The 144179-nt window shown below is 37.4% G+C and overlaps 1 protein-coding gene across 1 annotated transcript; it reads left to right on the top strand.

Moving 5' to 3' along the window:
* Positions 1–27295: 27295 nt before the first annotated feature.
* On the top strand, positions 27296–120277 carry LOC150079122 (E3 ubiquitin-protein ligase znrf2-like). The gene is made up of 4 exons (XM_090384161.1): positions 27296–27739; positions 75968–76063; positions 85624–85729; positions 119586–120277. The coding sequence occupies exons 1-4, from the start codon at positions 27403–27405 to the stop codon at positions 119641–119643; spliced, it is 597 nt and encodes a 198-aa protein (XP_090240287.1). The 5' UTR covers positions 27296–27402; the 3' UTR covers positions 119644–120277.
* The last annotated feature ends 23902 nt before the right edge of the window (positions 120278–144179 follow it).

Genomic DNA, 144179 nt, shown 5'->3' with positions numbered 1-144179 from the left:
GTCCTGCTCAATCAGATTCAACTTCTCGAAAATCTGATACCAATTCCTTAAATGCCGATCTTCAGGTAATTCTCCAGTGGGGCAAAGACAACTTAGTTGATTTCAACCCTTCTAAAACTCACTCTTGTCTTATATCTCGAAAAAAGGATTCTTCTGCTCCTATGCTTCTCTTTAGTGACACTCCGATTTCTAGGCAAAATAATATATCTCTTTTGAGAATTACCTTGACTTCTTATCTCTCTTGGCACAAGCACATTACAAATACTGCTTCCTCTGCATCTAAAAAACTTGGTTTTCTCTTTCGCTCTCGGCCTTACTTTTTTTCCAAACAGCTGTTCACTCTGTACAAATCGCAATTCCGCGCTACCATGGAATATTGTTCCCACATCTGGGGTTGGGCCCACAAAATCTCTCTCTCAGGCTTCTTGATTCTATTCAGAAGAGGGCAGTTAGGTTAATTAATGATTCATCTCTAAGTGAGTCTCTAAACTCGCTGTCCCATAGACGTACTGTTTCTGCTGCTTGCCTCTTGTACAGATATTTACATGGGCACTGTTCTTCTGAATCGGCTTCTATAATTCCCGCTCTGTCTTTCAAAACAGTCGGAACACGTGCCGCCACCAGCCAACATATATTTACTGTCCAACTTCAAACTCACAGAACCAACTTTTCGTCTTCCTCGTTTATTCATTCAACTGCCGTTTTCTGGAATAACTTTCCTTCATACGTATTTCCTGAAGATTACGGTCTACAGAAGTTCAATTCCAATGTCAACAAATATCTTCTTTAGTCTTCTCAACCTCCAACCCATGCACGGTACTAAGTGCTATAGGTTCTAATACCTCTCGTGTTTGGGGTTTACATAAAAAAAAGCAAGACATCCTGTGGATGTAAAATATCTCCCGCCACATGAAGTCGTCTAAATAACTGGCACACATATTTGCCTGAGTGCCATTGATTCTTTTAAACATAGCCTTAACTCTCTTCCAATAATTTTCAACGTTATTTTTATGGCACTTCTGTTTCAGGATCTTTAAAATGAATGATGTGGTTGATAGTGTAATGATAATAGCTCTTATCAGGAATACTTGAAATACGACTATATGCTTTCCAATGATCAGATATAATAGTAGTATTTTCTCGAATTATTTCCTTTATTATTGGAATTAAATGTCTCACTGCTTCTGTTGTCAATAAATCGGATGCACCCTTCTTTTTCGTCGACGTGGTACGCCGCAAACAGCCAAGTTTGCTTATGAAGATTATTATTATTATTATTGTCTTTGGTGGCGCCTAGATATTTGTCAAAATCCACCTAATATCCCTGATTTTATTATCCTTATATAGGATACCCAGCCAACAGAGAGCAGCCATCACCTAGGATAACTGCTACCTGATGCTCGTCCTTATGAACCTGGAGCTGGGCCTAGGTCTACTGTACTGTCTGTGGTGACCGCACAAAATTCCCGAACCCTCTGCTAGACCAGAGGGCGCCAGCAATCCCACCCCCCCAAGCCGCCTAAGCCTGGGAGCCAGGAAAAAAAAAAAAATATATATATATATATTAAAAAAAATATATATACTAATAAAAAATAACATTTGCAAAAAATATATATATATTTATGTATTAATAACATAAACTAGTAAATCTCTCCTCCCCGCACAAGTATTCAGGAATCAAAGCTTCCTACTCCTATGGGCAGAGAGAAAAAATAATAAGAAGAAATAAATAAAAATAAAAACACCTTTCTGGTCCATAATCTCGCACTTAGTTATTTACATAGTACCAGCAAACACAACAACAACAACAACAAAAAAAAATAATAATAAATAAATACTAAAAAAAGAAAAAAGAATACCAGGGTGGTAGGGTAAAAAAACCTCTACCCCCCACCCAAATCTTATCCTGGCAATTTATCCCGCACTATGTTAATTTCCACCGTGCCAGCGAACAAAAAAAAAAAAAAAAAAAAAAAAGTAATAATAAACTAAATAAATAAATGAAAAAAAAAACAGGATAAGAATAGGATGAGAGGAGAGAGAAAAATAAAAAAATCTATACAGCAAACAGCTATTAGTTTACAAATATTCAGGCTGATAACTGTCTTCTTTTTAGAAATACAGAAATAGCAAACCCTTGAAAAGCAACAAACTTATTATAATCTGACAAGTAGTTATTTTCATTTCCATATCTCAAATCACTAATTGCATTCTTTAATTGAGCTCTGTAATTCTCATACAATACATGACACCAAGTTTCTTCAACACCACATACACAGTGAGGGTTTGACTTTAATCCAAAATAATATAATTTACTATTCAAAGAAACATGCCCTGTTAACAAAAAAGAAGTCTCCATACTAGGAAAAAACTACTTGTTCAGTGGGCGCCTCCGTAGCCCGGTGGGAAGGAGCAGCAGTGCGTAGCACAGGATTCTTGATTAGACCGGGGTTCGAGCCCCTCACCACCAAATACGGAGAATGCGGAAAGGTGAGGGAATTACCACCGCATATTCCCGGAGCAATATGGCCTTAGTTCTAATGCTCCTAAAAACCAAAATAACAAACAACTTCTTCAGTTTAAAACATGAAAAAGAAACATTTGAATAAAAATGTCTGGTGACCGCACCAGTAATACTATACGTCCATCTGGCTCGCCAGATTTCCATTAACTTCGCATATATTCTTTTCTTTTCAACCTTAGGGTGAATGTTAAGGTCACACACATTGTTTAAGCACGTATAATTATTATTCTTCCTAATATGGTAAAAGAAAGCTCTATATATTATAAAAAGACCTAATGGCATGTGGCCTGCTAATACCTGCAGGCCATTTGTTGACACTGTTCTGTAGGCCTTCTGAATTGCCAAGAGCATTGTTCTTTACACAGAATTTAACTTGGCTTTAACTTTAACTTAATTAAAGTTAAGAATTTAACTTAATCTTATTCACACAAGTTAGTAACACTGATGATACATAAATCACGATTGGCAGAAAAACTGCCATATAATAATGATTTAAAAACTGATCTACGTAACCCCCACTCTGATCTAGAAATCCGTATTACTGCTGCACTAAAACACTTAATTTTATTCATCAAATAATTCAGATGTCGAACAAAAGTTAACCTAGCATCTAATAAAACACCTAGATACTTAGTTTGGGTAACAAATTTAATTTGCTTACAATTCAACAAAAATTTTGGTGGTCGATTGATATCAAGGTGACCTTTAACTAACATCATGACTGTTTTTCCTTCTGAAACTGTTAATTTATTTACAGTAGCCCATGATGTTAGACTCTGAAGAACCATTGCAGCCTTCTCTTCAATATCCCTTCTTGAGTTACCAGGCACACAGATAAGCAGATCATCCGCAAATGCTATTTTATGGCAAACTGTTTGTCTCCATTTAAACCATTGGTTCAGAACCAAATTCCAAAATAGGGGGACCCAACACAGATCCCTGTGCCCCTAGACATTAATTTCCTATAAGTTAAATGCTGTGCCCTTACAGTTATCTGCCTTGAAGTTAAATAGCTTATTACAACCCGGTATATTTTCCCTGGACAATGGAGCTGTCTTAACGAGTAAAGAATACTCTCGTGCCAGACTGAATCAAAAGCTTCTGAAAAGGCAATTAACAGAGCAAGAACATATTTACTGTCTGCATTTTTAACACAGAGCACTAAATCATTAATCGCGTCCTCAGTAGATTTGGATTTTCTAAAACCATACTGAAATGGCAACTCAATGTGGTGTAAATTCATGAATTTACTTAATCGCTTTAAAAGCAATCTCCCGAACAACTTTCCTAGGTTAGCCAATAACAGCGATACTGGTCGAAAGCCCCTGGGCCTTGTTTTTTCTTTACCTGTTTTTTGCAACAATTTCAGAAGGGCACGTTTCCAGAAAACAGGAAATGTGCCTTCCAATAGACATTTGTTATACATATTAGGCCTCCGTAGCCGAGTGGGCAGGAGCGGGAGTGCAGTAGCACACGCTCTTTGAGTAGACCGGGGTTCAAGCCCCTGACTGCTGAATACGGTCGATCTGCCAACCCGCACTGGACCAGCGTGGCAGATTATGGTCCATTTCCCTCAACATGAATTGTTGAGGAGGCTTCCATCCTGCAGTGGGTTGATAATGGCTGCACTTTACTTTTTTTTTTTTTTTTTTTTATACATATTAAGCAGAACTGGAGGGTATATCTCTAATAACTTACTGACTGTTGTTCTCAATTAAATCAATCCCTGGAGTCTTATGAACATTTATCTGTTTACTGACTACAAGTAACTCCTCTGCTGTAAAAAGAGAGATATCCTCATCGTTGATATAATCTCTATTATCTGCTCTTATCTCACACTGTTCAAGAGTATCATTACAACAGTTTGTCTATGACAACTTTAATATTTAGCATTAGCATTAGTAGAGGCATCTGATGCAAGAAAGCAAGCTTATGCAACATTTATTTATGTTACAGTTAGTTGTCTCCCAACTAACTGTTTCCCTACCATCTACTATTACTGTGTGAAATACATCCTGCTCTATCTTTTTAGTAATGGTCAACTTATACAGTAGTCCCCAAGGGTTACTGTTTCTTGCAGTTCTTACCAAATTCTGCCATGATCTTAACTTTGCTGATAAATAGCCCTATGATATTCCCTCCTTTTACACCTGTACTTTTGTATATTTCCTTATAATAGTTAGCCTCTTCTATATCACGAGACCTATATCTTTGAAATTGCTTTCTGGCCGAAAAAACATCTTGCCTTAAAATTTTCAGTTGTTCAGACCACCTGCTTATGAAGATTGTGATCACGGTGGTATTTGGCTTTTACAAGTAATGACTCATCAATTTGGACATGTTCGTCACCACCAAGACGAATTGGATTCGCCAACAGTTTCCAGCTACATATATCTCTTAGATATTGGTAATAATTTACAGCAGTATTACTGTAAGAGGTTTTTGTTGGTCCAATAGTAAATAATATACAATAATGTTTCTGGTGGTATCAAAAAACTATCTTTTAAAATAGATTGCTTGGTACGACAAAATGTACAACGCCATATAAAACCACATTGCCGCGATTTTTCTTTTTCTAATACACAATTATTAGTACAATTAGGACAAACTAATTCTTTCTTAATTAATTTTTGCATTTTAAATAGTTAACTACACTTTCTTTGTCTTTGGTTAACTCGGCCAACGTATAAATATTCATGACTGATATATCCGAACACTAAGAAATTTATTATAGTTACACACAGAGCGTACAGTTCTTAATGAATCCAGAGCGCGTAGGCCTGTTTCGTTATATCCGAACACTAATTCGGCATTCTAATATATCCTGTATCACAGAGTAGTAACATACAGAGTGGACACTCCCGTAGACGACAATGTCAATTCCGAATACATGTTAAAATGCATAGACAGTGGAAGCCCCACTTTCAGGGCATAGAAACAAGCTGGAACATTGCGAATTTCTTCGCAATGTTCCTGGAACATTTTCTAAAGTTTTGTAATTACGTTGGACAATATATCGATTCGCTGATTATTAGTATGAAATTTTCATAATTAATTAATAATAATAAGATTCTTTATTAACATAATTTTTTTTTGTCTTTGGTTAACTCGGCCAACGTATAAATATTCATGACTGATATATCCCAACACTAATTCCGCATTCTAATATATCCTATATCACAGAGTAGTAACATACAGAGTGGACATACAATTGTTATTGCAACCTTACTTCTCTGTGCCCTGACTCACAGAGTACTACTCAAGTATGTTACTCGCAACGATCAGTCGAAAGACTAACTTTTTTTTAAATTTTGATAATATTACTTTTACTAGAATAATACAAGTTTTTATTATTATTATTATTATTATTATTATTATTATTATTATTATTATTATTTTATTTGATAATTTTATGTGTCCAAGCATCCATCGGCTTCCCCTCATATGCTGCTGTATTAAATCCGAAACTGCGGAAGTGTTTTCTCAATCTAGGTATAAGTGACACAAGGCGCTAAACCTAGATTTGCAACAATGACGCCAGGCGCATTAATATTATTATTATAGCCATATGGTGCAAGGAAGCCTGAGGCTTATGCTGCACCAGCCAAAAAAATTTTTTTTCTGAATTACCCCGAGAGAGGGAGAGAGGGAAAGAGAGAAAGAGAGAGAGAGAGAGAGAGAGAGAGAGAGCGCTAGAAATAGAAGGGAATCACCAAGAAAGAGAAGAATGATGATATCCAGCTAAGGACCCTGGGTTTGCCAAGCCCATACTCCGTATAATGCAAGTATGCCCAAATGTAAATTTAATTTTTACTGAAACTGATACACAAAACTACATAATAACCCTATCTAATACATAATTTTGAAGTATCCTTCCACCCGTCTGTCCACCGTTCTATTTTAAAAATCGTTTGAGTTAGAGAAATAAAGTAAACTTTGTTTCTGCTCACTAGGTCCTAGGAGGTCCCAGGAAAATTATTTTCATTTTCGACTCCAGAAGGAAATTATGTGTTTCCAAAATAATAAACGTAAAATTCGATTTTTCAACTTGTGGTATCGTTTTCTTTTGCAGAATGAAAATACTATTTATTAACTAACTACATGAGATATGTATCATTTTAAAGATAATTCCATAAATATTTCTATATTTCGTCGTCAATTTTTTATTTTCGGCTCGAATTCCTTCATACAGTATTATGCAAAAGAATTTGAAAAAAAATAAGGTTTTGAGTTAGCATTTGCCTTGTCAATGAATACTATATTGAAGTGTGCTGGAGATCTTAGTTACTGCCTATGAAAGAGACCGTAATTATTCATGTCTTTGGCTTGAAGATTAGTAATAGATTTTTTTTTTTTTTTTTGGAATTTTGAGATATTTATTCAGATGAGAACAACTTTTATAGTTAGAAATCTATTTAATAATATCTTTAAGCAATGCCATACGTATGGAAACAAAAAATGGAAACATTTGTATTCATTTTGGATATACAATTGTTGTAATTTTTACAGATTTTCATTCTATATTTATGAATGAGAATCATTAGATACCGTATTAAGAAATAAGGTATCTAATTCTTCCGAAAAGTAATTTTTATAAAAATATTTGACAAAATTTTAATAATTTTCATGAACTTCTTATATGCTCTTGATTTTCTAGGCTTTATTTAACAGTAAACTGTTAAATAAAGCCTAGAAAGATAAAGAAAAAAAATTTATTCCATAAATTAAACGGCAGTAAAACGGTTATGGAGTTTCAGGTTTCTCTTCTCCCTGCATACATTCTTCGATACACTGACAAGAGTTCAATATACGTTCCTACTAATTATGTTTTATCATAACTAATTTTGTAAATGTAAGCCATAATATAACTCTCAGAGAATAAAAATTCATATAATGAATGTAGTTTACTATTTGTGATTCCCAGGGTTACATTTTGCCTGCATTTTAATTTTAAAAATACGCCTTTTAAAGTAGGAAACAATTTTAGCTTAGAATTTTTTTATTTAAATTTCAATAAATTTATACGAGTGCAGATATACAGTATTATTAAGAATTTAAGTATAAAACTAAAAAACACTAAACTACAAAAAACTAATAATAATAAAACAACAACATTGAAAAATGCATATGCAGTCAGTTCACAACTTTTAATTTTACATAAATTTTTTTTCTTGCTTTAATTAAATCGTCCATATCAATGCTCTGTGAAATGTCATTTTTTACAGCAATTATTGCAAGGTCAAGGGCGCCTCCGTAGCCAGGTGGGCAGGAGCAACAGTGCGTAGCATACGCTTCTTGATTAGACCGGGGTTCAAGCCCGTGACCACCAAATACGGAGGATGCGGAAAGGTCAGGGAATGACCACCGCATATCCCCGGAGCAATATGGCCTTCGTTGCTAATGCTCCAAAAAACAAGGAAGGTCAATTAGTCTTTCTCAAAGAGTTGTTAAATAATTAGATCTTAAATAATTTTTAATGATCTTTAATTTAGAAAAAGATCTTTCACCAGTTGAAACACAAACTGGAAGAGTCAAAAAAATTCTCAGTGCTATCGCAACAATTGCATATATTATATTATCCTTTTGGATCGTCACTACTAATATTTAATAATTTCAGCTCTTCAAAAAGTTCTATGGCATTTATATCACTTTCACATATAGAAGGATCTGTCAATTTTATATGAAAATTACTGCAATCAATTTAAGATCTTCGTCATTTAAATCAGAAAACTTTAGAAAGAAGTGAAACACGCATGTATATCTGCTAATATGTCAAATCCAGTTCGTATTGAATTTATTGCTATATCTAAAAGTGTAAAATAAAAGTTCATCTTATATTTTAATTTCTGTCTGTAACGAGAAAGCCTCAAGAATACACTTTTCAAAATATTCGTCAAACCTTTTCATTTCAAAATATTTTATCAAATTGTTCAAAACTTCTATAAATTCTGTAATATTTATTATAGGATTTTGAAATATCTTACTAACAATAATCAATATAAGGAATTTAAAAGAATGAATCTTTGTGGCATGGGTTTGAGGAAGAGTTTTAGTACAGTATTTGTCTTTGGTCAGATATTAATTGTAACAGTATGTCATAAATTTCACCAAGTTGAAATCTTAATGGCGTGACTGATTTTATTCTCCTTTCCCAACGCGTATTGCTCATGGATTTTAATGTGAATTTTGGAATATTTTCCATTAATTTTTCCCATCTGTATGATGGGAAAAATTAACGGAAAAAAATATATATCTGTATGAGGAGGAAGAAAGTATATTACTCTTGCACAATATCGAAAAATTAAACAATTTCAAAAGTGACTTTTGTTGCATCATTGATTACTAAATTTAAAATATGAAAATTGCATGGTACAAACATTGCACAACTATTTGGATCTTTGATAAGTTTTTGAAGGTCAGTATATTTTCCATTCATATTGGAACCGTTGTCGTAACCTTGACCCCACTCATTTTATTTAGCTTTAAGTTATATTTTGGGAATAAATCATTTAATGTGTACATAACCCCTTACCTGTTGTGTCATTAATTTGATGAAATCCCAAATATGTTCCCTTATTTCTACGTCATTTCCGGAATTTACAACAAAACACATGATAAATGTTCAACATGGCGTTACTGCCAGGGGTATATCTAGAATAATTGAGAAATAGTTGCTATTTTAGACTTTACCTAATATTTCTTTCCTTATTTTGTCAGCAATTAAAGAAATAATTTCATTCTGAAATTACTTCCCAGATAATGTGGCATACGGCTAATATATTTTTTTTAACATTGGAGAGGTGATTCATTATTTGCGGATCAAATTTAGTGAACATTTCAATTGCTTTCAAAAAATTACTATTATTGGAATTCACGTACGCAAGTACAATTCACGTAAGGAACCGCGAAATGCGAGAGACTGGACAGCTAAATATTGAACAACATCAAAAATTCGTTTCGAAATTTCAGTCCACCGATTTTTTTTTTTTTTTTTTCTAGTTGATACAAGCGACATTATTCTTTATTTAGTTGTTTGTCTTGTTAACATCGATTTCATTATAAAGTATTTATTAGCAATTAGAAATATGAGTAGAAGATATTTCATGTGTTTGCAAATTAATACTAGCATACTTCCAATCGGAAAAGCCAGTTGGCCAGTTGAATAGGAGTTCCAAACAGCAATGCGTTATCCTATAGGCAAGTGGTGGCCAACCTTTTACATACCATGCGCCAATTTTTTCACATACGAGTTCAGATGCGCCATACAACTCAAGCACCTTTTCTACCTTCTTACGTTCATGGTTGGGGTTGGAAAATAGGGATAGGGGTAGGATCTGCTTCGCTTAGGGGAGGAAAAAGAAAAACTCAAACAAGCAACTAAATTAAATAATGTACGCCAGTTAAAAAGACACATGTTTATTGGAGCACCAATCTACAATAGTGAGAGATGATCTCTTGGACGAGAGGGCACCCGCTGTCGTGGAACCCGTTGATGGTGCTACAGCTGCCGGAGAATCTCGTTTGGTGACGATAGCTCTGTACCACAGTTGTTGGATGTGATTTGAGAGAGAGAGAGAGAGAGAGAGAGAGCTCTGAGCGAGATGGAGCACCGAGAGCGAGATCAGGTTGGAACTTGGAGTCGTCTGTTCTCTCTGCTCGCTAGGAGTCCAGGCATATCCTTAATAACCTTTTTAATAAAAGTATGTTTATGAACATAAATAACATTTTTAAGTGATTTAATTATTGTATGTAAAGCAATTTCTATTACAGCATATAAACATTACTTACCATTAATGAGACATTTGAGCCTGTTTGGATTTCGCCAGTCTTTCAATGTTTGCTATTAAATTTGTTACTGAGAGCAGCAGAGAATTCTTCAAATTTGAATCAGTCATTCGCGACCTCGTTTTGCTTTTGATCAATTTCATGGATGAAAATGCTTGTTCACATCTGTATGTCGTTCCGAAACGACATATATAATTTTTTGCAATTTTTTTTTTAGTTCTGGGAAATGTTCACAGGGTAATGAATGCCAGAAATTAAGTAATCATGTCAGAAGCATTTTGATCTGAAAAAAGCTCATGAAATTTCATTTTTAATAATGAATTTGTTTTTAAATCAATAAGTTCCATTTGCATATTACTAAGCATCTCAATTATGTTTTGTTCACTAAGTAAAAATGGGTTTATAAATGCGAGCATGTAGTTTTCATGAAAACGACTTTCAAATGACACTTGCAATACTTGATTTTTTCAAGATATTTGGTCCAATTACTATCATCCACAGCACATTCATTCTGCTCTTTCAAGTGTGGAAATTGACTTAAATCCTGATTTTCTAACTGAGAGATGAACAGTTTTAATTTCATTTTAAATGAATTGATGCTATTTACTAAGCTAAGAAATAATTTATTCATGCCTTGTAGTGTCGAATTTAGATCATTGAGATGACTAGTAACGTCAACTAAAATGCCAAATCAAATAGCCAATTATTATCTAATAATAAGGTTCTTTCATCAGGTAGTTCATTTTCCTGTTATAAAAAAATTATAAACAGCATTTTTCAATTTCCAAAATCTACTCAGAATCTGTCCTCCAGAAAGCCAGCGCACCTCACAATGAAGGACAAGTTCACCATATTCCAAATCTAATAACTCACAATATGTCTGTTTAATGCTCTTGCTCTAATTTTATTCACAAATTTCACAACCGGTAAAATAACATGCTGCATATTTAAAGTTTTTCCACATAGTGCCTCTTGGTGCATAATGCAGTGATATTTTAGTACATGACGATTTAAAAAAATTTCAAGCAAAGTTGTAGTGCCATTGGCTTTACCTATCATTGACGGCGCTCCGTCAGTACACACACTGATGAGTTTACTATAATCTAATTTTAGATTTTCTAGGCATGATTTTAGTTTTTCGAGTATGTCTGATCCTCTTGTTTTACCATGCAGTGACTCCAGACTGGCAAGTTCTTTAAAGACATTAAAATTATCATCAATTCCTATTATAAAAAATGCTTAACTGGGCTACACCACATATGTCCGTTGATTCATCCAAAGCTAGAGAAAAGAAAGTACAAGAATGGACAAGATCTTCTAGTTGCTGAGATACAACCTGAGAGAGTTCCTCGATACGTCTCGTAACTGTCTGCCTCGATATAGTAATTTCGTCTGCTTTCCTTTCAATACCTTTCAATACAAGGCTTAACAATTTCTTCTCCATCTGAAAAAAGGTTTCTTTTTTTTTCGCCGATACTAAAGCAATTTCATAGGACGCTTCTATCATCGCCAAGTCTTCACAACTTACTTTAGCAAATATATTTTGTCTTCTTCTGATTTCTTCCTTTTCTTAGTCACATATTCTTTTCTTAGTTCAGATCTAAGAACGAGCTTCATTTTTTCTTCTATGTTAGTCTGATGCTGTGATTTATAGTGTCTATTAGGATCACGTCTTTTATTATGTGAAAGAGTACTTTCACAAACAATGAAAATGGTTTTCCTGATGAACTTGCTATAAATAACAACTCAATTTCCCACTGTTCATTAAATTCACGTTTAATATCACTTTCTGCTTTTCTTTTGCACTGTGGTGGATAGAAGGAATAAAAAAAAAAACAGAAAAGTACAAAACTCTAGAAGTCTAAATGTTGAAAAAGAACAAACAGATCACAAGTATGTACGTCGTATCACACAGAATATCAATTGTAAACTGTCGAAAAATTTCGACGAACTGATGAGCAGGCGCGACCGGGGGGGGGGGAGCTCCACCCTACTATTTCTTGAATTGGCAAAATGCGATTGATGGAAATTTCTCGTAGATGAAAATACCTCAAATTTATCATTTCATTGTTTCCTTTTAACTTGAAAGACTTGCGACAAAGGATCTATTTGTATATTCTCAATCCCCTGAAAAAGTCATGTATTGCATTTATTTTCCCACTTGTGCATAGAATCAGGTGCCGGAGGCAACGGCCGTACAAAAGAATGGACGACTAGGTACTCAATATATTTTCATAGCCATAGATCACTTACGGTCAAAATTCAGAAATGCATTTTTTTGGAGACTATTTAATTTATTTATTTTGCTAAATTGAGGGAATTGACACGTTTATGTGCATGTAAGTGGAAAGAAGGTGGTGAGTATCTTAAGCCATATGCGGAAGGACCTGAAATGAAAGGAAATAGAACCAAAGAATCGGCAATATGGGCTTTGGGTACTTGAGAAATTTTATGATGAAATGCGCCACTTGTAATCTTCCAAAGCGCCACGTTTGACGCATGCGCCATAGGTTGGCCACCCCTGCTATAGGCAAAAAAAGACATCTGCGTAGGGCCCCAAAATCACTCTTTACGTTTTTCACTAAAATGGTTTTATCGATTTTGATGAAATTTTATATTTAGTTCTTATGTCATATAATTTGTTTGTTTTGTTGTCACAATAAAATGAAATTGAAAATGTTCTTTATTAATTTTTTCTTAGATGGGGCCCCCAAATTCCATTTTGCCTTGGGCTAAAGGTATAACGCGCCATTGGTTTCAAATGGTCTACGTCCTTGTGGATAGCACAGTTTTTATCAGTCCTTTTCACCACGTGGCTGAGTTAGTAGGGCGAGGTTAGCATGGTTTTTTTCCTCCGGGAAACTCGGGTTTTTCGTCCAGCAAAACACAAAATCGATCTCAGAACACAAGCAATTTACAGACAATATACAAGGAGCAACATGGCTTAACGCCGGTTCTCATAAAACCCAATAACAACAACCAAATATTTTACAACAAAAATAATATATACCATTTGTTGAAAGTGAATTAACAAGTCACGATTTACCTTTTCTTTGCATTTGAACATCACGCAACACAGCAGCAATCCCCAAGGCAGAATGCACTGGTCCCAAAGGAACTAGTTGTTGTCGGTGACTTTATTGTCAGGGTAACAGGAAACATATTGTGCAAAAAGGATAGGTGGAACAAGACTATGGTATGTTTGCCAGGGGCAAAGGTTGATGATGTTGTTGAGCAGATATCATCATGTGGAACAACGTATCACTGGTCTCCGCTATCGTCAACTTCTTTCTGACTGTGTACATCCCGCTTTGTTACACTTTTTCCCGAATGGCGATGGTGCCTTCGAAGATCACAATACGCCGAGCCATCGGGCACTTGATGTCCAGGAATGGTTTGAGGAACATAGTTCTGACTTCCAGCATATCAATTGGAACTCCACCAATATCATTTCCTTAGAGCACTTGTGGGACACTATGGAAACGCATCTCAGGCGTCTGGATACACCAATCACCTCCATACCTGCATTGCTAGCGGCATTACACACAGCTTGGTTGGCCAACCTCCCGAACGCTTCCGACATCTTGTTGAATCAATGCCACGTCGGATAGCTGCTGTACTTAGGACAAAAGGAGGACCTACGAAGTATTAGGTAGGTGGTCATAATTCAGTGATCACTCAATGTATATCACAGCTGCAAAGTATCATTGACGCAGAAGAGTTAAAAAATAAAATTTAGTTGTAATTACCAATGAAAAATATAGCTAATATTTCAATCTGAAAAAATTATTAATAGAAAGGAAAGAAAACATTCATAATTTCATTTGATTTAATTTTTAACATTAAAAAATAATAAAATAAATGATAAACTAAAAACAAAATAAACAATTAATTAAAATAAGAAATAAAAGAAAAATTAATACAAAAAATTAAATGCAACTGTATTTACATCCATCTTCACAGCTGATCAGATTGCTACTGCTGGCATATTCCATCACACACATTTAATGTATAGACTGCTCCAATAAAGTTATCGTATGTGGACATGTGTTTTTGTAATGGGCGGCATCTAGAAAGTCAGTTCATCTCCGCCTCGTATCTCTGTGAAGAACAGTACCACTGTAGAAGGGCCAGAAATAAGTAGTGTATGTTTGTGTGTGTTCTGTTGTTGTGTCTGACCGCTTGGCTACCCAGAATCATCAGTGACCTAGACAGATGATTCTGGGTACTCGTCCACACCACGGGAAGGTGGGCGTTACATGTGTATTTGTTTTATGCCTTAAGGCATAAAACAAATGTAAAAATTAATGTAAATACACATGTAAATACAGGAATTTTAACCACAAGTTAACACAAAACTACAGAAATTTAACAGAATTTCATCGAACCAACAACAAACCACCATAATAGGCATTGGCTTGAAAATCGGGGACTTCGGCCAATGCGACATCAGCACACAGTGAAATGCTAATGCGACTGCGCCATAAAAATTACCATACATAAAACCAAATTAAAAGCGGGAAATTCCCTTTTCGACTCCACGACCTCCACTGGACCACATTTAAGTAAGTAGTTGTAGTATAACAATATAAAATGCTTACCCGTTGGGCTTTGTGTATTCTATCACAGTTGCTGAAGAGATTATAAAAAATTAACTAATTCATAATTAATACTAGTTTAGCTAACAATAATTAAGAAAATTAATATAAACATAAGGCCTTAGTATCCAGTATTAAATAAAATAGCAAAGCTGTGATAGATACAAACAGAAACGGGTAAGTATAAAAGCATTACATCGAATGGGCTGTTAATCCACTCAAAGCCCCCGATGAAGTAGGGGATTGACGGCCACGTGATGTAAAGCAAAAATGTATAAATTGTATAAATATTATTAAATAGTTATAAAATAGTATTGATGATTACCTATTGCTACAGATACATAAAAAATTTTCATCAGTAATTATCATGAAAATTTCTTTAGCAATACGCAATAAGTTTCTAAATCCTAAATGTATAGGCCATGTGAATTTAAGATAACCGAGACAAGGCTAACTTAAAGACCAGTATGGTATTAACGCCAATACCTATATGTATAAAACACCCGTACTTAAGAAAATCGAACTATTGTAAACGTATATACACTGGCACGTATAATGTTCAATTGGCCAACATGGCAATAACAATGGCATTAACGATGCACAAAAGACAGATTAAGAAACAATAGAATGATAATACAAAAGAATAATATATATATATATACATATACATATATAAAAAAAATTAAAAAAAAAAAAAAATAAATAAATAAAATAATAATAATAATAAATAAATAATAATAAATAAAATAATAATAATAATAAATAAATAATAATAAATAAAATAATAAAAATTAATAATAATAAATAAATAATAATAAATAAAATAATATAAAATAATAAAAATTAATAATAAATAAATAATATTAAATAAAATAATATAAAATAATAATAATAATAAAAAAAAATTAGGCAATGTTGCTCCCTATTGAGCAGCTCCACCATACAAAGGAGTAGAATTATTCGTAGCCGTATAACTAATTCTTCTTCTTGTAAAAACATCAAATGCAAACTGCTGAAGAGCAACATAAGAATTCTTGTCTCCCACCAGCAAAGTTTCATGCCCATGAGAGAGTGTAGAAACTGATGAACGAAGAACATCTCTAAAGTCATTATACAGCGGACATTCAAATAAAATGTGGCTCCAATTTTCATTTTCCCCGCATTGACAAGCTTCCGTTCTAGAAAGACCAAAACGACATAGTTTTTCGTTAAGAGATCCATGTCCCGTTAAGAGGAAGGATGTATATAAGTCTAAAGAGAACCAAGCAGGTTTCTGCTTTACACAAAAGGTCACCTCAGGGAAAAAAGTCCTAGTAACAGATCCGACAGATGACGTATCACAGCGGGTCTGCCACAGATTTATCATTTCATTCCACAAACGATTACGTTCTTACTTAATATCTGAATTAATATTCAGAACCAAACCCATAAATTCAGTTGATAGTTGGTTTTTTAACCAATAACAAAGACCTCTGTAAGCTACGTGAAGGTCCAAGGGCAATACACCTGCAGTGCAGAAGTTGAAACAATTCGACAAGCTCTTAACATACATAATAATTTTTTTTTTTATTTTTTATTTTTTTTTTTATTTTTTGTTACACAGAGCATTAAAACTATGATAAATGAATTAGCTTTCGGCTGGGTGGCAGCCTTCATCAGATTAAAATACTTTGAATGGCAGTTGGAATAGAGATGCACTGCCAGGATGGTGCGTGAGGCACGTGGTTAATTGTTTGTTGATGTTTGTGGCTGTGACGTATGGTGGTGACGTGGCCAGCGTTTGTCTATGGACAGAATTACTGCTTCTGTGATGGGGTTAAGTTGACAACCACTGTTCCTGTTCAACGAGGTATCCGAGCATTTTATACTTAACGATTCCAACCAGGTGCGCCTTAGGTAATGGTGGGACTTGTCTACAACCACGACATCGCGGTGTGGGTCGATGTCGTGGTGGGTTGTCCAGACATGCTCGGCAATAGCTGAGTGTTCTACATCCGCCAAACGGATCGCCCTTTTATGTTCTGAGAGGCGTTTCTCGAGTCGACGTCCAGTCTCTCCAAAGTAGCAGCTCGTGCAGTCACGGCAAGAGATGCGATAGACCAAACCACTCTGTAGAAGGGTGGGGACAGGTGTTTTTATGTTGGAAAGGAGAGAACGCAGTTTCTTGCCCGGGAGTTGGATGCACTTGATCCCATGCGATCTTAGGATTCTACCGATCTGCTGTGACAGGTTGGGGTAGTATGGGATAAATGCCCTCGTGGAAGACTCGTCACTGTTGGCGTCGCTGTTGGTCGTCACGTTGTCGCGTGCTTGTAGATCACACCTGTTAAGGGCATCGATGGGGTAGCCAGACCTCGTAAGGTCTACTTTGACTCTGGTGATCTCTTTGCGCCTTTCATCTGCAGAGCTGGAGTGTGTCCAGGCGCGAGTTAGCAAAGTTCGGGCGGTTGAGAGGAGGTGGCCCCGTGCGTGTGCTGACTGGAAGTTGGTAAATTGGCCAGCACACATAGGCTTACGATAAACTGTCGTCTTCAAGCATGTGTCTTCGCGCCGGACAAGTGTATCTAGGTATGGTATAGAGTTGTTCGACTCCAGCTCAATCGTGAATTTTATGAAGGGCGACAGTGAGTTGAGGTGGGTTAGGAGTCGCTGACCTGAGTCTCTAGGGATCACTACGAACACATCGTCTACATAGCGACACCAAAAGGCGATGTGATCCGGTGCGTGTGTAAACGCACGTCCCTCTAACTCCTCCATCACGATGTTTGCTGTGACCGAGCTGACAGGGGAACCCATGGCTGTGCCATGTATCTGCTGGTAGATTGAACCATTAAACATGATTGCACCCCCTGTTAAGCACAGTCTGAGGGCGGCGGAAATGTCATCAGGCGTCAGCTTAGTTCTGTCGCTAAGGGTTCCACCATTATCCAAGAGTTGTTTTGCGCAAGAGATGGCAAGTTCCACTGGGATGGAGGTAAAGAGTGATACGACATCGAACGATGCCATGACTTGATCTTGCGAGATGGATATAGTGCGGATCCTTTCTATGAACTCACCACTGTTGGAGACGGTGTAGGTGGTCTTGCCAACTAGAGGAGAAAGAAGTCTCGAGACAAATTTAGACAGTTCGTAAGTCGGTGATCCACAGCAGGATACAATAGGTCTTAGTGGCGTGCCTTCTTTGTGCACTTTCGGCAGGCCGTAAAACCGTGGGATCTGACACCCGGAGGCACGGAGGTGATTACGGGTTGACTGTGTGATTTTCCCTTGCTTCAGCCAAGTGTTGACGAGGATATTCACCTCTGACTCCCATCGTTCCAAAGCCTTGTTGGGGTTGATGGTTAGGGGTTTGTAGACGGTAGTGTCTCGTAAGAGCAGTAAGGCTTTCGCCATGTAATCAGTGTGGTTCATTACAACTGTACGACGGCCTTTGTCCGCCGGTAGAATGACGATGGACGAATCCCGTTTCAGTGCCTTGAGGGTAGAAATCTGTATACGGCTGAGGTTTGAAGAGACGGGGCGAGCATGGTGTAGAACTGCTGCAGTCTTTAAGCGGATTGCGTTGGCTACATCTTCTGGGAGGCGTGATAAGCTTGCTTCCACACCCAAGGCGATGTCGGTGATCGGTGGGTGCTTTGGAAGAACGGCAAATGTCATGCCAAGGGTCAATAAGTTTATTTGTTCTGCAGATAACTGCTTGCTGCTTAGGTTCAATACGAAATCCGTGCAATTTGTGAGAGGGGCATTACGCTGGCGCCGAAATTGACGGGATTCATTAATCAAAGTATTGAACTTACGTTTCTGTCGGGTACAATAACGATCTGATTCTCTGACGGCCTGGCAACATAAAGTATTGATTACCTTGGTGTAAATAGGATCGGGAATCAGAGCCTTAAGGTCGGCAAGTAGGGCTGCTTTGCTCGCTGAAGCACGTTGTATGTCATGATGGAGGCAGCCGATCCATATGCGTAGAGTTCTGAAGCCGAAGTTCCGACAGGCACGTCCCATACGCCCACTAGGAAACGGTTGTTTGTAGCGAAACCCTTTCGGTATAATCCAGTTAGCTTTGCATCTATGTGCAAACCTCAGGTGTTGCCTGCTACGGGCTATGAAGATAAAATCTTTCTGTAGTCTCACGACCATATCATATGTTGGTTGGCCAAGAATAGTCCGTACATAATAAAACACGCCTGCGTGCTCTGGATTCATAATTTATTTTTATTTTTGTTACACAGAGCATTAAAACTATGATAAATGAATTAGCTTTCGGCTGGGTGGCAGCCTTCATCAGATTAAAATACTTTGAATGGCAGTTGGAATAGAGATGCACTGCCAGGATGGTGCGTGAGGCACGTGGTTAATTGTTTGTTGATGTTTGTGGCTGTGACGTATGGTGGTGACGTGGCCAGCGTTTGTCTATGGACAGAATTACTGCTTCTGTGATGGGGTTAAGTTCACAACCACTGTTCCTGTTCAACGAGGTATCCGAGCATTTTATACTTAACGATTCCAACCAGGTGCGCCTTAGGTAATGGTGGGACTTGTCTACAACCACAACATCGCGGTGTGGGTCGATGACGTGGTGGGTTGTCCAGACATGCTCGGCAATAGCTGAGTGTTCTACATCCGCCAAACGGATCGCCCTTTTATGTTCTGAGAGGTGTTTCTCGAGTCGACGTCCAGTCTCTCCAAAGTAGCAGCTCGTGCAGTCACGGCAAGAGATGCGATAGACAAAACCACTCTGTAGAAGGGTGGGGACAGGTGTTTTTTTTTTTTTTTTCCTCACTAGTTGTTTCCTCACTAGGAAACAACCGTTTCCTAGTGAGCGTATGGGACGTGCCTGTCGGAACTTCGGCTTCAGAACTCTACGCATATGGATCGGCTGCCTCCATCATGACATACAACGTGCTTCAGCGAGCAAAGCAGCCCTACTTGCCGACCTTAAGGCTCTGATTCCCGATCCTATTTACACCAAGGTAATCAATACTTTATGTTGCCAGGCCTTCAGAGAATCAGATCGTTATTGTGCCCGACAGAAACGTAAGTTCAATACTTTGATTAATGAATCTCGTCAATTTCGGCGCCAGCGTAATGCCCCTCTCACAAATTGCACGGATTTCGTATTGAACCTAAGTAGCAAGCAGTTATCTGCAGAACAAATAAACTTATTGACCCTTGGCATGACATTTGCCGTTCTTCCAAAGCACCCACCGATCACCGACATCGCCTTGGGTGTGGAAGCAAGCTTATCACGCCTCCCAGAAGATGTAGCCAATGCAATCCGCTTAAAGACTGCAGCATTCTACACCATGCTCGCCCCGTCTCTTCAAACCTCAGCCGTATACAGATTTCTACCCTCAAGGCACTGAAACGGGATTCGTCCATCGTCATTCTACCGGCGGACAAAGGCCGTCGTACAGTTGTAATGAACCACACTGATTACATGGCGAAAGCCTTACTGCTCTTACGAGACACTACCGTCTACAAACCCCTAACCATCAACCACAACAAGGCTTTGGAACGATGGGAGTCAGAGGTGAATATCCTCGTCAACACTTGGCTGAAGCAAGGGAAAATCACACAGTCAACCCGTAATCACCTCCGTGCCTCCGGGTGTCAGATCCCACGGTTTTACGGCCTGCGAAAGTGCACAAAGAAGGCACACCACTAAGACCTATTGTATCCTGCTGTGGATCACCGACTTACGAGCTGTCTAAATTTGTCTCGAGACTTCTTTCTCCTCTAGTTGGCAAGACCACCTACACCGTCTCCAACAGTGGTGAGTTCATAGAAAGGATCCGCACTATATCCATCTCGCAAGATCAAGTCATGGCATCGTCGTTCGATGTCGTATCACTCTTTACCTCCATCCCAGTGGAACCTGCCATCTCTTGCGCAAAACAACTCTTGGATAATGATGGAACCCTTAGCGACAGAACTAAGCTGACGCCTGATGACATTTCCGCCGCCCTCAGACTGTGCTTAACAGGGGGTGCAATCATGTTTAATGGTTCAATCTACCAGCAGATACATGGCACAGCCATGGGTTCCCCTGTCAGCTCGGTCACAGCAAACATCGTGATGGAGGAGTTAGAGGGACGTGCGTTTACACACGCACCGGATCACATCGCCTTTTGGTGTCGCTATGTAGACGATGTGTTCGTAGTGATCCCTAGAGACTCAGGTCAGCGACTCCTAACCCACCTCAACTCACTGTCGCCCTTCATAAAATTCACGATTGAGCTGGAGTCGAACAACTCTATACCATACCTAGATACACTTGTCCGGCGCGAAGACACATGCTTGAAGACGACAGTTTATCGTAAGCCTATGTGTGCTGGCCAATTTACCAACTTCCAGTCAGCACACGCACGGGGCCACCTCCTCTCAACCGCCCGAACCTTGCTAACTCGCGCCTGGACACACTCCAGCTCTGCAGATGAAAGGCGCAAAGAGATCACCAGAGTCAAAGTAGACCTTACGAGGTGTGGCTACCCAATCGATGTCCTTAACAGGTGTGATCTACAAGCACGCGACAACGTGACGACCAACAGCGACGAGTCTTCCACGAGGGCATTTATCCCATACTACCCCAACCTGTCACAGCAGATCGGTAGAATCCTAAGATCGCATGGGATCAAGTGCATCCAACTCCCGGGCAAGAAACTGCGTTCTCTCCTTTCCAACATAAACACACCTGTCTCCACCCTTCTACAGAGTGGTTTGGTCTATCGCATCTCTTGCCGTGACTGCACGAGCTGCTACTTTGGAGAGACTGGACGTCGACTCGAGAAACGCCTCTCAGAACATAAAAGGGCGATCCGTTTGGCGGATGTAGAACACTCAGCTATTGCCGAGCATGTCTGGACAACCCACCACGACATCGACCCACACCGCGATGTCCTGGTTGCAGACAAGTCCCACCATTACCTAAGGCGCACCTGGTTGGAATCGTTAAGTATAAAATGCTCGGATACCTCGTTGAACAGGAACAGTGGTTGTGAACTTAACCCCATCACAGAAGCAGTAATTCTGTCCATAGACAAACGCTGGCCACGTCACCACCATACGTCACAGCCACAAACATCAACAAACAATTAACCACGTGCCTCACGCACCATCCTGGCAGTGCATCTCTATTCCAACTGCCATTCAAAGTATTTTAATCTGATGAAGGCTGCCACCCAGCCGAAAGATAATTCATTTATCATAGTTTTAATGCTCTGTGTAACAAAAATAAAAATAAAAATAAATTATGAATCCAGAGCACGCAGGCGTGTTTTATTATATACATAATAATATTGTGCGTTGCATAGTAGCCAACTTCAATCGAAATTTAACAGTTCTAAGCCTGTGAAACCATACACCTGCAGCATAAGTAGCCATAGGAAGGAATACGGCGTTATAATAGATTCTTACAGTACGTCTAGAAAGTCCCCAGTCTGAACGAGAAATTTTTACAATAGCACCAGTGAGTCTTCTGATCTTTGTTGTTACATTATTTAAATGAGAGACAAAATTAAGCTTTGAGTCGATTGTAATCCCAAGTAATTTAGTTTCAGAGAACAAGTGGAATCCTGTTATTATTAATCTTCACTAAAGGGGGTCGTTGAGGGTTTAAATGTGATCCAAAGATCATCATTTTAGTCTTGGACAAACTTATTGTCAATTTGTTATCCACTGTCCATTGGAATAAATTTTGTAAGACATCATTGGCATTACTTTCGATAGCAGATCTAGATGAACCATGAATTAAGATAGTAAGATCGTCGGCATAAGCGATGATTTTGGTACCACTGAAACTACCGGAAATCCAATCCTGCAATACCATATTCCATATAAGAGGCCCTAGGATAGACCCCTAGGGACACCCTCGTGAAACTTCTCTAGACACCTCCTGAAATTTAGATTTCACTAAAATGTGACGATTACTGAAATACCTTGTGAATAGGTGGTATAGTTGCTGAGCGCATACAGCTGATCGTAACCGTTCGAGAGCACTCTGCCACAATAGAGAGAGAGAGAGTCAAAAGCGCCCTCGAAATCAACAAAGGTAGCTAACGTGTACTTTGATGTTGAACTCTCAATGCTGCCAGCAAATTCAACAAGTGCATCTTCACAGGACTTCCCTACACAGAACCCGTATTGATTAGAGGACACCATATTTTTATCCTGAAGAAGATCAGTAACACGCAGAGTCATTAGACGTTCTAGAAACTTCCCAAGATTTGGCAAAAGTGCAATAGGCCTATAAGATCTAGGATTTAATGCTGGTTTATCTGGTTTTTTAATCAGTTTTAAAAGCGCAATTTTCCACATATCAGGAAAGAGACCTTCTTGGAGACATTTGTTAAAAAGTAAAAGCAGTACTTGTGGACGCAATTTGAAAAATCGCAAAATAAATGTATTTTCAACCAGGTCTATCCCTGGACATTTCTTAATATTAATCTTTTTAGCAACAGCGGTTAACTCATCAATGGTAAATTCTTCTGTCTGAATATTGGTGGTATAAAGCGAATTTGCAACTCGAATATTTGAATGTACAACAGAATCAGTAATTATATCATCCACCGGGAATAGTCTGTCAAGAATAACATTAACTGTATTCATCCAATCAGTGGTCTCCAGGAATCTTCTTTCACAGTGCCGTACATCTAAAGAGTGAATCTTATTACGAGTTATCTTATAAATAAGACCCCAAGGATTATCATTACCAGCACTGTGAACAAACTCCTTCCATGTTTCCCGCTTACGTGTGGCAATAGCCTTTACATAATGTTGTTTGAGTGAAATATATTGAGAGTAAAAATAAGCTACTTCATCAGAGTGCCAATCCCTACGTCGACGCTGATATTTTCGACGGGCTTGATGTACCTTTTTCCTTAAAGAAGACAATTCTGAGGTCCACCAGGAACAGATCTTTAATCTAATCTTTTTCTTGCTGGCCGATTTGTATGAGGCCTTAAGTAATGACTGGCGTAATAAGGAAGCAATTCCAGCAGCCGTAAAAGAGTGAAGAGACGAAAAGTCTTGTTCAGGGAAATCTGCAGAAATGGAGGAGTCAAATAATTCCCAGTTTATATGATTTATGGAAAATCTGACTAAAGCTGGCTGTAGGAGAAATTTATCTCCAGGTTTAGGAAAATCAGTAACAACAAAAAATAGAACCCGATGATCACTTGTTGTCCAATCAGTAATCACCACCCAATCACGAACAACTGCTTTAAAATGAAAATTAGTTAATGTCACATCAATATTTGATTCTCCAACAGAGCTGGAAAAAGTTGTTACTACTCGAGGTAGGTTTATTACATTTAAGCTGTTATTAATAATAAATTCCTCCAACATATGACCACGACGATCGCTTCCATTACTGAACCAGAGTGGAGATTTAGCATTTACGTCAGAAGTTATTATGACATTCTGTGGACCCAAGAAATTTAAAGTTGTTTCTAGATAATTTAAGGATAAATTAAAATCTTCTGAGAAAGGAGGACAATATAGAGAAATTAAATAAAAATTCAAATTCAAATATGTAACCAAAATACAAGTAGCCGTTCTGTTGCATAAACCATTGATTATAGTGATATCAAGCTGATTATTTAACACCACAATACATGTTTTAAGTTCCTCAGAGACCGGTTGAATTATACGGGCAGTGAGTGGAAATCCCGTTACCTTTGGAGTATATCCAGGTTGCACTTTAACAGTATGAGGCTCTTGAATTGCAAATATTATCAATAGCATTTTGCTCAGCAGACACTCGAATTTCGTCCGATACCGCTCTAGAACGCTGACCGTAAATCTGCGTAATCCTAATACCAGCAAGCAAAGACGCAGGAGAATCAGCAAGAACATCATTATCTCCAATAACAGCTCCACCTCCGGGAATAAAACTTTTATTATAACTATTATTCATTGGCGGTCCTTAATCATGCCGTCTGTAATGCCCGTAAGTACTCGGGACATGTTCCGTCCCTAACCGAGTGCTGATATTCCTTCCTACGTCTCTTACAGTTGATACAACTAGGTGGCTCTTCCTTAAATGGACACTCATTAAATACGTGCCCACTTCGAGCACAATGTCCACAAGACGGGGACTCATGCGAACAATATTGGGTAGTATGTCCATACCCAAGACACAGAAAACATTTAGTGACTATCGTATAAGGACGGTGCTTATGAGAACTCCAAGTCAAAAACAACCTGTCCAGGGAGGACACATATTTATAAATTTTAGGTGAGAAGCTAACAACCCAATGAACTAGCGATGATGACCTGGCCTGAGTAGTAAAACGAAAAACTGTTTGTTGCTTCACTTCTTCCAATGTGAAACCGTAATCTATCAAGTTCTTGTTATAGAGATTATCTACAATACCGTCCTTTGAAAGATCTCGTTGGACATCATAAATTATGACTGATGAATTACCTTTACGAGGAACGCCAGTGATCACTCCAGCTTCGGAAAACGGCGCCGTAGAAGTTAAGCAGTCCAAATCTGATTTCGTAGCTGTTTCCACAACCACTCCTCGATTGCGATTAAGTCGCAAAGATTTCACTTTTACATTCTTAAAATCATTTTTAAGAGTTGTAGTAACTACATTTTTCACATCAGAACTTGTTTTCAAGTCACTAGTATCTGAAGCTCTAATTATTAGAACATTATTAGATGATTTAATAATATCACTAGAAGAAACACCCTTCTCAATAGTACCCCTCACAGTATCAGCATAGGTACGCACAGGCCCTTGTGTATGTAACCTATCCGTCAGAAACTCATCTGTATCTACATCTGACTTTTGATTGTTCTTCCCTTCATCCTGTTCAATGTGTTTACCAGAGACCACAGATAAAGTTTTTAACACTGTTTGTAGCAATTGGGCTCTTTTATCAATTTCCTCATTAATGGCTTTTAATCTCTCATTTTCTATCAATAATGCGGTTGTTACAGTCTCCAAATTACACCATTTGTCCATAATGATATCCCCATTTTTTTTAGTCACCTTATTAGCCTCTCCGAAAAGAAAACTTGTGATATCTTTTCGCATTTTAGAAATGACCGCATCTTGAATATTATCGCACTCATCAGTTATTATACTCGCATAATTTTCACATTCATCAGTCATTGTACTTGAATCAGTATTCAAAATAGGGGTGGGAATAGACCCAATCCCCTCCACTTCAATTAACTCACCACCTGTGCTCTGCTCTCGTACCAACTGAGCCGCGGGTCTTAACTGCTCGTGACCAATACTTTTAGAATATACGAACTCACCTAACCTTCGTATATCGCCATGAGATTGAGGAATTTTAGGTGGGAGTAGGGGTGAAGTATCCTCTCCCTCCCCGCTGGATCTGTCTAAAGATCGTTTACCATTAGGATTTCTATCTTCCATAATTCTTTAATATCAAAAACTCACAAATAGATTAATATTAGTAGTATTAAATAAGCAACTTCCAAATGTATTAGTAATAACAACTACAGTATTTCAATAATTCCAACTTCTAAATCCTGTGTTCTTGAACTGTTCCTTTTAGGTTCAAAGCAACAATATTATTTGTACTTACAGTAATTTTTTTGATCTATCAGCAAAAAAAAAAAAAAAAAAATAAGAAACGTGATTTACGTTTCCCGCCAAAACTACGGATCCACCGCCGACGATCGTTACCACATGGCAGCCATATTGGCTCTGCTAATGTGGTAAACCACACTCACTTAACCAGATAGCTATATTTGTATCACAAAAGCTTAATATTAATAGTTTCACCTCGAAACTATTAATCACACCTAAGGAAATTCTTCCACAGTCAAATCACTCAAAATTAGAACCCGTTTGATCAATAAACTGAAAATACGATCGACAATCCGTATGTCACAATACTTCTACAACGAATACGAAGACAGCGGCACAGAAGCGGTAGGTCTAAAGTTATCATATATCTTTACTTATTTATTACCGACCGGGCTAGCCGGGTAGGTAAAGTGTCTCCCTGGCAACCCAAAGGTCGCGGGTTCGATTCCCGCCTCGGGCTGGGTATCACGATGGTGCCGAACCAACCGGTTGGTTGGATATCCCGGCCACGATACACGAAGGAAAGCAAGAAAAAACTGGTTCCTCCATGTATTGATCACATCATACGAAATAAATAAATAAAAATTTATTTATTTTTTATTAATTTATTATGACAGACTCCACATTTTTAATCACATCACACATTTACTACAGTAGATACAGTAATATGAATGGATTTATGGTATTCGATTTGCTAATTTTTGTCATGTGTAATGGTGGCGCTGTCACAAACTTACGTCACCTTCTTCATGTGCTGGTGTTGACTGATACCAATGAAATATAACTAAAGCAACATGGCTGCTGTTGACGTAATTTCCTATGTTCTGTTTGATATGAGAAATTATAGTTATTTAATTGTGTGAAATATACAATTCCATGTACTTTATGTTTAAATACTTATTTCGTACATATATTTAAAGTAATGGGGGGAAAACCGAGTACAAGTGCTGGCAGTCCACGCGTCCATACAGGCAGTGGACCACGCGCAACTGCGACAGTTGCAAGTTTAGGAGTATTATCCCATAATCATAGACATGGTGCCAGTAGCAGCAATGGAGGAGGGTCAGATTCGCGTCAAAGAGCTCGGAGTCTTTCTAGTGTCCTTAATGGGCATTCTGGTCAACCAATAACCATCCCTACTGGTCACAGTTCATATGGGGCTTCTGGTTCTCCAGATTCGGATACTAGTGTGGATGACATCCCCTTTGGGCGTGTGTTTGCTGCACATTCGTTACCAGTACAGTTAGTTTCTTTTAATGGTAAGTTCGTTGACTTATCATTTTCATTCAAATCGCATGCTTGCTGTATATTATTATTATTAGCCACGTTGTGCAAGGAAGCCTTAGCCTTATGCAGCACCAGCCAAAAAAAAAAAAAAAAAATTCACAAGTTACCCTGAGAAGGACTTTTGAAGTAGAAAGGAATCACCAAGAAAGAGAATGATGATATCCAGCTGAGAACCCTGGATGTGTCTAGCCCATACTCACCAGATGTGAGCCCCTAACTTAACAGGCAGAAACATATATTTTTCTTTTTGTATATATGAGAATTTGGAAAGAACAGATTGTTTAATCCAAAATTTCATTCAATTTCAGTACATCTAGGTCAACAAGCCTCACTAAATTTAATTTTCGATGAAAGAAAATACCTACGTAAGAGAAATAAAAAATGATTACTGAAAAAAATTAAACGATTTTCGTGTGAATTGTTAACTTATTTGTAGCAAAAATAAAAACCTGCTGTTCTGTTGCTTTATATAGGATCATGAACCATGAGTTCAAAGTTAAGTTCACTTTTTTCTTTCTGTTTTTTGTCACATTTATTATACAAGTTGGAGTAATGTTCATGCAAATAATACACTTACAATGAAAGTATGCAAATGGTACCTGTTTTGTCCTTAGATATTGGACAGAAAGTACATATTTCTTTAAAATATCTAATGACAAAACAGGTACCATTGCTATGCATTGAATTGGTCAAAGTCTTTCTAAGTATGGCACAAACACAACCTTTCAATTGACATGGACATGTGGCATTTCTAAACAATATGGTAGTTTTTTACAAGTGATGTTCCCTTCCTAAATTCTCCAAACTTTGACATCTTAACCCCGGGGGCTTTCATCTGGTGAGTAGGCACCTGCGAGCTGATCTGATTGAGGTGTATAAAGTCTTGAATGGTTTGAGCATGCTCAATGCCGATGGGATTCTTCTTCTTGCTCAGAATAGTTGCCTGAGAGGGCATAAATTAAAATTGAGGAAAGACAGTTGTAGGATAGATGTGCAGAAATTTGCCTTTAGCCAGCAGGTGGTTGATTGCTGGAACAAACTTCCATCTGTCGTAGAAGTTGATAGCTTAAACAGATTCAAGGCAGAACTAGACAAACATTTGGAGCGAGTGGATGGGTGAAACGAAAATGGTGTGTGTGTGTGTGTGTTTTTTGTTTGGTTGATGCTATATAAGCTTGCTTTCTTGAATCATGTGCCCTTGCTAATGCTATTCACTTCTTGCAAACAAAAGGGTCTTCACCAAGTGACATTCACCATATGTACTTGGCAGTGTGCCAGGGTCCTGAGCTGGATATCATCATTCTTGTCTTTGTTGGTGATTGCTTTCTTCTCTCTCTCTCTCTCTCTCAGGTTAACTTGGAAATTTCTTTTTGGCTGGAGTAGCATAAGCCCCGAGCTTCCTTGCACCATATGGCTAATAATAATAATAATTATTATTATCTTTTTCTTCTTGAGTTTTTGGCTTTCCAACCTGTTATTGTTCATTGGAAATAAGATTATTGAGTTTACTCCAGCATAATTTAATTCACATAAGTTTACAAGGCTACTGATTCGCTTTATTTATTGTTGAATGCACTTATACAGTTGAACAAATGAATTAATTTCTTCTTTAGTTATGTTTTGGGTGAGTATCATGGCAAGTTTTTCCACTGTTGTGATGGATTGAGCCATCACGGTGCATAGTGCCAAAGGAGTATTTTTTTTTTAAAATTCTTTTTTGTTGTTTTACTCTACTCAAAAGCATACAAAACATGTCCAGTTCGATTGATATTCAGAAATAATCGGATAATATCGTTCTTATATTTTTCCAAGGTTCCCAGGCTTGTCAATTTATGATTTTCTAGCATTCTATTTGTGAGAGTAATACTGTGTGATTTTTTTTTGGGCTGATGCTGCATAAGCTCATACACTTGCTTTCTTGCATCACATGCCGCTACTACTACTAATAAATCAACTGTCAACTAGTAAAATAAAGTAAGCTTATTTCAGTATACTTCAGTTATTTTGACCCCACAGTATTTCAGATAATAATGTGGTTTGATGCATAAAACCAAACTGCTTGACCCAAGCACAAGTAACATTAATGCAAATTTACATTGTAAAAGTGTATAATATGACTACTGTACATCCACAACCCTGTTGAATATTTGCCTGGGTTATTTTGACTTGTATACTGCTGTAGGGTTAATTTATGACAAGTGAATCTTAATTTATATAAAAAAAAGTTCCGTTTAAGACACTTTGGAACCCACGATAGTCTCTTAATATTTTGAAAAAAAAAAAAAAATGTTTTTTAAATATTTAAAAACAACCTGTTATTAAAAAATTCCATAAATTACAGCAACTGACATGTATAAAATAATTTTTTTTTTACTTTGGCCAAATTTAAGTTTTAGAGAAGGTATAAATCTAAATACGAATCATGAAATGTCACAAGCTGATAGATAGCTTTGTCCACAGACTGGTATTGAGATACTATAGGTATGACACTACAATATACATAAATGGTAGCCAAATCAAAACAAACAAAGGAAACATGAAGGGCAAACTTATATAGCTTTTCACCACAAAAATTCTGATTTCTTTCTAACAATAAGAGTAATTAGTGAAAACCAGGCTAGGTTTATTTGAAATAAAATGTGTATTCAGGTTTACTTAAGAGTCTATATAAGATGGACATATAACCATGCCACACTGACTGCAAAATGGAGCAGTACATATCTTGAAAGTGTTGTATGCCTTTATATCACTACTAGATGGACACACAAAACACATAAAGGAGGAAAAAATTATGTCAACAACAATACTGGGCCTATAGAAATAGGCATTTTTTTGTAAAAGAAGCTTGGCGGTTACAGTTCAGAAATGCCATTTCCATGTCACAATCTGATATATAAAAAATATAAGTTGGTTTTCGGTTGCTTCCTGCCTTATGGAAGCAGCCCAGCCCAGCATCAAACAGGTATAGATCAAATCCCACATATCCAGAGGTATCAATTAATAAGTAAATTTCATTTGTTTTTATTATTATTATTTCTCTCTGATTGAGGGGTTCCACCCCGTGAGGGCTATTTCTACCAAACAAACAGGGTGGCTGTTATGTCTTGTGTTAACGTTGGTTGAGGAACTCTCTGACTATCAGGTGTTCGGATTGCAACTTTATGGAGTTCCTTGTAGGTGTTCTCTGGGAGACCCATTGCAGCTAGGCTGTTATGTAGGGACGTTGGCACCATACTGGTGGTTGACACAATGATCGGGATGGTCGTTACTTATTGTATATACCGCATCTCTTTAATCTCCTGTCTTAGATTCATATACTTCCTAATTTTTTCCCCATGGGTTTTCTGGAGGTTGCCAGTGTTGGGCACCACTTTGTCAATCAGATGTATAGCCTTTTCCTTCTTGTTGACAAGGGTTATATCCAGTGGTGAGCTGTGAATATTTTAGCAATGGGCTCGCAGTTTTTCTGACTTTCTACTGAGTATATTTGATCGGTCATGGAAGTGACATTGTACGCAGCTTCCACTAGAGGCGCTTCCCACGCTCGCACTGCTACTAGTGTGATTAGAGTGCGTGACGCATTTTTTCGTGACCGGTAAGATATCTCGAGTCATGGGTGGATTTAGGGGGGTGGTCAGATGCGGCTTATTACCCCCTTAACCATGCATATAAGTGAATGTATGAAACATTCCTAGATCTATCTAAAAAAAAAAAAAAAAAAAAACTTAAAAACCTGGTCATCATGCCTTGCCTTACGATGATAACTGGATAAGACAGTCTGGAGTTCTAACTTTTTAGAATTTTTGAATAGTATGACATCACAATCATGCTTCCTGAAGTTACTACTGCAGTAAGTATGATTGCAACAATGCAAATATTTGTCAATTTCTTTTTTTAATTTCACAATTTTGTTACATTCCATTGTTAGGTGCCCTTAACAGCTGCGTATGTCACTTCAACTACAAGATCGGTACATCAACTGGTGCTATTTTACAGAGATATTTAGATACGTTGCACTCGCAAGTATACATCCATGTCTTACTTTAGTTATCATAAATCCATTGTATCTTGTCTTCCAGATATGAAAATCTGTGAATGATCAATAAAATATTTACAATCAAAAAGGCTCCTTCATAGCCAGGTGGGCAGGAGCAGCAGTGCGTAGCACATGCTTCTTGATTAGACCGAGGTTCGAGCCAGTGACCACCAAATACGGAAGGTTAGGGAATGACCACCACGTATCCCCGGAGCAATATGGCCTTAGTTGCTAAGTTGCTAAAAACCAAATAACGAACAAACAATAAAAAAGCTCTTATTTCGTAATTGATATATACAAAACAAAATACCTGAAAGAAACACGAAGGATGTTTCGCATAAACAGTCTTCGCATAAATAGTTTAATAGTTGTTAAACTATTTCCCTAGTTTAACAACTAGGGAAATATAATGGATACATTTTTTAATATTGCGAATAAAAAATAACATGAAATATTTCCCATATCACAAATAACATAAAAACTATCACAAAGCATTCCACAATATAAAAACAAATATCACAATATAAAAACAAATATTACATAAAAAACAAACTTTCTAGAAAAGTACACAAAAAATCATAATTACATGAAAAAAAATTATTTCACAAATATTCAAGAAAAATTTATTCTAAAAATTGCCATATAGAATTTACTTCTTTATTAATATTTGAATCTTCTGCTTTGCTCAATAGCTGAGCAATGATTACAGAGGAATGATTTGACATAATGATCTGGATCAAATTGAAGCAATGGTTTTCCATTTAGATGTATGGTCATCATAATCTGCAACGTGTTTTATTCATTATGCTAAAAGCTCACTCAGTTTCAGCACTGCTAATCGCAATGGTTTCAAAGGTATTTCTGGATTTCTTAATTGAAAAGGGAATTTCACTCGATTTTAAAGATAAACTGTCTGACAAAATCTCTAAAATCATTAATTTTTATTTCATATTTTATCAGAAAACAAATTTCTTATTCGGTTTTCACCGTCTTGTAACTTAGACGAAAGTTCTTTCACATTCCACGATTTTGGGTAATATATGTTTAAAATTTCTTTCAATGCTACATTATTTTCTTTATTTCATTTAAAATCACCCTGTTGCATTAATAACCTATCCTTTAAAGACATTGCTCCTTAAAGCTAAACAGAGAAGTTTTTCCTGATTTATTTTCTGCTTTATTAGTTTAAATTGTCATATTAACTTATTTTCTAGAGTAGCTTTATATTCCTAGTTACGATACTTAGTTTAAAGTTTAACTTAGACAGAGATTTCGTAGATATTACTTAGTATCGGTAACGGTATCAAATCCACGTGTCACAAATTGAACGAGAGGTCTTTTAACCAAATTTAGTCGATTTATTAACCAATTGTTATATCAAATTATCTTCTATAAGTAGATTATAGACCTAGGCAGGATCCTTAGTTTAGTCTAAATTGAGATAGCGAGATTTCGAAGCTAATCAATACTTACGAGTCCGTAGAAATACCGTTCGTGAATTCCCGCCATTTTTACACGATAGCATAAGCTTAGTGTAGTATACTGCATAATATAATATTGTCAATTAATCAGTAAATCTATTAATCTTGATAAACTTTATTGTCAATTAAATTGTATTTTTAACTCTATAAATATATATAACGACTTAATCGTAACAAATAATTAATACATAACTATAGTGGTACACGTGATACGGAAGTTGTATAAAGGGAACACTAGATACCGAAAAAAAAAAAAAAAAAAAAAAATATATATATATATATAACATAACTGTTTTGGGATATAACTTAAGGATTTAATTTTTGTTTTAAATTTTATTGAATTAAATTGGAATCATGACTCTGACCAGAGCAGCAAAGCAAAAGGCTCAAGCTAATGGGAGTACTGTGGTTCAGGGGAGAACTGAGCGGGGCAGTTGCCCTCTGAATCACAGTCTATTAAAATGCACTGTTTGCTTGATGTTTGCGGAGCAGTCGGGTACGGGACATGATACTGCCAAGGGGGATGTCTTTGTGTGTGCACGATGTAAGGAGTGCAAGGAAATCAGGCTACAACTCAGCGTTGTTATGGGCCTTTATGAGACCTTGAAGGACAGGGTGGATGCCCTCGAAGGAAATAAATTGAGGGGCCCATCAAGCTCTCAGCTGCCCACATCAACGCCAGAGCTTGCACTTGGTCATCAGGCAACACAGGGGCAGCCCCCTAGGCAGAATGCGCTGGTCCCACAGGAACTAGTAGTTGTTGGTGACTCTATTGTCAGGGAAACGGGGAACATACTTTGTAAAAAGGATAGGTGGAATAGGACCAGGGTATGTCTGCCAGGGGCAAAGGTTGATGACGTTGTACAGCGGATATCATCTTTTAAGGGCACAAAGGGTGATATAGTTGTACACGTTGGCACTAATGATATTAAGAGTAGGAGACCGGCGGAATTACTTAGCAAGTACAGGTCACTGTTGAAAAAAAGCCGTGAATTAGGGTTGAACTTGAAAGTGTCTGCAATTCTGCCCAGACACGATAGGAGGGAGTATATGATGAGAGCCTTGTCGATCAATTCGGCCCTGGAGGGATTGTGCAAGGCTCAAGGGGTAGAATTTTTTTCAGCCTGGACTGTACTTGTTAACAGGAGAGATTGCTTCTACAGGGATGGGATACACTTAAATAGAAAGGGTGCAAGAATTTTTGCTGATGCTGTCGAGGCAGTGTTAGGTGGGTCGGAAAACTGCTAGTTGGGGGGGGATACAAGGACTAATAGATTAACAGTAGCCACTGGCAGAGGTGGAAGTGATTCTTGCACTGCTTCTATTCAAATGAGCAGAAGTCTGAAAAACAAGATGCAGGATATTTCAGAGACTGCTGGTAGTCATTGCGTTACAAGTAAACACATGGGTTGTGTTAGGGTAGCTAAGAATAGAAACAGGTGCATGTATACCTGCGTGTACACCAATGCTAGGAGTTTGGTAAATAAATTTGATGAATTTGAGGTATTGCTCAAAACATCAAAGGCAGATATTGTTGGGATATCAGAGACGTGGTGTCACACAGATATAAGTAATGCGGAACTGGAATTTGGGGAATACAATGTATATAGAAAGGATAGACAGGACAGGAGGGGTTATGCTATTAATTAAGAAACACATAAAGTCAAAGGAAGTGAAGCCAGTTGACATCGATGGACAGGGCAGTGTCGAGTCAGTTTGGTGTGACATAAGCATAGAGAAATCAAAATTGAGAGTAGGAGTGTGCTATAGGCCTAATGACTCTGATGAGTATAATAATATATTGTACAGGGAAATAGAGTGGGCCAGTAAATCAGAGAGTCTTATAATGGGGGATTTTAATTTCCCAGATATTGACTGGAATTTGTGGGTTGGTCACTCGCACACTAGCAAGGCTTTTGTGGATTTATTGGATGATTGTTTTCTACATCAGCATGTTCGTGAGGCAACAAGAGGGAGCAATACTCTTGATCTGATTATCAGTAGTGATTCTTCATGCATTAAGAACCTGCAGATAAATGAACCACTAGGTGGCAGTGATCACAGTGTGTTGAAGTGGGATTTACTCAAGGAGGTAACTACCATCAGAGGTAAAGGGAAGGGTTTTTGTTTTCGTAAAGGCGACTATGATGGTCTGAGACAGTATTTAAATTCTATACAGTGGGACCAACTGATGATGTTACCAACAGCAAACTCAAAATGGGAAGCATTCAAGGAACTAATCTTGGTGGCTACCAGGCTTTACATACCAACTAAGAAATATTGTTCAAGGTTTAGGCCTAAATGGTTGTCAGATGGACTAAAGAGACATGTGGCAGAGAAGAAAAATGCATGGGATACATACAAATTAATGGGTGACATGGAAGCCTATGATAGATATAAGTTGGTCTGTAACCAAGTCACAAAGGAGATTAGGCAGGCAAAGGCAGACTACGAAAAATCCTTGGCAAAGGATGCAAAGAAAAACAGAAAGGAGTTCTTTACATACTTGAACTCGAGAAGGAAAGGGATGAATCAGATTGGTCCACTGGATATTGATGGTTCAACAGTTGAGGATCCTGCTCAGGTGGCTAACAATCTAAACGAGTATTTTGCATCTACATTCACGCATGAGGAGTTATTCAGGAAGGAGAATGATGTAGGTAAAGTAAACATTGGCAGTGAGCTGGATGATTTTGTAATAACTGAGAGGAAAGTGGAGGAGAGATTGTTGAGGATAAACATAAAAAAGGCACCTGGGGTGGATGGGATCTATCCAGTTATATTAAAGGAGGCAGCAAAGGAAGTATGCAAACCCCTAGCCATAATTATGAGAGCTTCTTTGGACTCAGGGGAGGTACCCATAGACTGGAGATGTGCAAATGTAACCCCAATTCACAAAGGAGGATCAAAGGCTGACACAAGTAATTATAGACCTGTTAGTTTAACTTCTGTTCCAGGTAAATTAATGGAGGCACTGGTTAAAGAAGCACTGCAGGATCATCTAGACAAGAATTCAGTTATAGCTCAGACGCAGCATGGTTTTGTTAAGGGCAGGTCTTGCCTGACCAATTTGATTGGATACTATGATGTAGTCACAAAAGAACTGGATGCAGGGAATAACTTTGATATTATATATTTGGATCTTAGAAAGGCTTTTGATACTGTTGCACATGGAAGACTGCTGCACAAATTGGAGCAGTGTGGCATTGGAGGCAAATTGCTGCTATGGATAAGGGGATGGTTGAGTGGCAGAAGACAGAGAGTGGTAATCAATGGACACTGCTCAACGTGGACTAATGTTATTAGTGGAGTTCCTCAAGGTTCAGTGTTGGGTCCATTGTTGTTTTCGGTGTTTATGAATGATATTGATGATGGGATATCAAGTTTAATGTCTAAGTTTGCAGATGATACAAAGGTTGGCAGGGTCGTTAAGGACACTACTGACGCTATGCTGCTGCAACAAGATCTGGAAAGGTTGAACAGATGGGCTGAGAGGTGGCAAATGAAGTTTAACATTGACAAATGTAAAGTACTACATATGGGTAACAGTAACCCCAGAGCAATGTATCAACTCAGCGGTACTACACTGACAGTGGTGGAGAATGAAAAGGACCTGGGGGTAATTGTGCAGGCAGATATGAAGTTCTCTGAGCAGTGCAGACGAGCTGCAAGAGTAGCTCATGGTGTCTTGTCAATGATATACAGGAATTTTTCTAGCAGGGATAAGGAGGTGATTATTCCCTTGTATAAGGCAATGGTTAGGCCACATCTTGAGTACTGTATACAGGTCTGGAGGCCTCATTTCAAGAAGGATGTAGAGCTGCTGGAACGGGTACAGAGAAGGGCAACAAGATTAGTAAATGGAACAAAGGGTTGCTCTTACGAAGAAAGGCTTAAGTTTTGCAAATTACAGAGTCTGGCGACTAGGCACCGGCGAGGTGATCTGATAGAGGTGTATAAGGCTTTGAATGGTTTGAGCATGCTCAATGCCAATGGGATTCTTCATCTTTCTCAGAATAATCACCTCAGAGGGCATAAATTCAAATTGAGGAAGGACGGATGTCGGATAGATGTGCGGAAATTTGCCTTTGGCCAGCGGGTGGTTGGTTGGTGGAACCGACTTCCATCACTTGTTGTTGAAGTTGATAGCCTAAACAAATTTAAAGCTCAACTGGACAGGTATTTCGAACGAACGGAGGGGTGAAATGGGAGAGGGTTTTTTTTTTTGGCTGATGCTGAATAAGCTTGCTTTCTTGCATCATATGCCTCTACTAATGCTAATGCTAACAATGCATTTAATAACTTGTCGAGGTAATTTTTTTACTTTCGATTTTGATTCCTTCAAATTCTTTCAACTTCAACATGCTCTCAATTTTAGCTTCATAATTTCCTTCAGAATTTTTCAAGCAATAGCATTGATAGTTTGAATAATTAATTTATATGCTTTTACCATTGTGATTCTGTAAAGCTTCTGAAAGGTAAGAGAGCTCCTGCAGGATGTCGATCATAGTACTAAATGGTTAAGAAATTCCACATTTAAAAGTCTATTTAATAATATGAAATATTTAACTTCTGATTCAGAATGTTTGCACAAAGCGGGATAATTCCTCCAACACACAATTGCCGTCCACAAGCTGCTCATTATGGCCTGAACGCACGACCGATCTTTATAGTCTCCACATCAAGTTCTTTAGCAGTCATCCTTAATTTGCGGTAGTTTTATGAAGATTGGTGACAGTTTTTTTTTTTTTTTTTTAATTATTGCCTGATGCCATTATATTTTAGAACATTTTTTACACAGTGAAAGGCTCCACAAAGTTTCAAAATCTGCCAACATTTCACCTTCGTAAAGTTTATATAATATTTTAGTTGCCTCAACCCCCCCCCTCTATGTTGTTACTCTCACTAGTTCTTTGAATACAGTGCAAAATGTCAGAAACACATGGATATTCAGCTACTGTGACCATGTGAACATAGACAGGAGAAATTTACTGGATGGCAAGGATCACTCACTTCTCCGAAAAACACATGCCTGTTTGTTGGAGTAAAGGGGAACTACAACAAAGGTTGACCAAAGGCTATAATCCGTGTCGAGAATCTTCTTAATCCTCTGACTGGCTATGGAAAGCATATTGACTAGCGTGACTTCTCGGTATATGACTGCAGAGGTTTTACAGACACCACTAACATTGTGAAATGGTAATCCCTTTCACCCTTAATTCGTACTTTCTAATTACTTAAATTGCCTAAAGGCCAGAGGCGAGAACAATGCATACACAGTTGTCTCTCCTAATCCATTCGTTATGTGGAAATTTTCTTTGTTAACGGAAACTATTTAAATTTAATTACCAAGGGGAATCAAAAAAATTCGCTATAAAGAAGTTTGTTAAACAGAAGTCTGACTGTAATTAAATCAAAAATGAAGCAATTTTAAAATGCATAACCAATCGATTGCGCCATTAAAATGCTGGGAATGGGGCCCCACTGTAATTTCGGCTCTGGATACTCAATAATTGCATTCAGGATGCCATTTGTAAAATAAATGATCGTCTCAACAATGGGCTCGCAAATTTTCAAAAAAAATAACAATGGGCTCTCGTGAGCCCACTATAGCTCACCACCGGTTATGTCTGGTCTGTTATGCTGGATTGCCTTGTCCGTTATTATGGCACGGTCCTAGTACAGCTTGTGGGTTCGGGTTTCTAGTGCCTGGTGTTCGTACTTGTAGTATGGTACACTTTCTCTGATCAACTGGTATTTCCTTGCTAGCTTCTGTTGTATTATCCTGGCTAACTGATTGTGTCTATGAGTGTGCCCAGTCTGGGTGATCACCTTGCATCCCGCAGTGATATGTTGGATCGTTTTGGAGGCCAGGTGGCATCATTGACACGTCATCTGACACTCTGGACTCCTTTGCAAAGTATTTTCTATAGTTTCCGGTGTTGATTGCCTGGTCTTAGATGGCGAGCGTGAATCATTCTGTCTTGGGGAAGAGCATCTTGCTCGCGAACCATGCATTGGAAGCCATTTTATTTATGTGATCTTGTTGGAGATCATTGTAGTGTCTTCTTTGCCCATCTTTCTAGCTTAATTTGTTCCGTCTCTGCAGGAGGGGACTCCTCGTTTAGGTTGAGTGGGGTATGCTGCTTGTCTGCCTTCTTATGGCCTGGTAGAGTGCTGTTGTGTTTTTCTGGAAGTAATCTTTCACATTTTCCGTTGCTCAATGAGGTCTGTCAGGCCTCTTCCTCCCTCTTTCGGAGCTATTGTCCGGCCGACTTCAGGTGGTGTTGGTGGCCCTTGGTCATCATTGTTCTTGTCTTTCTCATGGTATCCTCCAGATTGGTATTAGTCCAAACAATGATCCTGAAGGAGTATGTTAGCACTGGGACTGCATAGGTGTTTATGGCTTTAACTGTGTTCCCTTCATTCAGCTTTGCTTTCAGCAGGCTTCTTAGTCTCTGATAGTATTTTTCAATCAGGCTGGCCTTGATTTCCTTGTGCTGTTACTGCTGAGCCTGCATCATCCCCAGGTATTTGTAGGTCTCTCCCTCTGTCATGAGTTCAATCACTTTATCAGTCTGCAGCCGGTAGTTTCAGCCAACTAATTTCCCCTGATGCAATCCTTGGGGCTTGCATTTGTCTAGACTAAATTCCCTTCCGATATCATTGCTGAATTCTTTGGTGATCTGGAGCAGTTGTTGGAGTTGCTTCTTGGTTGCTGTGTAGAGATTGACGTCATCTATGTACATTGGGTTGGTGAGGGTGTACAGGTTTTTTCTTCCTTCTTTGAGGTTATATCCATACTTGCTGCTGTTGACATAGTGGATAGTGGGTTGGTGCTGGATGGAACCACAGTGGGCTCAGGGCATCTCCCCGAAAAATCCCTCTGCTGATTGTGATTGGTCTGGATGTGATGTTCTCGACCTTAATTGTTGTACTCCAATTCGACATTGTTGCTTCTAGGAAGGTTGTCACTGTTGGATTGACTTTGTTTTTTTTTTTTTGGTTTTTAGGAGCATTAGCAACTAAGGCCATATTGCTCCGGTGCGGTGGTCATTCCCTGACCTTTCCGCATACTCTGTATTTGGTGGTGACGGGCTCGAACCCCGGTCTAATCAAGAAGCGTGTGCTACGCACTGCTGCTCCTTCCCACCTGGCTACGGAGGCGCCCATTGACTTTGTAGATCTTCAGCATCTCTATTAGCCAGCTATGAGGCATAGAGCTAAAGGCCTTGTGATAATCGATGTAGTGCATGTAAAGGTTGCAGCAATTCTTCTAGACTTTCTCTATAACTGAAGCATATATGGTTAATTTCCCTCTTGCATTCTTTGCTCATCCATGTGCATCTTTTCTGCTGTTTGGGCATTATGTTCTGGCTCTCCAAGTGATATGATATCTTCTTGGTTATGCAGCTTGTCAGGATCTTGTTCATCATTGGGAGACAGGTGATTGGCTTGTATTTCATCAGGTTTCTTGTATTTTGTTCTTTAGTCTTCTGCTAGGTGAGCTTTTTGTATCAGTCTTCTGCAAGTGAGCTTTTTGTATCAGTAGTTGTGGACGTTATCTATTGATGTGATTTGCCAGTTGTGGGAGTTCTTGATTGATTGTTTAACTTTTCTCCCGAAGCTCCTACTCTCTCATCCCTTGCACATCCTTGATTTCTATTCTAGCTCTATCTAGGGGACTCAGCTGTTATGTCCTACTTTTACTGCTCCATATGTTGCCCCAGAACTCCTCAAACTTCTGCTGAAGTGGTTCATTTCCATCTTTCCTGTCAGAGGCTCTTTGGTCCTCATCGTACATTGATTTGTTTATTTTCTTCTGGGAGCTCTTTTGTATCGGCATAGTCTCTTGCTCACTGTGAGGAGGTTCTGCTTCAATGTGTAAGTATTCTCCTATTCTCTGATTTTTGGTCTCATGTTTGCTGTGGACACTGTTCTCTTGAGGATATTCTTCACTTTTACAATCAATTTCTTACTCCTATTACCCTGTCACTGGTTAAAGATGCATTTCAGGATCATCTAGACAAGACTGCAGCAATAATTCAGACACAGCATGGGTTTGTTAAGGGAAAGTCTTGTCTGACAAATTTGATAGGATATTATGATGTGGTTACAAAGGAACTGGATGCGAAAAATAATTTTGATATCATATATTTGGATTTCAGGAAAGCTTTTGACACTGTTGCGCATGGAAGACTATCGTACAAATTAGAGCAGAATGGTATTAAGGGTAAGTTGCTACAAAGGATAAAAGGGTGGTTGAGTGGGAGAAGACAGAGAGTAGTAATCAATAGATGTTGCTCTTTGTGGACTAATGTTATTAGTGGAGTCCCACAGGGTTCTGTGTTGGGTCCACTGTTGTTTTGTATATTTATCAATGATGTTGATGAAGGTATATCAGGCTTAGTGTTGGCATCTTCGTGGGCAGGAGCAGCAGTGCGTAACACACGCTTCTTAATTAGAAGCGTGGTTCGAGCCCGTGACCACCAAATACGGCCCCGAGTGCCAAGTGATAGTGACAAGCGATTTTCTTTTAGTGATTATAGAGTGATCTCCAAAGTGATATAGTTTCTTTATTTTCCAGTGCGGCTGTTATTTTATTTACTTGAAGTGGTTCTGTGCTTTAAAAGTCAAAAGTAAGAACCCAGAAAGGCAATCCACCTTTCTTTTCTTATTCTTTATATATATCACTAACCAAATCCACTAACTTAAACAACCGCTTGGTCACTGGTGGCACCGCTCCTGCCTCCATGTGGTGGGGCCGGTAACCTGGGGGAAAAACCAACCCTCGGGGCGAAAAGGAGCAAAGATGGAAATAAGTGAATTGCCACGTTTAGAGCCAAAGTGCTCTCAACATGAACACGACAATGACACCGACAATGACTTCTCTCTTTCAAAGAGACAAAAAAAGGACACTAGGAAACAGGAATCTCCAGCTTTCCTCATAATACACTCCTTGTCATCCCAACCTGTGAGCAAGCTCTCATGTCTAAAAAATATATAAATTCATACACCGACCATTGAATAAAATTTAAAAATTTAAAAATAAAAATTTAATATGTATTAAAATTTAAATACATATTTAAATACAGTAAAAAATTTAATACATATTAAATTTATATAAAATAAATACAGTAAAAAATTTAATACATTTTAAATTTTATTCAATGGTCGGTGTATGAATTTATATATTTTTTAGACATGAGTTTTCCCGACCTCAGAGGCCTCTTTCAGGATATAGCAAGCTCTCACCTTTCATCATCCAGAGATGCCTAGAAAACGCTGCAGGTTCACCAAAAATGGTTAAACGTCTCCAATCAGGAGATCTACTAGTAGAGACATCGTACTCAAGTCATTCTGAATTACTACTGCAACTTACTTCTTTAAGCGGAATACCAATTCAGGTTACCCCACACAACACACTAAATTCTTCCAAAGGAGTGATCTCCGAATGGGATCTATTATATGTTTCTGAGGAAGAAATTGTCCAGGAGCTAAAAGATCAAAATGTGTCTCATTCAAAACGTATCATGATCAGAAAAGACGGCAACTTAACTCCCACGCGAAACATAATCTTGACTTTCAGTACTCCAAATCTACCAGGTTCTGTCAAAGCAGGTTACTTGAATTGCCGCATTAGGCCATATATCCCAAATCCGCTCAGATGCTTTAAATGTCAAAAGTTCGGCCATTCTCAGACAACATGCCGTGGAGATGCTATATGTCCAAACTGCAGCTGCAAGAATCACACGCAAGCAGAATGCAAAGCTCCAACACCACAGTGTCCTAATTGTAGTGGCAAACATCCAGCCTACTCCAAAGACTGTGATCTATGGAAGATAGGAAAAAAAATACAAAAATATAAAATTGAAAATAAAGTCTCTTACCAAGAAGCGAAAAAACAGATCAACTTAAGTATGCCAAAACGCACTTATGCTTCTACGACTCTCAGACAAGAATCAGTGGCATGTCAGACGGAAGTATCCATCTCTCCAAAAATATCAATATCAGACTGGGCACGATCAGTACTCCTGATCCAGCATCCATCTAAACCAAATGCAATAGACCAAAGCAATAACACGCCACTCACAGTTCCAACCCAGAGACTTCTGCATCGTCAGGCAGCAGAAAATTTGCAAAGATCTTATTTTGCTGAGACGAAAGTATCAGGTCTAACAAGCATGGATACAGATGATTCTATCGGTCAAGAAGAACTGCTTGAAATACATGCAGAAGATGATATGGACGATAGCAATGAACCGGGACGTCCCACTTTTCCCCGAAAAGAAAAACCAAAACCGGACCGTCATAAACAATCATCTTATAAAAAGCAGTCAGATACATCTTCCACGAACAAAACCAAATAATGGAACAAATCATTCAGTGGAATTGTAGAGGTTTTCGCAGCAACATCGATGATATCAATGAACTAATTCACTGCTTCAATCCTGTAGCTATGTGCCTACAGGAAACCAACTTGACACCCAATGTTTCCACTACAGTAAAAAATTACACTATCTACAGACAAGATAGATCTGACACTAATAGTGCTCATGGAGGAGTAGTCATCCTGTTGGACTCAAGAGTTCCTTCCAGATGCATTCCATTGCAAACCTCTTTAGAAGCTGTTGCCGCACGCATAGTAATTGGAATCACCGTTACATTGGTCTCAATTTATCTTCCACCTAATCGTCAATATTCTATTCAGAAAATCGAAGATCTTGTGTTGCAACTACCAGTTCCCTTCTGTCTACTAGGTGACTTTAATGCTCACCACCCATTATGGGGTTCTTCCAGCTTAGACAGGCGTGGAAAACTTGTTGAAACGTTAATAGGTAGACAGGATCTAACGTTGTTAAATACTGGCTCTCCTACTTATGTTCATTTTCCTACCGGATCAACCTCTGCAATAGACCTTTCCATTTGCTCTCCAGTGCTCTATCCAAGTATCCAGTGAGTAACTCTTAACGACCCTCACAACAGCGATCATTTCCCAATAATATGCAAAGTTCAAATTTCCTGTTCATTACCAACAGACAATCCAGTAAAATGGAAATTTCCAAAGGCTGACTGGATAAAATATAACGCGCTTGTCTCGTTCGACAACCATATCATACAGTGCTCTTCTATCAACCATGTTACTGAACATATAACAAACCAAATTCTAACAGCTGCAACTGCTGCAATTCCACAATACCAAGTCAGGAAAAGGCGAAAATTAAATTATTGGTGGAACGAAGAGTGCAACAATGCAAAAAAAGAGAAAAACAAAGCTTGGAATCAATTCCACAAATATCCAACCACTTCCAATCTTATTAATTATAAGCGACTTAGAGCAAGAGCCCGTTATATCAGACGGAAAGCAAAAAAAGAATCTTGGATTAAATTCACTTCCTCAGTTAATAAAAATACAGACATCAGACTGATCTGGAATAAGATAAAATTGTTAAATGGCAAAATTCCTCCAACATCTACTCCACTAATTAACTGGAATGGACAGGAACTCTCTACTCCTGCAGAAATCGCAAATGCACTAGGATCTGTATTTTCCCAGTTGTCCTCCTCAACTTCTTATGACCAATCGTTTCAAAAAATTAAAGGTGTAACTGAAAAATCCAAACTGAATTTCACTGACAGATGTGCACTAAAATATAATCACCCATTTACCATGGTTGAACTTCAGCATGCTCTTACCAACACAAGGAACAGCGCTGCTGGCCCTGATGGGATATTTTATATAATGCTCAAAAATTTAAATACAAAGTCACAGTCATCACTGCTGTTCTTCCTCAATCGAATATTCACTGAACATACATACCCAAGCTCCTGGCGTCATTCCTACGTTCTGGCTATCCCAAAACCTGGTAAAGACTATTCTTTACCATTCTGTTCCTCAAAACTACAGACCAATTTCACTTACCAGCTGTCTGAGCAAAACCCTCAAAAAAATGATTCACCGCCGTTTGACTTGGTATCTTGAGTCCCAAAACTTAATAACAGTCAATTTAGTTTCAGAAAAAATCGATCATCATTGGACCTTATGATTAAAGCCGAAGCAAACATCAGAAATGCATTCATCAAAAAGGAGCATCTTGTTATGGTCTGTCTGGATATTGAGAAAGCCTTTGACACCACATGGCGTTTCGGCATTTTAAAGGATCTACATTCTCTTGGCCTGAGAGGAAATTTGCCATATTTCATCAAAAATTTCTTAGAACAAAGATCCTTTCAAGTTCGTTACCAAGGAATTCTCTCTAAAAACTTTGTTCAGGAAGAAGGAGTCCCTCAAGGGTCTGTTCTGAGTGCCACTCTATTCGCAATTAGAATTAATCACTTAACTGAACTTATTCCGAAAACAGTGGACTCATATCTTTATGTCGATGATCTCACAATCTCCTGCCACTCTCAAAACATGAACTACATTGAGAGACAATTGCAGATATCAATAAATCAGATCCAGATTTGGATGACACAAAACGGTTACAGACTATCCAGCCAGAAATCTACTGCCATTCATTTCTGTACCATACGTAAAATGCATCCTGATCCTGAACTCCATTTAGATAACCATCTTATTCCAATAGCAAATAGTATTCGTCTACTTGGTTTAATTTTTGACTGTAAGTTAAACTATCAAAAACACATTGAACATCTCCGGACAGCTTGCAAAAAAAAAAATGAACATACTCAGAGCCTTATCAGCAACAACCTGGGGAGCAGATCGCTACACCTTGCTTCACTTATATAGATCCATAATTAGATCTCGTCTGGACTATGGCGCACCTGTCTTTGATTCTGCTAGGGAAAATGTCTTATCTTGTTTCAACCTTATTCAACATTCAGCTCTAAGAATAGCTCTAGGTGCGTTCAGAACATCTCCAGTGCAAAGTCTCTATGTAGAGGAGCCTACGAAGCTCCTCTAAACATCAGAAGAAAGATGTTACTATTGAACTACGCAACCAAGATTCAAAGTCAGTCGACCCATCCTAATTGGTCAATATTTAATGATCCGCCACTCACGATGTTTTATAGAAACAAACCACAAGCAACTAGGCCTGCAGGTATTAGGTTAATGGAACTAGCAGAAAACTGGAATATACAACTCAATAAAGTCCACCAAGAACCTACAGATCACGTTCCTCCATGGTCTGTCGTCATGCCGTGTTGTGACTATTATTTCCACCAATGGGGGAAACACTCTTTAACGGGTATTAACATCCAGCAGCTCCACACTGCACATTTACAAAGTTATCCCGACTTTGTGAAAATATATACTGATGGCTCAAAGTCTGAGAATGGATCAGGTGCAGCAGTGGTATTCCATGACACTATCACTTCCGTGTCACTTCCGACAGAATGCAGCAGTTACACCACTGAATTATATGCCATAAAACTTGCTCTGGAAAACATTTCCCATCTCTCAATCAAAAAGAGTATAATCTACACAGACTCGCAAAGTGCCCTATTAGCAATGCAAAAGATTTCCCCATCTACTCATCCGCTACTACAGCTAATCAGATCAGAATTGATTCGTCTCCAAGATCATCGGCAAAATGTTGTCTTCTGCTGGATCCCAGGCCATACTGGAATACCAGGAAACGAAATTGCAGATGATGCTGCCAAGCATCCATCCAGCACATCCCCAATGAATTTTCTGGTCCCGTTGAGGGATTACAAAGTACATATACGAAATATATGTAAGGAACGATGGAAACTACAGTGGCAAATGCACATTCACAACAAACTCCTTGAAATTAAACCTATACTGCAACTATGGGCCTCCAATTTTCGTACAAACAGACAAGAAGAGGTTGTACTGGCCAGAGCCCTAATAGGCCACACCCATTTGACCCATCTATTCCTGTTATCAGGTAATGACCCTCCACAGTGTTCACATTGCCACAAGCCACTCACAATAAAACACATACTCCTGGAATGCATCTTGTATAACAACTCCCGTCTAATTTCATTCATTTCTCTCTCAAACTTACAGGAATTGTCACTTAGCCATATCATAGGCGAAAATTCAAACCTTACAGAATTCTTTTTCTTTCTGAAACGAATCGGTTTATATAACCGTTTCTAACTGCTTCCATAGAAGCCAATAAAATTAGTACTAATTACTATGATAGGTGCAATATGGCCTAAGTAGCCTTTGCACCAGAAAAATCCAAGCACAACAACCACAACCACCTTTCCATATCCTCCAGTATACGGAGGATATGGAAAGGTCAGGGAATGACCACTGCATATTACTGGAGCAGTATGGCCTTAGTTGCTAATGCTCCTAAAAACCAAACAACAACAACAACATCAAGCTTAGTGTCAAAGTTTGCAGTGATACAAAGGTTGGCAGGGTTATTAATGACAGTAATGGCAGTGTGCTACTGCAACAGGATCTAGAAAATTTTGGCAGATGGGCTGAGAAGTGGCAACTGAAGTTTAACATTGACAAATGCAAAGTACTGCATATGGGTAGAAGTAACCCCACAGGAACATACCAACTGTGTGGTACTACATTTAGGGTGGTAGAAAATGAAAACGACCTGGGAGTGATTGTGCAGTCAGATATGAAGTTTTCTGAGCAATGCAAACAGTCTGCCAGAGCAGGTCGTGGGGTATTGTAAATGATATACAGGAATTTTGCTAGTAGGAGGTGATTATCCCTTTGTATAAGGCAGTGGTCAGGCCACGCCTTGAGTACTGTGTACAGGTCTGGAGGCCTCATTTTAGGAAAGATGTAGAGTTGCTTGAGCATGTACAGAGAAGGGCAACAAGATTTGTGAGGGGAATGAAGGGATCCTCTCAAGAAGAAAGGCTTAAGTTCTGCAAATTGCAGCCGCTGGAGACTAGGCACCTGCGAGGTTATCTGAATGGGTTGAGCATGCTGAATTCTGATGGGATTCTTCTGCTACCTCAGATTACGAACCTGAAGGGGCATAAATTAAAATTGAGGTGTGTGGAAATTTGCCTTTAGCCAGCGGGTGGTTAATTGCAGTACAAACTTCCATCTGTCATTGTGAAAATTGATAGCTTAAATAAATTCAAGGAGGAACTGGACAAACTTTTAGAGGGAATGGTTGTGTGAAATTGTTCTCTTTTTTTTTTTGGCTGATGCTACAAAAGCTCATATGCTTGCTTGCTTGCAACACGTCTCTTGTACTACTACTACTACTGTTGGTACTGGGTCAGTTGGTCTGTCTTGACTCTTAATTCTTCCATCTTCTGTTGAAGTCTTCTTTTCCATGCTGGCAGTTCCTCCTTTTTTCGGTTCTGCTGCTAGTCTCCTGTTTCTCTTCCATTAATATTAGTGGCTGCTATGGTAGCACAGTATACGGCGGGTTGAAAAATAATAATAATGTTGTTATTATTCTTTTTGTTGCTGTTATTATTATTATTAATAGCAAACGATGCAGAAAAGCAACTTATACAGCATCAGCAAAGAAAAAAACCCTACCTATCTACTTTATTTGTCCATCACTTCTAAACATTTCTCTAATTCTTCCTTAAAAATTTAAGGAAGAATTAGAGAAATTCAAAATATCTTTTGAACAAAAGCTGATATTGTTGTACGTGTTCACACTTATGACCTTAAGAATAAGAGATCTGCAGATTTACTTAACAAGTACAGGTCAGCATTGAAAAAAAGTCATGAGTTTAAGGTATTTAATTTGATTTGAAAGTATTTTTTTTTTCAGCATTGTCTGTGCTGCTAACAGGAGAGACTGCTTCTACAGGGATGGGATACACTTAAATAGAAAGGGGGCAAGAATATTTGCTAATGCAATTGAGGCAGTGTTTGGTGGGTCGGAAATCTGCCAATTTGTTTGGATTCACAGTAGCTGCAGGCAGATAAGAAAGTGATTCTTGCACTGCTTCTATTGGAATGAGCAGCAACTTTAGAAAGCAAATTGCTTGGGATTTCAAGAACTGCTGGGAGTCATTATGGAACAAGTAAATACATGGGCTGTGTTTGGGTAACTAAGAGTAAGAACATGTGCACGTGTACTTGCATGTACACCAATGCTAGAAGTATTATAAATGAAATTGATGAATTTGAAGTGCTGGTCAAGACACGAAAGGCAGCTATCGTAGAGATATCAAAGATGTGGTGTCGCAGATATAAGCACTGCAGAATTGGAATTTGGGGGGTACAATGTGTACAGAAAGGATAGACAGGGTAGGAAGGGAGGAGGGGTTATGCTGTAATGTTGTTAGTTAAGAAACACAAAAAAAAAATATAATGAAGTGCATCCAGTTGACATTGGTGGACAGTGCAATGTTGAGCCAGTTTGGTGTGACATAAGCACTGGAAAAGGGAAAATGAGAGTAGGAGTGTGTTATTGGTTTAATGCAGTGGTGGGATTCAAATAATTTAACAACCGGTTCGCTGCTTTAATGACCTTTCTGAGTATAAAAAACTATATACCGAAAGGTAGTTTATTTTTTCATCCAGTTAATACTTAAATAAGAACAATAAAAGAGGTCCACAAAACTAGATTATGTTATAAGAAAGAGTTTTAAAATATTAATGAAAAAATATTAAATAATACCTGACAAAAAACAATAAATCTGTTATTTAAGATATTTCCATATTGCTTCTTGATTGGCGTTCTCACTTGCAATTTTCTTCACTTTTATCCGAGCATCATTGGCTGAGTGATTTATCCTTAACCATCTTTTCACTGTAGGAGTAGGATCCCATTCCTTTAGAGGTAGGCCGATTAGACTAATAGTCATTTTGTTTGATATATTAGAAACAGTAAGGCGACTTCTCTTCTCTGAACATATTATGTTCATCTTTGAAAAACCTCTTTCCGCTTCTAATGAACTTACAGCAATTGTTCTGACAATATTTTTAGCTTTTTGAACACTTTCAGGAATTACATAATTCTGGGAAAATTTTTAAAACGTTTTGCACGAAATCTCGATAATCGTTAATATCAATTTGGTAATTAAAAATGTCATTAAATATGAGCAATTGTTCTTCAGCTGCTTTCCATGGAACTAGTACTTCTTCAATATTCCAGTAATCTGGCTCCAAAAAATTGAAAAATTGTAATTTATTCCTATCTTTAAATTGGCTACAAATGCTCACATTCCATTAGTCTTAAATGTTCACGATCCATTAGTCTGTTTTTTTTTTTTTTTTTTTCAAAATCGTTACGATGTTTTCTAAAAGTCTTTCCCGAGGAAGCCCGAGACAAATCGATGATTTTCTACAAATTTTATATTTTTGAAGGTTTCTGAAGTAATTAATTCATCAACTTTTTTTTCGTATGGACCCATTTCCTTTCCAAGCATTTGAAATGCTTTAATAGATCTTATCACAAGTTTTTCAGCCTTTATTATGTCTATATTTCTTGCTTGCAGTGCATTTGAAAGAAGAGAAATTTCGTTTAAAATATCAGTTATCAATTCCAAATCAGTTATAAAATATATATTTTCAAGACGGGCAGCCATACCTAAGTACTTTTTATTTGACCTTAAACTACAGGCAGCCCATCTTGGTCCAAAACCTCTACCAATCTTTATAATTTCAATCCCAAGTTGTTCGGATATTTTGGAAAGTTCAATTTGGTTCTTATTGGATTGATGAAAAATAGTATATATCTTATCAATAAATATTTTAAAATGCTTTATTTCCTTTAACTTGCTTTATTTCCTTTAACTTGCTTTATTTCCTTTATCGAATCATCTAAAACAAGATGGAGGCGATGATTTAAACAGTGCCATATTATTATGTTTGGAAACTCTTTTGCAATCCTAGTGCTAACTCCAGATTTTCTCTCAAGCATAACGCTGGCACCATCGGAGCAAAATCCTATTAAATTTTTTTCTAGGTAGTTCTTAGTTTTTTTTCCATAACTGAAGAACATATTGTCTCTGCATCTTGTTTTTCCAATTCAACTAGTTCAATGAAAATTGTTGGTGATGTAACTGAATCCATGACCAATTCTAATACAACAAATTCTGATTTTGGTTTCTTATTGAAAAAATCTGTCAAACTCTGTTGCCTTTTCATCCTTTTAAGGGCTACTGCAAAAAATTTAAAAATGTTTTATTTTAATATATTATAGAGCAGGAGCGGATATGTGCCTATATATTTGAATATTTTTACTGGTTCTGTCCACGTGTGGTCATATCATAAACTTTTATAAACAAAGCACTATGCTTATAGCATTGATAAACATCAGTCAGAACATACATTTTCTTCATTTTATCGATACTAAACAAAATTTCTTGCTGAATTAATAAATGGCATAGGCTATGCAGATTAAATACGATGGAATACCAGGCACCCACCTTAGAGAGAACCCTGATCACAAGTGCCATTTTAACAAGCGGTTCGCCGAACTCAACAAAAAATTAGGTATCGGTTCTGCCGAACCGGTGCGAACCGGCTGAATCCCACCACTGGTCTAATGACTCTGATGAGTACAGTGAACAATTGTTCAGAGAAATAGAGTGGGCCAGTAAATCAGAATGTCTTGTAATGGCAGATTTTAACTTTCCAGATATTAACTGGAACTTGTGGGTTAGCATTAGCATTAGTAGAGGCATATGATGCAAGAAACGGCTGAATCCCACCACTGGTCTAATGACTCTGATGAGTACAGTGAACAATTGTTCAGAGAAATAGAGTGGGCCAGTAAATCAGAATGTCTTGTAATGGCAGATTTTAACTTTCCAGATATTGACTGGAACTTGTGGGTTAGCATTAGTAGAGGCATATGATGCAAGAAAGCAAGCTTATTCAGCATCAGCCAAAAAAAAAAAAAAAATAATAAGCACAACCACTACTCCCATTTCACCCCTCTGTTCGTTCAAAATACCTGTCCAGCTGAGCCTTAAATTTGTTTAGGCTATCAACTTCGACAACAAGTGATGGAAGTCTATTCCACAAACCAACTGCCCGCTGGCTAAAGGCAAATTTCCGCACATCTATCCGACATCTGTCCTTCATCAATTTGAATTTATGCCCTCTCAGGTGATTATTCTGAGCAAGAGGAAGAATCCCATCGGCTTGAGCATGCCCAAGCCATTCAAAGCCTTATACACCTCTATCAGATCACCTCGCCGATGCCTAGTCTCCAGACTCTGAAATTTGCAAAACTTAAGCCTTTCTTCGTAAGAGCAACCCTTTGTTCCATTCACTAATCTTGTTACCCTTCTCTGTACTCGTTCCAGCAGCTCTGCATCCTTCTTGAAATGAGGCCTCCAGACCTGTATACAGTACTCAAGGTGTGGCCTGACCAATGCCTTATACAAGGGAATAATCACATCCCTATCCCTGCTAGAAAAATTCCTTTATATCATTGACAAGACACCATGAGCTACTCTTGCAGCTTGTCTGCACTGCTCAGAGAACTTCATATCTGCCTGCACAATTACCCCCAGGTCCCTTTCATTCTCTACCACTGTCAGCGTAGTACCACAGAGTTGATACATTGATCTGGGGTTACTGTTTCCATTATGTAGTACTTTACATTTGTCAATGTTAAACTTCATTTGCCACCTCCCAGCCCATCTGCTCAACCTTTCCAGATCCTGTTGCAGCAGCAGCATAGCATCAGTAGTGTCCTTAACAACCCTGCCAACCTTTGTATCGTCTGCAAACTTGGACATTAAGCTTGATATACCATCATCTATATCATTTATAAATACAGAAAACAACAATGGACCTAACACTGAACCCTGAGGAACTCCACTAATAACATTAGTCCATGTTGAGCAGTGTCCATTGATTACCACTCTCTGTCTTCTGCCACTCAACCATCCCTTTATCCATAGCAGCAATTTGCCTCCAATGCCATGCTGCTCCAATTTGTGCAGCAGTCTTCCATGCGCAACAGTATCAAAAGCCTTTCTAAGATCCAAATATATAATATCAAAGTTTCCCTGCATCCAGTTCTTTTGTGACTACATCATAGTATCCAATCAAATTGGTCAGACAAGACCTGCCCTTAACAGAACCATGCTGTGTCTGAGCTATAACTGAATTCTTGTCCAGATGATCCTGCAGTGCTTCTTTAACCAGTGCCTCCATTAATTTTCCTGGAACCGAAGTTAAACAAACTAACAGTTCTATAATTACTTGTGTCAGCCTTTGATCCTCCTTTGTGAATTGGGGTTACATTTGCACATCTCCAGTCTATGGGTACCTCCCCTGAGTCCAAAGAAGCTCTCATAATTATGGCTAGGGGTTTGCTTACTTCCTTTGCTGCCTCCTTTAATATAACTGGATAGATCCCATCCACCCCGGGTGCCTTTTTTATGTTTATCCTCAACAATTTCTCCTCCACTTTCCTCTCAGTTATTGGAAAATCATCTAGCTCACTGCCAATGTTTACTTCACCTACGACATTCCCCTTCCTGAATAACTCCTCATGTGTGAATGTAGATGCAAAATACTTGTTTAGATTGTTAGCCACCTGAGCAGGATCCTCAACTGTTGAACTATCAACATCCAGTGGACCAATCTGATTCATCCCTTTCCTTCTTGATATTAAATAGGTAAAGAACTCTTTTCTGTTTTTCTTTGCATCCTTTGCCAAGGATTTCTCATAATCTGCCTTTGCCTGCCTAATCTCCTTTGTGACTTGGTTACAGACCAACTTATATCTATCATAAGCTCCATGTCAGCGATTAATTTGTATGTATCCCATGCATTTTTCTTCTCTGCCATATGTCTCATTAGTTCATCTGACAACCATTTAGGCCTGAACCTTGAACAATATTTCTTGGTTGGTATGTAAAGCCTGGTAGCTTCCAAGATTAGTTCCTTGAATGCTTCCCATTTTGAATTTGCTGTTGGTAACATCATCAGTTGGTCCCACTGTATAGAATTTAAATACTGTCTCAAACCATCATAGTCGCCTTTACGAAAGCAAAAACCCTTCCCTTTACCTCTATTGGTAGTTACCTCCTTGAGTAAATCCCACTTCAGCACACTGTGATCACTGCCACCTAGTGGTTCCTTTATCTGCAGATTCTTAATGCATGAAGAATCACTATTGATAATCAGAGGCAACTCCCTCTAGTTGCCTCCCGAACATGCTGGTGTAGAAAACAATCATCCAATAATTGTCAGAGACGGTCAGAATTGTCAGAATCGTCAGAGACGGTCGTGTTCCAAGCCGCTAAGTGGATTTTTCTTATTTATTGATTTGAAATTATTGTTTTTCTAAAACTTTTGATTTAAATTTAGTAGTATAACATTATTTTGTGATTTTCTGATTAACTTGGTGTAATTATTCTTTACTTGGCCTTGTAATTGCATAAAAGTATCGGTAAAGGTTTCCACGTGTTTCAACTCCGGTACCGTTCGTAATTTTCCCGCCATTGTGATACGATAGTTGTCTGCCGCACTAGATAGCGTTAGTTGAACTTCGTTAGGAGTTAAATTGTACGTTTAAATAAATACATATAACGACTTAGATTACAAACGTAATATAATTAATTATATTTAACATAATTAATAATATAACATAATTAATTAATAAATTAATAGAATCATGACTCAGACCAGAGCAGCAAAGCAAAAGGCTCAAGCTAATGGAAGCGCTGTGGCTCAGAGCAGAACTGAGGGGGGCAGTTGTCCTCTGACTCACAGCCTTATAAAATGCACTGTTTGCTTGATGTTTGCAGAGCAATCGGGTACGGGACATGATACTGCCAAGGGGGATGTCTTTGTGTGTGCGCGATGCAAGGAGTGTATCGATATCAGGCAACAACTCGGCATTCTTGTGGGCCTATATGAGAGCTTGAAGGACAGGGTGGATGCCCTCGAAGAAACTAAATTGAGGGGCCCATCAAGCTCTCAGCTGCCCACATCAACACCAGAGCTTGCACTTGGGCATCGCGTGACATGGAGACAACCCCCAAGGCAGAATGCGCTGGTCCCGAAGGAACTAGTAGTTGTTGGTGACTCTATTGTCAGGGAAACGGGGAACATGCTTTGTAAAAAAGATAGGTGGAACAGGACCAGGGTATGTCTGCCAGGGGCAAAGGTTGATGACGTTGTAGAGCGAATATCATCTTTTAAGGGCACAAAAGGTGATATAGTTGTACACGTTGGCATTAATAATATTAAGAGTAGGAGACCGGCAGAATTACTTAACAAGTACAGGTCACTGTTGAACAAAAGCCGAGAATTAGGGTTGAATTTGAAAGTGTCTGCAATTCTGCCCAGACACGATAGGAGGGAGTATATGATGAGAGCCTTGTCGATCAATTCGGCCCTGGAAAGATTGTGCAAGGCTCAAGGGGTAGAATTTTTTTCAGCCTGGACTGTACTTGTTAACAGGAGAGATTGCTTCTACAGGGATGGGATACACTTAAATAGAAAGGGTGCAAGAATATTTGCTGATGCTATTGAGGCAGTGTTAGGTGGGTCGGAAAACTGCTAGCTTGGGGGGAGACAAAGACCAATAGATTGACAGTAGCCACTGGCAGAGGTGAAAGAGATTCTTGCACTGCTTCTATCAGAATGAGCAGAAGCCTGAAAAACAAGATGCATGGTATTTCAGAGACTGCTGGGAGCCATTGCGGTACAAGTAAACACATGGGTTGTGTTAGGGTAGCTAAGAATAGAAACAGGTGCAGGTATACTTGCGTGTACACCAATGCTAGGAGTTTAGTAAATAAATTTGATGAATTTGAGGTATTGCTCAAAACATCAAAGGCAGATATTGTTGGGATATCAGAGACGTGGTGTCACACAGATATAAGGAATGCAGAACTGGAATTTGGGGAGTACAACGTCTACAGAAAGGATAGACAGGATAGGAAGGGGGAGGGGTTATGCTATTAGTTAAGAAACACATAAAAACCAAGGAAGTGAAGCCAGTCGACATCGCTGGACAGTGCAGTGTTGAGTCAGTTTGGTGTGACATAAGCATTGGGAGATCAAAATTGAGAGTAGGAGTGTGCTATAGGCCTAATGACTCTGATGAGTATAATAAGGAACTGTACAGGGAAATAGAGTGGGCCAGTAAATCAGAGAGTCTTATAATGGGAGATTTTAATTTCCCAGATATTGACTGGAATTTGGGGGCTGGTTACTCACACACTAGCAGGGCTTTTGTGGATTTATTGGATGATTGTTTTCTACATCAGCATGTTCGGGAGGCAACTAGAGGGAGTAATACTCTTGATTTGATTATCAGCAGTGATTCTTCATGCATTAAGAATCTGCAGATAAACGAACCACTAGGTGGCAGTGATCACAGTGTGCTGAAGTGGGATTTACTGAAAGAGGTAACTACCATTAGGGGTAAAGGGAAGGGTTATTGCTTCCGTAAAGGCGACTACGATGGACTGAGACAGTATTTAAATTCTATACAGTGGGACCAACTGATGATGTTACCAACAGCAAATTCAAAATGGGAAGCATTCAAAGAACTTATCTTGGAAGCTACTAGGCTTTACATACCAACTAAGAAATATTGTTCAAGGTTTAGGCCAAAATGGATGTCAGATGAACTAATGAGGCATATGGCAGAGAAGAAAAATGCATGGGATACTTACAAATTAACACATGACACAGAAGCCTATGATAGATACAAGTTGATATGCAACCAAGTTACAAAGGAGGTTAGGCAGGCGAAGGCAGATTACGAGAAATCCTTGGCAAGGGATGCAAAGAAAAACAGCAAAGAGTTTTTTACTTATGTAACCTCTAGAAGGAAGGGGATGAATCAGATTGGTCCACTTGATATTGATGGGTCAACTGTTGATGATCCTGCTCAGGTAGCTAACAAACTAAATGAATATTTTGCATCGACATTCACACATGAGGAGTTATTCAGCAAGGGGAATGCCAGAGGTGTATTCAACTCTAGCAGTAAGCTACAGAATCTTGAAATAACTGGGAGTAAAGTGGAGGAGAAACTGTTGAAGATAAACACAAGAAAGGCACCCGGGGTGGATGGGATCTATCCAGTTATATTAAAGGAGGCAGCAAAGGAAGTAAGCAAACCCTTAGCCATAATTATGACAGCTTCCTTGGACTCAGGGGAGGTACCCATAGACTGGAAATGTGCAAATGTGACCCCAATTCACAAAGGAGGATCAAAGGCTGACACAAGTAATTATAGACCTGCGAGCTTAACTTCTGTTCCAGGAAAATTAATGGAGGCACTGGTTAAAGAAGCACTGCAGGATCATTTAGACAAGACTTCAGTTATAGCTCAGACACAGCATGGTTTTGTTAAGGGGAAGTCTTGCCTGACCAACTTGATTGGATACTATGATGCAGTCACAAAAGAACTGGATGCAGGGAATAAATTTGATATTATATACTTGGATCTTAGAAAGGCTTTTGATACTGTTGCACATGGAAGACTGCTACACAAATTGGAGCAGTGTGACATTGGAGGCAAATTGCTGCTATGGATAAAGGGGTGGTTGAGGGGGAGAAGACAGAGAGTGGTAATCAATGGACACTGCTCATCGTGGACTAATGTTATTAGTGGAGTCCCTCAGGGCTCAGTGTTGGGTCCATTATTGTTTTCTGTATTTATAAATGATATTGATGATGGTATATCAAGCTTAATGTCCAAGTTTGCAGATGATACAAAGGTTGGCAGGGTTGTTAAGGACACTACTGACACTATGCTGCTGCAACAGGATCTGGAAAGGTTGAGCAGATGGGCTGAGAGGTGGCAAATGAAGTTTAACATTGACAAATGTAAAGTACTACACATGGGAAACAGCAACCCCAGAGCAACGTATCAACTCTGTGGTACTACACTGACAGTAGTAGAGAATGAAAGGGACTTGGGGGTGGTTGTGCAGGCAGATATGAAGTTCTCTGAGCAGTGCAGACGGGCTGCAAGAGTAGCTCATGGAATATTGTCAATGATATACAGGAATTTTTCCAGCAGGGATAAGGAGGTGATTATTCCATTGTATAAGGCAATGGTCAGGCCACACCTAGAGTACTATATACAGGTCTGGAGGCCTCATTTCAAGAAGGATGTAGAGCTGCTGGAACGAGTACAGAGAAGGGCAACAAGATTAGTGAATGGAACAGAGGGGTGCTCTTACGAAGAAAGGCTTAAGTTTTGCAAATTACAGTGTCTGGAGACTAGGCTCCAGCGAGGTGATCTGATAGAGGTGTATAAAGCCTTGAATGGTTTAAGCATGCTCAATGCTGATGGGATTCTTCCTCTAGCTCAGAAAAATCACCTGAGAGGGCATAAATTCAGATTGAGGAAAGACAGATGTAGGATAGACGTGAGGAAATTTGCCTTTAGCCAGCGGGTGGTTGGTTGGTGGAACAGACTTCCATCCCTTGTGGTGGAGATTGATAGCCTAAATAAGTTTAAGGCTCAGCTGGACAGGTATTTGGAACGAACAGAGGGGTGAAGTGGAAGTGGGTTTTTTTTTTTTTTTTTTTTGGCTGATGCTGCATAAGCTTGCTTTCTTGCATCAAATGCCTCTACTAATGCTAATGCTAATAAATCCACAAAAGCCTTGCTAGTGTGTGAGTGACCAACCCACAAATTCCAGTCAATATCTGGGAAATTAAAATCCCCCATTATAAGACTCTGATTTACTGGCCCATTCTATTTCCCTGTACAGTATCTTATTATACTCATCAGAGTCATTAGGCCTATAGTACACTCCTATTCTCAATTTTGATCTCCCAATGCTTATGTCACACCAAACTGACTCGACACTGCACTGTCCAGCGATGTCCACTGGCTTCACTTCCTTGGATTTTATGTGTTTTTTAATTAATAGCATAACCCCTCCTCCCTTCCTATCCTGTCTATCTTTTCTGTAGACGTTGTACGCCCCAAATTCCAGTTCTGCATTCCTTATATCTGTGTGACACCACGTCTCTGATATCCCAACAATATCTGCCTTTGATGTTTTGAGCAATACCTCAAATTCATCAAATTTATTTACTAAACTCCTAGCATTGGTGTACACGCAAGTATACATGCACCTGTTTCTATTCTTAGCTACCCTAACACAACCCATGTGTTTACTTGTACCACAATGACTTCCAGCAGTCTCTGAAATAACCTGCATCTTGTTTTTCAGGCTTCTGCTCATTCCAATAGAAGCAGTGCAAGAATCCCTTTCACCTCTGCCAGTGGCTTCTGTTAATCTATGTCTTTGTCTCCCCCCAAGCTAGCAGTTTTCCGACCCACCTAACACTGCCTTGATAGCATCAGCAAATATTCTTGCACCCTTTCTATTTAAGTGTATCCCATCCTTGTAGAAGAAGTGTATCCCATCCGTGTAGAACTCCTGTCCGGATTGGTCACTTGCACTCTAGCAAGACTTTTGCGGATTTATTGGAGGATTCTTTTCTACAGCAATGTGTTCAAGGGGCAACCAGACGGAGTAATACTCTTGCTCTGATTATCAACGGTGATTATTCATGCATTAAGAATTTGCAGATAAAGGAACCACTAGGTGACAGTGGTTCCTTTATCTGCAAATCCTTATCCTTTATCTTTTTCTTTGCATCCTTGGCAAATAATGCAAAGAAACACAGGGAAGACTTTAATTATGTAAACTCTAGAAAAAAGTGGATGAATCAGATTTGTCCAATTGATATTGATGGTTTGACTGTTGATGATCCTCTTCAGATTGCTGACAAACTGAATGAGTATTTTGCATCTACATTCACACACACACACAGACGAGGAATTGTGAATTTTACCAAACTCTAACAGGGAGCTAAATGATTTTGTAATAACATAGAGCAAAGTGGAAGAGAAATTGTTCAAGTTAAACCTAAAAGAGGCACCTGTGGTGGATGGAATCTATCCAGTTATATTGTGAAGGAGGAAGCAAGGGAAGAAAATCCTTATGTTCAGGGGAGGCCCGCACCGATTGGAGAAGTGCAAATGTATCACCAATACACAAAGGGGTTCAAAGGGTGGCACAACTAATTATAGACCTGTTAATTTAACTTCTGTTCTGGGGTAAATAATGGAGTCACTGTTTGAAGCAGCATTGCAGGATCATCTATATAAGACTGTTGTAATAGTTCAGACACAGCATGAGTTTTTAAGGGGAGGTCTTGTCTGACCAATTTGATTCAATACTACGATGTGGTCACAAAGGAACTAGATGCAAAAAATAATTTTGATATTCTATACTTGGATTTTAAGAAAGCTTTTTATACCGTTGCACATGGAAGACTGCTATAGAAATTGGAGCAGTATGGCATTAAGAGCAACTTGATATAATGGATAAAGGAATTGTTGAGTGGGAGACAACAGAGAGTGGTAAAAAATTGACGTTGCACTTTGTGGACTAACATTATTAGTGGAGTCCGCACTAATAACGTGGAGGATGTAGAGTTGCTAGAACGAGTACAAAGAAGGGCAACAAGATTGGTGAGAGGAACAGAGGAGTGCTCTTACCAAGAAAGGCTTAAGTTCTGCAAGTTGCAGTATCTGGAGACTAGGCATCTGCGAGGTGATCTGATTGAGGAGTATAAGGCCTTGAATAGCTTGAGCAGGCTCAATGCTGATGGGATTCTTCTGCTTGCTCAGATTATGAACCTGAGGTGGCATAGATTCAAATTGAGGAAAGACATTTGCAGAATAGATATCTTGAAGTTTGCCTTTAACCAGCGGGTTGTTGATTGCTGGAATAGACTACCATCTGTTGTTGTGGAAGTTGATAGCTTAAATAAATTTAAGGTGAACTAGACAAACATTTGGAGTAACCGGATAGGTGAAATGGGAAGTTTTTTTTTTTTGCCGATGCTGTATAATCTTGCTTTCCTGCATCATATGGCTCAACTAATGCTAATAAAACCAGAAGGAAGTTTGTTCCAATAATCACTTACTTTCTGGCTCAAACCAAATTTTCATCCATCTATGCTCTTTCAGTTTAAATTTATGGCCCCTTATGTATGTTGTCCAAAAAAAAAAAAAAAGAGGAAGAATACCATCATCATTATGACCATTACCTTATACAACAAGTTATTGTTGTATAAGGTTAATGGTCATACCTCATATTGTGTACTGCATATATAAATCTGGAAGCCTCATTTTGATAGAGATGTGGTTATCTTAGAATGGTGTAGAGAAGAGCAGCCTGATTAGTTGAGGTCACAAATGGATATTATTATAATAAAAGACTCAAAGTTCTGCAAATTGCAGTGTTTGGAAACTATGCTTTTGCAAAGTTTTAAATGCTTTATTTTAAATGGATTGAATAGTTCTCTATTCTTTCTCAAATAACATGCATTCAGCAGAACATAAATTTAAATTGGAAAAGGATGGTTGATAAACAGATGTGCAAAAATTTTCTTTCAGTGGGATTTTTATTGTTAGAACAAACATCCATCTAGTGTCATGGAAGTGGGTAGTTTGAATAAATTTAAAAAAGAATTAAACAAATTATTAGAGGAAATGGGCAGGTTGCGGTGGTAGTATTTTATTTTATGATATTTATTTATTATTATTTTTTTTTTTTGGGGGGTGGCTAATGATCTCTTAGCTAGCTTGCTTGCATCATTTACTAGTACCAATACTAATTAAGTGTTTGATATTTTGCAGTAACACTAAGAGGAAGTATGTGATCAATCAATCAATTTGGTTCTGGAGAGAGTAACTGTTTTGCTAAGACTGTAAAAGAAAGCAGCAAGTAATGCTTTGCTTATGTTAACAATAAAAGGAAATGGATGAATCACATATATGGATGAATTACTGGATACAAATGGTTTAACTGTTGGTGACCTTGTACATATTGCTGATAAAGTGGATTGATATTCCATCTGATTTCACACATGAAGATTTTATAAATTGCTTTTGCCAAAGTCTATCTAATACTCAGTGGGAACTAAATGATTTTATAACTGAAAGCAAAGCAGAAGAGAAATTCCTGCACCTAAAAGTGAACAAAGTGCCATGGTTGATGTAATCTGTGCATTAAATTAAACAAGCTATAAAAGCTTGTTTAATCTTGAATCTCTACATTGGTAAAGAAATACATTGGCAAACTTCAGGGCCAAATACACTCGTCCCACAGGAGCAAGTTATTGTTGGTGACTCAATTGTCAGGGAAATGGGAAATATATTGTGCAAAAAGGATAGGTGGAGTAGGACAGGGTATGTCTGCCAGGGGCAAAAGTTGATGGCGTTGTAGAGCAGATATCATCATTTAAGGGGCTAAAGGTGATATTGTTGTATCCGGTGGCATCAATGACATTAAGTATAGGAGATGTGCAGATTTACTAAGCAACTACAGGTCAATGCTGAAAAAAAAGTCTTAAGTTAGGGTTAAATTTTAAAGTGTCTGCAATCCTGCAAAGACCTCAGGATATATGATAGGAGGGAATATATGATGAGAATCTTGTCAATCAGTTCGACTCTGGAGCGAATGTTCAGGGCTCATGGGATAAAATTTTTTTTATGCGTGGTCTCTGCTAACAGGTGAGATTGCTTCTACAGAGATAGGATACACTTAAATAGAAGTGGTGCAAGAATATTTGCTGATGCTATCGAGGCAATGTTAGATGGATCAGAAAACTGCTAGCTTGGGGAGATTTACAGACTAATAGATTAACTGCAGCTGCAGCAGAAGTGGAAATGATTCTTGCACTGCTTCTATTGGAATGAGCAGCAGCCTGGAAAGCCGTTGCTGGGAGTTTTAGGAACTTCTGGGGGGAGCATGAAACAAGTAAATACGTGGGCTGTCTTAGAGTAACTAAGAGTAAGAACAGGTGTATGTATACTTGCATGTGCACCAATGCTTGGAGTATAGTAAATAAATTTGAAGTGCTGGTTAAGACATCCAAGGCATTGCTTGTATATCAGACGTGGTGCTACTCAGATATAAGGGATGCAGAATTGTAATTTGGGGAGTAGAATGCGTGCAGAACGGATAGGAGGGAGGAAGGTTATGCTGTTAGTTTTTTTTTTTTTTTTTTATGAGAACCCCGAACACGAGAGGTATTAGAACCTATAGTACTTAGTAGTACCGTGCTTGGGTTGGAGGTTGAGAAGACGAAAGAAGATATTTGTTGATATTGGATTTGAACTTCTGTAGATTGTAATTTTCAGGAAATACGTATGAAGGAAAGTTGTTCCAGAAAACGGCAGTTGAATGAATAAATGAGGAAGATGAAAAGTTGGTTCTGTGGGTTTGAAGTTGGACAGTAAATGGATGTTGGCTGGTGGCGGCACGTGTTCGGACTGTTTTGAAAGAGAAAGCGGGAATTATAGAAGCCAATTCAGAAGAACAGTGCCCATGGAAGTATCTGTAGAAGAGGCATGCAGCAGAAACAGTGCGTCTATGAGAAAGCGAGTGGAGAGACTCTGTTAGAGATGAATCATTAATTAACCTAACTGCCCTCTTTTGAATGGAATCAAGAAGCCTGAGAGAGGTTTTGGGGGCACCACCCCAGATGTGGGAACAATATTCCATGGCAGGGCGGATTTGCGATTTATACAGAGTGAGCAGCTGTTTGGAAGAAAAGTAACGCCGAGAGCGAAAGAGAAAACCAAGTTTTTTAGATGCAGAGGAAGCAATATTTGTAATGTGCTTGTGCCAAGAGAGATTAGAAGTCAGGGTAATCCCCAAAAGAGATATATCAAATTGCCTAGAAATCGGAGTTTCATCAAAGGTAAGCATAGGAGCAGAAGAATCCTTTTTGCGAGATATAAGACAAGAGTGAGTTTTAGAAGGGTTGAAATCAACTAAGTTGTCTTTGCCCCACTGGAGAATTACCTGAAGATCGGCATTTAAGGAATTGGCAGCAGATTTTCGAGAACTTGAAGCTGATTGAGCTGGACAAGGTTTCTCAAAATGGAAAGTTGCATGCAATGTGCTATCATTGGCAAAACTATGGATAGGATTTCCAGTCACTGGAAGAAGGTCATTGATATACAAGAGGAAAAGAGTGGGGAAAAGAACTGAACCTTGGGGGACACCGGCATTAATGGAGAAGTTAGAAGACAGAGAGCCATCTACCATCACCCTCAGTGAGCGATCAGAGAGAAAACTGGATAACCAATTACTGAAAACAGTTGGAAAACCATAAGATGGAAGCTTGTTTAGAAGACCTTTATGCCAAACACGATCAAAAGCCTTTGAGATGTCAAGAGCAACTACTTGTGTTTCACCGAACCTTTCCATTGAATTAGTCCATAAATGGGTAACATAAGCCAGAATATCACCAGTGGATCGACACTGACGGAATCCATACTGGCGATCGTTGATCAGACGGAAGGTTTCTAGGTAGTTTAAGAGTTGGCGGTTAATTGATTTCTCCATTACTTTAGAAAGAGTAGAAGTAATTGCAATGGGACGATAATTGGATGGGAGGGATTTGTCACCCTTTTTAGGAACTGGCTGGATATGAGCAAATTTCCAAGCAGAAGGAAAAACACCTTTGGAATAAGAAAGTGAAAAAAGGCGGCAAAGAATAGGAGTAAGTTCAGGAGCACAGGTTTTGAGAACAAGTGGAGAAATACCATCAGAACCTGGAGCTTCCTCTTCAGTAAACGCAATTAGAAAAAAAAACTGTTGTGAACTGTTTTGTAAAGTCTGGCTTCTCAAACACAAAAATTGAAGTTGTGAACAGCAATGTGGAGCACCAAGAAGAAGAAGAACTTCAACATCTATTGATAATGTACGATACTTCAGCTACAAGTGACTCTGGCTACAAAGATATAGACTCAAAACTCACTACAGAAGATGGTGCTCTAGATATCAACGACATTATCATCGATATTTTTCAAGAAGTTCCTCATGAGGATGAAGAAATGGAAGGAGGTCATTCTGTCGAAGAACATATTAACGACGAGCCACCGATGAAAATAGAAGAAGTGCTCATACAAATCAATCGTTTAAAAATGTTTTTCGCTGCTGAAGAAGATACTGAAGGACTTTCGATGGTTTCTTCACTCCAAACAAATGTTGAAAACAAAATTATCAGCCGGAAGAAGGTACAGAAGAAAATAAGTGATTAGTGTATGCATTTTTCTCAAGATAAAGTCATAATATGCATAGCACAATTGTATGTATATTATTTACAAAAATATTTTGCAAAATCTGTATATAATTTAATTTAATTTTACATTAAACGTTTAACGATTTTCCTTTCTTTTTTTTTTTTCTCCCTCAGACTTCTTGTTAGCGGACACTTCTCTCTAACGGACAAATTTTCGTTCCCCATGACAGCCATGGGGAACGAAAATTTGTCCGTTAGAGAGAAGTGTCCGCTAACAAGAAGTCTGAGGGAGAAAAAAAAAAAAAAAAGAAAGAAAGAAAAATCGTTAAACGTTTAATGTAAAATTAAATTAAAATATATACAGATTTTGAACAATATTTTTGTAAATAATATACAATTACATACACAAGAGATAAAGAAAAATCATTAAACGTTTAATGTAAAATTAAATTAAATTATATACAGATTTTGCACAATATTTTTGTAAATAATATACATACAATTGTGCTATGCATATTATGACTTTATCTTGAGAAAAATGCATACACTAATCACTTATTTTCTTCTGTACCTTCTTCCAGCTGATAATTTTGTTTTCAACATTTGTTTGGAGTGAAGAAACTATCGAAAGTCCTTCAGTATCTTCTTCAGCAGCGAAAAACATTTTTAAACGATTGATTTGTATGAGCACTTCTTCTATTTTCATCGGTGGTTCGTCGTTAATATGTTCTTCGACAGAATGACCTCCTTCCATTTCTTCATACTCATGAGGAACTTCTTGAAAAATATCGATGATAATGTCGTTGATATCTAGAGCACCATCTTCTGTAGTGAGTTTTGAGTCTATATCTTTGTAGCCAGAGTCACTTGTAGCTGAAGTATCGTACATTATCAATAGATGTTGAAGTTCTTGTTCTTCTTGGTGCTCCACATTGCTGTTCACAACTTCAATTTTTGCGTTTGAGAAGCCAGACTTTACAAAACAGTTCACGACAGTTCGTTTTCTAATTGCGTTTACTGAAGAGGAAATCCATTGAATCGCATCTAGGATGCTGATTTTCTTTGCAAGGTCACTCGCACATGTTACATCGTTCAAATTTGCAATGAGATGTCTTAAAACATGTTTTCTGTAGTGAAGTTTAAAATTTTTTATTATCCCTTGATCCAAGGGCTGACACTCTGCAGATGTGTTTGGTAGCAGAAAAATGATTTGAATGTTGGACAATTCAATGTGTGGGTGAGATGCAGCATTATCCACGAAAAGAATAATTTTTCTGTTTTGACGAATCATGTTTTGGTTAAAGTGACTTATCCATTCGCTCATGATATCTCGTGTCATCCACGCTTTTTTATTAGACTTCCAGTCAACATTCAAAAGATTCAACTTTGCCTTTGAAACAATGAGGATTTTGTGGTTTTCCTATAACAAGAGGTTGTTCAAAGTCTCCCAGCATATTTGTACACAATAGTACAGTCAAGCATTCCTTAGAAATTTTTCCACCCTGGCACTTTTCGTTTTTTAGACTCATTGTTTTTTCAGGAAGAGCTTTAAAAAACAACCCTGTTTCGTCACAGTTGTAAATATCCTTAGCTTCAAAATCACGACATAAATCTTCCAATTTGACGGTCCACTATGTTAGAACCCCAGTATCAACAGATCACCACTTACGGTTTTCCAAGAAATTTTATGCCGAGTTTTGAACTTGTCTAACCATTCCTCAGAAGCTTTGAACTCATTTACTCCCATAGATTTTGCAACCTCCAAAGCCTTTTCCCTAATAATAGGCCTATTAATGAGAATTTTTTTAGCATGTGCGTGACAAAACCACTCATACGTAACATTGTCAATTTGAAGTCCAACAGTTTTTGGGAATGATTTTTGAACCCGATCATTTCCGTGTTGCCAAAATTGTTTGAGCAGTTCATTTTTTTTCTTTAGGATGTCGCTTACCTGTGTCTTCCCGATTTTCAATTTTGTAGCGAGATTGCGAACACTATTTTTTTGCCGATCATACGCATTAATGAGTTCGATTTTATCTTTTAAAGTTAAATGTTTACGAGAAGACATCGTGCACTTCACACGCCACTGAACAAAACTGAAAACTGAAAAGACGAAAGGCCGACCAAATTCCCCCCTTCCCCCATACACACCGAATTCATCAGAAGTTTTACACGTGCCTTAAAATTCTTGAAAAAGGGTTTAGAACCGCGACGTAAACCTGGATAAAATTCAGAGAATCGGAAATAGAAAATAAACACATGATTGAGGCAATACGTGGAAGAAAAGTTCCTAGAAAAAGGGCCGTGAGGTCTCCCGTAGTCCGTTATGGGGAGATCAAATTAAGTGCTAATCTAAACGAAACAGTTCAGATTGCCTGTCCGCGTCCGTTACAGAGAATGTCCGCTAGACAGAAGCTGAAAACACATTAAAACAAATGGAGGTGAGTTGGGGAATTTGAAAATGTCCGTTGTAGAGAGGTGAATGAAAATGTCCGTTAGGAGGTTTCACTGTATATTGAATAATGTAAACTTCATAACCTAACTGATGCATAGTCTTATTAATGCATTAAGATATAAGTTTAGGGTAGTATTTTAAATTACATTGAATTTGAACCAGAATCATGCTTCAGACCAGAGCAGCAAAGCAAAAGGCTAAAGATAGTGGGAATGCTGTGGTTTGAAGGAGAACTGAGGGGGGGGGGGTGTCGTCTGAATCACAGCCTTACGAAATGTACCGCTTGTTTGATGTTGGTTGATCTATTAGAAACGGGACATGATATTCCCAAGCAGGGTGTGTGTGTGTGTGCGCGTGCGCGCTCGATGTAAAGTGTAAGGATGTTAGCTGCCAACTCAGCATTGTTCTGGGCCATTATGAGAGCTTGAAGGATAGGGTGGATGCCCTTGAAGGATTTAAATTGGAGAACCATCAAGCTCTCATCTTCCCACATCAATGCCAGAGCTGTCACTTGATCATCATGCAATGCAGCGGCAATTTTTGAATATCAGTAGTGATTCTTCATGCATTAAGAATCTGCAGATAAACGAACCACTAGGTGGCAGTGATCACAGAGTGCTGAAGTCAGACTTACTCAAAGAGGTAACTACCATTAGGGGTAAAGGGAAGGGTTATTGCTTTCGTAAAGGCGACTATGATGGTCTGAGACAGTATTTAAATTCTATACTGTGGGACCCAACTGATGATGTTACCAACAGCAAATTCAAAATGGGAAGCATTCAAAGAACTTAACTTGGAAGCTACTAGGCTTTACATACTAACTAAGAAATATTGTTCAAGGTTTAAGCCTAAATGGATGTCAGATGAACTAATGAGACATATGGCAGAGAAGAAAAATGCATGGGATACATACAAATTAACACGTGACACTGAAGCCTATGATAGATACAAGTTGATCTGTAACCAAGTTACAAAGGAGGTTAGGCAGGCGAAGGCAGATTATGAGAAATCTTTGGCAAGGGATGCAAAGAAAAACAGCAAAGAGTTCTTTACTTATGTAAACTCTAGAAGGAAGGGGATGAATCAGATTGGTCCACTTGATATCGATGGGTAAACTGTTGATGATCCTGCTCAGGTAGCTAACAAACTAAATGAATATTTTGCATCAACATTCACACATGAGGAGTTTTTCAGCGAGGGGAATGCCAGAGGTGTATTCAACTCTGGCAGTAAGCTAGATAATCTTGTAATAACTGAGAGTAAAGTGGAGGAGAAATTGTTTAAGATAAACACAAGAAAGGCACCTGTGGTGGATGGGATCTATCCAGTTATATTGAAAGAGGCAGCAAAGAAAGTAAGCAAACTGTTAGCCATAATTATGAGAGCTTCCTTGCACTCATGGGAAGTACCCATGGACTGGAGATGTGCAAATGTGACCCCAATTCACAAAGGAGGATCAAAGGGCGACAGAAATAATTATAGACCTGTTAGTTTAACTTCTGCTCCCAGAAAATTAATGGAGGCACTGGTTAAAGAAGCACTTCAGGATCATCTAGACAAGACTTCAGTTATAGCTCAGACACAGCATGGTTTTGTTAAGGGGAAGTCTTATCTGAACATCATCTCTTTTGGATCCCCTTTGTTGACTTTTTTTCAGAAACTTCAGTCAGGTGGTGATTACTTTGAGTAAAAATAAAAGCATCTTTTGAGCTCCTTCGCTTTGTGTTCTTTTTATTGCACAAGTCTGGGAACTTGATTGCTACGCCATATATATGCTGTATTACTTGCACCACAAATCTGATGATGTGGCTAACTGGGAAAATTAAAAGTATGCCTTTTGCTGTTCCAGTGGTGTGTTGAGAATTGCACAACCACATTGATGATTGCTATTTCTGCATGACAGAAATATCAGGAATGTCCAGAATAAGCAAGCACAACATCAAATATCCTAACATATTATCTGCAAGAAGGCATGTTCCATATTATTATTATTATTAGCCATATGGTGCAAGGAAGCCTGAGGCTTATGCTGCACCAGCCAAAAAAATTTTTTTTGAATTACCCTGAGAGAGAGAGAGAGAGAGAGAGAGAGAGAGAGAGTCAGAAGTAGAAGGGAATCACCAAGAAGAGAAGAATGATGATATCAGCTCAAGACATGAAGACCTGCTCATACCAGTTCCCCTAAAATCATTTGATAAAGGAAACAGTGAAGAATATTGAGGATTCTTGTGTTGCAGACCATTCACTTCAACAGATTTGGAATACCAACCAGATAATTATACAGGGTGATTCACTACCAGTGCAACAAACTTGCAGGAGGTGTAGGGGGCACAAAGACGAATCGGAATCACATAGCATTGCAGTGTCCGAAATGCCTTCGTCATGCGGTAGAGGACGTTGAACGGGAGGTCGTGTGAACAGCGATCCCGCTGGAAGTCAGCATTTGCGAACCGGTTCCCGAGACAGTAGGAGGGACGAGTATTCAAACGTTGAACTGGCCGACATGCACCTCGCGTATGGAGCTGTGGACTGTAACGGGCGCGCCGCTCTGCGCTTGTACCAGGAATGTTTCCCGCACAGGCGTGCTCCTTATCATACGATTTTCGCACGTGTGCACAGAAGGTTACGTGAGACTGGTTGTTTCACGAGAGGTACCATGAATTGAGAGCGAATGACGAGGACGCCAGACAATGAGGAGAATGTCCTACGTCTTGCAGAAGGCAATCCGAGTACGAGTACTCGAGCGATAGGCCAACGATTGGGTGTTTCCCAATCCACTGTATGGAGGATACTGTCAACAAACCAAATGAGTTCATGCCATCTGCAACACGTCCGATCATTGGAGCCTGCAGATTATCCACTCCGGAGGACTTTTGCTACTTGGTTTCTTCAACAGAGTGCAGCAGACAGTGCATTTGCTGCATCCGTATTGTTCACGGATGAGGCAAGTTTTACAAGAGTGGGAACCTTCAATCAACATAACACCCATTTGTGAGCTTTGGAGAACCCCCATGGTACGTGAACACTTGCACTCAATGCCGTTTCTCTGTCAATGTTTGGGCTGGCATTGTTGGAGACCACCTCATTGGACCGTACCTTCTGCCCCCTTGTCTGGATGGTAGGGCATACTTGATCTTTCTACAGCAAGTCCTGCCCAAACTTATTGAATAAGCACATGTTCCTCAGTCGTTGCGCCGCTCAATGTGGTTCCAGCATGATGGGGCTCCCCCACATTACACCAATGATGTCCGCCAACACCTAAACGTTACATTTGGACAGCATTGGACAGGTCGTGGTGGTCCGGTTCATTGGCCTGCTAGATCGTCGGACCTATCATGCCTGGACTTCTTCTGCTGGGGTCAGATTAAGACATTGGTGTACGAGACCCCCGTTGATTCAGTTGAAGACCTCGTCGCTCGCATCTCTGTAGCTACCGGGGCGATTCGAGACACACCAGGAATCTTCCAGAACGTTAGGGATTCCATGCGGCGGCGCTGTGAAGCCTGTGTGACTGCTTCTGTTCAAACTTTCGAACACCTTCTGTAGCATGTCTTTTTGCCAGTGTAAAACTTGTCATTAAAATGATTTCTGTTCTTTTTCTTTGCTTCTTTGTTCACGCGACCTCTCGCATGACGAAGGCATTTTCGGACCCTGCAATGCTATGTGATTCCGATTCGTCTTTGTGCCCCCTACACCTCCTGCAAGTTTGTCGCACTGGTAGTGAATCACCCTGTATAATGCCCCACTTAATTAAGCAAGGAGACTTTGAATACTCAGTTTGTGATTTGAAATTTAAAGAGCAAGTAGTATTCTATGGTTTTAGGTTACAATAGTGCAAGTTACTTGAAACAGGTATTAAAATTATGGTATATATATTTGAAACATCATAAAGTGTTTTCAAAATATTTTATTATGGAAGGTGGTTTGTGTTTCTGCAATATTACTGGTCTTCTGAACGAAATGGACACAATCTTAATGAATGGTGTGTACTTATTGATGTCTCAAGATTAAATTTAAAAGCAGTTTTTTACTGAAATATGGAAATGCATTCACATCAGTTCCTCTGTTCTTCATGCTGTTGACTTAAAAGATCCTGAGTGTAATAAATTACTGAGGATCTTGAACAGACTTCATCAAATGCTTGTTTTCTTACTTTTGTTCAACAGTTATCCAGTGGGAAAAAGAGAGAGGAATTTTTAACTAGGGGGGGGGAGTAATATAAAAAGAGATTCCTCAACCATAGCATATAATACTTGATTAATGAAGAATGAAGCAGTATGGTTATTCGTGAAAAATTATGATTATTCTTTATTGAATAATCCTTGATATTTGATTTTCTAACAAAATTTCAAAAATATACCCCTGTTGATAGCATTCTTATAAACTTCTAAAAACTGTTGTCAAGCAGACTTTTCAAATCAAACCACAGTTAAATGGACTGAGTAAATTAAATGCAGGTGGCATCATATCTAGTTCAGATGACATGCATAACAAGATGTAAATTTAAATTGAAAAAAGATGAAGGTTGTAGGACAGATTTGTGAAAATGCATGAAGGTTGTAGGACACATTTGTGAAAATGCATGAAATTTCAAACATGCACTTTTGCATATATTTCTGTTTATTTTATATAGACATGTTAAAAATATTTTAAAAATTGTGTGTGTGTATATATATATATATTCAATATTATTAGTTACTTCCATTTTCAGATTTATTTCAAATGAAACTATCTTTTTTCTCACAGTGAAAACAGTCTTTTAAAAGCAACTAGGATAGGAATGTAGATGCTTATTGAATTAGTGGGAGAAGAAAAAGAACCTGAAACTTTAAACAAACACAGTGCCAACACTTGTCTGCTATTGCATTGCTCTTCAAGCTAAAAGCCAAATGGTTGCAGAGACAATGGTAGATAACCTGCTAGTTTCTCATGCAAAATTTCTGTACAAAAACTAAAAAAAAAATCACTTCAGAAAAAATTGAAATAAAAGTTTGACTACAGTTAGGAAAGCAGAAAAAAGTTCCGATCTGTCGTTGATTAATGGTTATCGTGGGAATTGCCTTTTTGAGAATCACCTCTCCAGTTACCTGCTACTACTGCCAGGTTAATGAAACATACACTAATCCGGAATAACTAGGGGGGGGGTCATCCAGATTAACCGATAATCCGGATTAGTGAAGCAAAAGATAGCCCTAAAAGACAAAAAAACTTAGAACACAAATAAATGGAAAATTCAGTGATATTGGTACTGTTTATGAAAATAAATAAAAAATATCACTGTTGAACCTTTATTTAAAAACTATAAAAAGACAATGCAATTATTCATTGATAGATGGATAAATGTATTGTCTTTTTATACATTTATCAGGTGACGCTGGTGTTGCACGCCAACGCCACTTGATCGTTGCTGTGAATGCCACTTAAATACAGCTTCTTTTTTGCTTTTTAAATGTTAGTCCATTTGATAGACTGCTTTTATCACTCCCCACATCGAATTTTAAAGGAAGTGTCTTTATAGATTCTTTGTTTTTTAATATCTGACACAGCTTGTTGGCCAATACCAAATTCTTCAGCAATTTTTTTATTTCCAGGAACACCATTTTCAAGTTGTTTATCACTTTGAGCTTTTAATGACAGTTAAAGTATTATGTTTTATTTTTTATCTCACTTTTTAATTCTTTACAACCCATAATTATATAAAATATGTTAACTTATGTATGTATATACATACATATAAGTATGCATTTGCATACATAGAAGTATGCAAATGAAGTGATATAAGCAATAACATCCATCCGACTCAGAGGCGCCTCCGTAGCCAGGTGGGAAGGAGCAGCAGTGCGTAGCACACGCTTCTTGATTAGACCGGGGTTCGAGCCCGTCACCACCAAATACGGAGGATGCGGAAAGGTCAGCAAATGACCACCGCATATCCCGCAGCAATATGGCCTTAGTTGCTAATGCTCCAAATAAACAACCAACAACCAACCATCCGACTCAGAGTCAACAATGATCCTTGAGTACTGCATACAGGTCTGGAATAACACGAAGACAATGTAATGCATGTTCAGTCTCTCTCTGCGCAGTCAATCAGCATGCAGTGAGAGTTACTCATCTGCCTTCCTATATCTCTTGTGTTTTTCAAAGCACTCTACTGTGAACAGAATTTTTCATATTTTGATCCGGATTAACTGTAACTGGATTAGCGAGGGTTTACTGTACATACATTTTTCCATATAGTTAGAAAATACCCATACTGAGCATTTTCTAATGTTCTTTGGTTCCAGTTGCTTTGAAGTGATGTCAAAGTTGTCACCAGCTCACAGAAGTGATGTATGACTAACCACATAGTTGTAATTTCAATAAGGAAAATATAACCTCAAAAGAAATTATAAAGTGTTTACAGGATTATCTCATCCTTTCATCTGTGCAGGATTATTAAATTCTGCACAGGTGAAAGGATGCAATGATCTTTCTCACAGCAAACTTGCATTTGTAATAAGTTGCCCTGGTATATTGTACTACTTCCAAATGGTCTTAACAGTCTTGCCAAAAGGTTGATTGGCCATTTGTTTAAAAGATTTTGACCCTGCTATGACAACCTGTTTCAAGATAAACTGAACCCTCCTCAGATAAATAGGTAGTATCTAATGACAACACTCAGACTAATCAGATAGCTTTAGTTATTTAAAGTTTTGAAAACTGGTTTTGTATATCGCATGGTAGCTCATATTGAACAACTGCCATAGCTGTTTTGTTTGAGAGTTGTCATTAGAGACCACCCGTTATCTGATGATGGATTAGTTAGTATTGAAACAGACTGCTGCAACAGACTTGTCTTTTGATGAAGCCATTTGAAAGTAGACAAAAATACGACACAATATAGGACAACTGAAGTTTAACTTTAACAAATGCAAAGTATTGCATATGGGTAACAGTAACCCCAGAGAAATGTACCAACTATGTGGTGTTATGCTCAGGGTAGTGGAGAATGAAAGAGACCTGGGGGTAATTATGCAGTGAGATATAAAGTTTTCTGAGCAGTGCAGACAGGTTGCCAGAGTAGGTCATGGGGTCTTGTCAATGATAAACAGGAATTTTGCCAGCAGGGATAAGGAGGTGATTATCCTGTTGTATAAGGCAATGGTCAGGCCACACCTTGAGTACTGCATACAGGTCTGGAAGCCCCATTTTAAGAAGGATGTAGAGTTGCTAGAACAAGTACAGAGAAGGGCAACAAGACTGGTGAAGGGAACAAAGGGGTGCTCTTATGGAGAAAGGCTTAAGTTCTGCAAATTGCAGCTTCTGGAGACTAGGCACCTGCGAGGCGATCTGATTAAGGTGTATAAAGCCTTGAATGGATTGAGCAGGCTCAATGCTGATGGAATCGATCATTGAGATGGGATAAAGACAGTTGTAGAATAGATGTGTGGAAGTTTGACTTTAGCCAAACTTCCACACATCTTTCTGGAACAAACTTCCATATGTTGTTGTGAAAGTTGGTAGCTTAAATAAATTTAAGGCAGAACTAGACAAACATTTGGAATGAAATGGATCAGTGAAATGGGAAGGTTTTTTTTTTTTTTTTTGGCTGATGCTGTATAGAGAGAAATGTCATCCTTTTGCAAGGATTCTTAAATACAAATGTGATCAGTGATGCAATCATATTTGTATTTAATGTGTGTTTCTGCACTTCACAAAAAGGAACAATAAGTTTGCTTCAACCTTTTAAAAGGGTTGAGCAAACTTATCATTCCTCTTTGTGAAGCAATGCAGAACAGATATAAGAAATCTCTCCTGCAATTTTGGAATTAACACTCGCCTTGTGCTGCGAGAAGTTTATCTACGTTTAATGAAAAATTGGACATATTTAAAAGAAGTGAGTAATTGTGGTATGGGTTATATTTTATTATTTTTTTAAAAATTTTTATTAAATATATGCAGCAAACTGAAAAAATAGAAAATAAAATGGTAGCCATGCACATTTAGTGAATAGCAATCTGGAGAGTGCTATAAAAATATTTATTAGCACTAATACTAGGATATTCATTCATCTTGCTCTCAGTTATTATAAAATCATTTAACTCCTTGTTAGAGTTTGATAAGCTTTTGTCCTCCACTCCATGATTGATACGGATTCATCCATGAATCCGTATCAATCATGAATTTGATTTTTATCATTTTGCCATTTTTTTTTTAAATTCATTGTAAATTTTTTATTCATTACGTGTAAAATATAGATTTAATTAATTTATTTATAAATATTTTAATTTTCGTATTTTTTAGGAATAAAGTGTCCAATTTGCTCCAAATTTGTCCTCCCAGATGATGTAGAGTGCCATTTAGTAATGTGTCTCACTAAACCCAGAATAAGCTATAATGGTGAGAATTATTTTATTATTTAATTTCATTCCTTATAAAAAAAAAATGTGTGTAGTCCACTCACCAGAGATAATCCCCTTGCTGGCATCTTGAAAGGAATTTTCCATCTGTTTACTAGGGAGCTTCATTATTGAACATGATTTTACTTATGGTATACATGTAGGTTATAGAAATATTCAAATGGATGAATTGGGATCAAAGAGAAAAATATATTTAGGATGTGCTTTTCTATATGCTATTTATTATATGTTTTATATGCTTATCTTATACAATAAAATAATAAGACAACTGTGAGGTTCAGAGTCACTTAATTTATTTATTTTTTTTTATTATTTACTATACAAAGTTAGAGCTTCAAAATTATAAAATACTTAACTCTATTTGACCTTATTGAAATAAATAATAATATTAATAATCTTTTATTTGCAAATATAATTAGTTTCATGAGATAGTTAAATGTTTGGTAGCAAAAATAATAATAAGAAGGAAGAAGACGCCAACGCATGAAGTGGGGCATCGAAATGAATAGGTACATCATGCGAACATACTATGAAATAACCAGGCTAGAGACCAATATGACAATGTACAGGTCACGACTACATACCAAGTGGTTGGAACAATTCCCATATATTCAGGTCCATATAGTGATTAGCGGACCAAAGAAGGACCATCGTCACAAAGAACTTAATAGCTCCTGCCATCTTGGAAAAAAATCAAGCAGGATGTGAGTGATCAACTACAAAGAACAAAGAATATGGTCAATATGGAACCAAAGGAGGAACAGCGTAATATTGAACCGGAGTTGGAAGAGCAAGAGGAAATACAACCCAGAGTAGCTGAAATGGTCATGATATCCAGAATAGGAGATGAGTGGAAGAAGGCCCTAACAGAATTCGAAGGAGTGGACCCCACAACAACCCACGTGATGCCCAAGCAGAGGCCAAATAAAATCCTGTGGAGTGTAACAGACCACCTCAATCGGCAAATAATACCACATTACCTTGACAACAATGGTGCAATGCTGGAGGCTATCTACACAGTGGCACCTCCGTGGCCAGGTGGGAAGGAGCAGCAGTGCGTAGCACATGCTTCTTGATTAGACCAGGGTTCGAGCCCGTCACCACCAAATACAGAGGATGCGGAAAGGTCAGGGAATGACCACCGCATAGCCCCAAGCAATATGGCCTTAGTTGCTAATGCCCCTAAAAAAAAAAAACAAATAAACCAAATCTACACAGTTCTATACTGTGCGCCATAGCAGCCACTAGGATTAATGGAAAAGAAATGAGAGACTAGCAGCAGAAGCACCGAAAACAGAAGGAACTGCCTGCTTGGGAAAGAAGACTTCAGCAGAAGATAGAAGAATTAAGAGTCAAGGTAGGTCAGTTGACCCAGTACCAACAGGGTAATAGAAGTAAGAAATTGATTGGAAAGGTGAAGAGCATCCTCTAGAGAGACAGTGTCCACAGCAAACATGAGACCAGAAATCGGAGAATAGTAGAATACTTGGACACACTGAAGCAGAACCTCCTCGCACTCAGGAAGAGACTATGCTGATACAAAGAGAGCTCCCAGAGGAAAATAAACAACTGAATCTTCAATGAGGACCAGAGTCTTCTACAGGAAACTGGGAGAAGATGAGAAAGCAGGAAACAGACCACCCGAGAAGAAGATGATTGAGGAGTTCTGGGGAAATATCTGGAGCAGTGAAGTAAGATATAACAGCCGAGTCCCCTGGATAGAAGTAGAATGGATGCAAACCAAGAACTTACAAGAGATGAGAGAGTGGGAGATTCAAGAAGAAGAAGTAAAACAGTCGATCAGGAACATCCACAACTGGCAAACTCCAGGAATTGATAACATCCGCAACTACTGGTACAAGAAGCTCACTTGCACACACAAGCACCTAGCAGAGCAGTTCACACAAATGATAAGGCACCTGGATACAATCTTGAAGTTTCTCACTGAAGGAGTCACATATCTGAAGCCTAAAGATGAAGATACAAGAAACCCGGCAAAATACAGGCCAATCGCCTGCCTCCCAACGATGTACAAGATCCAGACCAGCTGCATAACCAACAACATATCAGACCACTTAGAGCAGTGGTTTTCAACCTTTCTTTTTAATAGCGGCACCCCTACTCAATTTTCGGCCTGTTCGATCCGATTCTCTCTCTCTCTCTGTATATATACATATTAAAAATAGACAAAAAGGTAAATATTTGTGTATTTGTAGGGGAGTTGAGCTATCAGGTGTAATAACCATGGAAGAATTGAGAGAACCTCTATGCTACAAAACAAATTATCTGAAATAAAATGCAATTAATATAAGCATAATTATTGTAAGTACCTAAAGCTGTGGGTCCTAGGACTTTAACTACTTTGCCTGGGGGTCGGCAGCGAAAATCATAGGAGCCACCGCAGTAAGCCAGGTCTCTGTTTCTGTTATGATGTACACAGTGGTGGGATTCAAATAATTTAACAACCGGTTCGCTGCCGTAATGACCGTTCTAAGTATAAAAAAACTATATACTGAAAGGTAGTTTATTATTTCATGCAGTTAATACTTAAATAAGAACAATAAAAGAGGTCCACAAAACTAGATTATGTTATAAGAAAGAGTTTTAAAATATTAATGAAAAAATATTAAATAATACCTGACAAAAAACAATAAAACTGTTATTTAAGATATTTCCATATTGCTTCTTGATTGGCGTCCTCGCTTGCAATTTTCTTCGCTTTTATCCGAGCATCATCGGCTGAGTGATTTATCCTTAAGCACTGTAGGAGTAGGATCCCATTCCTTTAGAGGTAGATCGATTAGACTAATAGTCATTGTGTTTGATATATTAGAAACAGTTAGGCGACTTCTCTTCCCTGAACATATTATGTTCATCTTTGAAAAACCCCTTTCCGCTTCTGCTGAACTTACAGCAATTGTTCTGACAATATTTTTAGCTCTTTGAACACTTTCAGGATAATTCTGAAATTGCATAATTCTGAGAATTTTTTAAAACGTTTTCCAAGAAATCTCGATAATCATTAATATCAATTTGGTAATTAAAAATGTCATTAAATAACAGCAATTGTTCTTCAGCTGCTTTCCATGGAACTAGTACTTCTTCAGTATTCCAGTAATCTGGCTCCAAAAAATTGAGAAATTGTAATTTATTCCTATCTTGAAATTAGCTACAACTTACTTTTAAATGTTTACAATCCATTAGTCTTTTTTTTTTTTTTTTTTCAAATTCATTACGATGTTTTCTAAAAGTCTTTCCCGAGGAAGCCCGAGACAAATCGATGATTTTCTACAAATTTTATATTTTTGAAGGTTTCTGAAGTAATTAATTCATCAACTTTTTTTTCGTATGGAGCCTTTTCCTTTCCAAGCATTTGAAATGCTTAATAGATCTTATCACGAGTTTTCAGCCTTTATTATGTCTATATTTCTTGCTTGCAGTGCATTTGAAAGAAGAGAAATTTCGTTTAAAATATCAATCATCAATATAAAATATATATTTTCAAGATGGGCAGCCATACCTAAGTACTTTTTATTTGAATAAAAATAGTGATGTAGCGCTGGATAAGCGGGCCACACAGCTAGGGTTGACCTTAAACCACTGGCAGCCCATCTTGGTCCCAAAACTCTACCAATCTTTATAATTTCAATTCCAAATTGTTCGGATATTTTGGAAAGTTCAATTTGGTTCTTATTGGATTGATGAAAAATAGTATATATCTTATCAATAAATATTTTAAAATGATTTACTTGCTTTGTTTCCTTTATCGAATCATCTAAAACAAGATGGAGGCGATGATTTAAACAGTGCCATATTATTATGTTTGGAAACACTTTTGCAATCCTAGTGCTCACTCAAGATTTTTTTCCAAGCATAACGCTGGCACCATCGGAGCAAAATCCTATTAAATTTTTTTCTAGGTAGTTCTTAGTAAGCCCAACATTATTTAAACTTTCCATAACTGAAGAACGTATTGTCTCTGCATCTTGTTTTTCCAATTCAACTAGTTCAACGAAAATTGTTGGTGATGTAACTGAATCCAAGGCCAATTCTAATACAACAAATTCTGATTTTGATTTCTTATTGAAAAAATCTGTCAAACTCTGTTGCCTTTTCATCCTTTTAAGGGCTACTGCAAAAAAATTTTAAAAATGTTTTATTTTAATATATTATAGAGCAGGAGCAGATATGTGCCAATATATTTGAATATTTTTACTGGTTCTGTCCACGTGTGGTCATATCATAAACTTATAAACAAAGCACTATGCTTATACCATTGATAAACATCAGTCAGAACATACATTTTGTTCATTTTATCGATATTAAATGAAAATTTCTTGCTGAATTAATAAATGGCATAGAATACCAAGCGCCCACCTTAGAGAGAACCCTGATCACAAGTGCCATTTTAACAACCGGTTCGCCGAACTCAACAAACAATTAGGTATCGGTTCTGCCGAACCGGTGCGAACCGGCTGAATCCCACCACTGGATGTACATGTAAAAAGTATAAGTATACATCATAGCCAACCCGACAGAGACCAGAAGGAAGAATAAAAGAATAAATAAACTTTAAAAAATAATAATAATAAATAAATAAGTTCATGCTGATAGAATCCTGTGGAAAAAGAAGAATGAAATATAAAATCTAAGAGATGGGGCAAAACAAGAAAACCTACTGTCTGTATGGACCGGAAGACGTTGAAAGTCAGTGGTGACTAAAGGAGAGAGAGCCGAGTGTTCATGTGCGGTGTATATATGTCAGTTGAAGTAGCCCCGTGTGTGTGGGGGGGGGAAGGTGTGAATTCATAAACAGGAACTCTACCCGTGTGACGGGGAAGTGAGCAATTAAACAGATGAGGCAAAAAACCAGCAGAGGGAGAAACAGAAACTAACAAAGTAGTGTGGAAAAGACACTAAACTTTGTAATAGAAAAAACAAGTAGCGATAGTAGAGAAATAGCATCTCGATATTGTTTTTGGTCGGCCTAATCGCTCACGAGAGATAAAATGTAGTACAAAGAACAGCAGAAAGTAATTGGAATGGAGGTGAATATAGTAGTGCTTGGGTTGTTGCAAACCCGTACTACAGTTGGTCCCTGGATGGATGATTGGACAATTGCCTCATGTGTTTAAGTCAATAATGGCAATGTTAACGAAATTAAAATCAAAATAATATTTTTTAGATAAAAAATAAAATAAAATAAACAATAACGAAGACAAGACAAATAACATAATACCCCCATATATAGACAATCTGTGGGCACGAGCTTTCCACACTGTGAAACATGACAGAGTCTTGGGGGTATAAAACTATACAATATATACAGGCGTGAATGTAAAGGAAGTTAGTCTACTAACATGATGTTTAGAACTAAGTCGTAGTTTGTAATGTTTTTAAATTTAATAATGTTAAATGCTTTTTGAAGTAATAGGTAAAGGAAAGCAGCCGGGAATTTATTTTTTAGTAATTTATTGTAGAGTATTTTAATGTTTCTGAAAATACACTGATGCTATTGCATATTGTTGCAATTCTTATACATTGGGAAAGAATTATGTTTGCATGAACTTTGTTAGAATGCCAATGGGTAAGACTGACTACATTGAAGCTAAAAGCATCTCTTTTGTTGTATATGTTGATAGCCATATGAGGGCTGTCGATATTTATGTCTAGGTAGTTGGCTGAAAGGTCATTATTTGTTTTATCCAGAGTCAGTTCTGAGGGGTAAAAACCAGCAGAACTTCTGTTTAAAAGTTGGGTAGTTGAAAATTATCAAGTCATCAATGTATCTATAAAGTTGTATGTCTGAGGGTAGAGCTGTCTCGGACCAGTATAGGTTAGCTAAGACACAGCTAGCAGGGCTACTCATAGGAGTACCTATGATTTGTAAGTAGATAGATTAAGGCGCACCTTAATTTTGGGGCCCGAAATTTGGAAAAAAAAAAAAAAAAAAAGTATTACATAAAGTTATTGAACTCAAGTTTTATTCATCATAAATTTCATACAACTCATCACTGTCAAAACTCCCATCCATTAGCTTGTCCTTATCTGTGTCTGATGGCGAATCACTGTCTTCATATATTGCCTCGTCCTCAGTTCCATCTATGGCATTTGAAATGCCACACTTCTTAAATGACTTGACAACGATCTTAATCTTGGTAATATCCCAGGATCTTTTCACCCAGGTACAAACTTCTCCTATAGTTGGTTTCTTCACGCTTCCTTCGTCTCTCATGGCAGCTTTGAAGAGTTTGTTAATGCTGACATCAAGTGGTTGGAGCTGAGATGTCAAGCCTTCAGGTATGACGGCAAGTTTTGTTTTTTGCTCTACAGCAATCTTCTTTGTATTTTTTGTTGTGTGTGCCTGAACTGATCAAGCACCAACAGGGCAGGTTTGCGTAAGAGCCCACCTGGTCTCCTGCTCCAAACTTTCTCAAACCAGATCTTTATCCTATCCTGATCCATCCAACCCTTGTCATGAACGTGGACAATCACTCCTCGAGGAATGTCTTCTTTTGGCATTGTTCAGTTTGCCGAAGTCCCCCTTCAATTTGATGTCTTGGGACATCAAATTGAACGGGGACTTTGTCCATATTTGCAATCTGTCCCAACTCAAACTGATGTGTCTTCCGACATTGAATGACAAAACGATGAAATTCAAAGACCTGCTCATAGCTTTCAGGCATCTTTTGGGCAAATCTGGTGCGTGTACGCATGCTTAGTCCATTCTGTTTCATGAACCTGAAACACCAATTGTGTCCTCCTTTGAAATCAGCAACTTCTTTTTCATCAGCAATTCTTCTTGCCTCATGCTGAACCATATTTGTGGACACAGGAATTCCAATTGCCCTTTGCTCCTCCAATTGCTGTAACAAACTTCCATCTGTCGTTGTGGAAGTTGATAGGTTGAATAAATTTAAGGAGGAACTGGACAGGCATTTGGAGGGAACGGTGTGATTTTTTTTTTTTTTTTTTTGGCTGATGCTGCATAAGCTCTTGCTTTCTTGCATCACATGCCACTACTACTACTACTACTACTATTTCTGGGCAGAACGTGGCAAAACGTAACCTAATATACCGGTAACAAGTGCGAAACAATGAGCGCAGAGACAACAGCGCGAAAAAGCGGGAAATGCAAGTAAAAAAAAAATCTAGAACCATTGTATAAGACGCACCCAGTTTTTATACCCCAAATTTTTCGAAAAAAGGTGTCTTATACATGGGGAAATATGGTAATTGTTGGAAACAGAGATTAATGAGGTTGTTCCAAAAAACAGACTTACAACCAATAATATCTATGTAGTTGTAAATTATATTTAGCACAGATTTTAGGTTAGCTTGGTTTATGATGGTGAATAGACTATTGATGTTGTTTTTTTTTTTTTAGAGCATTTATAACCGGAAGATTGTTATTAATAAATCTGCTCTCCGGAAGGATATCCATAATAGGTTTAAGTAACCGTCCCAGTGTTTTTCCAGGTTTATGGGCATAACTGTATTTACAGGAAGTGATGAACCTGAAGTCTATGGGGTTTTTATGGAACTTGGGAATTAGATAGTATGAATCAGAGCTGTATTACTCAATATGTTCTACGTTGATAATAATATTAGTAAAATAATAGGAGGAGTTTACCTCAATATAATGCGTAGAACACTTCCGTATGATACCCTACAGAAATTAAAACGGAAAAAACGAAAAAATCGACAACTTACCGGTACATTAGAGTAAAATATAAATAATTAAATAAATTTAACACAATTCAAATCAATTTAAAACAATTAAAAATCAAATTAACGCTATTAAAAGAATCTAACGAAAATATTCAAAACGATTTTCCTTCCTGAAGCTGACAACGCTTTTCGACCGTATGTCATGAACACAGGAATGAAAATTACCGAATTGGGTTAAAATTGGGTTAAATTACCGAATTTGGAATATTTTTAAGGATGATTTTTTAATTCAGTACAAATTAATAATAATTCAATTCATTGAATGAATTATATCAAAATAGTAGAATTTCACAATATGAAAAGATTGATACACATATAACTGTATATAGCATACATATTACTGCACTAGACTACATGTACATGTTTCATACAGTCCATCCAGCTTGACGCTTGCATGCCTGTACATGCAGTGGCGAGATTCTCTAAATTGCTGTTTTAGTTCACTTTCCAAGCGGGCCATAGGTTGGACACCACTGGTTTAGGCCATAAAAGTTTAAGAGAATCATTCACAAATAAAGCAATTATAGCATGTTATGCTTTCCAGCATTTTGGACCTTAGAAGTGAATGCTTCTAATTGAATGCGAAAAGTGAATGCATTTTGGACCTTAGAAGTGAACAGGATCTGGAAAGGTTGAGCAGATAGGCTGAGAGATGGCAAATGAAGTTTAACATTGACAAATGTAAAGTACTACATATGGGAAACAGCAACCCCAGAGCAACGTATCAACTCTGTGGTACTACACTGACAGTGGTAGAGAATGAAAGGGATCTGGGGGTGGTTGTGCAGGCAGATATGAAGTTTTCTGAGCAGTGCAGACGGGCTGCAAGAGTAGCTCATGGTGTATTGTCGATGATATATAGGAATTTTTCTAGCAGGGATAAGGAGGTGATTATTCCCTTGTATAAGGCAATGGTCAGACCACACCTAGAGTACTGTATACAGGTCTGGAGGCCTGTATACAGTACTCTAGGTGTGGTCTTCAGTACTCTTCAGTACAGTACTCTTCTCTGGAGTACAGAGAAGGGCAACAAGATTAGTGAATGGAACAAAGGGGTGCTCTTACGAAGAAAGGCTTAAGTTTTGCAAATTACAGTGTCTGGAGACTAGGCACCGGCGAGGTGATCTGATAGAGGTGTATAAAGCCTTGAATGGTTTGAGCATGCTCAATGCTGATGGGATTCTTCCTCTTGCTCAGAATAATCACCTGAGAGGGCATAAATTCAAATTGAGAAAAGACAGATGTAGGATAGACGTGAGGAAATTTGCCTTTAGCCAGCGGGTGGTTGGTTGGTGGAACAGACTTACATCCCTTGTCGTGGAAGTTGATAGCCTAAATAAGTTTAAGGCTCAGCTGGACAGGTATTTCGAACGAACAGAGGGGTGAAGTGGAAGTGGTTATTTTTTATTTATTTATTTATTTATTTTTTTGCTGATGCTGCATAAGCTTGCTTTCTTGCATCAAATGCCTCTACTAATGCTAATGCTTACTGCTGCTTCAGCACACAGTCTTTCCTAGAAACCTATCACACATTTTATGTGGATCATCTTTACAGAATAATATCAATTTATTATTATGGAAGTATTGGCATTGGATTTGGATAGTCATTGAGCATGTAAACCTTCTAATTGTAAAAATAAAATTATTTTGTAAAATCTTAAATTATTCATTTTTGATCACGGGTCAAAAACACTGCTCTAGCAGATACAATTTGTAGAGAATCATTTGTGAAGTTTGAAAAATATGCTGAATTATGCATTTTTGTTCAAAGTATGCTTTTAAAAATTAAATATGTATTTTTAATTTCAGAGGATGTTCTAACAGAAGACAAAGGTGAATGTGTTATTTGTTTAGAGGATCTTGTTCAAGGTGATACCATAGCGAGGCTACCTTGTCTTTGTATATATCATAAGGTGTAAGTATATAAATGTAGTATTTTATTATTTTTAAGGTGATAAACTTTGTGGTTATTTAGTAGACTTATTTTACTTTATCCACAAATTCCATAACCTATCCCCAAGAGCTTCTTCCAGCTAAAAATTGATCATGCAGGCATTTTGTTGGAGTTGGTTGTCTTAATTTTTCAATATTAGAAATCACAGTCTCAAAAAAAAAAAAAAAAAAAAAAAAAAAAAATACATTCGCATCACAGTCTCAAAAAATGTGCAAAATGTGACATGTTTGAGGTCATTTGTGGAACAGGACATGATCTAGCCAAGGAGGATGTCTTTGTGTGTGCTAGGTGCCTAGAGTGCCAAAAAATTAGGTGCCAACTCAGTGTTCTGATGGGTGTCTATGAGAGTTTGAGGTGTAGGGTAGATGCCCTCAAAGAAATTAATATGAGGGGCCCATCAAGCTCACAGCTGTCCAGCTCAATGGCAAAACTCACTCCTGTGCAGCGGGCAACACAGAGGCAATCTCCAAGGCAGAATGCGCTGGTCCAACAGGAATTAGTTATTGTTGGTGACTCTATTGTCAGGGAGATGGGGAATATATTATGCAAAAAGGATAGGTGGAACAGGACCAGGATAAGTCTGCCAGGGGCAAAAGTTGATGACATTGTAGAGCAGATATCATCTTTTAAGGACACAAAAGGTGATATTGTTGTACACGTTGGCACCAATGACCTCCTTAAGAGTAAGAGATATGCAGATTTAATTAGTAAGTACAGGTCAATGTTGAAAAAAAAAAGTCACGAGCTAGGGTTGAACTTGAAAGTGTCTGCAATTCTGCCCAGACACGATAGGAGGGAGTATATGATTGAGAGCCTTGTCAATCAATTCAGCCCTGGGGAGATTGTGCAAGGCTCATGGGGTTGTATTATTTTCATCGTGGTCTGTTTTGTTAACTGGAGAGACTGCTTCTACAGGGATGGGATACTTGAATAGGAAGGGTGCAAGAATATTTTCTGATGCTATTGAGGCAGTGTTAGGTGAGTCAGAAAACTGCTAGCTTGAGGTGGGGGAAATATACAGAATAAAAGATTAACAGTGGCCACAAGCAGAGGCAAAAGTGATTCTTGCACTGCTTCTATTGAAATGAGCAGCAGCCTGGAAAGCAAGTTGCTGTTGATTTTCAGGACTGCTGGGAGTCATAGTGAAACAAGTAAATACATGGGCTGTGTTAGGGTAACTAAGAGTAGGAACAGGTGCATGTATACCAATGCTAGAAGTATAGTTAATAAATTTGATGATTTTGATGTGCTTGTCAAGACATTAAAGGTGGATATTGTTGGGATATCAGAGATGTGGTGTCACACAGATATAAGCAGTGCAGAATTGGAATTTGAGGAGTACAGTTTGCACAAAAAGGATAGACAGGACAGGAAGTGAGGAGGGTTATGGTGTTAGTTAAAAAACACAAAATCTAAGAAAGTGCATCCAATTGACGTTGGTGGACAATGCAATGTTAAGTCAGTATGGTGTGACATATGCACAGGGTAAGGGAAAATGAGAGTAGGTTATAGGCCTAATGAATCTGATGAGTACAATGAGCAATTGTGCAGAGAAATAGAGTGAGCCAGTAAATCAGAATATCTTATAATGGGGGGATTTTAACTTTCCAGATATTGACTGGAACTTGTGGATTGTTCACTCGCACACTAGCAAGACTTTTTTGGGATTTATTGGATGGCTGTTTTTTACAGCAACATGTTCTAGAGGCAGTAATACTCTAGTTATAATTATCAGCAGTGATTATTCATGCCTTAAGAATTTGCAGATAAAGGAACCACTGGTTGGCAGTGTGCTGATGTGGGATTTACTTAAAGATGTAACTACCATCAAGGGTAAAGGAAAGGCTTTTGCTTTCGTTAAGGTGGACTACGGTGGTCTGAGACAGTTTTTAAATTCTGTACAGTAGGGCCAACAGAAAATTCTAAATGGGAAGCATTCAAAAAATTAATCTTGGAAGCTACTAAGCTTTTCGTAGCAACTAATAAATATTGTTCAAAGTTTAGGCCTAAATGGATGTCAGATGAACTAATGAGACATGTGGCAGAGAAGAAAATTGCATGGGATACATATAAATTAAGAGGTGACACAGAAGCCTATGGTAGATAAAAGCTGGTCTGTAATTGAGTCACAAAGGAGGTTGGGCAGGCCAAAGCAGATTACGAGAAATGTTTGGCAAAGGATGCAAAGAAAAACAGCAAAGAGTTCTTTACTTATGTAAACTCTAGAAGGAAAGGGATGAATTGGTTCACTTTATATTGATGGTTCTACTGTTGATCATCCTGCTCAGGTAGCTGACAAACTAAACTGAATGAGTATTTTGCATATAAATTTACACACGAGGAGTTTTTCGAGGGTGGGGGGTATGCTAGAGGTGTATTAAACTCTGGCAGTCAGCTAAATGATTTTGTAATAACTCAGAGCAAATTGTTGGAGAAATTGTTCAAGTTAAATATAAGGAAAGCACCTGGAGTAGATGGGATCTATCCAGATATATTAAAGGAGGCAGCAAAGGAAGTAAGCAAATCCTTAGCCATAATTATGAGAGCTTTCTTAAACTCGGGGTAGGTCCCCATGGACAGGAGATGTGCAAATGTATCCCTAATTCACAAAGGGGGTTCAAAAGAGGACACAAGTAACTATAGACCTGTTAGTTTAATTGCATTCTGGGGAAAATAATGGAGTCACTGGTTAAAGAAACACTGCAGGATTCATCTAGACAAGACTGCAGTAGTAGTTAAGACACAGCATGGGTTTGTTATATAAAACACCACTATGCCTGGCATTTGTGGTTTATGAAAAGGCATTTGACTCCATACAGCATAAAGCAATGTTTTGGGCACTGGAAAGCCAAGGCACAGATACCCCATATATTATGATTTTGAAGAAAATATATGATAACGCTACCTCCTTTATTAGACTAGACAAAGACAGTAGCAAATTTAAAATCGAGAAAGGAGTTCGACAAGGAGACACAATATCTCCGAAGCTGTTTACTGCTGCCCTTGAGGAAGCTTTCAGAAGACTAGACTAGTCTCAGAAAGGAGTCAGTGTGAATGGAGAGTACCTAAAACCATTTACGATTTGCAGATGACATTCTCACATTGCAGATGGTCACGATCCCAAAGAATTAGAGGAAAATCTTAATCAGTTATGCACAGTTATAACTGTAGTCGTTTTTGCACCAATAAAATCAAAATGAACTCTCCAGGTGCTGCAGTTTGCAGAACTTAAGCCTTTCTTTGTTCCCCTCACCAATCTTGTTGCCCTTCTTTGTACTCATTGTAGCAACTCTGCATCCTCCCTAAAATGAGGCCTTCAGACCTGTACACAGTACTCTAGGTGTGGCCTGACCATTGCCTTATATAACGAGATAATCACCTCCCTGTCCCTGCTAGCAAAATTCCTATGCATCATTTACAAGACTCCATGACCTGCCCTGGCAGCCTGTCCGCACTGCTCAGTGACCAGTTACCCCCAGATCTTTTTCACTTTCCACTTCCCTGGGTGAAACGTAACACCCAGTTGGTACGTTTCTCTACGATTATTGCTACCCGTATGCAGTACTTTGTATTTGTCAATGTTAAACATCAGTTGCCACTTCTCAGTCCATCTGCCCAAATTTTCTAGATCCTGTTGCAGTAGCACACTGCCATTACTGTCATTAACAACCCTGCCAACCTTTGTATCATCTGCAAACTTGGACATTAAACCTGATATACCTTCATCAATATCATTGATAAATATACAAAACAACAATGGGCCCAACACCTAGCCCTGTGTGGACTCCACTAATAACATTAGTCCACGAAGAGCAGCATCCATTGATTACCACTCTCTGTCTTCTCCCACTCAACCATCCCTTTATCTATTGTAGCAACTTACCCTTAATACCATACTGCTCTAATTTGTCCAGTAATATTACATACGCAACAGTGTCCATTGATTACCACTCTCTGTCGTCTCCCACTCAACCATCCCTTTATCTATTGTAGCAACTTACCCTTAATGCCATACCTCTTTATACAGCTGTGGTTTTCAACCGGGGTGCTGCGGCACCCTAAGGTGCCGCAGCACCCCGGTTGAAAACCACTGCTTTCCATGGGTGTCATGTAATTTTAATTCAAGTTACTTAAATTTTTTATTATTTTTTAATTTATCTTTATTTTATTAAGTGGACAAATGTTATCAGTATCTTTTTAATTTTGTGGTGATCTATAAATGATGTTTACGTAGTACCTTTACATAAAGAATAAAATTATATACTGTGTATATATATAATTTGTATTATGAAATGTAATTTTTATAATTATATTATAAAAATTACATTTCATATGTTATATGATATAATAAATATCATATAACATTTTTTAATTGTCATTAACATTTGTCAATGTTAAACTTCAGTTACCACTTCTCAGCCCATTTCCCCAACTTACCTAGATCCAGTTGGAGTAGCATATATGTATATATATTGAGTAAAAAAAAAAAAAGTAAAGTGCAGCCATTATCAACCCACTGCAGGGTGGAAGCCTCCTCAACAATTCATGCTGAGGGAAATGGACCATAATCTGCCACGCTGGTCCAGTGCGGGTTGGCAGATCGACCGTATTCAGCAATCAGGGGCTTGAACCCCGGTCTACTCAAAGAGCGTGTGCTACTGCACTCCCGCTCCTGCCCACTCGGCTACGGAGGCCGTTCTATATTGAGTAGGGGTGCCGTTATTAAAAAAAAAGTTGAAAACCACTGTTATACAGCATTCTTTTATGTGCAACAGTATCAAAACCTTTCCTGAAATCAAAGTATATGATATCAAAATTATTTTTGGCATTCAGTTCCTTTGTGACCACATCATAGTATCCAGTCAAATTGGTCAAACAAGGCCTCCCTTTAACAAACCCATGCTGTGTCTTAACTGTTACCGCAGTCTTGTCTAGATGATCCTGCAATGCTTGTTTAACCAGTGACTCCATTATTTTCCCCAGAACACAAGTTAAACTAACAGGTCTGTAGTTACTTGTGTCACCTTTTGAAGGCGCCTCTGTAGCCAGGTGGGAAGGAGCAGCAGTGTGTAGCACACACTTCTTGATTAAACCGGGGTTCGAGCCCGTTACCACCAAATACGGAGGATGCGGAAAGGTCGGGGAATGACCACCGCATATTCCCAGAGCAATATGGCCTTAGTTGCTAATGCTCCTAAAAACCAAATAACAACAACACCTTTTGAACCCACTTTGTGAATTGGTGATACATTTGCACACCTCCAGTCCATGGGGACTGGAGGTGTGCAAATGTATCACCTGAGTTCAAGGAAGCTCTCATAATTGTGGCTAAGGGTTTGCTTACTTCCTTTGCTAATATAACTGGATAGATCCTGTCCACCCCGGGTGCCTTCCTTATGCTTAATTTCAACAATTTCTCCTCCACTTTTCTCTCAGTTATTACAAAATCACTTAGTTCCCTGTTAACGTTTGATAAATTTCTGGTACTCCTCTCATTGAATAACTTCTCATGTGTGAATGTAGATGCAAAATACTCATTCAGTTTATCAGCTACCTGAGCATGATCATCAGTAGTCAACCCATCTATGTTAAGTGGTCCAATCTGAGTCATCCCTTTTCTAGAGTTTCAATAAGTAAATTTCCTAGAGTTGACATAAGTAAAAAACTTGTTCTTTGCATCGTTTGCCAAAGATTTCTCGTAATCTCCCTTCACCTGCCTAATCTGCTTTGTGACTTGATTACAGACTAATTTATACCTGCTATAGGCTTCTATGTCACCTGATACTTTATATGCATCCCATACATTCTTCTTCTCTGCCACAAGCCTCATTAATTCGTCTGACATCCATTTAGGCCTAAACCTTGAACAGTATATTTCTTAGTTGGAATGAAAAGCCTAGTAACCTCCAAAATTAAGTCCCTGAAGGGTTCCCAAACCATTACCGGTTTCCTCAAACATTAAAGTATGCGGCATTGCCAGTGCCGATTCTTCAGCTGCAGAGAAATTTTATGATGTGTTGGATAAAACCCCTTCTAAATCTCCACAGCCCTCAACTGCAGCGGCGTGCTTTTTAGCTAGAGAGTTAATTTTGGCAACAATACTCAAAAGCTAAAACTTGCTGATGGTATGCCTGTCTCTTCTCTCTTTTTGTAATTTTAAAATTTTGAAATTTTTGTAATTTTGTTCACTTTTGTAAGCTTTCCTGTGCATGAGGTAAAAAAATTGAATAATTCTATTTACACATTTCTTTTTTGCTTTTATCAAATTCAGTGCACGTAGTTGCGAGTGCAGAATTTCCCTAAAAGCTTATTTAGGGAAATTCCGACTTACGTAAAATCCAGCTTACGCAGTGTTCCGCAGAATGCAGCCCTTATGTTAATCGGGGAGTGGCTGTATGTATATATATATAACCTAACAGGAAAAAAAGTATAAAAATACAATGCAAGTAGAGTGAGAATGCCAATTATGAATGAAGTAAATGTCTCTCCCCCACCCACCCTTGCCTGTTGGGTTCCCCACTGCCAGCTAACATATACCACCCCCGGAGTGGGATGAGCAGTTTGACCTTCCTACTGGATTCAGCACTACATGGACCTGACAACCATCACCAACGAAGACATACTGTAGCTTTGCTGCCCACATGCCATTTGGCAATTTGAACTGGGTACTCAAACCCAGTTCCCTTTAAAATCCCATCCCTAGGCAGGAGAGGGAGGAGACTGGTCTCTGTCTCCTTGCCTCCTCCATACTTCACATGGTGGGGCTTGTCCCCCACTGACCTCTTTGGGGATGTCTACTCTATCGTCTGCATCCTTCTACATGTTTCTCACTCCCCCCACTCTAACTAAACCGACTGAGTACACTCCTAACAGTGCCACCAAATTCTAATCAACCTCTAAAAATTCAAACACTCTCGTTAACCTCTTTCGGCCTTTCCAAATTCTAGTGTTCATATATATATATATATATATATATACAGGGTGATTCACTACCAGTGCGACAAACTTGCAGGAGGTGTAGGTGGCACAAAGACGAATCGGAATCACATAGCATTGCAGGGTCCGAAATGCCTTCGTCATGCGGTAGAGGACGTTAAACGGGAGGTCGCCTGAACAGCGATCCCGCTGGAAGTCGGCATTTGCGAACCATTTCTGTTGAAGAAACCAAGTAGCAAAAGTCCTCTGGAGTGGATAATCCGCAGGCTCCAATGATTGGACGTGTTGCAGATGGTATGAACTCATTTGGTTTGTTGACAGTATCCTCCATACAGTGGATTGGGAAATACCCAATCGTCGGCCTATCGCTCGAGTACTTGTACTCGGTTTGCCTTCTGCAAGACGTATGACATTCTCCTCATTGTCTGGCATCCTCGTCATTCGCTCTCGATTCATGGTACCTCTCGTGAAACAACCAGTCTCACGTAATCTTCTGTGCACGCGTGCGAAAATCGTATGATGAGGAGTTGTATGATTTCCTGCCTGTGCGGGAAACGTTCCTGGTACAAGCGCAGAGCGGCGCGCCTGTTACAGTCCACAGCTTCATACGTGAGGTGCATGTTGGCCAGTTCAGCGTTTGAATACTCGTCCATCCTACTGCTTCGGGAACCGGTTCGCAAATGCTGACTTCCAGCGGGATCGCTGTTCATGCGACCTCCCTTTCAACGTCCTCTCCTGCATGACGAAGGCATTTCGGACCCTGCAATGCTATGTGATTCCGATTCGTCTTTGTGACCCTTCACCTCCTGCAAGTTTGTCGCACTGGTAGTGAATCACCCTCTATATATATATATATATATATATATATATATATTAGAATGATGATTAAAAAAATAAAAATAATGTCAGCAGCGTGGCAAGACAGATGAGTGAAAATAGTCAAAATTAAACATAACAATCAAACCAACAGGGAGGGAAGAGGAGGGTAACAAGAGTAAAATATTGCAGTAGAAACTCTCCAAGATAATTTAGAAAATCTAAATGCAAAGGTAATAACATAATAATGAATTAAATTTTGAATGCCAATTAAATAGAAATTTAACAGCACCCCCTGTGATGGGCACCGTCCAAATTTATGTGTAATATCACCAACAGAGATGTAAACCAACTACAATAAAATAAAACAAAAATAAACCAAAAATTGACTGACCATTACGCCCCATATCAACAGAGGACCACAAGGCCAATCAGGACCACCGCTATTCAAGTCCTCTACATTGGCAGTTCGATCTGGGGATCGGGTGGCGGACTGATCTTTCAATCGACTCGCCCTTGCGGCGATTCCCTAACCGTTATTGGCCTTATGGTCCTCTGTTGAGATGGGGCGTAATAGTCAGTCTATTTTTGGTTTATTTTATTGTAGTTGGTTTACATCTTTGTCGGTGGTATTTCACATAAATCTGGACTTGGTGTCCGTAAGAAGGGATGCCATTAAATTTCTATTTAATTGGTATTCAAAATTTATTTAATTATTATTTTATTATCTTTGCATTTAGATTTTCTAAATTATCTTGGAGAGTTTCTGCTGCAATATTTTACCTTTGTTACCCTTCTCTTCCCTCCCTGTTGGTTTGATTGTTATGTTTAATTTTGACTATTTTTGCTCTTCTGTCTTTCCATGCTGCTGGCATTATTTTTATTTTTTTAATTATCATTCTATTTTATTTTTATATTTCACACATCATGTAGAGGAATATGCTTTTTGCTGCCTCTGATGTTTGCTTTACCTTTTTTATTTTTTATTATGAAAGATTCAGTTTTCAACTATTTCAAACATTATACTTATTTATACATTATTACTTATTAAATTATGGTACTACTTGGGAGCATCAGGTTTGCAGTGACCCCAACCAACCTGCTAGTTATATATAAATCTAACCCTGGTATGGATAGCTTTAAATATATAACATAAATACATATATAAACAACAAATTAGTGTAATTTTAAAGAAGATTAGAGAAAGCTGAGAAAATTAGCTAAAGTTAGTGAAAATTAACATTCTCCCTCATGGCCATACTTCTGCTACTTCCTCAGGGGCTTTGAGTATATGACAGCAACCTGTGATAGGAGTAGGGCTTTGAATCGCCTATCACAGTTTGCTGTCATATATGTAAACCACCCTGTTTATTTAAAATTAAGTACATACATTCAAAAAGATTACTCTCATTATTCCAAATTATCCATCAAGTAATTACCTAAAGTTAACCTAGCAAAACTGGTATAGAGATTACAGAAACGGGTATGTATAATACATTTCTCTAGTATGGCTACGTCTGCCTAAAGCCCCTGAGGAAGTAGTAGAGGTATGGCCACGAGGGAGAATGTTAATTTTCACAAACTTTTGCTAATTTTCTTTAATCTTCTTTAAATTTACATTAATTTGTTGTTTTTATATGTATCTATGTTATATATAAGGCTATCCATACCAGGGCTAAATTTATATATAACTAACAGGTTGGTTGGGATCACTACAAACCTGATGCTCCCAAGTAGTACCATAATTTAATAAGTAATAATGTATAAATAAGTTAAGTATATATAAGCCATGCACGTATAATGTCTAATTGTCAAAGGACAATAGCATTAATGTAGGAGCCAATACCCTCATTTACACTATTTAATATTTAAATGTAAATGTCATTAGACATAATTCCAATATATATATATATATATATACAGTGGATTCCGGTTATTTGGGCCACTGGTTAATCGGGGCAGCCGTTTATTTGGGGCAAATCTTAAAAAACAGAAACCAATCGAGAAAATAGCCAGGATTTACTTCGCTTAATTGGGACAGCATGCCGTTTAATCGGGGCAGGAGACCGTAGCACTGGAGATTACCCTACGATTGTCTCCGATGGTACCACGTGGTTCGGTCGAAATTCTGGAGGTCACAACCATAAAATAATAAAAACAATTAGCCGTTACCTGTTTATTGTTAGTGAAACGGACAGTAAACTCAATCTTACTGAATTTGCGATAATACTAACAGCTGGAATTCTGTGGGTTATTATGGTGAAATGTGTTTACACTTCCATGAAATCTTCAATCATATAAAAAAATTAATTTTCAGATCTTCTCTTTATTCGTATTTTTAAAGCTTTGTAACTCGTTACTCGGTTCTCACTTGTGCATATTGTGTTACTTGCAATTTGTGTGTGTGTGCGCTGTGTTCTTTGTTATTGATTGCTTATCTTTTTACTGTTTTAAATTTTAACTCCCACCCACGAATGTCAGTGAACAGAAATGTCAACTAGTTCGTATGTACATATTACAGTATGTATTAATTATTCCGATAATCATGTATATTCTTCCGATTTTCACGTATTTTTTAATTGGTAAGGTAATAAAGGGTAAATTTCTGCTTAACATATCTTTGCTTTTATAGCCTGTGGATAATATTCCTCCTATTTTCACTAATTAGCATCGCTGTTTAATAGAATTAAAATTAAATTCACAAACGTGATCACAATGACCAGCGCTTACTGCACATCATATAGTGAACAGTACTATGTTGAGTTCGTTGTAATGTGATTTGATTGTACAGTGAACCAATTGTAAAAGGGGGGGGGGTGTACATTGTATTTTTAACTATTTACATGAAACTTGGGATAATTGGGGCAGCCGCTTAATCGGGCCGAAATGCACTAGGCCCGTGTCCCAAATAACCGGAATGGACTGTACATATATTATTATTAGCCATATGGAGCAAGGAAGCCTGAGGCTTATTCTGTGCCAGCCAAAAAAAAATTCCCCAATTTATCCTGAGAGAGAGAGAGAGAGAGAGAGAGAGAGAGAGAGAGAGAGAGAGAGAGAGAGAGAGAGAGAGAAGTAGAAAGGAATTACCAAGAAAGAGAAGAATGGTGATATCCAGCTCAGAACCCTGGGATTGCCAAGCCCATACTCACCAGATGTGAGCCCCTGGGGTAATATATAGGTCTTGACACTGAAATCCTTGGGAAATAGGTGGGGGGGGCCTTCCACAGTACTTAAATATTCTACTGGGTGCCTGACCTGCCTCCTCATTTCAAAGTGTGGGCAACAGTGGGGCTCAATGGCTAAAGGTCAGAGAAACAACAGAACATAACACAAACCACTCCCCACACACTTTTTAAACCTGTGGCCTCCACAGAATTCTGTGTCATATAAACAGTACACAACATGGAGATGGGGGAAACCCCTGGTGCCATCAGACAGCTAACACATTTTACACCATCCGAACCAATCACTGTACTTGTAGTTGCAGATGCATTAGTAGTAGGGGTGCTTGTTCTTACTAGAATAAGTTACCTACATGGGTGGTAGAGGCTGACAGTTTGGGGAAATTCAAAGGTTAGCTGGTTAGTTATCTATGGAAGGCGGGAAAAGCATAGGTTGTCTATTTCCTTTTCTTTTATTGTTTTTTAAAATTTTCTTATTATTTTAATCTTTTTTTGGCTGGTGCCATAAGCCACAGGCTTCCTTGCACCACATGGCCATTGCTAATACTAATACTGAATACTAATTTGGATTTCCATCCACCAAAGTCCTCATGTGAATGTAGATGTAAAATACTCATTTCCTTCGGCAGCTATCTGAGAATAATCATTTACTGTCAAATCATTGATATCAAGTGGACTAATCTCATTCATCCCCTTCCTTTTAGAGTTTGTATAAGCAAAAAGTCTTTACTGTTTTTCTTTGCACTCTTTGCCAAAGATTTTTCATAATCTGCCTTTGCTTGCCTAACCTCCTTTTGACTTGATTACAGACTAGTTTGTATCTACCATAGGCTTCTGTTTCGCCTGACAATTTATGTGCATCCCATGCATTTTTCTTCTATGCCACGGGTCTCATTAGTTCATCTGACATCCATTTGGGCCTGAACCTAGAGCAGTATTTCTTAGTTGGAACAAAAAGCCTAGAAGCTTCCAAAATTACTTCCTTGAATTTGCTCCCATTTAGAATTTGCTGTTGGTAACGTCATCTGTTTGTCCCAATGTATAGAACCTAAAAAATCTCTTAAGACCTCTGTAGTCGCCTTTACGAAAGCAAAAACCCTTCCCTTTACCTGTTACATCTTTAAGTAACTCCCATGTCAGTACACTGTGATCACTGCCAACTAGTGGTTCCTTTATCTGTAAATTCTTAATGCATGAATAATCACTGCTGATTATCATATCAAGAGTGTTACTCCCTCTTGTTGCCTCTAACAAGCTGCTGTAGAATAGAATCATCCAATAAAGCCACAAAAGCCTTGCTAGCGTGCAAGTGACCGACCCACAAGTTCCAATGTATATATCTGGGAAGCTAAAATCCCCCATTATAAGACACTCTGATTTACTGGCCCACTCTTTCTCTATATAACCCCAGGGGCTCACATCTGGTGAGTATGGGCTTGGCACACCAAGGTTCCTGAGCTGGATATCATCATTCTTCTCTTTCTTGGTGATTCCCTTCTACTTCTGACACTTTAGCATTAGCATTAGCATTAGTAGAGGCATTTGATGCAAGAAAGCAAGCTTATGCAGCATCAGCCAAAAAAAAAAAAAAAAAAAAAAAAAAAAGTAACATAAATAAATAAAAATAACCACTTCCACTTCACCCCTCTGTTCGTTCGAAATACCTGTCCAGCTGAGCCTTAAACTTATTTAGGCTATCAACTTCCACGACAAGGGATGGAAGTCTGTTCCACCCACCAACCACCCGCTGGCTAAAGGCAAATTTCCGCACATCTATCCTACATCTGTCTTTCCTCAATTTGAATTTATGCCCTCTCAGGTGATTTTTCTGAGCTAGAGGAAGAATCCCATCAGCATTGAGCATGCTCAAACCATTCAAGGCTTTGTACACCTCTATCAGATCACCCCGCTGGTGCCTAGTTTCCAGACACTGTAATTTGCAAAACTTAAGCCTTTCTTCGTAAGAGAACCCCTTTGTCCCATTCACCAATCTAGTTGCCCTTCTCTGTACTCGTTCCAGCAGCTCTACATCCTTCCTGAAATGAGGCCTCCAGGCCTGTATACAGTACTCTAGGTGTGGCCTGACCATTGCCTTATACAAGGGAATAATCACCTCCTTATCCCTGCTAGAAAAATTCCTATATATCATTGACAATACACCATGAGCTACTCTTGCAGCTCGTCTGCACTGCTCAGAGAACTTCATATCTGCCTGCACCACCACCCCCAGGTCCCTTTCATTCTCTACCACTGTCAGTGTAGTACCACAGAGTTGATACGTTGCTCTGGGGTTGCTGTTTCCCATATGTAGTACTTTACATTTGTCAATGTTAAACTTCATTTGCCACCTCGAAGCCCATCTGCTCAACCTTTCCAAATCCTGTTGCAGCAGCATAGTGTCAGTAGTGTCCTTGACAACCCTGCCAACCTTCGTATCGTCTGCAAACTTGGACATTAAGCCTGATATACCATCATCAATATCATTTATAAATACAGAAAACAATAAAGGCCCCAATACTGAACCCTGAGGGACTCCACTAATAACATTAGTCCACGATGAGCAGTGTCCATTGATTACCACTCTCTGTCTTCTCCCCCTCAACCACCCCTTTATCCATAGCAGCAACTTGCCTCCAATGCCACACTGCTCCAATTTGTGCAGCAGTCTTCCATGTGCAACAGTATCAAAAGCCTTTCTAAGATCCAAGTATATAATATCAAAGTTATTCCCTGCATCCAGTTCTTTTGTGACTGCATCATAGTATCCAATCAAATTGGTCAGGCAAGACTTCCCCTTAACAAAACCATGCTGTGTCCTAGCTATAACTGAAGTCTTGTCTAGATGATCCTGCAGTGCTTCTTTCACCAGTGCCTCCATTAATTTTCCGGGAACAGAAGTTAAACTCACAGGTCTATAATTACTTGTGTCAGCCTTTGATCCCCCTTTGTGAATTGGGGTCACATTTGCACATCTCCAGTCAATGGGTACCTCCCCTGAGTCCAAGGAAGCTCTCATAATTATGGCTAAGGGTTTGCTTACCTCCTTTGCTGCCTCCTTTAATATAACTGGATAGATCCCATCCACCCCAGGTGCCTTTCTTGTGTTTATCTTCAACAATTTCTCCTCCACTTTGCTCTCAGTTATTACACTTTCTCTCTCTCAGGGTAATTCAGAAATTTTTTTTTGGCTGGTGCAGTATAAGCCTCTGGGTTCCTTGCACCATATGGCTAATAATAATAATAATAATAATAATAATTGTTCATTGTACTCATCAGAGTCGTTAGGCCGTTAACAAACACCTACCCTCATTTTTGCTTTCCCAGTCCTTATGTCACACCAAACTGACTCAACATTGCACTGTCCATCTATGTCAACTAGATGCACTTCCTTAGATTTTGTGTTTCTTAACTAACATCATAACCCTATCCTCCCTTCCTATCCTTTATGTACACGTACTCCCCAAATTAAAATTTTACATCCCTTATATCTGAGTGGCACCACGTCTCTGATATCCCAACAATATCTGCCTTGGATGTCTTAACCAGCACTTCAGATTCATCTAATTTATTTACTATACTCCTAGCACTGGTTCATGATCCCCAGCAACTGACATTCCAAGCTGCTGCTCTTTCTAATAGAAGCAGTGCAAGAATCATTTCCACCTCTGCCTGTGGCTACTGTTAATCTATTAGTCTGTGAATCCCCCAAGCTAGCAGTTTTCCGAACCAACTAACATTGCATCAGCAAATATTCTTGCACCCCTTCTATTTAAGTGTATGCCATCCATGTAGAAGCAATCCTCATTTTAACAAGCACAGACCAGGCTGAGAAGAATTCTACCCCATGAGTCCTGCATAATCTCTCCAGGGCCAAATTGATTGACAAGGCTCTCATTATATACCCCTCCTATCGTGTCTGGGCAGGATTGCAGACACTTTCAAATTTAACCCTAACTCGCGACTTTTTTTTTCAGAATTTCTGTTCTTGCTTAGTAAATCTGCAGATTTCCTTAATGTCATTAGTGCTAACTTGTACAATGGTATCACCTTTTGTGCCCTTAAAAGATGATATCTACTCTACAATGTCATCAACTTTTGCCCCTGACTGAATAACCTGGTCCTATTCCACCTATCCTCTTTGCACAGTATATTTCCCATTTCCCTGTCAATTGAGTCCCAACAGCTAGCTCCTATGGGACCAGCGCGTTCTGCCCTGAAGGTTGCCTGCTGCATAAGAGTGTGCTCTGGCGTAGAGTTGGGCAGCTGAGAACTTGATGGGCCCCCATTTTAATTCCTTTGAGGGCATCCACCTGACTCTTCAAGCTATCATAGATGCCCGTCAGAACAGTGAGTTGGCGCCTAATTTCTTCACATTCTCTGCACACAAAGACATCCTCCATGGCTAGATCATGTCCTTTTTGAGAGAGATCTGCAAACATATCGCATTTTGCGACATATTTTTTAGACTGTGATGCGTTGGAGAATCGTCCCCTACGGTTCTCCCGTGAACCACAGCACTTTCGCTACTTGCGCAATTTGCTTTGCTGCTCTAGTGTGGGGCATGATTTCCATTTAAATACAATTTAGTTAACAATAAAAATTAAAAGGATTTATAAATTTAATTGATTAATTGCCAATACTAAGCTAACAGATTCCTACTACAGTGCTACTTATTACACTATCTAGTTTTACGTTATGCCTTATGCTATCAAGTTGGAGATATACGTAATGCTATTCCGTATCGATACTACACAATGGCAGCAAGTTTCGAATGGTACAGGTGTTACCGATACTTAGTAATAACCCACAAAATCTCTAACTTCAAAATGAACTAAGTATTGTAACTAGGAATATAAACTACTTCAAGTAAATAAATTAATATCCCAATTTAATCAATAAAATAGTAAAAATTTAAGGAAAACTTCTCTATTTGCTAGAGCCATAAAAACTTCGCCTTCGCATTGAGCTAATCTCGTTCCCATTCCAGCACTTTCTCGAATCAGTGGAAATAATGAGAATGTCATATGATGAAACAAAACACAACCTTTCAGTAAATTTATGATTTCAAGTGTGATACGTGTTTAGTGTTTACATATGCAAACGTGTTTGCATTTTTCAAACAGTTGTAGATCATGCAAGTCAACAATATAGTGTAGCATTATTGACATGCATGATCTACAACTATGCTGTGCAGCGTTGTTCACTCAACAACCTCTAAAAGGTTGTGCATCTTGTTCATGCTTGCACCATCAATTGGCTTTGCCCTTCAGTGTAAATGAGATTGTTTAACCTTTTTCTGCAGCAAAAAAAAACAAAAAAAAAACACAGACTTCTTAACAGTTATATGCAGTAGGATTCCGTTCTTGTCCTTGTATTTTTCCTGTTTGTGTGATAACTACTGTGTGTGTGTAAGGGTTTGCAGCAGCAGAAACATTAGTTTAACTGTGCCTGTGTGATAACTGGTGGATACATCAGACATTTTCAATAGAGAAATAAAAAAAAATAAAAAAAAAACACTTCCTTTGAAAATATATTGTATGTTTCAGCTGTGTGGATGGAGTAGCTGAAGAGTGGAAACATGATAAAATTCAAATTCAACTTCATAATAGTTATGTATAATAGAATTTTTGCATTAGCATTAGAAGAGGCATATGATTCAAGATAGCAAGCTTATATAGTAGCATCAGAAAAAAAATAAAATAATAAAATAAATAAATAACCTTCCCATTTTACCCATCCATTCACTCCAAATGCTTGTCTAGTTCTGCCTTGAACTTATTTAAGTTGTTGACATCCACTATGACAGATCGCAGTTTATTCCAACTATCAACCACCTCCTGGCTAAAAGCAAATTTCCACACATCTGTTCTACAATTGTCTTTCCTCGATTTGAATTTATGTTGACTCAAGTGAATAAGCTGAGCAAGATGCAAGGTTAGCATTGAGCTTGCTCAAACCATTCAAGGCCTTATACACCTCAATCAGATCACTTCACAGATTCCTAGTCTCCCAGATGCTGAAATTTGCAGAACTTTCTTGGCAACAACAACCCCATGTTTCAATTACCAACCTTGTTGCCATTCTCTGTCAGCAGCTCTACATTCTTCCTAAAATGAGGCCTTCAGACTTGCATGCAATACTCAAGGTGTGGCCTGACCATTGCCTTATACAAGGGAACAATCACCTCCTTATCCTTGCTAGCAAAATTCCTGCATATCATCGACAAGCTACTCTTGGAACCTGTCTGCACTGCTTAGAAAACGTCATATCTGACTGCACAATTATCCCCCTCCCAGGTCCTTTTAATTTTCTACTACCATGAGTATAGTACCATATAGTTGGTATGTTACTTTGGGGTTACTATGCAGTATTTTACATTTCTCAATGTTAAACTTCAGTTGCCACCTCTCAGCAGCCCATCAGCTCAGCCTTTCTAGATCCTGTTACTGTAGTGTACTGTCATTAACAATACTGCTAACCTTCATCAATATCATTGATAAATACAGAAAACAACAATGGGCCCAACACTGAACCCTGAGGGACTCCACTAATAACATTAGTCCACGAAGAGCAGTGTTCATTGATTACCACTCTGTCTTCTCCCACTCAACCATCTCTTTATCCATAGCTGCAACTTGCCCTTAATGCAATACTGCTGCAAATTGTACAGTTGTCTTCCATGTGCAACAGTATCAAAAGCTTTCTTAAAATCTGAGTATATATTAAAATTATTTTTTCCATCCAGTTCCTTTGTGACCACATCATAGTATCCAGTGAAATTTGCCAGATAAGACTTCCCTTTAACAAACCCATGCTGTGTCTGAACTATAACTGCAGTCTTGTCTAGATGATCCTGCGGTGCTTCTTTAGCCAGTTTCTCCATTATTTTCCCTGGAACAGAAGATAAACTAATAGGTCTGAAATTACTCGTGTCACCCTTTGATTCTCCTTTGTGAATTGAGGACATATTTGCACATCTCCAGTCAATGGGGTACTTCTCCTGAGTCCAAGAAAGCTTTCATAATTATGGCTAAGGGTTTGCATACGTACTTTTCTTCCTCCTTTAATATAACTGGATAGATCCCATTCAGTTATATTAAAGGAGGAAGAAAATCTATCCAGTTATATTAAAGGAGCTATATTATATCCAGTTATATTACATTTCTTATGTTCAACTTCAACAATTTCTACACTTTGCTCTCAGTTATTACAAAATCATTTAGAGTTTGATAAGCTTCGCCTTCACTTCCTTACAGACATTCCTCATACGTGAATGTAGATACAAAACATTCAGTTTGTCAGCTTCCTCAGCAGGATCAACAATCGAACCATTGATATCAAGTGTACCAACATGAATCATCTCTTCCTTCTAGAGTTTACATAAGTAAAGAAGTCTTTGCTGTTTTTCTGTGCATACTTTGCCAAATATTTCTCATAATCTGCCTTTGCTTGCCTACTCCTTTGTAACTTGATTACAGACTAGCTTATATCTGCCATAGACTCCTGTGTTGCCTGTTAATTTATATGCATCCAATGCATTTTTCTTCTCTGCCGCGCATCTCACTAATTCATCTGACATCCATTTAAGCCTAAACTTTGAACGCCATTTTTTTAGTTGGGACAAAAAGCTTAACTTCCAAGATTACTTCCTTGAATGCTTCCCATTTAGAATTTGATGTTGGTAACATCATCAGTTGGTCTCATTGTGTCGAATTTAAAAACTGTCCGAGATCACTGTAGTCACTTTTACGAAAGCAATAACCCTTCCCTTTTACTTGATCTAGTATTTTTTCTGTTTACACAATAAGTTTATAATATTGCCTTCAATAGAGATATTTTCTTAAAATTCTGTTACAAAATCAAATAAACAGCATCCAGGAAACATGTTGCAGAAGCTTTGATCATGATGTAGCAGTTAAAAACATGCAATTACTTTGATCACAAGGATGAAGGTGGCTGTTGTCCCTGGGACCACAGGACCACAGGTTATATTTCATAGTTTATCGTGCTTGTTTCCCATTTGCATGAGAACATATTTCTGAAATTTTCAATGTAAAAATTAAACAAAACAGTTTTTTAAGAATATTGGGAGTTTCAACTGTGTGGACAGAGTACATGAAAGCACAGGATCACTAAATTCATATGTTTCAAAGACTGCACATCACAAGTGCTTGACCTGCTGTTTAAGACAGGCCAGTGCCAATGGCTACAACTAGGATAAAGTGAGTTTTAAAGCCAAAAATGCAGACCAACTTTCAATATAAACTGACACTGGGAGCTAAATATTAGTACTGGTAAATTATGCAAGGAACAAAGCTTATACAGCATTAACCAATTACCTGTCCATCTCTCCTCCCCCTCCCCCCAATAATTTGTTAAATTCCTCCTTAATGTTATTCATACAACCCACTTCACAACACCGGTAGAAATTTGTTCCAGCATTCAACTACCCTCTAGTGAAAGCAAATTTCAGTACATTCATCCTGCAACCATCCTTCATTAGTTAAAATTTATGTCCCTTTATTGTGTTGTCTGAGCAGGAGTATGGATGCCATAAACATTTAGATTACTCAATCCAATCAAATCCTTTATCATTTCAATAAGATCTCTTTGCAAGTGCCTAGTTTTTAGACACTATGGTTTGCAAAACTGAAGCCTTCCTTGATTGAGAGTAACCTTTTGTTTCCTCCACGAATATTGTCATGCCTCTCTGACACCCATTCCAACAAAGCCATATCCTTTCTAAAATGAAGTTTCCAGACCTGAATGTAGTACTCAGGATGTGGCCTTACCACAGTGGTGCACTATGGCCATAGACACCCATGCACCTAAAAAATTCCCAAACAAACAGCCTTACCACAATGGAATAATTACCTTCTTATCCCTGCTTGCAAAACCCCTCTATATCATTGAAAAAACCCCATGAGCTGTCCTAACAGCCCGTCAGCACTGCTCAGAGAACTTCAGGGCTGACTGCACAATTTCCCCTTCCCCTCCAAAGTTTTTTCATTCTCTACCTTGAGTGTGATACCTCACAGTTGGTATATTATCTAGGATTAATGCTATCCATATACAGTACCTTCCTTTTGTAAATGTTAAACTTCAGTTGTCACTTATCAGCCCATCTGCCTAATTTTTCTAGATCTTGTTATAGCATACCGTGATTACTGTCATTTACTACCCTGTCAATCTTTGTATTATCTGCAAACTTAGACATTAGACATCAACTCAGACATCTAAGGATGCTCTCTTAATTATGGATAAAGGGTTGCTTATCTTTCTCTTGTTCTTTTTAATATAACTGGATAGGTTCCAAAATCTACTAACTCGATTGTTCAACAAATTATGCGATGGCGAAGAAATACCAGATGAGATTACAAACAGATACATTACATCAATTTTCTAGAAAGGTGACAGAAGAAGATGCTCCAACTATAGAGGAAACTGTGTTTGAGCTCTATTGCTAAACTATTCGGAAAAGTGATAAAATCAAAACAGAGATTGTTATTTCTGAGGGACAGTATGGCTTTTCAACTGGATGCTCACGTATAGACCATTTATTCACTGTTAAGCAAATTCTGGAAAAATGTCAGGCTACAAACCAAGATCAGTAAGTCTATGAACAGCAGTATGCTGTTCATAGACTTAGAGAAAGCATATGATAATGTGCCAAGAAATCATCTGTGGAAGGCTATGAAAAAAATATCAATAAGCCAGCCATTAATTGAATTAATTAGAAGAATCTACAAGAACAATACATGCTGTATAAAAATTGGTTCAAAAATATCAAGAAAATTTAACTTCCAAAGGACTATTTCAAGGATGCTGTTTGTCACCTACTTTGTTTAAGCTGCACCTGGAAGTTGTTCCGAGTTGGTCACAGAAGTGCAGTTCAGTGGGTGTTCCCCTTGGTCAAAATAAGTTCCCTCAAATTTGAAGCTGGTTGTTACAATATACTCTGTCTAGCCAGTTCAGGAATCAATTGAAAATCCTCAGATAACTCATTTAACTCAAATCTTCTGGATTGAAATCTTCACAAAGTTCTCAAATATAATTTCATGATGTCAGCAGTCCAGCTTCTTGATGAGAAGTCGATGTAGAAGGTTGATGTTGATCAAAATCTTGAGAAGCAGATTTTTTTAAACTGCATTTTTTCCCCCCCCGTTCTTTATGTTTTTGAACTCGTTCTTTTGTCGACATGGGAAGCTTCTTCACAGTGGCTTTGAAGCTTTTATTCTTGCATACTTCTCTCGATTTCCCTCAGCTGGAGTTTTAGCCATCTTCAAAAATACTTTTATAGGTTTTTTTTAATATATTGTATACTTTTATTTTTACAATTCAATAGTAAGTGAAATCCATTTGTAGACTAGTATGACATCAAAACCAAAAACTACTGCAAGAAGTTATTGTTGGTTGAAGTGATTGTTCTATTGTTGCGTTCTTGAATCAGAGCCATTTAAATTTTAAGCAATGAAATGGTTTTGTGTGAAAGAATGTTCTTTAATAAAATCTGCAGATTTTATTAAAGTCTGCATTTTTTCGTTCTCTATGTTTTTGAACTCATTCCTTTTTGACACAAGAGGCTTCTTCAGTGGCGTCAAAGCTTTTATTCTTGCGTAATATTACTACCCACTGCTTACTCTACCGAATCAACATTAGTGACTGAGTTAGTGGCCTTTAGGAAGTGACAATTTCCGTATTTTGGTATGATCTTACCCTACTGAATCAACTACTTACCCTACCGAACCAACGTTGGTGACTGAGTTAGCATCGTCAGCGCTATTTAGGAAGTGACATCATTTGTGTCATTTAAAATCTAACAACCACGTAATAGGAAGTGATGCAATTTGCTTCATTTAAAATCTAAGTGGTCAGCTTTCTTCGTTACCAATCAATTGCATAATTTCCGTTACAAGAAAATTTTGTTACCAATCAATTGTGCCATTTCCATTACAAGAAAATTTCATTACTGATTGATTTCTCAAGTGCTGTCATAGATGTTTTCACAACAAAAACACAGAAACCTGCAGTACATATTGGTCTACAATGAAGTCACTAATAGGGTGTTAGGCAAGCTAAGGCACTATATGAGAAGTCTTTAGCTAAGAAAGCAAAAAAGAGTAGCAGAGAATTCTTTGCTCATGTTAACACTATAAGGAAAGGAATGAACATTAGTCCACTAGATATGAATGACATAACTACTGATTATCCTGTTCAAGTTACTGAAAGGTAAATAAATATTTTATATCTACAATCACCCACGACAAAGTTTTTAGAGATGAGAATACCAGAAGTACACTTATAACTGAGAGCTAAATGATTTTATGATGACTCAGAATAAACTGGGATAGAAATTTCTGAATCTAAAAGCAAATAAAACACCTGAAGCTGATGGAACCTATCCTTCTTCTTAGGATTTATTTCGTTATTACAACTGTTCTCCTCAACCTAACATCGAAAAGTCATTCCTTTATTTTTTTTTTCCATTTTCTTCTATCTTCCCAATCTCCATCCACCAGTCCTCTTCTATACATGGCTGCTCTCACACCCTCTATCCACATCCTTCTTGGTCTTCCACTCTTTTTCCTTCTTTATGGCATCCATTCCATGGCTTCTCTGGGCAGTCTGTCATCCTCCATTCTTTTCAAATGGCCAAACCACTCCAATCTTTTCTCCTCTATTTTATTAATGATAGTTTTTTGGGCATTCATTGTATTCCTTATCACATCGTTTCTAACTTTTTCACTTCTAGACTTTCTGGCCGATCTTAGCCAAAAATCCATCTCAACAGCCAGTAGTTTATTTTTTGTCTTTCAGTTAAGGTCCAAATTTCACATCCATATAATAAAACACTTTGTAATATTGCATTATATATTTGAGGTTTAGTTTTGTTAATAATATTTTTATTCCATAGCACAGAATTAAGTATTCCTATGATCTTTCTACCTTCTACCCAGTCTTCTCTCAATTTCCTGCATCAGCCTGAATAATTGCACCCAGGTACTTAAATTGCTGTACAGTTTTCACCTGTATTCCATCTAAATCCAGACCTCGTTACTTTGATTCATGTACTCTGTCCTATTAAAATGAACTGTCAGTCCCCATGTTTTATATTCTTCTAGTAACTTTCTGCCCATGTAGTTTACATTATCATCATCCTCCTGTGATAACACAACTTGGTTGCTTGATGGAACTGCGTGCAGAGGTAGCAGCATTTTTAATGGACCATAGCGCTCTATTGGCGACGGTTTTAAATGATAAAGACTGGGTGTGCAAACTGGTGTACTTAGCTGACATTTTTAGCAAAATGAACGAAACGAATCTCTCATTGCAAGGAAAAACGGCCACAGTTTTTGATGCAAATGCAAACGTGTCTTCTTTCAAAAGGAAACTTATGTATTGGTTGGAGTGCGTGGAAAAGGAAGATATTGATTGCTTCCCTCTTACAAAAAGCTTCTTGTACAAAAATAATATCAAGATTCAAGAAAAAATACAGAAAAATATTCAGGTGCATCTCGAAGTATTGAAAGACTCGTTTGAACATTATTTTCCGACAGCTCAAGAGGAGGTGCTTAATGACTTTAATTGGGTATTGAATGTGTTCAGCCTTAACAAAAAAACACCTAGTTTAAACCCAGCAGAATACGAGCTCCTCATAGATTTTGACATCTCAGTGAACTAAAAATCGCGTTTCAGAATCAAGTGTACTAGAGTTTTGGTTGCATTTTCAAGATGAATTCAAAATCTTGTCTGAGAAAGCAAAATTAGTATTGCTTCCTTTTTCAACTACATATCTCTGTGAAGTGGGATTTTCTGCCTATATGCGTACCAAAACAAACAAAATACAGAAGTCGCTTACCATATGCGTACCAAAACAAACAAAATACAGAACCAGACATTCGCCTGCAATTATCATCAATTGAACCTGAAATTAGAAAACTCTGCAAAAAAACACAACCACAGGTGTCTGATTAAATATTTATACGTTATTTTATGTTATGTCTTAATTTAGACTTACTGTAAAATATAATTTTATTGTATGGACATTGTACAATTGTTTAAATATCTCTTTACTTTACACTCCCTTATTATCTATCCCCTCTTCCCCCCCCCCCCCCCCCGTAACACTACTCTTAAATACCATTAACTTGAAAACATAGGTTAAGCCTAAGGGGGGACTCCATAGAAATTGATTCTAGAAAGGGCTCCGCAGGTCAAAAAGGTTGGGAATCGCTGGGCTAGAGAAATCGATTTAGAAGCAGTACCGATTGCAAGAAGTACAAGTGTTTCGTTGAATAACAACAGAATGATCTTGGCTAAACGAAATCATTTCCCGCCAATACTGGCTTGTGCTATTACCATCCATAAATCTCAGGGAGGTACTTTTAACTCCTTAGTTTATGAATACGAGAAGTGTCACAAACAACAGCTAGTTTATGTTGCTGTATCTCGAGTTACTTATATCAGTGATCTTTACATTATTGCCACAAATGGAGAAAAGAAATTTTATCATGGACTGAGAAGCATTACATCCACTCTTGCACTTCAAGTTGAAATGACCAGGTTGTCAAGTAATCCTCTATTTACCATGCAAGGTACTTTATATGAGTTCATCAGCAAATGACAAGATCTTTCCATTCTAAAGTTAAATTATCAAAGTTTACGTGCTCACAGTGACGATCTCATTGATGCAGTCACACAACAATTCACTTTACTTCTACTTTCTGAAACGTGGCTAAATAACAAAGAAGTAAGCATACCTAACTTTGATTGTGTCGTTCAATTCACACAAGAAGATCAACAATTTATCGTAAGGGAGAAAATCTTACTCATGTTACTTCTCGTATGGAAATGATTTATCAACAAACTGTTGGCAAATCCATGTGTTAGACCTGTTGGAGACATTTATGCAGCTGAATGCCTCCTTTCTGATGGTCAAACGATATTGTTGGTAGTCATTTACATTTCACTTAACCAAAAGATCGAACACATCATTGAATTCATCCATTTCGTTTTATTTCCTTGCACAATTGACGGAACTGCATTGCTATGACAGATTTCTCACAAGAAATGCAACCGAATACCAATGATACTTAGTGGAGATTTCAACGTTAATTTTGCAGATACTCAATCCAAACCTTTGACTGATTTCTTAGAAAATAAATTTGGACTAATGTTAAATACTTCTAGATCTGTATTGACTACTAATCATGGAACTATAATTGATGCTATGTTTCAAAGACATTTGCACTCTTTACAATCTCAAGTGTATGTATCATATTTTAGCTGTCACAAACTTCGGTTCCGGGTAAAAAAATTGGAGTCGCTGGTTAAGGATGCATTGCAAGATCATCTAGAGAAGACTGCAGCAATAATTCAGACACAGCATGGGTTTGTTAAGGGAAAGTCTTGTCTGACAAATTTGATAGGATATTATGATGTGGTTACAAAGGAACTGGATGCAAAAAATAATTTTGATATCATATATTTGGATTTCAGGAAAGCTTTTGACACTGTTGCGCATGGAAGACTATTGTACAAATTAGAGCAGAATGGTATTAAGGGTAAGTTGCTACAACGGATAAAAGGATGGTTAAGTGCTAGAAGACAGAGGGTGGTAATCAGTGGGTGCTGCTCTTCTTGGACTAATGTTATTAGTGGAGTCCCACAGGGTTCAGTGTTAGGTCCACTGTTGTTTTGTATATTTATCAATGATATTGATGAAGGTATATCAGGCTTAATGTCGAAGTTTGCAGATGATACAAAGGTTGGCAGGGTTGTTAATGACAGTAATGGCAGTGTGCTACTGCAACAGGATCTAGATAATTTGGGCATATGGGCTAAGAAGTGGCAACTGAAGTTTAACCTTGACAAATGCAAAGTACTACATATGGGTAGAAGTAACCCCAGAGAAATGTACCAGCTGTGTGGTACTACACTTAAGGTGGTAGAAAATGAAAAAGACCTGGGAGTAATTGTGCAGGCAGATATGAAGTTTTCTGAGCAATGCAGACAGGCTGCCAGGGCAGGTCATGGGGTTTTGTCAATGATATATAGGAATTTTGCTAGCAGGGAAAAGGAGGTGATTATCCCTCTGTATAAGGCAATGGTCAGGCCACATCTTGAGTACTGCGTACAGGTCTGGAGGCCTCATTTTAGGAAGGATGTAGATTTACTTGAGCGTGTACAGAGAAGGGCAACAAGATTGGTGAGGGGAATGAAGGGGATCCTCTTACCAAGAGAGGCTTAAGTTATGCAAATTGCAGTGGCTGGAGACTAGGCACCTGTGCGGTGATCTGATTGAGGTATATAAGGCCTTGAATGGGTTGAGAACGCTGAATTCTGATGGGATCCTTCCACTTGTTCAGATTACGAACCTAAGGGGGCATAAATTCAAATTAAGAAAAGACAGATGTAGAATAGATGTGCGGAAATTTGCCCTTAGCCAGCGGGTGGTTAATTGCTGGAACAAACTTCCATCTGTCGTTGTGGAAGTTGATAGGTTGAATAAATTTAAGGAGGAACTGGACAGGCATTTGGAGGGAACGGTGTGATTTTTTTTTTTTTTTTTTTTTTTTTTGGCTGATGCTGCATAAGCTCATACATTTGCTTTCTTGCATCACATGCCACTATTACTACTACTACTACATTGTAAGTAAATTACCTATTGAACATGTATTGCAACCTCAAATTAATGAAACTGTCTAAAAAAAAAAAAATAAAAGATGTTTTCTTTTCATACTAAACCCCTTTAACCTTGTCCAAGCCAAGGATGTTTTCACATAAAATAAAGCATCCTTTCGTGTATACAGGGTACACAAAAAAAAAAAAAAAAAATCCCCCCCCCCTTCTCTGCAGCTAGTCTCATTTAATTCATCTGATTTCCATTTTGGTCTAAACCTTGAACAGTATCGCTTAGTTGGTATAAAAAGCTTAGTAGCATTTATTTTTACTTTCTGAATGATTCCCATTAAGGATTTGCAGTTGGTCTCACTCTTTGGAATTTAAAAATTGTCTATAACCACTGTAGTCACCTTTACAAAAGCAAATCCCTTCCTTAACCTTGACAGTAGTTATAATGTAGATTCTACACTAATATATTATGATCATGCCACCTTAGTGGTTCCTTTGGATATTCTTAATGGTCAAATGTTGACACTATGATTATCAGAGACATGGTACCATTTGGCCATAAAGGATGGGGGTAGAGTTATGCTCTTGACTAAGAAGTGCTAAACTAGTGCATCCAGTTCATGTGGGTGGCTAGTGCAGTATTGTCAGTTTGGTGTGACATAAACACTGCAAACACAGATATGAGAATAGGAATATGTGATAGGCCAAATTACTGTGACGACTGTAACAAAGTTATACCAAGATATAGTGGACCAGTAAATACATGAGGAGTCACTGTAGATAATCATATCAGGAGTATTGCTTTCTCCCATTGCTTGTCTAACATGCTGATGTAGAAAACAGTCACCAATAAATCAAGAAAAGTCATGCCATTGTGTGAGTGGCCATTTCTCAAGTGTTCCAATCAATATTTGCAAAGTTAAAATCTCTCACTGTAAGCCAATTAAATTTACTGGTCCACTATATCTTGGTATAACTTTGTTACAGTCATCACAGTAATTTGGCCTATCACATACTCCTATTCTCATATCTGTGTTTGCAGTGTTTATGTCACACCAAACTGACAATACTGCACTAGCCACCCACATAAACTGGATGCACTAGTTTAGCACTTCTTAGTCAAGAGCATAACTCTACCCCCATCCTTTATGGCCAAATGGTACCATGTCTCTGATAATCATAGTGTCAACATTTGACCAAACCAGTACTTGACATTCATCAAATTTGTTTATTATACAAGGTGTGGTGATTAAATAATGAGACTGCACACACACACACAGCCACTATACACCAAGCACTACCTGTGAAACAAAGGCACAGCAGTTGATCTTGAACCCTTTCCTAATAGGCTGCCAAATCATGTTCCAATGTGCTCATTTGCTTTGCAGTGAGACAGTTTTCATTGCTTATGTTTTTGAAGTTTTCCAGGAAAACAAACAACAAATCACCTGCAGATTTTTAACAAAACTAAAGAAACCACCAACTGAAAATTATGAGTTGGTACGTCAAGATACTATGTCAAGAACCTGCATGTTTGGATAGCATAAAAGATTTTTAGAAGGGGGAGAGAGAGAGAGAGAGAGAGAGAGAGAGAGAGAGAGAGAGAGAGAGAGAGAGAGAGAGAGAGAGAGAGAGAGAATGAGAGAGAATGTGGAAGACTATGAACATCCAGAACTAAGCCAATCCAGTATCCATGAAAACTGATCAAAATATAGACCAAGTAAGGACACTGATTAGAAATTCCCTATAGGTACAATATGAGATATAATTAAATTGATACCTTTTACACTACAATTGTAGTTCACTTTTATGAGCAAAGAATATATTTTCACCGAAGTTCTATAAGCTTGAATTTCAAGCTCATAACGTATTATGCCTTGTGCATTTATATTTTTATTTAGCATTACTTTTTACACCTTTTAGGATCTCTCATATTGTGGAATTAACTTCATAACTGGGTTGGCATGGTTGCAACACCAGGGTACCTGCCCACCCACCGACAATAAGCCAACAAGCCTTGAAACAGTGCCATCTGGGTAGTGGTGATGCCCATTGAGAATAAGTAACAATAGTCTTCTCCATTGGTGAAGCATTACTTATTCGAGGTAGTGACAATGTGAGATACGATTAAATCTGTCTTTTACACTACAATTGCAGTTCACTTTTATGAGAAAATAATGGTGTTTTCACCGAAGTTCTATAATATATATAGGTTAGGTAAGTGTGTAGGTAATGGTGCTGACCTGTCAGGTGTAACTACAATGGGAAAAATTAAAAAGTACCTGGAAAATAAAAGTAGATTACATAAAATTTAAATAAAATTAAATGAAAATATATAAATGGTACTTAATGCTGTAGGTCCTAAGATTTTAACTACATCATCAAGGGCTGGCAGCCAAAACCAAAGGAAACACACATAATCAAGGCCTCTGTTTCTGTTATGACGTATATACAGCAGACAACAAAGAGAGAATGTATATGTCATAGCTGACCTGACAGAGATCAAAAAGAAAAGGAATAAAGAACACAACCAGTATAATGCTAAAATAAATAAAAAGTAAAATGCAAAATTATGCTAAAATTAAAACCAAGTAATTCCAGTTAAAGAAAAACTGAATGAATAGCAACCAGCCCTATTTGAATTTTAATTAAGAAAGCGTTCAAGATGAAAGAATATAGTAAGGATATTGACAACTTACTGTCGAGTCTGGCAGGAGACGGTGAGGGAAGCAGACACAAGGCTGTAACGGAGACCAAAGAAGTTAGCCGAAAGTTCCCTGCAAATTTATAACAGTTAAAGCAATCCTGAGTATGGGGGAGAGAAGGTGTGAATTGGTCAAATTAAACATTACCTGTGTGGTGGGGAAGACAGATTAAACAAATGAGGCAAATGGGACCAGCAAAGGGGAGAAATCAAGAACTAACAAAGTAGCATTTAAAAGACTCTTTGTTTTCTGCTTTCGCTCCTTTTTTCTTCTATAAAAAAGTTGTAGAAGAAAAAAGGAGCGAAAGCAGAAAAATATTTTTCTTTAACTGGAATTAATTGGTTTTAATTTTATCATAATTTTGAATTTGCTTTTATCTTAGTATTATACTGGTTTTGTTCTTTATTCCTTTTCTTTTTGGTCTCTGTCAGGTTACCTATGATGCATACGTACACTCACTTTGTTGTCTGCTGTGTATACTCATAACAGAAACAGAGGCCTTGCTTATTGCTGTGTTTCCTTTGGTTTTGGCTGCCGGTCCTTGATGGCATAGTTAAAATCTCAAGACCTACAGCATTAAGTAACATTTAGATATTTTCATTTAATTTTTTCCATTGTAGTTACACCTGGCAGGTCAGCACCACTACCTATACACTTATCTAACCTATTTGTTTATATTTCATTATGGATGCTGGGCATTTCTACTATTACTAGTAGTTTCTGGATCTATAAACCATTATAAACGTTCCTTTTAAACGTTCTGTTTTATCACTACAACCGAAGACTTTGGGTAGCATACCTCTTGAAACTCAGCAGAGGATGTAGTTTATTCATGGTGGTTCACCAGCACGTTTCTGACTCGTTGAATATGGAGTATAATGCTGAAGAATTGGTCAGAATCACCCTGCAAAGGGCTACCACAGATCCCTTGACCTCACACCCCTAGCTTAATTTGTGTGGACTTACATGAAATTCATGGTTTATTCTATGCACTTTGCCATGCAGTCCTGAAACAATAAGACATTTGGAAATCAAGTATTTGTGCTGAATGCTGCATTGAACAAAATGGAAGTTACTTTGAACAGCTGCTCGAGATATTTTCCTTTTAGATGTTTATTTCAGGTTCTTTTATGTTTCAGTTCTTGAACATAGATTTTTGATATACTTTTTATGGGAACTTTTTTTTTTTTTTATAAATATGCTCCTACATTTCTTCCATGCAGGTTTGAAATGCCCTAATATAGAGATAATAAATACTAATTAAAACAAATGAAGTAAACATGGAAATAGCTAAAGGAATAAGGCAAGGAGACAGTGAGCTCCATTCTTTTTAGTTTAATAATGAATGAATTAATAAAAGAAGTAAATAGTCATATAATATTGCAAACCGAATTTACCTCCTGGTCTGTATGGTTAAGTCAGTATAAAAGAAATATGAAACTGTTTTCATATGAGTGAAGAAATAAAAATGAGAAAATTAAAATTTAGCATGTTTTAAAAAATTATTGCTTAGAAAAACTGTGCACTTTTTTCTATTGGTACATCATGCCTGAACTAAAACGATAAATTATGGAAATGCATAGGACTAAGTGCCCTAACTTTGGAATTTTGTTATACATCCTCAGTCAGTTCGGTATGTTCACTTGAAGCAAGTTTCTTTTTTAAGGTGAACTCTACCTCCTGTGATGCATGTTTAAAGTATAGTGCAGGTAGTTTCACATTGAAAATGTTGGCTTGTGAATTTTGCCGAAATCACCCAATAACCATAGTTTTGTATATTACTAATTTATAGTTAACTTATATGGAGTTTAATTTCATTAATATTACAATAAAATTTAATTAAGGGTTGTGAGAAAAATATTATGAACACTCTGAGTTTGATGGCAGAACAATTTGTATGGAGACTGAATCGGTGATAAAATGCTATACATTTTCTGTTGTGGATCCAAATTAAGAGTATTCACTTTTCTTACTCTTAAATTTCTAAGTAGCAAGCATTATAGTTTTGTGACACTGAATTAAATACAGTAGAACCCAAATAAGAAATTCCCACATAAAAAGTTTCCCCTGTACTAGGTTTGGTTTTTTAATTTCCAATTTCAACTCTATATATTGTAATGTATTATTTTCCTGCATAAGAAGTTTCATGGGTAAAAAGCTTTCCTGTGTAAGAAGTATGTGATAAAGAATACACAGTGTATTATTATAATGATGTTTCCCCACTTAATGTTTTTTAAATATATAGAAATTCATTACTTTTATATTAAAAAAATTAAATAATATAAACATTTTGGTAATCAAACAAGTTAGTGCATAGCATCATTTTAGTTCGTTGTAAATCACCGAAGTAGGTGAAATGGCATATTTTTTGTTACATCTCCTATTGTGAATGCCTTTGTGAGTGCCCTGATATTGTACTACCTCGAATAAGCAACGCTTTGCCAGTGGAGAAGACTAATGTTAATTATTCTTGGCAGATAACTACTACCCCAATCCTGGGTGGTGCTATTCGCCAAGAATAAGTAAAACTTCTGTACTGGCGAAGCATTGCCTATTCGAGGTAGTACAATATCAGGGCAACTCGTGAAGGCATTCACAATAGGAGATATAACAAAAATGATGCCATTTCACCTACTTTGGTGATTTACTATGAACTAAAATGATGCTATGCATTAACTTGCTTGATTAGTGAATTTTCCATGGTCTGAAGCTTTCAGTCCTAAAAGCTTTTTAGTATAAATAATTTAATATAATGGAAGCGACATGTTGCAATTGTTTTCATCACTATATATAATTGGATATCTTTGACCACGTGAAGCATTTGCCGTTAAGTTTTGATGGTTTTGAACAGTTCGGAATTACTTAGTGGATTGTTGTTCTGTCTTATTGTAATTGTGGTATGCCGAAAGCTGAATTTATAATACTTTATTTCTGTAGATTACCATTAGTCTTTTGTAATTTTTTTGTAATACAGTTATTCTTTAAAGAATTACCATTAGTAATTCTTTAAAGAATAACTGTATTTTTGTCTATCTACCATGTTGGCTCTAATTATTCGTCCCTCCTTGGCGGTTTTATTTTAATGCTACAGATATAAATTATTAATTATACTGATTATATGAGTACAATAATTATATTATATTTTTCTAATTTGAAGGGTTATAGTTGGAAGGATGAACTCCTTTGGAGTTCATCCTTCAAACTTGGTAATGAGTTTAATGAACAGAATGTAAAGCAATTAGAAATCCTGAGTTTAAAAATGTTTCCCATACATAGGCAGAGTAAAATATTTATAAATTCTGAAATAGTACTTATGTATTTGTATAGTTAATATTCATAACCCTAGGTCATTTTCCCTTCTAAGAAGCTCTAAACCTCCAGATAATGTAATAGATAATGGATAAGAAGTATATAATACAGTGAACCGGGATTCTTCGTATCCTGAATGTTGTATACATAAGTTTCTTGTATAACCATTAAAATGTGCATTAGTCTATTATGAAGAAAAAATATATTTAAAAATGTTTGTCTCACTGAATCGTAACCAGAGCCTTTTTTCATCCTGGACCACTTTTAACTCCACTATCCCCTAGCTTTTAAAGTAACTCCTATATTTCTGTTCCCCAGGCGCAAAACCTTACATTTAAAGCATTAAACCGAAGTTCCAATTTTCAGATCATTTTTGCTACAGATGTAAGCCATTCTGAAGCATAATTTTCTGGTTCTGTTTGTTAACTACTTTACCTTTAAATCATTAGCAAACTCTGAAAACTTACCCTGTAGCCCATCATTAAGGACGATAACAAATAGGAGTGGCACCAGTACTCGTCCACTCTGAGGAATGTATTCTTTAAGCAGGAGGCCTCTGTGCTTTCTACCTCTTTTTATTTTTCTATTGGTACAGAATAGATAGGCACCTGCTTATCTATTCTGTATTTTTAATTAATTTATTTTGATTTTTAATTTTCTCGTTAATGAAAGTTTCAATGGTATTTCAGTACTATTGGCTGCATTTTGCATCAATTCTTTTAATATGGTTTAATTTACAGTTTAGTGTACTCAAAAGGAGCTACACTAGATAGATTTTGCATTTGTGTGCTTGATATCAATTGATATCATAAAATGATTATGATATAGCTAGTGCTGCTTTACATCAATTAAATAATGTCCTACACCCCCAAATGAAAATAGTATTGTTGCCCTTACCCATTACGTACTTGCAGCACAAGTGGTTTTCTATTCAGTAGGGATGTTATATCTGAATTTCAGATATTTCTGAGTACTTGAAAGCCAGAGTCAAGAAATGTGTGTCAAAGAGTATGATTCAGAGTAATTTCCTTACATAGAATCATATGCCATGTTTTGTGGGCACTTACTTTGAATCCCCACCTCCCTCAGCACATCCTAGAAAAATAAAAATAATAATTTACTTATTTTATATAAGTAAATCATATTTCATATATTTTATATGAAACTGTTCAAAAACAGTTTCATATTTCTTTTATACTGACTTAAAAGTTTAATTATTTGTTTTGTTTTCAGTTGTATCGATGCATGGTTTGATGTTAATCGATCATGCCCGGAACACCCAGTGGACTGAATTGGCTTTTATAAATGACAGTAATTCTGGAATCCAGGTAATAGATGGACTGTGAAACTCACTAGGACATATAATGAGCAGTGATTACACTCAGGATAGATATGCTGCATGGGGGGGGGGGGACTACATAGATGGAATTGTTTTGCAGATCTTGTTTTGATAGGTGCTGTGCAATAATGAAAGTCTGCAATGGTGTACCCCATGTTTATGTTGGTGTTTTATCAGCCGTGCCTTTGAAACCCCTAGCAGATAATGGGAGCTGGCCTCTCTTTGGGGCTGCACCCTGTGATACCTCGTTCACCCACCACAGAGGCTATCTAGTTTTGTAAGCACCTTTGTGCTCAGATGCATTTTTACAGCATCTTTTGATAATTGTCTGCACCTTCCATCAGTTAGCAGTGGCTTTTTGATGAGCTCGCAAGCAAGGCAAGCTTTGTTTAAAAAATGTTTTGATAATAAGTCTTATTTTGTATTTATTAATATTATCATTTTTAACATCAAATTAGAAAAATAATATTTTGACTAGTTTAATTATTTTTATTTTCCCTTTAGGCCTTAAATCATAAAAAAATTTGTTTATGTAAATAAATTTTCTGAAAAAGTGTAATAAACCTGCTACAAAATCTTCACTATTTTAGGTTATTTTGATTTATATAGTTTTTTGTTTGTTTATTTGATTGATATTGTTATCGATGTTCATTGTATGTTCAACTCATGCATCATATCGGTATTCCATTGTAATATACTTTGTCACTGAATTTGGGAAAGTTTATTGTGCCATCTTATTGGGCTTAAATCAGAAATGCCATTGCCATTGTAATATTTCAACTGTAATATAAATGTTCATGTTTTCTGGAAGTTTTGTGAAATACTGCTTCTAGACTTTAAATTACTTTTGTGTATTATATTTCCACATTTCTCAAGTATGTCAGCATGTCATATTTCTGTTTTAATGAGTGAAGTTCAAAAGTATAAGAATATTGAAAAGTTTCTTCTAGATGAAAATTTTTAACTGTGATGATGTAGTCAGATGCTTAAACTGGTTTATAGTGTTGTTATAGTTGATAAATATTTTTGTTTTTACACATTAGAATAGCTATGCCAAAATTTGTAATAAAAAATATACAGCTAATACATTGGAATATATTTTTTAATTAAAACATTGGCCTGTGCAATCATGATCATAAAAAAAAAAAAAAAACTGTGATAAATATGGCAATTGAAGTGATTTTTCCCCACATGTTGTATGCATAGACATAGCTACTGAGCAAAAGAAAAATAAATGACAATGTAAAATTTTGTGATTTTTTATCAGAGTTAGTGTTATTCATTTCATTACTGTATACATTTTCCTGAAAGAAGCAGTTAGTTATCTAGCATCCTTATTTGGTCACATATCTCATGAACTTCAGAATTTTTATTTTATTCTGTCTACAAACTGTGCATTGCAAAATTGAAATTTGCATTGTTTAATATAATTTTGGTCATCATTATGACCAAAATTTAAAAATTTTGGTTATAATGGAAGTGTGTTTGGGATGATACTGAAGAGAATATATAAATTTGCATTACACTGTTGCTGCTCTTGGAAAATTTTTGTACATTGACTACTCAGGCCATGGTGTGCAAATTCTTGCATTATTCTAGTTCATAAGCTTTAGTATATATTATTATGTTTGGACAAGTACAAATGCACAAGCCAGTTTGCAGGTTGAGAAGCCCAGAATAATTGGGAAGGGAGGCTCTCCCATCCAGCGAGATTTGAATTTGATTAAATGATTTGAAAAGGTCTTTACGATCAAACTTAAACCTCTCCACGACACCATGCTGTCGTGGAGCACAGTAGACTTGTAGATAGCATATAGGGATTAATGTGTGAAGCTACAGTGGCAAGAAATTACTTTTCTCTAATGAAACAATTGCTAGAGAAACTGTTTCATTAGAGAAAGAGAAATGAAACAGTCGCTCATTGCTTGCATACAAAAGAAATGTTAAAATTTCAAAAATTTGCAATTATTGAACAAGCTTGCCACCATTTGGTGACCATGATTGAAACAGATTCATTACTGATCAAAAGTCAGTGGAATGGAATCCTAAAGGATCTTGTTGCCACAAGAAAATGCAAAGACACCATCAGTTTTTTGGCACAAAGAAGTGATGATAAATACTTATAAACACTAGAAGGAAAGGGATGAATCATAATTGATCTGTTAGATATGAATGGTATATCAGTTGATGATCCTACTCAGGTTGCTGAAAAACAATAGATATTTTGTATCTATGTTCACACAACAAAAGGAATGTTTTAGAGATGGAGATGCTGGAAGTATATTAAATCATGGGAAGTTAGATGGGACCATCTATGGACTGGAGATGTGTGTGCAAATGTATCCCCAATTCACAGAAGGGATCAAAGGATGAAGGGAATAATTACAGAATTGTAAGCCTGACTTCTGCTCCAAGAAAAATAATGGAGTCACTGCTTAAAGAACTAACACTGTACCATCTAGATAGGAATGCATTTATATTGCAGTCACAGCAAGGAATTGTGTGATTAGACATTGTGTGACCAATATGAATGTGACAAAGGATCTGGATGCAAAAAATAATTTGACATCAGATTTCTGAAAATTTTTCATTACTGTTACACATAAAAGACTGCTATGCAAGTTGGATCTTTGTGACAAGTTACTGCTGTGGATAAAGGGATGGTTTGCAGGGGGAGATGTGGTTATCAATGTGCACTGCTCTTTGTGGACATTTTATTAGTGGAGTCCCTTTGGATTAAGTGCTGCTCCACTGTTATTTATTGGTGATACTGATGAAATCATATCAGGCTTAATATGTAAGTTTGCAGATGATACAAAGGTCAGTAATTAAAGGTAGCAGAGTGTTTAATCACAGCAATCAGGGTATGCTACTGCAAAAAAGATTTAAAAAAATTAGGCACATGGGCTGGGAAGTGGCAATGGAAGTTTAACATTGAAAAATGCAAGGTACTGCATATGGGTAGCAGTAATCCTAGAATAACATACCAACTGTGTGGTACAACACCAAGGGTAGTGGAAATGAAAAAGGAGACCTGGGTAATTGTGCCCTTAGACATGAAGTTTTCTGAGTAGTGTAGACAGGTCACAGGGTTTTTAGCATTAGCATTAGTAGAGGCATTTGATGCAAGAAAGCAAGCTTATGCAGCATCAGCCAAAAAAATAAATAAATAAAAATAAGTAAATAAAAAATAACCACTTCCACTTCACCCCTCTGTTTGTTCGAAATACCTGTCCTGCTGAGCCTTAAACTTATTTAGGCTCTCAACTTCCACGACAAGGGATGGAAGTCTGTACCACCAACCAACCAACCACCCGCTGGCTAAAGGCAAATTTCCGCACGTCTATCCTACATCTGTCTTTCTTCAATTTGAATTTATGCCCTCTCAGGTGATTATTCTGAGCAAGAGGAAGAATCCCATCAGCATTGAGCATGCTCAAACCATTCAAGGCTTTATACACCTCTATCAGATCACCTTGCTGGTGCCTAGTCTCCAGACATTGTAATTTGCAAAACTTAAGCCTTTCTTCATAAGAGCACCCCTTTGTTCCATTCACTAATCTTGTTGCCCTTCTCTGTACTCGTTCCAGCAGCTCTACATCCTTCTTGAAATGAGGCCTCCAGACCTGTATACAGTACTCTAGGTGTGGCCTGACCATTGCCTTATACAAGGGAATAATCACCTCCTTATCCCTGCTAGAAAAATTCCTATATATCATTGACAATACACCATGAGCTACTCTTGCAGCCCGTCTGCACTGCTCAGAGAACTTCATATCTGCCTGCACAACCACCCCCAAGTCCCTTTCATTCTCTACCACTGTCAGTGTAGTACCACAGAGTTGATACGTTGCTCTGGGGTTGCTGTTTCCCATATGTAGTACTTTACATTTGTCAATGTTAAACTTCATTTGCCACCTCTCAGCCCATCTTCTCAACCTTTCCAGATCCTGTTGCAGTAGCATAGTGTCAGTAGTGTCCTTGACAACCCTGCCAACCTTCGTATCGTCTGCAAACTTGGACATTAAGCTTGATATACCATCATCAATATCATTTATAAATACAGAAAACAATAATGGACCCAATACTGAACCTTGTGGGACTCCACTAATAACATTAGTCCACGATGAGCAGTGTCCATCCATTGATTACCACTCTCTGTCTTCTCTCCCCTCAACCACCCCTTTATCCATAGCAGCAATTTGCCTCCAATGCCACACTGCTCCAATTTGTGCAGCAGTCTTCCATGTGCAACAGTATCAAAAGCCTTTCTAAGATCCAAGTATATAATATTAAAGTTATTCCCTGCATCCAGTTCTTTTGTGACTGCATCATAGTATCCAATCAAATTGGTCAGGCAAGACTTCCCCTTAACAAAACCATGCTGTGTCTGAACTATAACTGAATTCTTGTCTAGATGATCCTGCAGTGCTTCTTTAACCAGTGCCTCCATTAATTTTCCGGGAACAGAAGTTAAACTAACAGGTCTATAATTACTTCTGTTCCCCTTTGATCCTCCTTTGTGGATTGGGGTGACATTTGCACATCTCCAGTGCATGGGTTCTACCCCTGAGTCCAAGGAAACTCTCATAATTATGGCTAAGGGTTTGCTTACTTCCTTTGCTGCCTCCTTTAATATAACTGGATAGATTCCATCCACCCCAGGTGCCTTTCTTGTATTTATCTTCAACAATTTCTCGTCCACTTTACTCTCAGTTATTACAAGATCCTCTGGCAGTCCCCTCGCTGAAGAACTCCTCATGTGTGTGTGTATGTCGATGCAAAATATTCATTTAGTTTGTTAGCCATCTGAGCAGGATCATCAACAGTTGACCCATCGATATCAAGTGGACCAATCTGATTCATCCCTTCCTTCTAGAGTTTACATAAGTAAAGAACTCTTTGCTGTTTTTCTTTGCATTCCTTGCCAAAGATTTCTCGTAATCTGCCTTCGCCTGCCTAACCTCCTATGTAACTTGGTTACAGATCAACTTGTATCTATCATAGGCTTCTGTGTCATGTGTTAATTTGTCACGTGGTAATTTATTAATTCGTATGTATCCCATGCATTTTTCTTCTCTGCCATATGTGTCATTAGTTCATCTGACATCCACTTAGTCCTAAACCTTGAACAATATTTCTTAGTTATCTGATTAATTTACAATATTATGTACTACACTATATTAAGCTTATGCTATCTATTTCAAAATATGTAAAGCCTAGTAGCTTCCAAGTTAAGTTCTTTGAATGCTTCCCATTTTGAATTTGCTGTTGGTAAGATCATCAGTTGGTCCCACTTTATAGAATTTAAATACTGTCTCAGTCCATCCTAGTCGCCTTTACGAAAGCAATAACCCTTCCCTTTACCCCTAATGGTAGTTACCTCTTTGAGTAAGTCTCACTTCAGCACACAGTGATCACTGCCACCTAGTGGTTCATTTACCTGCATTTTCTTAATGCATGAAGAATCACTACTGATAATCAAATCAAGAGTATTACTTCCTCTAGTTGCCTCCCGAACATGCTGATGTAGAAAACAATCATCCAGTAAATCCACAAAAGCCTTGCTAGTGTGTGAGTGACCAGTCCCCAAATTCCAGTCAATATCTGGGAAATTAAAATCCCCCATTATAAGACTCTCTGATTTACTGGCCCGCTCTATTTCCCTGTACAGTTTCTTATTATACTCATCAGAGTCATTAGGCCTATAGCACACTCCTACTCTCAATTTTGATCTCCCAATGCTTATGTGACACCAAACTGATTTGACACTGCACTGTCGAGCAATGTTGACTGGCTTCACTTCCTTGGATTTTATGTATTTCTTAACTAATAGTATAACCCCCTCCTCCCTTCCTATCCTGTCTTATCCTTTCTGTAGACATTGTACTCCCCAAATTCCAGCTCTGCATTCCTTATATCTGTGTGACACGTCTCTGAAATCCCCACAATATCTGCCTTTGATGTTTTGAGCAATACCTCAAATTCATAAAATTTATTTACTAAACTCCTAGCATTGGTGTACACGCAAGTACACATGCACCTGTTCTTTTTCTTAGCTAACCTAACACAACCCATGTGTTTACTTGTACCCCAATGATTCCCAGCAGTCTCTGAAATATCCTGCATCTTATTTTCCAGGCTGCGGCTCATTCCAATAGAAGTAGTGCAAGAATCACTTTCTCCTCTGCCAGTGGCTACTATTAATCTATTAGTCCTTGTATTCCCCCAATCTAGTAGTTTTCCGACCCACCTAACACTGCCTCGATAGCATCAGCAAACATTCTTGCACCCTTTCTATTTAAGTGTATCCCATCCCTGTAGAAGCAGTCTCTCCTGTTAACAAGTACAGACCAGGCTGAAAAAAATTCTACCCCTTGAGCCTTGCACAATCTTTCCAGGGCCGAATTGATCGACAAGGCTCTCATCATATACTCCTCCTATCGTGTCTGGGCAGAATTGCAGACACTTTCAAATTCAACCCTAATTCGCGGCTTTTTTTCAACAGTGACCTGTACTTGTTAAGTAATTCCGCTGGTCTCCTACCCTTAATATCATTAGTGCCAACGTGTACAACTATATCACCTTTTGTGCCCTTAAAAGATGATATCCGCTCTACAACGTCATCAACCTTTGCCCCTGGCAGACATACCTGGTCCTGTTCCACCTATCCTTTTTACAAAGCATGTTTCCCGTTTCCCCGACAATAGAGTCACCAACAACTACTAGTTCCTTTGGGACCAGCACATTCTGCCTTGGGGGGGCTGGTGCTTGATGACCAAGTGCAAGCTCTGGCATTGGTGTGGGCAGCTGAGAGCTTGATGGGCCCCTCACTTTTAATCCTTCGAGGGCATCCACCCTGTCCTTCAAACTCTTATATAGGCCCATAACAACGCTGAGTTGTCGTCTGATTTCCTTACACTCCTTGCATCGCGCACATACAAAGAAAGACATCCCCCATGGCAGTATCATGTCCTGTACCTGACTGCTCCACAAACATCAAGCAAGTAGTGCATTTTAATAGGCTGTGATTCAGAGGGCAACTGCACCCCCTCAGTTCTCCCCTGAGCCACAGCACTCCCATTAGCTTGAGTCTTTTGCTTTGCTGCTCTGGTCTGAGTCATGATTTCGATTTAATTTCAATAAAATTTCAATTTCAGTACAAAATTAAAACCCTAAACTTATATCCCAACACAGTTATAACGCTATATTTATGTTTCAGTATCGAGTGTTATCTACGAAATCCCTTTATATAACTTCCGTATCAAGTTAAGTATTAATTATTTATTTTTTACTAATCATTTATGTTACGTAACCCAAGTCGTTATATGTACAGTTAAAAGTACAATTTAATTGACAATGAAGTTCAACAAGATTAATTATCTGATTAATTTACAATATTATGTACTATACTATATTAAGCTTATGCTATCTATTTCAAGATATTTTGTATTGCATAACAATGGCGGCAATTTAGGAACGGTAAACACGTGGATTTGATACCCTTTCCGATACTAAGTAATACCTAAAAAACTCTATCTAAGTTACTTTAAACTAAGTATTGTAAATAGGAATATAAAGCTACTCTAGAAAATAAGTTAATATGCCAATTTAAGCTAATAAAACAGAAAATAAACCATAAAAAACTTCTCTGTTCCAGGAGCGGCAAAAATCTACGTCCGCACAGGCTACTCTCATAATTACCTTATTGTATACTGCCATATCTTAAGTTCTGCATATTAGAACTGCATACTAGAAGCCTCATTTTAGGAGGGATGTTGATTTGTTGAAATGAGTGGGGGAGAAGGGCAACGAGAATAGTAAGGGGGGAACAAAAGGTCACCACTCAGTAGTATAGAAAATGGCAATTCTAGGACACTTCCACTTTTACAAACAAAAAACCAAACTCTAAAAACATTCCCATTTTTCTTTAAAATCATTCATTTTCTCTAAAGTAATGTAAAAAAAAAAAATTATTTACATTTTTAATGAAATGTGTTTTAAGCTCAATTTTTAATTTAAAAACCCCCTATTCTAATCACATACACTAATTTTATATATTCCTCTCTATAGGATCAATCCTATCTACAGTAACTTTACCGTTACACACACACACACACAGCTAACAAAATATGCTATTATTAGTAAGCAAAGGTGACAAGAAGTATTAATAAAATAATGTAGGTTTAAGCAAAAAATTATTAAAAAGTTTCCCTTTTTTAATAAATTTATTTTTCATAATTTCTACTTCAAAATCCGTTATGAGCTTTATTTTTTCCCACTTTTTCCATACCTTTTATAAATTAGTTCGTTTTTTCTTGTAATTTTCAATATTTTTATGTGTTATTGCGTAGTTGAATCTATCTGGTAAAATGACTAAATTCATTTATGTGAACAATTACTTTTTTTTTATCTCATTTTTCTGTTTTTATTATTTCAAATTTTTGAATTGGATAATGTACATGTAATTTTTTGAATGGAATATATTGGAATTGCCCAATGTTTTGTAGTTGTTTTATTAGTTCCATTTATAAAAACATTTTTTCAAATAATTTTTCAATTATTTGGAAAAAAATTTGAAAAAAAAAAAAAAAAACTGTCTTTTTATAAGTGGAAATAAAATTCTGCAAGAAATGTGAACAAGAAAAAAAAATGAAAGTGAATTTAACACATCTCACGCACATTGTATTTGTAATTAAGCATATCAAATTGTAATAAAAAGCATATCAAAAAGAATATTATAAATCTAAAGCCGCTCAAAAACAGAAGTTATTTTATGTGAAGGACAAAAAAATTATTTCGAGAAACGTAGAAATACAGATTTACATGTAAGAAGTCATACGGAAAAAAAATATGCAAAAAGCGTGAAAAAGAAAAGCTTATTTCAGAATTTTAAAAATATCCAAGGTGTGATATTTATTGAACAGTATGTCACTTCTGTGCTAATTGCAGGAATGTGCAAAAAAAAATTATCTTGTTAAGTATAATTATGTCATAAATTGTGAATGCAGAATGAAAGTTTGTAAATTAAGTATATATAATCAGAGAAAATCAGAATAACATAGAATGAATTTTCTAGAAAAATGAATTAATTTTAAAAATATAAGAAAATCACTGAATTTTTTTACTCATTTTATCATAAGAAAGTTAAAAAAAATCAAGTGTTAAGTAATTTTTAAGTGATTTTTATTTAAAATTTTTTTTCCTGATAAATGAGTGAGAAAATATACTCTGGATTAAGTCAATGACTGTTCGAAACTTAAAAGATATTTGTAAATACGGTAATATCTCACTTAACAAAGTAGATGCATTCCAGTACTTTAGTTCGTTTTAAGAAACTGCATTATCGGAAGTAGAAAGCAAGAATATGGATATATTCCTACACTTAAAAAAGATATACAAATTGTTCAAAATAAATTTATTTGAAATGAGAACATACATATTATATTATAAAATATTAAAGAAAACTTCACAAGAGTCAAGTAAAACAGTAAAATAAGGCATGAGTTACTTCATTTAAACAATTAGACAAGGTCTCTGTTGTTAATATCTCCTCTGGGGAACCTCGCCTTCATTTTCTGAACTGGTTACTTGTTGCTCCTTAACTCTTGGAGTTCCTCATTTGTTAGTGTCTCACCATGGTTACTTAATAAATCCTGAATGTCAGCTACGTCGACTTCTGCAAAGCATATTGCATCTGCCATTTAACTTTTGTGCTAATTGCAGGAATTAGCACAAAAGTTGTAACTTTTGTGCTAATTCATTGTGCTAATTATAAGTTATTATAACATTATACTCCACGTTCTGTAACAAGATTGTGTCATATTTGTCGTTAAACACCATTAAGATACTGATCTGTCACTTCACCCCAGGCTTCTTTGATATTGCTTTTCATAATGTAATTTTTCCAGAAATCACTGACTGACTGTTGTTTCATCATTAGCCTCAGTCAGTTGACTAAAAGTGCATCTCAGATAGTAGGCTTTATGGGCTGCTATAACGCCCTGATCCATTGGTTGTAGCAGTGAAGTTTTGTTTGGTGGGAGAAATAGCACTTCAGCAGGAATGCATGTTTGGAGTGAGCCAAGATTTGAAGGATTGACCTGGTGCATTGTCCAGTAGCAAAAGTGCCTTGGGCTCGAAATTATTTAGTTCACAATAATGTTGGACAGCAGGATAAAAGTAGTTGACAAACCAATCGGTAAACAAGTCCATTGCCAGGCCTTTCTATTCGATTTCTATGTTACCAGTAAATTAGGTTTGGAGAATCCTTTCATAGCTTGAGGCATTTCAGAATGGTAAACAAGCATTGTAGCTTCATATCCCCAGATGCATTTGCACACAACAACAACAGTGTTAATCGGTCCTTGGCTTCTTTTAAACCCAGAAGCTCTTTTCTCATCTGAATTTCATTAAAATTATGAAATTCAGATGAGATGAAAGTGTTGGAAGGCAAGCGTTTCCAGAATAGCTTGCTTTCATCCACATTGAATAAAAAATTCTGCGGGTATTTTCATTGTTCTACTATGACTTGCAGTTGTGCAGGAAATTCTGCTGCTGCCTGGAAGTCAGCACTTGTGGCCTTGCCCGTCAGTTTAACGTTATGAATTCTTGCACGTTTTTTGAATTTCTCAAACCAACAGCAAGAAGCGACAAAAGTCTTGGTGGTTTCCTCAGCTTCCTGGGCCTTTAAATGGTTAAATAAGTTTAATGCTTGTGTTGAATTATCGCTTGGATGACTGGCATATGACGCTGTGTCATATCATCTACCCAAACACTTCACATTTTTTCCATATTTTCTTTAATGCTACTACATGTGTGTGTTAATTTGGATGCATTAATCTCACTACAATTTAGCACAGACTGCTTAACTTTATCAGCTTGATTTAAAATTGTTTTTAAAGTTGATTGCACTAACGGTAATGATTGCGCTACATGGCATTTTTTCCTCCAGCTTTTTGGTTTCTAAATCTGCATTTTGGTTTCTAAAGATATTGTTTTATGTTTTCGTGACATACTGGGAAATTATTATTTAATTACGTATTTAATAAAATATATTAAAACAACTACAGTAGGTATGCATGATACCAATGACAATTAACCACTGCTCTGTATATCATGAAGTGATTCTAGATATATCAAAAATCCCTACTACAAACTTTCGCATGCGGCTGACTTTGTTATCAAGGAGCTTCGTTAACCAAGGTGTTACTGTACTATAAATTTATAGGATATACAAATTTAAATAGAGAAAATTTAATTAATTTTATAATGTGAAAAACAGTTACATAGAAGCAATAAAGTTCAGTATATTCTTGAAAATAAAAGTATTAGTGAATTGTAAAATTATTGCAAAGAAAATCAATTTCATAGTTACAAAATAATAAGAAATAGAAAAGCTTTAATTGAATTTATAATGAATGAAATTGAAAAACGAAAAAGAGAAAAACATGATAAGAGAGAAAGAAATGTTTGCTAGAACATTTAGTATACTTAATGCTAATGAATTATTTTCTAAAAAAATAGTTTTACATGATTCATAAAATGTAAAACTTATGAAACATATAACTTTCATAAACGTGATGAACACAAAAGTTTTACTCATGAAGCTTCAGTTAATAATTTTAATGAAATTCAGAAATAGAATTAGTTTATGAAGGTAGATTAATGAAGGTAGATTATGTGATGTACAAAGGGTACTAGGAAAGTTTTGCAATATGACGCAACAATGAATCACAGGAAGCTGCTTGTTGCTGCATGTTGAGACTTGTTCATACGTGCATAGTAGCTGCCGCGCCAAGTTGATGGGCTCAGTTATTCATTAGTAGTGAGAGTGTAAAGTGCTTGCGATGGCATCGTGGTCACGAAATGAGATAAGGACAGTTTTGCGGTATAATTTCGTGCGTGGTTTAACCATAGACCAGTGCTTAGAAGAAATGACTCTTGCACTAGATGATGATTGTCCACATTGTACAACGATATTCAGGTGGTATAGAGAATTCCAAAGGGGAAATTTCACCCTGGAGGATTCTGAGAGGCCGGGAAGACCACGAACGTCAGTTACGGAGGAAAACGTTACTGCTGTGAGGAAAATGCTTGACGAAAACAGGTGAGTGACCTACCAACAGATAGAGGATACTTTGGGCCTAAATGCACCAGCAATTCGTTCGATTCTGCAAGATCATTTGCACGTGAAGAAACTTTGTTCTCTCTGGGTGCCGCATCAACTGAGTGAAGAGCAGATGACACGACGTGTGACTTGGTGCCGGGAGATGTTAAAAAAGTTTGATAAGGGACAATCTCGGTATGTGAACAACATCGTGACAGGTGACGAGACTTGGCTGTACTATTACGATCTGCCGACCAAGGCTCAAAACAAAGTTTGGGTCTTTGATGATGACGACACACCCGTAATTGTCAGAAAATCCCGATCTGTAAAGAAGAAAATGATAGCTGTATTTTTCAAATCGAGTGGAATTGTGGAACGTGTCGTTTTGGACACGCAGAAGACAGTCACAGCTAAGTGGTATACTGAACAATGCCTGCCTAAAGTCATTGGATCTATGAAGAACCTGCGGCCAAAGTCAAGAATGGACACCTGGTACCTCCATCACGATAATGCTGCAGCTCACCGCGCCAAAGCCTGCACCGAATATTTGACCACGACAGGACTGAAACTTCTCGAGCACCCTCCCTACAGTCCAGACCTTGCTCCCTGCGACTTTGCACTGTTCCCGCATGTGAAAATGAAGCTAAAAGGGAGGCGGTTTTCCAGTGATGAGGACCTTCTACGGGCTTGGGACAACGAGTGTGCTTTACTCCCTAGTGAAACTTGGAAGAACTGGTTTAAAGATTGGTTTCGGAGGATGGAGAGGTGTATTGAATGTAGAGGAAATTACTTTGAAAAAATTAAATAAACAAAGCTGTATTGCAAAACTTTCCTAGTACCCTTTGTATATTCATATTAAGGTAAAAATTGTAGAATTCTACCACAAACTAATTTAGATGACTATTATAATTTACTTTTGAATGAAATGCAAAAGAAAATGATGCAAGTAACATTTCATGATTCTGGTTGGATTATATGTGGTGTTGAATCCTTTAGGAGGAAGATCTTGTATTGATTTTACCTCAAACTCTTAAAAGTAAAAAAAAGCTATTATTTATGTGAAAAATCAAGATAATCAGTTTTTCAAATAGAGTGTATTAGCTGTTTACTTTAAGTTAAACTCATCCTGAAAGAATTTCACAGTTTTATAAAAAATATGAAACTGCATTAAATTTTTAAAAATATTCCATTTCCTGTTTCACCAGATGATATTCCTAAATTCGAAAAGCAAAATAATATTTCTCTTAATGTTAGCTTTACCAAAAAAGTTAAATTTGTCCTTTACTGCTAATGGAAAATTACATTAGATAAGCATGTGAATTTATTCTATATGAAGAAACAATTTATTCTATATGAAGAAACATGTTGAAACTGACAATACTATTAAAGAACATTATTGTTGGATAAAAAATAGGTCAAGATTGGTATTATTATTATTATTAGCCATATGGTGCAAGGAAGCCTGAGGCTTATGCTGTGCCAGCAAAAAAAAAAATTCCCATGTTACCCTGAGAGAGAGAAGTAGAAGGAAATCACCAAGAAAGAAAAGAATGATGATATCCAGCTCAGGACCTATGTTCGCAGATGAATAATCACAAAGAAAAAAATGTGATTATTAAACATATTTTTATTCAGAAGAAAAATTAAAATGTGTAATAGACTGTGAAGAACCTGTAAAAGTTGAACTGTCTGAAACTGTGTTTTTCAAAAATTATAATCACTCATTAAAAATTCCATTTATTTATGCAGATTTTGAACCAAATCTCAAAGATTTTTATAAAATGAATTATCAAAAACATAATTCTATGAATTTCTGTTTATATTAAATACTTTAATGATAAACGAATATGAATATAAAGAATCTAGATTATATAGAGGTGTAGATGCATCAAAAGTGTTGATCAAAGGTGTAAAAACAATATAAAAGAAGATATGTTATCCCTTTCAGATGAAGAACAATTGAAAATGCAACTGAAAATAAAATTGATAATGCAACTGAAAATAAAATTGATAATGCAACGTCATGTCATATTTGTGGATGTGAAATTCCAAGTGAATTCGAGAACAAAGAAAGTTATTACATAAAGTTAGAGATCATGCTCATTTAGCTGGAAAATTTAGAGGTGCAGCTCATGGTTGTAATAACTTGAAGATTTTATTCCAGTAATTATACAAAATTTAAGTAGTCACGATATACATTTATTTATTAAGGAATTAGGATTTAACAGTGATAATATTAAAGTTATTGCAAAAAATGGAAAAAAATATATATCAGTTTGGATAAGGAAATTAAACTCGAAGAAGACGAGTATTTTATAGATGATGAAGAAAATTCTAAGCAATGATTATCAAAACATTATTTGAGATTTAAAGATTCATTCAGATTTATGAGAACTAGTATAGATAAGCTTGCTAGTAATCTTAAAAGAGATCATTTTTCGTTATGTTGCAAAATTCTCAGAAGATAAGCTAGATTTAGCCATAAGAAAAGATGTATACCCCTGTGATTATATGAGCACATTAGAAAAATGTGAAAAACTAAATTACCCAAAAGAAAAAAAATTAGCATATTAAACAAAATTGATTATCTGAAGATTACATCCACACACAAAATATGGGTGAATATTCTGATTGTATTTAAAAACTGATGTGTTGTTATTAGCCAACATGTTTGAAAATAGTAGAGATGTTTGTTTAGATGCCTATAAATTAGATCCTGATTGGTATTATAGAGCTAGTTTATCCTGGAATGCAATGTTAAAAATGACAAATATTGAATTGCAGTTACTAACTGATATCAATAAGTACTTAATGATTGAAAAAGGTATTAGAGGTAGAATTAATGTTGCACAAGATATGCAACATTAAGTATTTATTATTTGCAAAAGCAAATAATAAATACCTAAAAAAGATTTTAATAAAAATTATCAACATTCTTAATGTACTTAGATGAAAATAACTTATATGGATGGGCGATGAGTGAATATTTACCTTATGGAGGATCTAAATGGATAGGCACAAATATAGCTGTAAATCAAATACCTGATGAAATTAGATACATTTTACAGGTAGATTTGTAATATCCTAAAGAATTACATGATTTAAATATCTTTAGCTCCTGAACATGTAAGTATAAATAAAAAATATCCAAAATTAACAACTATGTTATATAATAAAAAAAAAGTATGTACTGCATTATAGAAACTTAAAAAGTATTTAGAATTAGGACTAAAACTAACAAAAATACATGGAGTATTAGAATTCAAACAATCTAACTGTAATTGGTTAAAATCATACAAGATTTTAATACAGATAAAAGAACTACAGTTAACAACACATTTGAGAAAGATTTCTACAAGTTAATGAAAAATTCTGTTTATGGAAACACTGGAAAATGTAAGAAACAATTTGATGTTAGATAAGGTTGTGATGGAGATAAAGTTGAAAAATTAATCATCAGCCATTTTCAGTTCACTGCAGGATGAAGGCCTCTCCAGCAACTTTCCAGTTCCTTCTGTTTTGTGCAATTTACTACACACAAACTCATGAATTTCATCTGTCCATCTCCATTGTTGTCTTCCAGGTTTTCTTCTAGCTCCTCTTGGGTACCATTCTGTTATTCTTTTAGTCCATCTGTCATGTCTTTCTAGCTATGTGTCCTACCCAAGACCATTTTAGTTCTTTAGTTTTGATAAGTATGTCCTTTACTTGAGTTTGCTACCTAATCCACGTGTTTCTCTTCTTATCTAACAGTCTGATTCCCGATATAATTCGTTCCATTCTTCGCTGTGTAGTTCTCAGCTTCTCTTCCATTCTTTTGGCGAGTGCCCAAGTTTCAATTCCATAAGTCATAGTGTGGGTAGTATACATTGGTTCATTTACGTTTTACGTTTCAGACAAACTAGGATATTGCTCTTCAGTTTGTGACTATATTTCCTGGATGCTACCATCCAAAATTTATTCTTCTGTTGACTTCCAGCTAATATTATTACTAATAACTTGTTCCAGATAAGTATATGACTCCACCTTTTCAATTACTGCTCCTTCAATCATTATATCCCTTTCTATGGCATACTTGTTCATCATTACTTTTGTTTTAGCATATTCATCTTTAGTCCAAAATCCTTACTAACTTTGCATAACTGATTAAGATTTTCCTCTAATTCTTTGGGATCGTGACTTATGACCGCAATGCAAATCGTAAATGGTTTAGGTACTTTCCATTCACATTGACTCCTTTCTGTGACCAGTCTAATCTTCTGAAAGCTTCCTCAAGGGCAGCAGTAAACAACTTTGAAGATATTGTGTCTCCTTGTTGAACTCCTTTCTCAATTTTAAATTTGCCACTGTATTTGTCTAGTTTAATAAAGGAGGTAGCGTTCTCATATATTTTCTTCAAACTCATAATGTATGGAGTATTTATGCCTTGTCTTTCCAGTGCCCAAAACATTGCCTTATGCTGTATGGAGTCAAATGCCTTTTCATAATCCACAAATGCTAGGCATAATGGTGTTTTATATTCATTTGCTTTCTCCATTAGCTGTGATATTAGGTGAAGATGATCCATAGTTGAGGATCCTGTCCTAAAGCACCTTGCTCTTTCGCTTGATTCTCATCAAGTATTCTTTCTAAAATGTTAGTAACGACCCTTGTGAACAAGTTGTTCACAAGGGTCTGTGATAAAAAGCCAATTGGTCTATAATTTCCAATTTCTGATTTATCTCCTTTCTTATGCAGCAAAACTATGATTGCATTATTCTACTCCTTAGGCATCACACCGTTTCTAATGCATTTTGTGAAGATTCTTGCCAGTTTGTGTTATGTCTCTTCCTCCCAATTTTAACAACTCTACAGTAATTTCATCTTCTCCCCGAGGCTTTCTGATTCTTCACCTTCTTCAACGCATGTTCTACCTCATTAGGAAGGATATCGGGTATGTTGTATGTGTTACTAATTTGCAATCCATCTTCCCCACTGCTGGCATCATTCCCTCGGTCCTTGTATAATTCTCTATAGTAGTCTTCTGCTATTTATAAGTACACCATCACTATTCTTCAGTTTCAGTATCATTTGTCTTTCTGTATTACTGCTGATTTAAGTCCTTTGTTTTCCCTTAATGCTTGTTCTACTTTTCTTGTGTTAAATCTTATATCTTCTCTGAGTCTCTTTCTAATGGTTCTGCATAACTCAGTATACTCAATTTTCTCCTTGTTAGTGTTTCTCTTGCTCTTCATTTGTCGTCTTTGGAAAAATTAATAGCTAAACCTAACTTTAAGAAACGAGATATATTTGACAAAAAATTATGTTCGGTTCATATGAAAAAAAAAAAAAAAAAAAAAAACGGTAACTTTAGTTTAAACCTATTTACGTTGGAATGTGTATTTTAGCTGTATCTAAGCCCTGTGTATACAGACAGACAGCTTTATATATGATACTAAGACTAACGGTTTTTATGATATGAAAGAAATGATACACTACTATGATACATCAGATTATCTAGAAAAAAATAAATATAACAAACAATCCATAGATTAAATATGAAATTAATTAAGAATGAATTCATAGGTTTAAGATCAAATAGGTATGCATATAAAATTGAAGAAAAAGTGGTAAAGAAATCAAAAGGAATTTAAAAGAGATTAGCATTAGTAAAAGCATAAGACGCATGAAAGCAAGCTTATATAGCATCAGTCAAAAAAAAAAAAAAAAACCCTTCCCATTTCACCCATCCTTTCACTCCAAATTTTTTGTCTAGTTCTGCCTTGAACTTATTTAAGTTGTCCTTCACTACGACAGATGTTTGTTCCAACTATCAACCACCCACTGGCTAAAGGCAAATTTCTACACATCTATTCTCAATTGTCTTTCCTCAATTTGAATTTGTCTCCTCAGGTAAGTAATCTGAGCAAGAGGAAGAATCTCATCAGTATTGAGCTGGCTCAACCCATTCAAGGCCTTATACACCTCAATTAGATCACCTCGCAGGTTCCTAGTCTCCAGAAGCTGAAATTTTCAGAACTTAAGCCTTTCTTGATAACACTCTGTTCCACTCACCAATCTTGTTGCTCTTCGCTGTACTTGTTTCAGCAACTCTACATCTTTCCTAAAATGAGGCCTCTAGACCTGTATACAGTACTCAAGGTGTGGCCTGACCATTGACTTATACAAGGGGACAATCACCTCCTTATCCCTACTAGCAAAATTCCTTCATTGACAGGACACCACGAGCTACTCATGCAGCCTGCTCAGAAAACTTCATATCTGACTGCACATATACCCACAGATCCTTTTCATCTCCACTACCCTGAGTGTACCACCCAGTTGATACATTACTCTGGAGTTACTGCTACCCATAGCAGTACTTTATATTTGTCACTGTTATACTTCAGTTGCCACCTCTCAGCCCATCTTCACAACTTTTCCGGATCCTGTTGCAGTAGCATACTATCATTACTGTCATTAACAACCCTGCCAATTTTCATATTGTGTGCAAACTTAAACATTAACCCTGATTACCTTCATCAGTATTATTAATAAATACAGAAAACAACAATGGGCCCATCATCGAACCCGGGGGGGGGGGACTCCGCTAATAACATTAGTCAACGAAGACATAACATTTGATGACTATAGAGTTTTTATTTCAGGAAAAAGAACAATCAAGAACTATGACTCTAATAAGAAGCAAAAAAGCATGACGTTTATTTCAGTAGAAGTAAACAAAAAAAGTTCCAAGTCCTTTTGATCTTTTGACGATATCGTAGTTGATAATATTCATACAATGTATGGCATTATTCAATTTAAAATTAGAACTTTATCCATGTAAACAAATCTTGAATAGCCTTTCCATTTAACAAGATATTTCCTTTTTTTCCCCCTCTATTTGATAAACATCTTGCTTATATTTTACTAACTCTTAACTCTTGTTCATAAAATGAACCTTGTATTTCTTCATTATTTATCTTATATGTAATAGAGTTAAAACTTCAGGAATAACAAATACTTTCTCAGTAAAGTTAGTTAAATAACCCTTTATCAATATTCCTTTGTATTTACTGATTCCAACTTTATCACCAATATGAAACTTGAGTTTTAGATTCTGATAATTGCTTTTTGTAAAGATTATTATGGACCATTTTTTCATTTTCAACTTTACTTGCATCTCTCTAGGTTACATTTTTAGTCTTCGTACTGCATCCAGACATTGCTTTCATTTTTATCCGTCATTAACTCTTCGAAAATGTAACTGCGTTGGTTGCATTAATTATGATACAATGGTTCAGTAAACTGTCGGTTACGGACGATGTCTAACACTGTAAAGAGTGATGACTAGACTTCGGATAAATGCACAACACAAATATTACAAGCAATATACTTGATCATTTTTCTAAAATGTTGATCTCGGAATAAGTCACTGTACTGCAAGAAAATTTCTCAAGTCAGCGTGGGAAATGTTTTAATGCTGTTTTGCTATTCATATTCAACCTCATCAAATGAAATGATTTCATTAAATATGCCAAAAATGCAATCTGTAAAAGAGCATTATAGTCAGATATGGGTTATAATGTAAGAACAGTGTTATAGCGAATCAGCGTAAAGCAGACCACGTTATAAGGAGGGCCTGCTTGAGGAGAAGGAAGCACTCTCTTCTTCTTTCCTTTGGTTTTGCTTTAACTTCTATTTCTTCATTTTTACTGGGATCCTTTCATCTGATCCTCTTTGCTATCTCCTTCCGCCTACTCCAAATTTCACCATTCACCTTTAATTGCACTCTCTCGGGACTTTGTCCTAGGTTGGCACAGCGTGATAGTACATCCTGGATGCCTCCTTGTGGCATGGATGGAGCATAGTCACCAGGTGTTCCTACCTGCTAAGAGCTAGATGCCAGCACTGCAACAGAACATGTCCTTACATTTATGCACCCAACACACAAATGTGGCCGGTTTTGGTGGAACTTCTCAATATGTACAACAGTGGCTAATGGGGGAACTCTGGCATCCACAATATCAACACAAGTACTGTTTAGTACAACAAGACTACTTAATTGGCATCCGTCCCTTAAATAAAGAACCCTGTGGTGCTGGTAGAATTTATCTATTACTGCTGCATTCTTCCAATATTGTATCAAATTTTTCCAAATATCCTGTCTGGTCCTGTAACCAAAATATTAAATTGTTTAAGGAGGGTCCAAACTCAATGCTCTGGCTGCTTATCAGGAGCTAGAGCAAAAGACAGGATATTTTCACCTGAGAAGTTCATTGCTCCTGAACTTTAAATTATAAGCTGAAATGGGTAACTACTAACCAGTTAGTCTGATTTCAGTGGTAATAAATGGTCCATTACAGGATCATTTAGAAATGAAATTCTGTACGAAACGCATCATGTTAACTGTTTCTTGAGTGTAAATATGTGGCTTCGGATTTTATTCTACTTGGAGGGGAATTTACTTTTAGAACTGTTTCTTCAATTTGGGAGAAGTAAACCTGATACTTTGGTAAAGCAACCTTCACAAGGAGCTAATTAATCCTTTCAGTGAGAAGAATGACTTTTTCAATCCAGATTGACCCAGTCCCTATGGTTTTCAGTACAGGGTTGTAAAAGCAAAAGTGTTAAGTAACCTAGCTATTTTGACAGAGTCACTCATAAACTGGATGTAGAAAATAATTTTGTTTACTTAGATTTCAGCAATGCATCTGAGTCCTGCACAAGAGGTTACTGTATAAGCTGGAATCACAGGAAAAATCTTTAGTTGGATGGCTGCAGGTTGTGATTAATTGTTATCCTTCATAGTGAGCTAACATAAGTACGGATTCTTTGTTGTCCCAAGAATCAGTGCTAGAAGCACTCTTGTTTTTGATTTTCTTAAATGACATCAATGAATGGCATGATGTCAGAATTTGCAGATGATATCAACATTGGTAGAATAGTTGATGGGTACCAAGAACAGCTGTTTCAGAATAACAAAGCTGTACTTTGTCATTCTGAAAGCGACAGTCAGAAAATTGGTTATCTTTTAATGTAGCTAAATGTCTTACATTTAAAGGAAAGTCTTGTCTGCCAAATTTGATTGGTTATGATGATGTTGTTACAAAGGAACTGGATGCAAAAAATAATCTTGATATCATATACTTGGATTTCAGGAAAGCTTTTGACACTGTTGTGCATGGAAGACTACTGTATAAACTGGAGCAGAATGGTATTAAGGGTAAATTGCTACAATGGATAAAAGGATGGTTGAGTGGAAGACAGAGGGTGGTAATCAATGGGTGCTGCTCTTCATGGACTAATGTTATTAGTGGAGTCCCACAGGGTTGGGTCCACTGTTGTTTTGTATATTTATCAATGAAGGTATATCATGCTTAGTGTCAAAGTTTGCAGATGATACAAAGGTTGACAGGGTTGTTAATGACAGTAATGGCAGTGTGCTACTGCAACAGGATCTAGAAAATTTGGGAAGATGGGCTGAGAAGTGGCAATTGAAGTTTAACCTTGACAAATGCAAAGTACTGCATATGGGTAGAAGTAACCGCACAGGAACATACCAACTGTGTGGTACTACATTTAGGATGGTAGAAAATGAAAACAACCTGGGAGTGATTGTGCAGTCAGATATGAAGTTTTCTGAGCAATGCAAACAGGCTGCCAGAGCAGATTGTGGGGTATTGTCAATGATATACAGGAATTTTGCTAGTAGGAGGCGATTATCCCTTTGTCAATGATCAGGCCATGCCTTCAGTACTGCATACAGGTCTGAAGGCCTCATTTTAGAAAGAATGTAGATATGCTTGAGCATGAACAGAGAAGGGCAACAAGAGTGGTGAGCGGAATGAAGGAATCCTCTAATCAAGAGAGGCTTAAGTTCTGCAAATTGCAGTGGCTGGAGCCTAGGCACCTGCACGGTGATCTGATTGAGGTGTATAAGGCCTTGAATGGGTTGGGCATGCTGAATTCTGATGGGATTATTCCACTTGTTCAGGTTACGAACCTAAGGAGGCATAAATTCAAATTAAGGAAAGACATGTAGAATCGATGTGCGGAAATTTGCCTTTAGCCAGCAGGTGGTTAATTGCTGGAACAAGCTTCCATCTGTCGTGGAAGTAGATAGGTTAAATAAATTTAAGGAGAAAGGACAAACATTTAGAAGGAATGGTTTTGTGAATTTTTTTTTTTTTGGCTGATGCTGCATAAGCTCATACACTTGCATCATATGCTACTACTACTGCATGTGGGGAACAGCAACTCCAAAATAACTTACACACTTGGTTAACTGAAAACAGTACAGAAAGAAATTTGAGAGTTAAGATATGTTTGTTTGTTATTTGGTTTTTAGGAGCATTAGCAACTAAGGTCATATTGCTCCTGGATATGCAGTGGTCCCTGACCTTTCCGCATCCTCTGTATTTGGTGGTGACGGGCCTGAACCCGGGTCTAATCAAGAAGCGTGTGCTACATACTGCTGCTCCTTCCCACCTGGCTACAGAGGCACCAGAGTTGAGATACAGGCCACGAGGTGTTCTCTGAGTAGTGTAAGCACTAGGATAGTAGTTCAATATATTTAAATTAATATCCAGTGTAGAGAGGGAGATCCCTATAGAATGGTAACAACTATATTTGAATAAGTTTTTTTTTATGCAGTCTTATGTAACTCCGGAATGACTAATAACATATTGCTACTATGTTATTGACAAATCTGAATTCAGTGCGATACTTGTTAATGTTTGATCATTTTCATACATCCTTATTAGTTTAATTCAATTGCTTTCCTTTTCTTGGTAGATTTACTAGCACAGTCACTTATTCTCTTAGTCGGCACCAAGATAACAGTCAAAATGAAATTTTCTCTAAAGAACTTCAAAGGTTTAAGGTGAAAACTCACTATTATCAACCCTGCGCAAGCTCACATTTTACAAAAGCACATTTCTGGAGGTCACTAACATAAAACAATTTGCACTTTTCTTTTTATGCATTTCATTATAAAAGAGTAGTAAACTATCTTTTTGCATTTGCGATAATACCAATAGCTGGAATTCTGTGGTTTTTACGTTATTATGGTGAAGTGTGTGTCCCCCTCCACTGAAATCTTCAGTCATAAAAAAAAACCCCATAAATACTGTAATTGCAAGAATCCTCTCTTCTTTCCTATTTTTTTGCTTGTTACTCAGTATCTCACTCTTGTGCAATTTGTGCGTGCTGTGATCTTGTGCATATTGATTGCTTATTATTTTTTTTAAATTTTACAATCCTAAAAAAAAAATTAAATCCGTAGTTGCATAAGTCAGGGATTTCTGTATCGAAAAATGTTCAGCAACCTACATAAAAAATATGGCCATAGATATAAAAAAAAAAACATACCACTTACTCCTCTTGTATCCAATACGATGCTTCCCTTTATTTTTTGCAATGTCAATTTTAAATCTAATAGCTCCCCTTTATTTTTAAAGTGTTGCATACGGTTAGGTCACCAACATTATAATGGTACTTTAAAGATTTAACGGATGCACCATTTTCAAACCTTTGAATAATTTCAAGTTTTTGTTTAAACTGAAAGTGCAATTCTTTTGCATTGCCCATCTTTTTAATACCTTTTACCTATCATTTTTCACAATTTCTAAACAAAAAAAAAAAAAAAAAAATTACTATAAAAAAAATTGACATCCCTTACATAAATAACGAAACAAAATTTGTCTTCTTGTAGTGCAACGGAACCCAACAATCAACACAATGCACCAAAACAAACATATTTTTTTTAGGTGCAGGTGTGAACACAGCGGGGGTTGCAAGATAAGAGGTACATTATAAGTTTTCATTGGGAGATAATATCGCTTATTTATGAGAAACATCTGTTTATATCTATTCTAGATATTACATGAATGTTGTGATTTCTGGTTGATTTTTTTTTTTTTTAATGTGAAGTCTCCAAGGGTCCCAGCTAATCTGATCCCAGTAAATCGACACACACACACGAGCCAAAATATTAATATTTTGGCTCGACCAGTGAGTCGTTATGCAGATCGAAGCAAGTACAGGTGAACTACAGCGCATGCAGTTTGGGACACTGTATAAAAAACACCTGACACTTAAGCTCCGTTAATCAGTGTAACTCTTGTTCTTCAGATGGGAAAGACAGCAGATTTAAACAAGTTTTACAAAGGCCAAATTGTAAACGGCCAGATGACTGGGTCAGAGCATATCCGAAATGGCACAGCTGGTGGGGTGCTCATGGTCAGCACCTACTGAAAGTGGTCTGAATAGGGAAACCCAATGAACTACCAGCAAGGTGTTGTATGACCACTGCTCATTGATGCTCGAGATGAGTGAAAGCTCTCCCGGATGGTACATGGCAATAGAAGGGCGACTATGGCTAAACTCACTGGTAATT

This window comes from Mastigoproctus giganteus, chromosome 10 (genome assembly GCF_048544385.1).
Source record: "Mastigoproctus giganteus isolate SK-2022 chromosome 10, ASM4854438v1, whole genome shotgun sequence".
NCBI classification, from domain to species: domain Eukaryota; kingdom Metazoa; phylum Arthropoda; class Arachnida; order Uropygi; family Thelyphonidae; genus Mastigoproctus; species Mastigoproctus giganteus.
The sequence above is the reverse complement of the archived record's forward strand: the minus strand, read 5'-3'. Positions and strand labels throughout refer to the sequence as shown.

What these genes read in the sequence shown, in the direction of transcription:
- LOC150079122 (XM_090384161.1), top strand. Translation starts at nt 27,403, where the DNA reads ATGGGGGGAAAACCGAGTACAAGTGCTGGCAGTCCACGCGTCCATACA. An exon ending in ACAGTTAGTTTCTTTTAATG is followed by an intron (nt 27,740 to 75,967) that starts GTAAGTTCGTTG and finishes CGTATTTTTTAG; the next exon opens with GAATAAAGTGTCCAATTTGC. An exon ending in ACCCAGAATAAGCTATAATG is followed by an intron (nt 76,064 to 85,623) that starts GTGAGAATTATT and finishes TTTTAATTTCAG; the next exon opens with AGGATGTTCTAACAGAAGAC.